The sequence below is a fragment of the Molossus molossus genome, unplaced genomic scaffold (assembly GCF_014108415.1).
Source record: "Molossus molossus isolate mMolMol1 unplaced genomic scaffold, mMolMol1.p scaffold_m16_p_14, whole genome shotgun sequence".
Lineage (NCBI taxonomy): Eukaryota > Metazoa > Chordata > Mammalia > Chiroptera > Molossidae > Molossus > Molossus molossus.
This window is the reverse complement of record NW_023425349.1, coordinates 42332760-42476938: the sequence shown is the minus strand read 5'-3', so window position 1 is coordinate 42476938 and position 144179 is coordinate 42332760.

Genomic DNA, 144179 nt, shown 5'->3' with positions numbered 1-144179 from the left:
TGTTAATGGATGCTCTCTCCAGAAAAGCAGAATTGAGTAGTTACAATAGAGAATGTGGCCCACAAAGTCTAAAATATTTATTATGATCTGACCCTTGACAGAAAATTTTGATGACCAAGAAAAATAAAAGATGGGCTGTGTAGCAGGGAGATAAAAGGTCAGGGAGCAACACAAAATGTTTTAAAAAATACTGAACTTAGTTGTTACTCTGATTGTTATTTCAAGAGATTTTTCTACCCTCTACTCACATCCACGTGAAGATAGGCATAAATTCATTTATTGTCAGCTCTCTTGCCATTAGTTGATGGTGATTAAAGATCGCTCAGTGATAGTTGGGATAACACGCACACATATACACACACGCATATATATGTGTAAAGTGCATCTATTTGTTAATTGTAGATATAATTTTGGAAAATGCTCAGAATTATAAGAAGATTACCATGCCCTAATAACACAACCCAGTGTTTTAAAAATCACATGGATAATTTTATCTGATTGATTTTCAGAGTTCAGTCAAGAAATTTCATGTTTGTATACATATATTCATTACTAGCTGAATATCCAAGAATGAACTGCATATAATTGCAAGGTAACAATATTATAATTCCATAGAAACAGTAGTACTTATTACATGCTACCTTGTGTTTATCCTGAACCTCCATCACCTGATGAATATGCAATTAACCTACTTATTACCACAGAAAATATCTCCTTAGAAATACAACACATCCACATAATTTTTAATCCGATCTTCAAAGGCTTTCTGTGAGAGAAAATAATTTTTTTTCTAATAAGATATATTATTGGAAACACAACTGTATGTAGCCAATTCACTACATCATCTGATTTATTTTAATTAGAGGTTAGCTACAGAATGTGATTACAGTTATAATTATTACAATACCAGTCATCCACATTTCCATTAGCATTCCACTTGATAGTTAGCAATAAGAAGAAATAAAATATTAGGACTTTTAAGAGATTACCAATTAGTACAATTCTCCACTGGCACAAGATAATTATTAATTATGATCATCATGGTAATTATTCACCAAGCTAAATTTCAGTGGGCTACCTGTGTGCAGATTCTCTCTGCACCACATTCTAACATCAGCAGCCTTCTTATCTGCTCTGGAAATCCTGAAGCAATATTTGTATTAAATCCACAGTTGACTGCACAGCAAATGGAAAGGCAGCTTCGAAGGCATGGGATGAATCTCCATTTCATTAAAGGATCCCTTCTCTGTGTAGGACATAGCAAGGGGAGGATGTAAAAACATATACCTTAAGAAAGGTATCTCTATTCACATATATGTCTTCTGATCACACAGGATAAAACTGAACCCAGACTGGTCCCCACAGCACCAGCTCTTCCGTCCTCCCCTGAAAACTGCCATTCACATTCACACCAAAATTATTTATTGTGGAGAGAAAAGAAACAAATAAAACTTGAGGATTTTTTATCACTCCAGGACTAATACTTTGTAGTACGTTAGAAAAATATCTCTAGGCATTGTAGTTTTTCAACCTGCATCCTCTCCACCATTGCATTGCTAAAATATCAGGCCATGATTTAGTAGTATGCACATCCTCCTACGTAAATGACTCTATGTGAAATGACCATATTCTCCTCCAATTTTTCTAATTGAAGTGAAAGCTATTTAACAAGGTTCAAAGGCAATAAATACCAAATAAGACTTAGGAGAAGAGACAATTTGCTGGCGTGGACAGCATTGCCCTAGGGATTCAGGTAAGAGTCAATCCCCGTGTTGACACTGAACTTACATGGGTACTTTCTTGAGGCAAGTTATTGAACTTTTCAGAGACTCAGATTTTTTATTTGCACCTGGGGACAATCTCTCTTCTGGCTGTTAGTGGAGTCAAATGAGATTATATATGAAATAGTATTTATAAGCTATAAAGTGTTATACAAATATAAGGCAACATTAAATAATTCCAAAGAACCACATTTAACTAGACAGTTGAATGTTTTTAAAAAAATAATTTGAGTGTTATTTATCACCAAGTTTATGTTTGCACTCAGTAGACAGACTAGAAAAGGCTGGAATTGACAAAAATGGAATTTAGGTAAGAAATTATAGTTTCTTTTATCTTTGGATTAGGAAATGTTGGGATACCTTATAAAGCAAGGTTTTCTATTCTCATCTGTTGTACATTTAAAAAGACGAGGCAGAGAGCTGATGTGTGGCAAACAGAAAGGAGACAGGCCACCCCAGCCCAGGTTGTAGGGGACAGACCAGAACATCCTCTGACCACGTGCTGGTGCCATCAGGGAGGCCTCCTCGCTGCGGCGGTGACTCCGGAGTGACTGTGCCACTCAACACCTTGTTGATTCTAAGTGGGAAAAAATAAGTTCCAAATGACATTTTTTTCACTGCCGTTCATGTTTGCTGCCAGTGTTTGCTTCCATGCTCGAAACCGTGAGCAAAGATTTGTCTTCTGGAAGAGCTCTAGTTCTCGTGTTTGAATAGCTGCTGCCCAACGAAGACTGTGAAGAGCCGGGGATGGCCACGGTCCAGGCCAGAGAGGGACACGCTTGCTCAACAAAGCAGCAATGTTTAAGAGTTAAAAAAAGCACCTTGTAATCAGCATTTATTATTACTTACCACTATTTCTTGAGGTGGGTGGGAAACAAAGAGACCGATACGGCTCAAATTGTGTGAGGCATTCATCATGGTAAGTGTTGGAAAGCCCAGTTTATGTAAATATCAGTGCTGTTAAAGATTTGCACATATAATATTCATTTTCTTGGTAATGTAATTCTGTTACAATGTTTTAAAACATACTCATTTTTTATTCTAGGCCAAATTTCTGAAATCTGTGTCAGGAAGAAAATGCTACAGTGTATGAATTTTTTGCCCTGTGAGCTAATTATTTGAGCAGCTTTTATGAGCATAATAACAATCATTTTAGCAGCTAATTTACTTAAAATTATTTTATTCCAAAGCCTAAAAGCCCCTAAATCAAAGCTTTCTCTTTTTCTAAAAAGTTAAATAAAAGTAAATGTTTTTAGTTAGTTTTAAGAGGAAAAATTAGGGTTTCTCAATGCTCAGAAATTTAGTCAGTTCCGAGGAGGTGTAGGGGAAAGCTCTCTGCCTGTCACAGGAAAGTAAAAAAATTAACAAGCAGAATTTTTCAATTGTACCTCTGACACCAATAAATAACAAGAGCGAGCTGGTACCTTTCTTTAACATGCATGCCTACAGTACAATAAGCAAATCTGACTCATCTGGCAGTCTGATTGCTTTGTTTAGAATCAAAGGCGGGGTGAGGGGATTTATGTAAATTAGGCCCTGCTAAACAGGAAAAAAGTTGGATTATTTAAAAAAAAAAAAACAACTTTCCCAAGGTTAGAACATTAAAAAGTGTTTTTGTTCCCACATCAATTCTAAATAAGAGTGACTAAAAATTCTCAAGGTCAGATTAAAAATATAATCTGGAAACTGGCTATAAATTTCCACAGATCTTTCAAAGCTTTGAAGGCAGCTGTGATCTGTATCTTCCTGCCTTTCTGGTCTTACCATGTGTGAGTGTTGGGGTGGGGGAGTGGAGGAGTTTTGGGATGAGATATTTAGTTCCAGGTTTCTATATGAATGAGTGTAGTAAATCAGATTAAGACATAAACAGCCATTTGTCTAAAGGTTATGCAAGGTGATTGAGACTCCGGTGTAATTGGATGCAGTCAGAATCCACAGGGAGGTACAATACAGACTCTCTAACCCCTGGGATCTCTGTCTAGTACCCTCACATTGTGGGCATTTGTCTGTTAGAAAAGGCAGCAGGGGCTGAAATCTAATTCTTTGACCCTCTGATTCCCTCTCCTGTTTGTTTCGCACTCTGGTGAGCTGCACTGAATTCAAATCACTTAAAGCATTCTAGGTGCTGTGTAACACCTTGCAGAGAGGAGAATGTTGTGAAATTGACCAAAATATAGGAAGATAAGTTGGAATTCACACCAACTGATGGGGAATCAGAGAACTCTCTGCGATGGCTGGAGGGTGATTGTGGGGAGATGATGATTCATTCATGATCACTATAGTCTTCCCTTCCCAGATCCAATTCAATCTACAACTAGTCTTGATCTGAGCAGCTGGTGGGGACCTGGAGGGTTGTGAGAATTCATCAGCTTTCAAGTGAGTGAGGGAGAAAGCAAGCAAGAGAGAGAATCGGCCTGCAGAATTCTATTCCCGTCTGGAATTAGTGGTCAGCCTAAAGGCTAGGAAAGAGCTCTGGGCTGTGGTTCTCACGATTCGTGGAGAACAAGCGTGGCTTCTGCCCACTTGTGGTCTCAGGAATATCTTCTGATCTCCCTCATCCCCGAGAAGCTATGTGGCAGGGAGGTTCATGATTTCTTTCCATCTGTGAAGCAATGCATCATTTTTGGCTGCTAAGAAGACCAAGAAGCAGACAGGATGCCTCTTGGTCTCTTTGACTCACCAGCTGGAACTTTATTGGGCCTGCATGGAAACAGATGTCCCCCAGCACTAACACTACTTAAAATACTAACAGCCTGAGGTATTTGATATAATAGTAAAATGTCTAATTATTAATTTTTGAAATTATTTTTACTATTACCTATTACCATTTGATTATTTTTTAAATGAGGGAGCAGAATCCAGCCTGGCTATGCACTGAGTCACCTGTCTAGATGGTTACTCTAACATTCGTTAATATTTTTCATTTGGAGCTGTACACAAACTAGTTTTCAGCACAGAATTGGAGAGGAGGTGGAGGGTAAGACAAACACAAGTTCCAAAGAGAATGTTAAATTGGGGGACAATAATGTCTTAGCTGGCTCTAAACGATTGATGTATCATTGATACTATGATTATAGAGCCAATGACCCAAATAAACTTCATTTTGAAGTGCAAAATATTTCTGTTATTACACAAACTAAAAAGCACCATCAACCCACTTCAACTGTGCCTCAACAATTATTCTGTATACATTGTTTAAATTATACATCTCATTAAGTTTTCAACAGTAGTGGGATTAAGTACAGGTTCTATAAATTTATAGATGTGTATCAGCAGGTTAATTTTAATGAATCTGAAAAGGTGGAGAGCAAAAAAAAAAAAAAAAGCTTTAAGCCAATCATGAAAATTATGGAACAGGTTTTTTTCCAATCATTTTTACTTATTTCTTAAGTATGAGATATTATTTAATGAATATTTTATAAGTATTAAGCAACATTATTCAATAGCTTTGACAAGATTTCAAGAAGCAATTATTTGTGAGTGAAAATGTTTAAAAAATCTTTGCTCTGTGAAAGGTCAAGTTGGTGTTATTTGAAATAATGTGACAAAAGACACCCAATTTTCATTCTTGTTGTCCTCCAATTTATTCTCCAATATTGTCACGTTAGTAACTATATCTCAAAGCAAGTTCTTTCCAAAGAATCCTTCCAGGAGCAGGGGTGGCCCTGAAGTGTACGAAGCCTTAGGGAATAGTCTGCTTTTAAAATGGTGGACAATTGCCACAAAAATGAATGATCCATCATGAAGACCATCTTAATACTAGTCTGTGAAAAAGTTTTCCATATCCTTTATGTTCATTCATAGAGACAATGTACAGTATTAATAAATTGAAAGATTTTAGAGGGTAGTGATCAGGTTTAAGAAAGTTTAAACTACAACACTGTTGGGTCCATTGTACTTCCCATTATGTCTCAGCTGCCAGAATGCCCTAAATGAGATTTAATTCTCTCTTTTAAATAATACATGAGTTTATATTTTTAAAATACCTACTTTCTCATCATTACCCAAGGTTTTCTATCTTTTGATATTCTGTCCCACTTTTAATGATATTTCTATGCATGTGTTATTTATCATTATCACCTCGTATCATTTTTGATGACAGACTGAGTGCAAACCATAAATAAGTTGTCTTAGCAGAGTCATCGTGTAGTTTATGAAATTCATGCTGATGAGAACACTAAAAAAGTAAATGTATGTAATTTTTCCTTTTGCTTTTTGTAATTTAAAAGCTCTCTGCAGATTCCAAAATAGTGGCGGAGTGAACGGAACCTACACAGACGGTCTCCCAGAACCAATCTGGAATTACAACAATAACACAGACAAATCGACGGGAAAAAGCAACAGAAAAGCAGCTTGCGAGGACCATATACCCAGGGACACTGACTCTATCCTGGTAGGATTGCGAAGGCGCGAGACTGGAGCTGGGAGCTCACGGTCATCAGCAGCTCAGCAGCGGCCTTAGCTGCGAGCAGCACCCTCGGGTTAAAGTACCAGGCAGCTCCACAGCGCAGAGCTGGGACAGAGGCTAATATAGCCCCAGCCACTCACCTTGGGCTCCGGCAGAGGGAGGGCAGACTGGACTGGAACTGTGTGGGGACACTTGGCATTTGGAGGGCGCTCAGAGCTTTTGCTGAGTTGCTGCCACGGAGGACGGTGGCCATATTGCTCCTTCCCAGGGCTCTGGGGAGAGGCAACAGCCCCTCCCTCGGAGATCCAACCCCACCCTGTGGGCCATTGAAGTGCTAATTGAAGTTCATTAACAACCAGCATCTGCCCCACCCTCCTGAAATCCCCTTATGCTGAACACCTGAGGGAGATTTTCAATCAACTGACAACCCAACACCCATCAAGTAACCTCAACTGCTAGCCTCCAGGCAAAAAGCTAGAGGATAACAGTACCTTTCCTGGGCTAGCAACTTTAATAAGGAAAGTAAGACTTGACAGTGGTGTTTAACGTGGGTCCTCCCTCTCTCATCTAAACCCAAGAGAGGGAGCCACAAACAGCAGAACACTAACACCCACAGGGAAAACTTGACAGGCTTCAAGGCCCACTGTGATAGCCAAAATGGTGAAACACGGAAACAGAAGCCAAATGAAAGAGCAAGACACCTCCACCGAAGATGAGATCAATGTGGAACACTTAGGCATGTTAACAGAGCTAGAATTCAGAGCCATGATCTTGAGAAAGCTCAACAGCATGAGTAAGGACATAGAGACACTGAAAATAAGCCAACTGGAAATTAAAAACCATCAAGAAGAGATAAAAAATGACATCAGAAATGAAAAACACATTGGAAGGTTTAACAAGCAGAGTAGAGGAAGCTGAGGACTGGATCAGTGAATTAGAAGACAGGGTAGAAAAAATCAACCAATCAGAAAACCAAAAGGAAAAAACTATTAAAAAACAGGAAGACAGCTTAAGAGAACTGTGGGACAACTGGAAACGGAATAATATTCGCATCATTGGAGTCCCCGAAGAAGAAGAAAACGAGCAAGGGATAGAGAACATATTAAAAAAAAACAGTGACAGAAAACTTCCCTAATTTGGTGAAGGAAGAAGGCATTCAAGTTCAAGAAGCACAGAGAGTCCCAAGTAAGAAGAACCCAAACAGGCCCACACCAAGACACATAGTAATTAAAATGCCAAAAATTAAAGACAAAGAGAGAAACCTAAAAGCAGCAAGAGATAAGCAACAGGTTACCTACAAAGAAAACCCCATAAGGTTCTCAGCTGACTTCTCACAAGAAACATTACAGGCCAGAAGGGAATGGCATGAAGTAATCAAGGTCACGAAAAACAAGGATCTGAATCCAAGACTGCTCTACCAAGCAAGGCTATCATTCAAAATAGAAGGTCAAAAAAAGAGATTTCCAGACAAAAAAAAAGGGCTAAGGGAATACATTAGCACTAAACCAGCACTGCAAGAAATGTTAAAAGGACTACTGTAATTATAGCAGGAGAAATGGGAAGAAAAATAGAACCACACTAAACAAAAATGGCAATAAATGAGTACATATCAATAATCACCTTAAATGTAAATGGATTGAATACTCCCATAAAAAGACACAGAGTAGCTGATTGGGTAAGAAAGCATGACTCATCTATATGTTGTTTACAAGAGACCCACTTCACATAGGTTGAAAGTGAAGGGATGGAAAAATTTTTTCCAAGCAAATGGAAAGCAAAAAAAAGCTGGGGTAGCAATACTCATATCTGATAAAATAGATTTCAAAATGAAGGCCATAACTAGAGACAAAGAAGACCACTACATAATATTGAAAGGGACTATCCAACAGGAAGATATAACCTTGATAAACATATATGCACCCAATTTAGGAGCACCAAAATGTATTAAAAATCTTCTGGAGGACTTCCAAGGAGAAATCGACAGCAGTACAATCATAGCAGAGGATTTCAATGCCCCGTTGACACCAGTGGATAGATCCTCTAGACAAAAAATTAGCAAGGAAACAGAGACTATAAATGAACCACTACACTAAATGGATTTAATAGATATCTACAGAGAATTACACCCCAAAACTACAGAATACACATTCTTCTGAAGTGCACATGGGACATTCTCAAAGATAGACCACATGATAGGACACAAACTAAATCTCTACAAGTTCAAAAAGATTGAAATCATATCAAGCATCTTCTCAGACCACAATGGCATGAAACTAGAAATCAATTGCAACAAGAACATGAGAAGACATTTCAACACATGGAGGCTAAATAGCATGTTATTAAACAATGAATGGGTTACCGTGGAGATCAAGGAAGAAATTAAAAACTTCCTGGAAACCAATGAAAATGAAGACACAACAACACAAAATCTATGGGATGCAGCGAAAGCAGTTCTGAGAGGGAAGTTCATAGCACTACAGGCCTACTTCAAGAAACAAAAAAAATTTCTAATTGACTGTCTAACCTCACAACTTAAAGAATTAGAAAGCAAACAAAAAGAAAACCCCAGAGCAAGTAGAAGGAAGGAAATAGTAGAGATCAGAGCAGAAATAAATGACATAGAGACCAAAAAAATAATTCAAACGATCAATAAAACAAAGAGCTGGTTTTTTGAAAAGATAAACAACATTGATGGACCCTTAGCTAGACTCACCAAGAAACAAAGAGAGAGAAACCAAATGCACAAAATCAGAAATGAAAGAGGAGAAGTAACAACCAACACCACGGAAATACAAAAGATTGTTAACAGCTACTATGAACAACTATATGGCAACAAATTCGACAATCTAAGCGAAATGGACAAATTTCTAGAAACACACAGTCTCCCAAAACTGGACCGGGAAGAGATAGAAAACTTGAACAGACCAATAACAACTAAGGAAATTGAAGAGGTAATCAAGACTCTCCCAGCAAACAAGAGCCCAGGCCCAGATGGCTTCACGGGGGAGTTTTACCAAACATTCAAAAAAGAACTAACACCCATTCTCCACAAACTATTTCAAAAAATTCAAGAAGAAGGAAGACTTCCAAACACATTCTATGAGGCCAGCATAATTCTAATTCCAAAACCAGATAAAGACACTACAAAGAAAGAAAACTACAGGCCAATATCCCTGATGAACATAGATGCCAAAATCCTGAACAAAATACTAGCAAATAGGATCCAGCAATACATCAAAAAAATTATTCACCATGACCAAGTGGGATTCATTCCAGGGATGCAAGGCTGGTACAATATTCACAAATCAATAAATGTGATACACCACATCAACAAAATGAAGAATAAAAACCACACGATCATATCAATAGATGCTGAAAAAGCATTCGACAAAATCCAGCATTCATTTCTGATAAAAACGCTCAGCAATGTGGGAATAGGGGGATCATATCTCAACATAATAAAGCCCATATATGAAAGACCTACAGCCAACATCATACTCAATGGGCAGAAACTAAAAACATTTCCATTAAGAACAGGAACAAGACAGGGATGTCCACTTTTGCCACTCTTATTTAACACAGTACTGGAAGTCTTAGCCACAGCAATCAGACATGAGGAAAAAATAAAAGGGATCCAAATTGGAAAGGAGGAAGCAAAACTGTCATTATTTGCAGATGGCATGATATTATACATAGAAAACCCTAAAGACTCCAGCAAATATCTACTAGACTTAATAAACAAATTTGGAAAAGGAGCAGTATACAAAATTAACGTCAAGAAATCAACAGCATTCTTATACACCAATGATGAACTCACAGAAAGAGAAACCAAAAAAACAATCCCATTTACCATTGCGGCAAAAAAATTAAGATATCTAGGAATAAACTTAACCAAAGAAGTAAAGGACCTACTTGCAGAAAACTACCGGACATTGAAAATAGAAATAGAGGAAGATATAAAAAAGTGGAAGCACATACCTTGTTCATGGATTGGAAGAATTAACATCATTAAAATGTCCATACTACCCAAAGCAATCTATAGATTCAATGCAATCCCCATCAAAATACCAATGACATATTTCACAGAACTAGAACAAATACTTCAAAAGTTCATATGGAACCAAAAAAGTCCCCGAATAGCCACAGCAATTTTGAAAAAGAAGGACAAAGTAGGTGGGATCACAATACCAGATATCAGGTTATACTACAAAGCAACTATAATCAAAACAGCCTGGTACTGGCACAAGAACAGGCATATAGACCAGTGGAACAGAACTGAAAACCCAGAAATGGACCCAAGGCAATATGCTCAATTAATATTTTACAAAGGTGGCAAGAGCATAAAGTGGAGTAAAGACAGCCTCTTTAATAAATGGTTTGGGAAAATTGGACAGCTACATGCAAAAAAAATGAAACTAGTCCATCAACTTACACCATACACAAAAATAAATTCCAATTGGATAAAAGACTTAAATGTGACGTGTGAATCCATAAAAATTGTAGAAGAAAATGTAGGCAACAAAATTTCGGACATCATACGGAGCAGAATTTTCACTGATACATCACCTAAGGCAACAGAAACAAAGGAAAAAATGAACACATGGGACTACATCAAACTAAAAAGCTTCTGCACAGCAAAAAAAACAATCATCAAAATGGAAAGGCAACCCACTGTATGGGAGAACATCATTGCCAATGATATATCAGATAAGGGGTTAATTTCCAATATATATAGAGTGCTCATACAACTCAACAAAAGGAACTCAAAGAACCCAATTAAAAAATGGGCAGAGGAGCTGAATAGACACCTGCCCAAACAGGACATACAAATGGCCAAGAGACATATAAAGAAATGCTGAACATCACTAATCATCAGAGAGATGCAAATTAAAAAAACAATGAGGTATCACCTCACACCTGTCAGAATGGACACCATCAACAAATCATCAAACAACAAGTGTTGGCGAGGGTGTGGAGAAAAGGGGACTCTAGTACACTGCTGGTGGGAATGCAGACTGGTGCAGCCACTATGGAAAACAATATGGTGTTACCTCAAAAAAGTAAAAATTGAACTTCCATTTGACCCAGTGATCCCACTTCTAGGAATATACCCTAAGATGCCTGAAACACCAATCAGAAAGAATAGATGTACCCCCATGTTCATAGCAGCACTATTTATAATAGCTAAGATCTGGAAACAGCCCAAGTGTCCATCAGTAGACGAATGGATAAAAAAGCAGTGGTACATATACACAATGGAGTACTATGCAGCTGTAAGAAAGAAAGATCTCTTATCCTTTGAGATGTCATGGAGTGACCTGGAAAGTATTATCCTAAGTGAAATAAGCCAAGCAGAAAAAAAAAAAATACCACATGATCTCACTTATATACGGAATATAATGAACATAACAGTCTGAGGAATATGGTAGACCCAGAAACATGGAAGTGGGGCACAGACTGACATCCGTCAGAAGAGGGGGTGGAGAGGGTGGGAAGAGATAAACCACAGAACTTATATGCATGTATGCATGACCAATAGACATGGACAACAAAGCCAGGGATGGGGTGGGTGTGGGGTGGGGAGGAGGGTGCCAATGGGGTAAAAAAGGAGAAACATCTGTAACAAAAAAATTAATTAATTAATTTAAAAAAAAAAAAGCTCTCTGCCAAGGTTATTGAAACATATGTTTCCAAATTTTATAACATTAAAACACAACTATGTAGGAATCAATTGATAACTTTCACATTAGGCTTATGATATAGCAGTTCAGAATGACAGATGAGAGAAGGCCAAGTCTTCACTTGGGGGTAAATATGTGTGCTAAGCAAAACATAAGTAAAATATTTTGAGACTTTAAGCTACAGAGAAAATTCTGACCAGATTGGACTTTAGGATCTTGTTTCATTATCTGTAGAATGTTTGCTTTCTAAAAATGCTTTTTGAAAACATGTGAAGTCATAATATATTTTGCATGTACCACCACTAATGTCCCATTTGGTAAACACTCTCACTTTATAATATAACAACCTTTTTTTTCTCAACTTTATATATTATCTATTTTACTTCTCCATAACACATGCTTGAAGACTTATAAATCTACTGGCACCCCACAACAACAAGAAATAAATAGCAGATGTCCAAGTTCTGGAGATGAATAAATTATTTTTAAAAACTGGAAAATGAATGACTCCTGTGATAAAGAATATGTCACTTCATAGATGTATGTGCATGTATTTGGGGGGAATGTACTGAAACAGGGCCAGCTCCTTGTGTTATAGATCTCAGACAACTCAGTGACAGGAGGACTCTTCAGTCTTTCACTTTAAAACCACTTAACCAGTTGGTATCTGAGCTCTAGTTTTATTATTCAAATTTGACCTCAGGCAAATATTAAACTCATATGCTTTTGTTCCTCACAATTATTTAAATTGCATTACTTTTATTGGTTGCACTGTGGAAGGAAAAATTCTCTGACATAAATTCTCATTTCTTCCTCCTACAGATGTGGCCAAAAATACTGCGGATCTCCACGGCTGACATGCTCCACTGCTCTAGCATCTAGTCTCATGTTTGTTGACCTTTAATTTGCAAGGGAATCGCCTAAGAATCTTGTTCCTATGGAGATTTTCATTCAGGTACCTGGTTGGGGCCTGGGATTCTGCATGTCTAGCAAGCTCCTTGGTGATGCCAATGCTGCTGGTCTTTGGACCAAACTTCAAGCAGCAGTGGTCCAGACTATAACATTATAGATGTTGTCCGTGGTTGCCTTGCGATTTTCAATATAAGTGATTTTGGAGCAGATCTAAGGTTTACAATAAATTTACTCCATGTGAAAAAGTAATGGTATTAAAAGGTAAAACATGACTAGTAATAGAAGTACTTTAATTTTAATAGAACTGATCTGTGGTGTGAGAAGGATGTGCAAGAATGAATTCTAAGGCCCCCAAACTATAAAATAATTTGAATCTATCACTCTAGTCTATGTGAAGATCAATACATTTTTTCTTCCCCCCAATTTTTAGCTCCTGGATCACTATCAGTCTCCCCAACACTACCTTTGTCATAAATTCTGTCGATTTTCCTAATCCACTTAGATGATTCCATCTCCTTGACTTCTCCCATGACCCTCTCCTCTATTCGGCTTCAGCTTCATCCCTCCATAATGTCAGTTTCAATCATCTCATTCTCTAATCACCACTTTCTATTTTCCACTCAACAACACTAGTCTATTGATGCCCCAAATCCTACAATATAGTGGGACCTACCATTATCGTTTCCCATCCCTCACCTTTTCTTGTTCTACTTTAGTCCTTATGAGTTTTATTTCATTGGTCTACCATATAATCATCCTCTTGCCCACTCTTGTTTATTACACCAGTTTGGCAAATCCAGATGCTGCTTGTGGTAGACTAAACAAGGATGTCCAAAGATATCCAAGTCCTAATTTCAGGAATCTATGAATGTCATATGGCAAAAGAGACTTTGCAGATATGAACAAGTTAAGGATCTTGAGATGGGAGAGTACCCTGCATTATATGAGTGGCCCTAAATGCAATTGCAAGCGTTCTGATAAGACAGAGGCAGAGGGCGATTTGACACAGAAGGCTGAAGACTGTATGACAATGGAAGCAGAAAGGGATTTGAAGGTGCTATCCCGTTGGCTTAAAAGTTGGAGGAAGGGACCATGAGCCAAAGAATGCCTTTCTAGAATCAAGAAAAAGCAAAGAAGAGGTTCTCAACTGACGGCTCCAGAAGGAGAAAAGCCCTACTGACACCTTCTTGACTTTAGTCCAGTGAAACTGACTTCAGACTTCTGGTCTCCAAAACTGTAAGAGAATAAATTTGTGTTACACAAGCCACTAAGTTAGGGATAATTTATTATAGCAGCTATAGGAAAAGAATACACTGTTTAAATAAACTCTGCCTATGCTATGCTTATATTAAACAGAGTAGGGGAAAATCAAACAAGCATGCTGGTCAGAATCACTTTAAATGAAAGTCCTCAAGTGAACCTATACATTTTCCCTGAAGTCGTATTATATTAACCTTGCCTGCTCACACTCCTGTATTCTCTAAGAGGATATTTCATACCTTCTCCCTCCTCAACCTTCTAATGCTTCTAATCTATTCGAACGTTCAGCTGATAAGTTGCTATTTCATTGAAAAAACAAAATCAATCTGAAATAAACCTGAAGAACTTTAGCAAGCATCCATCACATTCCTGTGTCTCTGGCCACTGAACAATTCCCATTACTGTAGATAAACTGTTCTCACAAGCTAAGGCCAACATCTCCACATTTAGACCAAATGTCATCTCTTCTACTTATTCAATCACATATTATCTTTTATCATCTGTACCAAACTTTTTTCTCTTTTGACTTGTTCATTGCAATAGCCTAAAATTTCTATTACTCTTTCCACTCCAACTATAGTCCTATTTCTTTCCTCCTTTTCACCATAAACATATAAAAAAGTATCCATTCTTTTTTCCTATATTGATTTTAGAGAGAGTAAATGAAAGGGAGAGATAGAAACAGCAATGAGAGAGAACATTGATTGGCCATCTCCTGCATGCCCCCCACTAGGGATCGGGCCCACAACCTGGGCATGTGTCCTGGCCAGGAATCGAACCGGCGACCTCTTGGTGCATGAGTTGATGCTCAACCACCGAGCCACACCAGTCAGACAAAAGTATCAATTCTTGTTGTCTTTACTTCTTCCTTTGTATTGTAATCCTACTAAAATGGACCTTTTCCTTATCATCCACTTAAAGTGTTTTGTAAAGGTCACCAATGACTTTGATATCTCTACATCCAAAGGTAAATTCTCAGTCCTTCCTTACTTATCTTTCTAGCTTCATTTGACACAGTCAATCACTTCCTGATCTCTGAGGCACTTTCTTCACCGGGCTTTCAGCACAAACACTCTGCTGGTTTTCCTTCTATCTCACTGAACACTCTCCCTGACCTCTTACTTATCACTGGGCTGCCCAGAGCCAAGTCTCTGGACCTTACCTCTATCAATTCTCACCCATATTTATTTCTTCCAATCTCATAGTTTTAGTTCCATCTCTATACAAATGACTCCAAGATTTATGTATCTCTTCTAAACCCGACTTGTGTATTTATTGGCTTGCTCGGGATCTCTACTTGGGCATTCAATAAACAAATTTAACATGTTTATTAAAAGACTTGGTCTCCCTCAACAAACAAAAACAAAAAAAACTTGCCCTTCTACAGTCTGTCCAATCCCAATAGATGGCTAACTCTGTATGTCCATCTTAGTCTGGAAACATGGAATCATCCTTAACTCTTCTTTTTCTCACATTCCACATCCACTGCATCAGCAAGTCTGTCAGCTCAATCTTTAGATATTTTTCCACTGGTTACTATAGTTCTTACTACAGTCCTTACCACCAAGAGAGTTTACCTGGATCATGGCTGCATTCTTAGCTTCTTTTCTTTCCCAAAGCTTATTCTGGACATATTGATCAGAGTGATGTTTTTAAGAACCTGATACAGATTATTTGACTCCTCTGCTTGAAATCCTTGATTCTGACTTTATTTACACCGTTTTAGCTAACCCAGCTTCCTTGTTGTCCATTGAACACACAAGGGACACTCAGACTTCAGGGTCTGTGCACATGCGTTTTCCTCTGCACTCTCCCTCAGATATCCATGTCATTGAGTCCGTTAAGTCTTTCAGAAATGTCACTTTCTTAGTGAGTCCTTCTCTAATAAGTCAATTTAAACTTATACCCTACCCATGCTCATTTTTTTTCAATAGCACTTATTGCTATTGGATAGACTAACATGTTGCCTATTTTGTTGGTTGCAATACCCACACTGCATAGAACAGTGTCTGATACATAATGGGTACTCAATGAACACTTTTTGAGTGAATAGATAAATGTATGAACAAAATAAGTTAAAACCACTGCCCTCAAAGAAGCCAGATATGTAACAGATCAGTCCCATGAAAGTGGAAGGAGACAAGCCAGAGGGTGTGCACTGAGCATGCTCTGAGGAGACAGTAGATAGGTCACATGATATTTCAGGATAATAAAAATACTTTGATCACATTGAAGTTTGAGCTACTTCATGAGAGTGTGCCACTGGTTCTTTACTGTGTTTCTCATGATGTCTTTGAACATGGAGACTTATTTTTTCCTTGAGAAATCAAATCCAGGAGTGAACAAATGTATGTTAATACCTTATTTTCAGAAATGAATGGCTCTGGTGAAATTTCAAATATTATTGCCATATGAAGACCTTCATTTTTTTTATTTGTGTGTGTATGTTGGGGGTAGAAATGGTGGGAAGTACTGAGAAGATAAAGTACATAACATTGGATATTCACTCTCTTTTTCTCCCCCACTTTTTTCTATCTAAAAATTTTTGAAACTACAGAAACATTGAAAAAATAGTTCAATCAACAGTCACATTTCCTTTATCTAGATCAATTAATTGTTAATATTTCACCATATTCTCTTAAGTATACATTTATCTCTATGTACTGTAATCTTATGAGACCACTGTCATAAATGTGGCCCATCATTAAAGAAAGGTTGTTGTACAGTGCCTGACTGCATTCATCTGACTCTCTGAATGCATTTTTCCCTAAACCATATGAAAGTTATCATAAACACAACATTCCACCCCTACATATTTCAATATATGTCTGCTAAGAATAGTCTTTATTAATCATAAGACTATTTTCATATATAAAAAATTATTAACTCAATAATATTATCCAATATACACTCTTTCATAATTTCCATATGTCTGAAGAAAAATATCATTTATTACTACTTATTTCCAATTCAGAAATAAATCAACTTTTATCCGTTATTTGCCTTTAGTCTATTTTAATCTGGAACACTATTCACTTCACCATTTTTGTTTATTTGTTTTGTTATGGCATTGACTTTTTTAAAAAGTCCAGGTAAATTGTACTGTGGAGTATTTGCTTGTTTCATCATGTCTAGATTCATGTAAATGTTTTTGGAAAGAACACTCTCTGGGTCCCACATGTACTTCTTACTACTTCACAACAGGGACATACGATGTTATGTCATCTCACTATTGGTTTTGCCAAGTTTTATCACTGGGTTAAGGTGTTGATTGCTGTGTCTCTTTATTGTAATGGTGTAGATTTAGCTTTGTAATTAATAGGCAGTATATGGCATAAGAGTATCCTTCTTTTAAAAAATCCTTCTGGAAAACCTATTCTATATGTTGATAAAAGCAGCCATAAAACTATAAGTAATATGATGGTTATATGAGTCAAAATGGGACCATTTCCTAATGTTGTGTACTCCATTTGTGCCCTGCATTGATTATTCAATTATTTTAAGAACTTTTTACCCTAGGTTCTAGGGAAACAGGGCAATCTGAGAGGCAAGATACTCTCAGAGACATCTGTGCTAGACCGATTGAGTTGAGAATAAAACCACTACTCATTCATGCCCTAGTCATCCTGGGCCAATGAGAAGCTTGTGAGGGGGTATTATGATAAGTTGCATGCAATTTAACCAAAAAAAACATAGCCAGAAAGTTTAGTGTACAAAAAAAAAATAAATAAATGGCTTGATTTACTGTATTCCACAGATACTAGAAAGTTAGATTTTAAAAACTACTCTTTTCAGAAAATAATATAACAACATTACAGGAAGCAAAATACATAATCCATAATGATTAGGATCGGTTCAGAAATTTGTATTCTAAAGGGTTTAGAAGTGAAGTATATGAAAGCAGGGTGTGTTTTATCTTAATTAGTTTTTTTGTAAGTGATTGCATGATATGCAGATGAAGGAAAAGATAAGGGCAGAGGAGTCCCAGGGTCTGTGATGCAGGTTGAGGCAGCCACCACCACCACCACCACCATCAGTATGACCAGGCTGTGGATTCAGAGATAAAGGAAGCAGGTCTTTGTTTAGCTGAACTCGGAGATTTGGGTGGAACAAAGAAACAGGTTTTTTTTTACTTCCACCTCCTATTTCCTGCACTCCTTTTCTGACCCCTGCCTAAAGTTATCAGTACTTAAGCAAATTGAGATACAGACCTCAAGACTGACACCTCAACATTGTCATCTCCACCAGCAACGGAAAGCCAGATGACATCACAGGTCCAAAACACATTCAGCCTTATCTCCTGATGTCATCCAAAGGTGTCCGAACTCTAAGGTAAGTATTCCTTACATAGGTATATTAGGGAAGAAGCCAATGAGTTACTCCTCTGATTATCTGCCAATCAGTTGTTTATAAAGACACTGGTGGTGTGATCTGCCTGTGTATCCAAATAATGCTTTTGGTTTGGGAGCTCCAGAAACATCCTCTAACTGCGACAGAGGTAGCCAAATGAATATGCGTGGGGTATTAACATTATTGATAAGGATGATAACTGTTTTAATCAAAAATATTTTTCTAACACACATACTTGTGGTTAATATAAGAAATTTCATGTGTGGAAAGTATTAGGATTTCAGATTTCACAGAAACCAGGATCAGTATTGTGACTCTCTTGGGATATAGAGAGATGTGTATGGTAATCACATTCAGAGGTAATTGAGAAACAATTGAAGGCAGTGAGTGGTAAGGTGACCCCTACATAGGTGGAGAGTAACTTGGAAATTTGGGGTTCAGCTTTGAAAATGTTTGGTTTTTGTTAATGCTGGGTGGTTCGGGCTTTGAAAACTCCCAGCAGGCCAACTAGTAAAACCTGGGACAATATATCAACCAGCTTTCGCTGGATAACAGACCACCCTAAAATGTAAACACTTAAGATGACAACAACCAATTAGTTGGCTCATGATTTGTGGGCCAGCAATTTTTGGTAGGCCCCACTGGGTGGGTCTTCTGCTATTGGGGATGGGGCTCTCTCATCATATCATTGGTCAGCTGGAGCTGCTGGGTTAGCTGAGGCTGGTGGCCTGGGATGGGCAAGTTTCCGAGAGAGCACGCAGAAATGTACGAGGCGTCTTAAGGCCTGAGCTCAGAACTGGCACAGCCGTGCGTCTGCCACATGTTATTCACCAGTGGAAACCACAGGGCCAGCCCAGGTTCCAGGGGTATGAGACCAGACTCCACCTCGAGGTGGAAGGCACTGCAGTCACACTGTAAAGACTGTGACAGAAGGAGGGGAATATTGCTCCGATTTTGGAAAGCAGTCTACCAAAGACTCCTTCAGGTGACTGAGGTTTAGTCTGGTGATTCCTGGGTTCCTTTCAGGTCTCGTAGAGGCATCCTTTGGAACTTTCTTCTTAACCATCTTCCAGGAATAAGGAAACACCAATGGCCCAGCATTGATTCCCCATAAAACTCACTAAGGAGTGTGGAAGCCTTGTCCTTTGAGGTGATCTGAACCAATTAGATATGTGGGACAATCAAGGGGATTAAGATGGGGTGGGAAATAGGAAGGGTCAAAAAGAGTATTGAAATTGTAGCTGAAGCCAGCCAGTGTTCTTGGCCCGTGGAGGCGAGCTGGACCTGTTGTAACGTAATCAAAGATGAGGCTGGCTATTGCCCTGCATGATTCCCTTTTGGAATCTGTACAAAATGCATCATGCTTATTTTTTTTGTATTTAATTTTGCCTGTAAGCTAACTAAAATAAATAGCAGCGAAGTATAATGTTTTGAAATAATCCCATAGTTTTCAAGTGCTCTTGAGGTTGAAAAGCAACAGGGCTCTGTGTGCTTTTCTCCACCAACTTAGCATTTATTGTTTCCGCCGCCTAAAACAGTTCTTTTTAATTGATACTTGGCTTGATATCCTATTAAATTATTAAAGATCGGAGGCGGTCATTAAATGAGAAATTAAAAGACATGGTAGACCCAGCTAATTATTAAAAGCCCAAGGAGGGACATGAGAAATACATTTTATCTAAGGCTTTAGTGGATTGTTAAAGTAAATGAATGGTTTAGTGATAAACCAGTCAGAGATAATCAATTGAGCAAAACTATGGGGAAGCTATTTGGATCTAGATTGGAAGGGTTTATAAGTAATCATCGTTAGAGTGCTCCTCCTCATTTCTTTCATCTTAGCCCCTTGAGCTGCTAATTGGTTGAGAAATTGGGTCCAAGCTCTAGAGCTAATGACAGCCAGAGGAAGGCAGCTTATGTGTCTTTGTGGGGAAGGTCTGCCTCGGGAAATATTAGCAGATCAGAAGATGGAGTGAATTCTTTTGTGGCACATTGTGATTTAAGGGCTGCCATGAATCACCCTGAAGGCAGAGCTCTGAGGGGGCGTATTTTCAACTTCCTCATTTCCTGAACTTTTCAACCTCTCAACTGCTCCTTTAACTTCCCAATCATGGGCAGTGTATTATTTTTGCCTGCTTACTAAGAGGGAATATTGGTTGTTGACACAGCCACTGCTGGCCAGTGAGATGAGTAACATGAGATGGAGATTTTCACCACTTAAAAGTCACTGGTTCAACATGGCTCAGATAGGTAATGACTTCAAGTTATTCTGCCCTGACAGCTGTTTAGAGGCCCATTTGAAGTGAACTATTTCTCGGTTCGCCTCCAGACGGGGGACATGTTGCTGCTAGGATTGCAAAATGTCATCTCGGCTGGAATCCTACATGGCAGCAAGGCTCTGTGTGGAGTCATCATCGCGGAGGCTAAAATAACATGTTCCCTAGAATTAGGAACATTTGGCTGGCTTTTGTGTAAAGGTTTTGAGCCCTGTGGAAAAATAATATCGAGTTCGTTTCTCCCCAAAGTCTCTCACAAGTTTAGTACCATGAACTAGTTCAAGACACCAGGGCAACATTTAAGACATTGCTAATAATCGATGAAAGCTTGAGATAAGTTGCGGTTAATGTCCCTTTCTTGGCCCTTCAACAATTAGCTGCATCTACCATGATCTCTAATCACTTGTTTAATGGACATCTTTGATTGGAAATAAGTGTCTGCCAGCCACTTGAGGGGTGATTTAGGCACTAGAGAAGACAAGGTTCAGAAGGTTTAAATCACTGAAGACTCAATCATTTCCAGCTTCACAAAATTTATGTTGAAAGGAACATAGTTAAAAGACAACAACCAAAGCAGATTGCAGAGGAAAGTGTGAGGGTCAAATGGAGTGGAGATTAGTGAAACAGCGTATGACACATTGGGTGATAATAAAACTTTGTTTAAAGACCACATGCAGCCCTGGCGAGTTTAGCTCAGCAGTTTGAGTGTTGGCCTGAGGACCAATGGTCTCAGGTTTGATTCCTGGACAAGGGCATGTACCTGGGTTGCAGGTTCGATCCCCAACCCTGGATCGTGTGGGAGGTAACCAATCCATATCTCTCTGTTACATCAATGTTTCTCCCTCTTCCTTTCCCTCCCTCCCTTCCATTCTCTCTGAAAATCAATGGAAAAATATCCTTAGGTGAAGATTAACAACAACAAAAAGACTATCTTAATTTCAAGTGGTTGGGACAGTGGGACATACTCTAACTGTAGGATTTCAAGTTGTTGGGTATTGTTCTTCTAATTGTGTTCCTGGACATACATTAAGACTCTAATAATACTTTCTGTGACATAACCTTTTTTTTTTTTTTTTCCCACAATTACCTGGGTTGCAGGTTCGATCCACAACCCTGGTCGGGGTCATGTGGGATATTATTGTCATTATATCCAAATGCATGCTTATTGTAAGACATGAAATAACTTATTTCTGAAATTTGCATTAAACTTTGTGTGATGTTAGTGCAAGATATGCAAATACTTTTACCTGTGGCATTAATTTTTTTATGTCTAATCTTGGCAAATTATAAAGGTCAAATATGTTATGACAGGTCCTCTCTCATCTGTGTCTTACCTTCACAGCCACTCTGTGTGCGTCTCCCGGGCCATCGCCTTTGTATTACCCGGGACCTTGTTGGAAATGCAGACTCTGTGGGTCCACCCCAGACCTCGGCATCAGGAGGTTGATTCCAGCAACAGTCCCAGGTGACTCACATGCACCTAAGTAGCATTTGTCTTAATGTCTGTCATTGAAAAATGCAGGATGATTATAGAAGATAATGTCCATCTGAAAAAGAATCAATTGCCATTTTCTTTCAAGAAAGGAAAGGGCATACATATTTAACACAACATCTTTCTTCATGCTTTTTACTGGGATAGAAATTTGTATCTGGAAATCAGTTTATACCTTCTGAATTTGTAGTCCAGTTAAAGTAATTTCTTTCATTTCATTCTGTCAAGAAGTGACTTTTTGGATCAAACGTTGGAAAAATAGAAATGCTTATGGAAGGTTGCCAGCATCTTTAGCGTAGATATTTTAGTCTGTCCAAGAAGTATTTACATATTAGATTTGCTATTCATAGAAAATCCTGGTCAAGGGGTCTCCAGTTGTATTGGGTCATCTGGGAACCTGAAGTAATTTGACACCTGGGTGATTTGGATTGACTGGTGACACTGACACCCCACTGAATGGTCCCCAGTTATATTACGTTTCTTCTGTTTCATTCAGATTTCATTTGCATCCTGGCTAGAAGTGTCGATGTAGTTTTCTAGGAACAAACCACGTTAAGCATAATAAAAACCAAAGAACACCAAAGAACGAACTCAATGAAGAAAACTTCTTCCTTTTCCTTTTGCATTAAAAAAAAAGGGGGGGGGGATTCGTGTTTGTTGGAGAAACTACCCATGTGATTAATTTGTGATTAGTTTGTCCACATTATAAGTGGCAGTGATGCTAGGCAGTATGATTCCAGGACCTGTTCATGTGCATTAGTGCCAATTGCTCCGTCCCAATATCAAGATATTGGCTTTCGAGTTTTCAGAGTCAAATCCAGGACGGCAAGCTTGCTCTGTTCTGATTGTTGTAAAACTCCATCCACTCCCAGCCGGCAGCTCAAACAGCTGTCTCTGGGAAGTCCTCCCCATGAATACTTGTTTTTATTTTTCCTTCTCTTCCCTTCAAGTCAATCACACACATGGAAATGCTAAAGCTCATCCCCCTCCTAATGTCCACATCAAACCCTATTTAATTGCAATAATGGGGATTTACTTTTGAGCCATTCCGAGAGTTGGCTGTAGCTACTGGGAAGCAGAGCTTGTTTCATGCGCATGAAATACAAATATCTTGCCATTGCCCTTTTCCTTCCCCTTTCCTCCCAGGACCCAGAGCATAGGGTCAGATCAACTCAAATATCTTAGAAATAGTGCTTTCTACTGGCAGTTATTATTTTGTTCATTTTTTTTTTAAGTGACCTTAATTTTTTTCCTTCCTCCTTGTTGCACCAACAGCCTGAGGCACAGAGAGACGCAAACCCACAACTCACATCCATCCTCGTCAGGCCTTATGTTTGTACTTTTGACTGTTTGGAAATTAATTAAGAGATGTTGATTTCAAAGTGCTTTTTTTCCCTAAGTTTCTCAAATATTTAAACAATTTTTACACAGTTTCCAAAATTTCCCCCTTTCTGTCTGTAATAAGATTAATTATGTGAGGTGCACCGCTGCTTATCCCCATGAAAGAAAATCTAAAACGAAGGATTTCAGCTTCAAGAAGCCTATTTTGTCCTGTTTCCGATGTTCTAAAGGGATTAATTTACCATATCGTATAGCCCTGGAAGACTGTGATAATTGAAAACATCCATATTCATTGCATGTTCAAAGGGATCTGTCTGACTTTGTAATGTAAAAAGTGCATTTTTAACCTGAACGGGGACCTGCATCTGCTATTGCTTAATCCTATTAGTCCAACAGTCCCAAAGCTTTAGTGTATAATCATTAGCTCGTGTTAATCCTGAGACATGCCTCCAGCTTCAGCCTGTCAGAAGGAATCCCTGCAGGGAAAATGTGGAGGTACTGATAGCACAACACCAACTAATCTTATCTTAAATGCTAGCAGCAGCCTCTATCTGTGATAGCCAGGGAATTAGAAACAAATTTTTATGGGTATTGGATACTAGGGTGCTCCTCACCCCCGCCCCATCTCTCCCTTCTCTTTCTCTGCTTCCCCCTTGCCCTAGTTGTCCTAGATGCTTTGTTAGGGTGATGCTGGTGATGACAGAACAAGCGTGCATGGAAAGGAGTTGGGGGCAGAAATATTTAAGATACTGTTTCAGCAGTGGAAGCTCCTTGCTAAGTCGCTTAGGATACTTGCCAAGTCTTCTGTCATTTGTGTTTCTTGACGTCAGGAAGTCAAGCCAATCCCGTGCTTTGTGCTGCTCTGGATTAGAAGGTAAAACGACCAAAGGGGTCTTACAGCTGTCACTCCCTCCGTGGCCGGGCCTCCTGAGAGTCTCAGATCGGCTCCCCCGGCGCTGCCAGACGCCGGCCAGAGCAGAGACGTCAGGAGCCATAAAGGGCTAGGCAGTGAGGGTTTTATAGGTGGGGGAGAAGATGACAATGGGGAGTTGGGAGCAGGAGAAAATGTGGGTTTTGAGGTTGCTGTAATAGGTTTACAAAAATGTTGTCCCCAAGTAGAGTGTGAAGCTACGTATTTCAGACCAGAGTGGAATGTGAGTGAAGGGCACCTTCGCTTGGGCAGTGGAGATTTTCAGAAAGGGAAAGAGAATATCTACTTATTTGTGTTACAAACATTCATTTAGCATTACTATAGGGTGTCCCCCCAAAATCGGTACACACTTAATGGCTGATAGCTCCATTGGTGATTCTTTCTTTTCAAATTTAACCCATTGGAATTTATAATAATTCAAAGAGTGTGTACACTTTTTTAGGACACCTTGTATGTGCCTATCGCAGGGGCTCTGATAGTGATTGTGGTCCCCGCTGTCACAGAACTTAGAGCGGTGGTCTGGGACCCTCTAGTGAGCCCTTTAACAAAGGAAAATGGACACATACATAAGTGATCACAAACCATGGTGCATGTTCAGGTGCGCTGTATCCTGATCTATGTGCCTGGATGTTATAAATGCAGTTTGGTCATCAGTAAAATGCTTCCAGAGGGGCATGTTGGGAGTTCTATGATCCTCTTTTTTTATACAATTTATTAAAATGTGCCTAGCACTTTCTCAAGAGTATGGAAGTAGCCAGGGGGTTATGCTTTTCCTCTGTCCATCAAAGTTTACCCAGTGTTAATTAAAATTTAGAGGTGTTTCTAAAATTGGGCATTTTTACAATGGCATGGATTTGGGCAACATGATGCAAATATAATGCAGTTGAAAACTAAAGAATGTGATTTTACTTATGTTGGTGTTTCCTGCTGTGCAGTGGTTCTCATACTGTTGTTGGTGTGTTTTATTTTAATATTTATATATGTCCTTTTAGAGGCACTCTCTATTTAGTTATTTATATTTTTAAATTTATTTATTTATTTTTTTGTTACAGACGCTTCTCCTTTTTTACCCCATTGGCACCCCCCTCCCCACCCCACCCCCGCCCCGACCCCGGCTTTGTTGTCCATGTCTATTGGTTATGTATACATGCATATAAGTTCTGTGGTTTATCTCTTCCCACCCCCCACCCCTCTTCTGAGGGATGTCAGTCTGTGCCCTACTTCCATGTTTCTGGGTCTACCGTATTCCTCAGATTGTTATGTTCATTATATTCCGTATATAAGTGAGATCATGTGGTATTTGTCTTTTTCTGCTTGGCTTATTTCACTTAGGATAATACTTTCCAGGTCCCTCCATGTCGTCTCAAAGGATAAGAGGTCTTTCTTTCTTACAACTGCATAGTATCCCATTGTGTAAATTATCCCAGCTTTTTTATCCATTCGTCTACTGATGGACACTTGGGCTGTTTCCAGATCTTAGCTATTGTAAATAGTGCTGCTATGAACATGGGGGTACATATATTCTTCCTGATTGGTGTTTCAGGCATCTTAGGGTATATTCCTAGAAGTGGGATCACTGGGTCAGATGGCAGTTCAATTTTTAGTTTTTTGAGGTAACACCATATTGTTTTCCATAGTGGCTGCACCAGTCTGCATTCCCACCAGCAGTGTATTAGAGTCCCCTTTTCTCCACACCCTCGCCAACACTTGTTGTTTGATGATTTGTTGATGGCGGCCCTCTATTTATGATAGGGATTTGAAATTCATTGAACTAAAAGACAGAGAATTGTTTTGAAAAGATTGAGTGAATTATAAATAGCATACGAGTTGTGAGTGTACGGCACAGACCTTGAATATGGTGCGTGGATGACTTAATGTATGAACAACTCCACAACAAAACCGCCAGTATTTACAGTGTGGTAAGGACTGGTAACTATCCATCTGCAACGGTGACGAGAGAGTGCCTCACCTGCTGCAGGAACACTCGCGGCCTTGGTGGAGGAGCTGGCTTATCAGGTAGCAGTGTTCCTTCGGGTAGAGTTATCAGCTGTGCTGCAGTTGCTTAGACAAGCGGAAAGGTGGTGATGATGACAAAGAGCAGATTCTTGGATGTGTAAACTGAAGAGTAACTGAGAAATAAACATTTATATTCATTTTAGTCAATGTTGATCTATTCGTTATTTTTGTTTATGATAGCAAAATACATTTATATGTTCAATACCTTTTTATTATAGCTTCTGAAGGAGAAAAAAATACGTTTTTGTCTAGTTCCTAAATATCTCCTTGCCACTCGTTGATATTGTTGCTAGAACAACTGTAGCTACGGCAGAACACATTACACAGAATGTATTCGGAGGAAAACACCATCCCATTCATTTCCCCCCCTCCAAAAACATCAGGACATCACCTGGAATCAAATTCCAGATGCCATCTGGACAAGAATCACCAAACGACTAATCATAAAGTATCACTTGTCTTTTCTTCCTAGATCTTTAGAGTTTATGAAATTAAAAGTCTGCAAGGAGATTTATTCTGCTGACCGGACAGTCGGCCACTCAACCAGCGGAGACTTACTCAGCGGGGCGCTTGCCACCGCCTTGCTAGAAACTCGGGCACACGAAGATGTGGACTTAGGGGCTACCCTCTGGGAACTTCCTCTGTAAAGGATGAGAGCTGATGTGTACACATCTACTTCTAATGAAGGGCAGAAAGTGCAAAAACAGGAAGTTTAGAAAACATACTGTTGCTGCCAGCTGCAGAGAGAGGGTGTTCCGTATCAGTGGCTGCCAACCCTGATTGCAGGTTAGGCTCATGGGGGGCACTGGGGAAATATCAGTGTCGGGGCCTCGCCCCCCGAGACTCCGACTCCAGTGGTTGAGGCGGGGCTCAATCATCACTAGTTTTTAAAAGCTCCCTAAGTGATTTTAATGTGCAGCCAGGGGTGAGAATCACTGCTCTTCCTACTTATCAATAGGAACTTGGGGGGTGGGAAGATTGAAAACTTTAAGTGCAAAACACCCTGTTTTGGATTAAAAGGAAAATGTCTTGATATAATAGCTTATGTAGATTTTTGTATAGTTTCAGTATTGATATGGATCAAGTTATTTAAAATAGTTCATCACACAAAAGTTTTCCTTTGGAAGATTGTTTCGAAGAGTACGTTTCATAAATTATCGTAATCAGACTTAGTGCCTACAAGGCACCACAAACAACATTCATTAGCACGCTGACAATCTAAGGAAAAACGCACACGTCTATTTACAATGGACACAGATTTTTGTCTACCTTTAAAGGTGAATCGATTAAAAAACACACAAAAGTTTTAATATCCCTTCAAAAACTCTAAAAATTGATTAATGTCATTTGAATTTTTTAACGTTATGTTTTTCTCTGTATGGAATTCTCTGTCCTTAACCAAGATCTTTAGGCCTCGTTGTCCTAGGGGAAGAGTGACCATAAACGGCTTTGGAGGAAGAGCTGTCCTGAAACTTGCTCCCAGTAATGGTGGAATAGTTCAAAGCCCGTCTTGGAGTTATCAAATTGGCTGGCTTGCTTTCTGTTGGCTCGATTTCTTCTGTGAAGAGAAACTTCGGTGCTGGGAAGAAGCATTGCCAAATGGAGATACTACGAGAAAGATCTCTTATTTTCTCCTAAGGGCACCTCATTAAGCAGAGAGCTCCCTGAGAACACAGCCTCCAGCGTTCTGGAGAAGCTAATGTAATGCTCTCTTTTTGAAATTGTCGAGTTTATTCTTTGTTGTGGATTTTCTTCCACAGTGCAAAACCTGCCTCATTTAAAAAAAAAATCTAATTCTAATTTTTTAGTGCAGTGATTTTCAACCTTTTAAAAAATCTCGTGGCACATATAAACTAATTACTAAAATTCTGTGGCACACCAAAAAATGTATTATATTTTTTGCTGATCTGTCAAAAAAATAGGTATAATTTTTATCCATTCACATTGGACAGCTATTGTGTTGGCTGTTAACATGTTTTTATTTGGCAATCTAAGGGAATAGAGGTCGGTGCCCCTGACTCGACAGTCAGGTATTTGCATGTTCTTTTTTTTTAAAATAAATTGATTTTAGAGAGAAAGGAAGGAACACGGGCAGCGAGAGAGAGAGAGAGAGAGAGAGAGAGAGAGAGAAACATCGATGCATAGGAGAAACATCCAGCCCCTACGGGGGATCGAGCCTGCACCCTGATGTGCCCTGACCGGAAATCGAACCAGTGACCTTTTGGTGCACAGGACAACACTCAACCACACGGATCATGGCCAGGGATTGCAGTCTTAAAAGTTCTCACAGCACACCGGTCAAAAATCACTGCTTTAGTGGATGTAGAAGGGCACTCAAGAGACTACCAGTCCAGGCATGACTGTGCCTAAGTCATGTGATGTAAGTCAACTCAATTTTTTTTAATTCTAGGAAATAATCCATGAGGAATGAACAAAGAAATGAATGAACAAATAGATGTGAATGACACCAGGACCACATAGTCATCTTTCCCAATTGCGTATTTCATTACTGATCTTATTATTTGCAGGAAAAAAATAGCTTACTTACAGCTCTTCATTTACTTCTACCTTAAAGATAACTAATTGGGGAGGAACTTGCCCCCCCCCTTCTCTAACAGGTACAAAAGCCAACTTCTGGGGTTTCTTAGGGAGCCAATCTGGGTCAAAATATGGGGAAGAGGCATACAAATAGCTCTCAGAGGCTTGTGGCTGAGAGAGTATATTACCTACCAAATTCTGCATAGTTGCCCTATATTTCCTAGTCTGTTTGCAGTTAGGAAGGGTAATTTCACTGGTTTGCAGCAGGAAATTGTGAATACGTGTATGTCAGTTACAGAGAGAAGGTGTGTAAAGCCCATGAATAGTTTTCAATCTCTCTCTCTTCCCCTAACGTGGCAAGTAAGAGGACTGCACATTGCGGATGACCAGGCATAAGAAGGTGGCCCTCCGTGTGACGGAAGCAGAGGCCCTCTGCTCCCTGACCAACAGGTTCTATAGTGTGGCCCGAGACATATTAAAGCATTGAGAATTTTGTGTTGTTGCTAGATAGCAGAGCCTGGTTATCTTGACTAAGACAATCAATAATACTATCATACTAATCTTGGTTTTTCTCTGCATTAAAAGATGTTAGCTCTACATCTCCTTTATACTTTTTGGAAACTATATAAAAACAATCACCACCACCATTAGTGGCTGTCATATCACTCTCTGGAGCCAAGTCTCCGTTCGCTGGGGGAGAGACTGTGAGGAGGCTGAGGGAGGTCTGTCGGCTTGTGTCCAAGGGAAGTATGTCACTAATGCCCTTTCGGGGCTAGAAGGAAATAATTAGACTCATTAAGTTGCTTTCAGTGCTCTTTTCTTCAGTCTAAATAACCCTTAGGTTAATTAGACATGGTTTCTAGCCTGGGGACATTTTTCTGTGTGTGGTTAGTAATGGAGAGAATGGTCATAAACTCAATAATTAAATTTTCAGTCTTATAAACGCTAAGGAACTGCAAACTGCCTGTAAGGTGTCTTATAAAAATCAATAGCCCTTGTGAAACTAGTATCCTATATCAATAATTCTGCAAAGATTAGGTCACAATCAACTTGCTTCTGTTCAAGTGACAAAATAGTGGGTACCCGTTTATACCTGGCCAAGTGTGCTGATCATTAACAGACTGAAGTGTGGTCTCTTCCCAGTCCTGGCTGCACAAATATCCGGGTTTGTTTTAAAAATACTGTTGACTGGCCTGATCCCAGGCCAATTAAGTAAGAATCTCTGAATCATTCTTGTGTTCAGCCAGGGTTGGTAATCGCTGGTGAAGTGAACAGGAATAGTAAATTAGCATGAGAATCTGAATTTTGATCCCTATCTTTTTATTAGGGATGTAGCTTCAGACAGATCATATAGTATCTCTCTCTCTGGATGCTGACTTTCTTACTCATAGGATACGAATAATAATACTCTCCTCACCTCGTCTACTCCTTTCACTTTTACACAACATTTAAGAAATGTTGCTGCTTCGAGGACAGTGCACCAAAATCAGCGTGCTGTGTCCGAGCCCACAGAGGGCAGAGGCAGGTGGAGTGGAATACAGGGCTACTTTCCTCTTTCCACTCCACTGGGTTTGAATCCTGAGCCCTCTCTTTGCTAGTTGTGTGAATTTGAGTATCTTATGTGACCCTCTTGAACTTATTAAATCTTTTATTTTTTTTTATCCTCACCCGAGGACATTTTTGCATTTATCTTCAAATAGAGCAGGAGAGAGAGAGGGAGGAAGAGAGACAGAGAAACATCGATGTGAGAGAGTCACATCGACTGATTGCCACCTGCACGACCCCAACCAGGGCTGGGGGCAAACTGCAACCGAGGTACCTGCCCTTAGTGGGAACCAAACCCAGGACTCTATGGTCCTCGGGCCAACGTTCTAACCTCTGAGCCAAACTGGCCAGGGCTGAAATGATTAAATCTTTACAAAATTCCTGCTACTACCAGGCACATTGATTAGAGAAGGCCAGTATCAAAAAATGGCCCCTCCTCAAAGAGTTTGCAGGCCCGACGAGAAAGACCAATGAGCAAAGATGTGGTCATTTTTACCTTCAGCTGTTTTCTAGTTAAGCTAGCCCAGTGTCTGGAAGAGGCTATTCAGTAAATGGTAATAATACTGTCATTTTTCATTGTCTTGGGTGTGCCCAGGGCACAAGCCCAGGGGCATGAACCCAAGCCCTCTACCTAAGCAGGTCAGGCGGTGGTGGAATGTTGCTTATCCATACCTTCCTGCCCCGGCTGAGCTCTGTCTGGGATGGAGAGCAGGGAGGCCCTCTGATTCAGAAAGACCTTGAACCGCCTGCCCTTGACCTCAGCTCTCCCTGCTGGCCTGAGATCAGGCTCATTCTAAAGCAGATCTATGGCTTTGGATTTTCTCCAGGACTGACAGGGCAGGGTTCCAGATCACGATTTCGGAGCGCATCCTGGCCAGCAGCGAGCCGCCCGGGTTATCCTCAGGAACACCCTGGCCTTTTGAGAATCGTCCAACCAAACTGCCTGGGAGCTGGGCCAGGCTCCCTCAGGCCTTTTTTGGTCCTGCTGGGGAGTCAGTTTTGAGCCAGAACCTACTCCAAGATGAGAGGTGAATAGAGAATCACCCAAACATTAGCCGACTCTCTCAACCATGGCTTTTTTTGTGGGCTCATTATTATCAAAATTAATAGAATAATTTTTTTTAAACGTAGAGATTTGTCCCATGTACTAGAAAATGATAATGTTTGAACATTCATTTTAAAAGGAAGATATAAACTTTTCTAGATTAGTGAAATCAATTAATGGCATTTTTACCATGTTATCTGAGGACAAAAGATTCTGCCAAGCTAGAGCTTGGATCTGCTTGTCTTCTAAAACCTACCAGTGTACAGAGTTTAAATGAAAACAGAAGGGGAAAAAAAAGCTTTCTAATAAAAGAGAATAATTGAGACACAACGCAAAGTGGACGAGGCTTTTTTAAAAAAATTTTTTTCCTGTTTGCAAGCCTGGCCTCAAGCATGCCCCCATTCATTTGTCGTGTGGATGAAGAGGGGCCACGTGCTAACCTGAGAAGCTCAGGGGAGGCCTGTGTCGTAGCCTTACAAACTCAGAGGCGAACAGTAACCAAAGTAACCAAAAAGGATGGCCTGAAATGAGAACTTTCAAACTAAAAGCAGTTTATGCCATTTAGTCATGTCCTTGGCCAGCATCTTCCCTGACAAAGGTCAGTCTTTACCTTAACTGAGCCTCTCTATTGTCTTCTTGCATCTACGATAACATATCATTGGAATGCCAATGTAATTTTTCTTTTTCCAGACCCCTCAAAGCACAGGCACAACTGCAGAGACCACAAATCCCCCCATTGTTATTGAGTTAATTGTTGGCTGTTCACTACCCTGTGCCCAGCTCTGTGAAAGATGTCTGTGTATCATTTTACTTTTTATCCAATCCCAGAGGTTCCACAATTTGCTTTCCCCTGCCTCCCTAATCTATCACCAGTGGATTTCATGTAACCCACTTACCTCTCCTCTTTGGATTGTAATGTTTAAGATAAGGTGCAAAACTGCCATTCTCTGGAGCATTATCTCAATCTGTTGAGATTTTGCTTCCCGGCAACCGTGGACAGTTTTGGCTCAAATAAACTCACAAAAATTCTTCACTGGTTTGAATGTTCCTTACGTTGACATTTATCAAAAGTCAGTTAACTACATCACTATCAGCTCCACGCTGATGATCTAGAGACACGTTGATCCGAAGGGCTGTCTTCCACCGTAGCTAATTAAGACTGCATCAAGGGTCAACGCCCTGCTGTGGGTTCTGAGCAGTTCAAAGAGAAGGGTTTGCCTGCATCGAATCACCTGTCACGAGGTAGCCCCTGTGTACTTGCTTCTCAGAGAGAGAGTTTCTGAAAATACTCCAACGTGAGCTATTTAGGGCTGTGACATACATGGGGTGAGATCATCTCAATCGTCTGCTTCTATGTCAGATAAGCTGCAAAAGTGTTCGAATCAAAATAATAGCATTCGGTTGAAGATGTTTCCCCTTCTCTCCCTGCTCATTTTTCATCTTCCCAGAGCCTGCCCCCCTCCCCCAATCTCCCCACCTCTGCTGTTCTTTCCCTCTGCACTGTCTCCCCTCCTGACAAGAAGGAGTGTCTCCGCCGGGCCAATGCATCAAGCGGTGACACGGAGGAGTCTCATTCCCTCTGACAGACGTCAATTTAAAAGGCAAGGGAAGATTTCCAGGCAGGGTGAGGGCCGTGAATGGAATTAGTCATCATTACCCTGAAGGGAGATGGGTTCCCTGTAGCTGTTCCCTCATCAGCTTCTCATGACTATGCCCTGAGGATCACCCCCATCACTCTAAATAGTCATGACACAGCCGATGTATGGGTTAAAATGATGAGCAGGAGAGACAGGCCTATCCCAAAGTAAATAGACTGAATTAGAGGCATTACAACAGTTAATATGTCAGGTCCCTGTTGGGAGGCCATAGATCCTGTGTGGTCTATTTCCCCTGCATATTGAAATTGATTGTGCCTTAGGCTATGGCAGGATTGGTGGGGGAGGGGAGCTGACATTCATCCTTCCAGTCACATGGATCAAAGAAAGCAGACAGTGTTATGTGGAATTATTTGCTCTGAAGGTGCAGGGAATAGAATTTAATAGAGCAGTGGGGTATAATGAAAGAAGCCATGAGTCTTAGCCGATGTCTCCCTAGGCCACACCATCCGAGGAGTATAAATAAGATCATGCTCTTACCCAAATCATATTTCTCAGCTCAGCCTGATCTAAAACTGCAGACACTATATCCTCTTTTTCTCTTTTCCCCACCTGACCAGCTGTTTCTAGGAGACCTCGGGGGATGATTCCTACAGTTTTGAACTGCATCCTCCTGGCCACCATACCTGGGATTCTCCTCCTCCCTGTCTGTTCACTGGGAGAGGCTGTCAGCTCCTAAGCCAGTCCCTGAGGTCAAATATTAAGAGCATCTCTGCCACCGTGATGCTGCTGGCACCAGCCCTGTTGCCTACAATGCCCAGAGAGTCTCTAGTTACTGCACAAGTGCCTGGCACCAGTGATCTTAATCCAATTGGTTCCTTCTTAAACTCAAAGCAAATTCAACGCCACAGTGACATTGATGGAACTGATCTTTTGTTTTCTACTCCCTCATTACTGCTACTTTCCACTGCCAAGCTGTTCTCATGAATCCACAGTGACTGAGTCAGAGGAAAGTCTGAGTAACTCTTACTGCCTTGGTTTAAGTTCTTCAGAAACAGACTCAGAAGGAGATTTGTATGCAGGTAGGTATGATGAATGCACACAAGAATAAAGCTTGTGGTTCGGCTGGTGAGGCTCAGTGGCTGAGCATCAACCCATGAACCAAGAGTTTGCCAGTTCGATTTCCGGTCAGGACACATGCCCAGAATACACAACCTGGGCATGTGTCCTGACCAGGAATCGAACTGGTGATCTCTTGGTGCATGGGTCGACACTCAACCACTGAGCCACACTGGCTGGGCTCCCCAGGTGATTTAAATGCACAGTGAAATTTGAGTAGTAGTCATCCAATCTAATCTTACTTTATTTCTTTTTTTTTTTTTTTGCATTTATCTTGAGAGAGAGAGGAGGGAGAGAGGGAGAGGGAGAGAGAGAGAGAGAGAGAGAGAGAGAGAGAGAGAAGAGAAACATCGACGTGTGAGAGACACACTGAGTGGTTGCCACCCACACAACCCCAACAAGGGCCAGGGACAAATTGCAACTGAGGTACATGCCCTTAATGGGAACCGAATCCGGGTCCCCCTGGTCCGCGGGCCTATGCTTCAATCACTGAGCCAAACTGGCCAGCGCTCTAATCTTATTTTTAAAGCTGAACATCCCAAGGTCCAAAGTGATCAAATGATGTGTTTAGGGTCACACAGCTAGTTTTACATAAATATGAGTTTAGAAATCTTCTGATTCTTTTTTTTCATTCTATAAATATTTACTGAGCATTTACTACATGTCATTTAAAAATACCTGCCTTCATAGAACCTGCATTTTTTTTTTAAAGGGAAATAGACAATAAAGAATTTTAAAATAAGTTATATGGCAAATTAGAAATTAATAAATGTTTTAAAGAAAAATAAATCAAGGGCAGAGAGTACAGGGAGGTGGACATTATATAATTTATATAAACTCGTCAAAGAAGAACCTCATTGAGAAGGCAACACCTGAGCAATGACTTGAAGAAGTCACGGAGTCAGCACATAGATATCTATGGAAGAGCCTTCTGGACACAGGAAGCAGCAGGTGCAAAGGCCCTGTTTTGGGATCATGACAGATGAGAGAGAATATGTTCAAGGAAATGTGTTCAAGGAAAAAAAAATAGCACTGTGGCTCATAATCAAAGTGGTGAGAAGTGGTTGGGTTTGAGATATATTTTGAAGACAAATATTTTTGTCTTCTTGGTGGATGGGTGTGAGGTGCAAGAGAAAAAGAAGAGTGAAGGATGAAGATGACATCAACTAACATGGAGGGAAACACAGGAGAAGGTGTAGGAGTGCTGATCATGGGTTTCATCTTGCCAGGATAAATTTGAGATGCCAGATAGTCATCCAGTGGGAGATATTGAATAGCGAGCTGAACATGCCATCTTGACTTCACTGGAAAAGTCTTGGTTGGATTTCTAAGTTTGCAGATACACAGTGTGGAGATGGCATGTCAGGTCACTAGATGAGATGATCAAGGAAATGTGTGTAGGTAAAGAAGAGGCTCAAGGACTACTAAGCTCTGTGACTCTCCAACTAAAGAACTCCAAGAGATGAAGAAGGACCAGCAAAGCACACTGTAACCTGCTTTTCTTCTTATGATGAAGCCACATGCAGAGAGCATCTTCTCTGTGATGAGTGGCTCCCGAGAGTCTCAACCAGTGCTCTTCTCTCTTTTCCTGATGCTAATTGTCTTCAACTCCAGCTTCGGGCTGTTTCATCTAAGCTTGCTTTTTTACTTCACTCCTACCAGATGCTGGGCACTGGATTTAAGAAGGTGTGAATTCATGGGAGTGAAGGGCTAATTTTATGTATCTGAAGAAGGTGTTCCTGGTACAAATGAACTGTTTTGTTTTGAGTTTGTATTCCACTGTAGAAAGGGGAAAAGGGCACAAGAGTAATTTTCCATTAACAGTCTATCAACCTCTGCTAATTTCATTTTAATTAAGAAAACAACAACAACAAAGCAAAGTGACACACATAGGCAACCCTTAATTTCCAAGCTGCCCCAAATGCCTATTATCCCCTTATCAAGTCATAAAGTGACATTTCATAATATTGATTCACTACCACTTATTAATATTGAGGTTATTTTTATTTTACATATAATTTTTCAAAATAGATAAAAATCAAAGACATTCTAGATGGATTTTTTTTCTTAGAAATTTTTCATTTTTCTTACATTATCTTTCAGTTTGCATTGTTATTAAGGAAAAGTCTGATGCTAATGTGTTTCTTTTTCTTTTGTAGGGAAGTTATTTTTTTCTCTTTGGAATATTTTAGAAGTGTTATTTTTTAGTCTTGGCTTGTAGAATGACAATTTGATGTGTTTAGCTATGGATTTGTACTCATTCTCTAGATGGATAACTTTATGATCTCTGTAAATTTTTTCCTTTGTTTCATGAATTATAACTATTTCTCTATCACCTTTGCTTCCCCTGTAGCTTGTATTAAATAATTTTGGGTCTAATAGATCAATTCTCTGCACCTCTTAATTTCATTGTACCATACATTCTTTTCTTTTACGTCACGTTCTATGACGTCCTTTGGTGTGATGGCCGAACTCACTAATTCACTCTTCAGCCTGGTTCATTTTGCTGTTCATCTCACCCTTTAAATTCATTTTTATTTTTATATTCTCCAATTATTTTTCATAAAACACTTTTCAGTTTTATAGAAATGATAAATATATCTCTACAATATCATCATAGACTTAGCTTGCTCTATTCAATATTTTGCCATCTGTTAGTTTTCTACATATTGAATTGGGGCTCTTTTGTCATTTTGGTTTTCCTCAGATATTTGTGATTCTCAGTTTATCTGCTCATGTTTTTCAGGAACATCGGCCTATTTGTGGGTGCATGTTTTGGCTGTAGAAGCTAGTCTGTGGAGTGATACAAATATTCAGAACAGCAAATGCTGCCGGCAGCCGTGTTTCTGTTTTGATGGCACTCTGTCCATCTTTCTCTGGTCTCCAGTTACCTGTAATTTTTGGGCTTTAGTGATCTGATACCTTTGGGGAGCAAATTCAGTTACTTTCTCCTCTCAAGATATTTGCACAAAGTGGTAGGTAATTACCTGAACTTTTATTATTATTTTTTATATCCTTTGACCCTGAGTATTGCCCCAAACTACTCTGATCTCAACACCATTTATTTATTCTGTATTTTTGCATTTTATTACAATTTTATGTATTCTTCAGTTCTTTGTCCATTCCTATTGGCTTTCTATTCTTCAGAAAGTTATCAAAATTTTGTATTCACCTAAGGTAATCATTTTTGTTTACTGATAACATCATAAAACATTTTAAACAGTTTTCTTTTCTCATTTAAAAGGAGTTGGGGTTTTGAAATGAGAGTGGTTGCTGGTGCTCAGTCCACTCTGCTTTCATAGCTTTGCGATGCAAATTACGATGTTGCAGGGGCATAAACTGGAGAGCAGAAGCCCCGGAAATTTCCACAGAAGCACAGGGGATGGTTCGTGTCTACTTTGGGGGTTACTGTTACAGTGGAAGGATGGGTGTGAGAAGGTAAGCAGGAGAGTTCCGGAGATTGATTTGCATTCCAAGTTGAGCATTGAATCTTCATTCCTTGGTTAGCCAGATAAAGAGAGAGCCCACAGTATACTAAAAAACGAGCCAGAATCCTTCCAAGTCAGAGGAATGCTTCAGAATAAGTCAAGGAGGTCTTAACCCCAAAACTCTTCCCAGAGCACAGGACAAGATGACTATGTGACGGTAGGGAGGAGTTTTAAAAACAGTGACCATGTGCATAATCAGGAGTTTGGTTGATTTCAAAGTACTGTTTCTCCAAAGTGGCTGCTATTTCACTGCAGCCTTCATGAGCAGAGGTTGCAGCTGCAGCAGAACTAAAGCACCAGGCCTTTTCCACTGTACGTAACTAATAATCATTTTATTTCTTGGACTCTCAATACAGCCACCCCCGGCTTCTCAGAGAACTTCAGAAGCCATTTAAAATATATTCATCGTAACGCCCCCCCAAAAATTTCACCACATGTAAAATCAGACATTAATGCTATTTTTAAATGCACACTGGCATTGTACAATGCGGAAGGAATTCAATGAGGTCAATTCAGTTTCAGGAATTTTAAAAGTTTGAATCATTCATATGCATTCACATTGGAAATGGCTAGCAAAAGTGATACAATGTTGTATGTGGAAGGACTTAGAAATTCATTAGCTTAACATCGCCAGCATTTTAATTATTTGGAATTAAAAAAAAAAAAACCCACATGATTTAGGGCTCAAATTACTTCTGTGGTGATTGTCAAAGACGGCTGTGTGTCAGAATCACCCAGGGGACATTTTAAATACTGTAAACTCCTGGGTTTTAGTGATCTTGTTTCAGTTGTTTTTGAGGGGACCTTGGGAATATACGGTGTTTGAAATCTCCTTAGCTGCATGACACGTAGCAATGGATCAGCATCACAGACTTAGAAACTCTGGATTCTTCACGGTCCCTTCATTTATAGAATATGCATCATATGTATTCTTTTTATTATTAAAACATCTAAAATTTCCCTCGAAATGCTTCCAGATCCCAGTTTTAAGAAAACGGGACACAGGTCCTGGCTGAGTAGCTCTGTTGGTTGGAGCACTGTCCTCAGACACCAAGGTTGCGGGTTCGCTCTCCAGTCAGGGCACACACAAGACATCAACCAACGAGTGCATCAGTAAGAGGACAACAAAATCGATGTTTCTCTCCCCTCCCTTCTTTCTCTAAAAATCAATCAATAAAATTTTTTTAAAAAAATGGGGCACAAAATTAATTACAGCAGCATTAAACCTATCTTCATGGAACCTAAATGGCCTAAGGGACTCTCCATTTTTTTTTTCTTCCAATTTTCAACAAATGTTAGAAACACCGCCAAACAAATAAAAATAAAACGCTCAAAAAAGACTAGTTTTGAAACTGTCATTGCAAGTTTACAAAACAGGAAACATCTGAGCTCTAGCAAATCCTTTGATGAAAATTTGCAAAACAAACTCCTCAAAAAGGGAACATTAAATCTCTCATCTTCAACATGATCATTGACTGAGTTCGTTATCATGCTTTAAGCCCTAGGAATCACCCACAGATTTGCAGTTCCCCCTGTGGTTATTACTGGGGTATCTAAATTTGCCTTTGTCTTTAGTCTTGATATTCTTAACAAAAATGAAACATCTCATACTTTGTTTCCCCCTCTTTCTCTCTCTCTCCCTCTTTCTTTTTCTCCACCAACCCTTCTACCCCCAGTGAATAGCAATAGGAAAGAAAATATGCATTTAAATGCTATGGTCAGCCCTGCCTGGTTTGGCTCAGCAGTTAGAGCATCCGCCTGTGGCCCAAGGGTTGTGAGTTCGATTCCCAGTCAAGGGCATGTACCTGGGTTGCAGGTTTGATCTCTGCCCTAGTCTGGATGAGGCAATCAAATGTTTCTCTCTCTCTCTCTCCCCCCTCCCTCCCTCCTTTCTATTCTATCTAAAAATCAAGGGAAATATCCTTGGGTGAGGATTAACAAAAAGTAGATAAATAAATGAATGTTGTGGTCATTTTCACAAAACCTGTAACAGAAAAGATCTAAACTTCCTAATTTTATTATTTTACTCTCTAGATTAAAATCTTTCAAAGGCTTCTCATTTTCCTTGGGATGGAATAAAAAACCTATTATGCTGGCTATTCTTTGCCATTTTCCCCTTCATATCCATGGATTTCTCTTTTGTGGGTTCAACCAACCTAATCGAAACAGTATTTTTGAATTCCCAGCCACGACTGAATATACTGTTTTCCACGAGGTCCGTCGCATCTGCAGATGTGAAGTGCTCACTGTAGAATCAAAAGTTTTACATAAGTTTTCAGCTGCTTGCAAGTGGAGGCCCTGAGCTCCAGTGCTGTTCAGAAGTCAATGGCATTTCTCTCCTGCTGCCTCCCACCTTCTGGCCACTTCGGTCAGCATTGTGGCTCTCCGCACCTGCCGGCTCCCTTGTCCCTTCCCTGCATGTTGACACCTTCTGCCAGACCCTGGTTTGCTCCCTAACCACCTCCTATACATCTGTATGTATCTCTTTTATTCAAATTTCTTTATCAACCTATCTGAGAGACTTTTGTTTCCTGCTAGGCCCTTGACTGATAGGATGAGGTTTTCAGGTCCTGTATGATCTAACCTCTGCCTTCCTTGCCCACATTACAGTGTCCCAGCCATGACTTCCCCACCTGGGGGCGTGTGCTTCTTCCTGGACCTGATCTGTTCCTCCTCTCTCTTTCCCTGGCCAAGTCTCTCTTTCCCGTCCTTCAAGTTGCCATGTATTTGAAATGATTTGTGCATCAGTACCAAGAAGTTCTCAACAAATATTTGATGTTAAGTAAATGTTTTTGTGGTTGAGGAGAGTAACATCATGCAAATCGCTTCATCGACAAGTTAGCCCAAGGAAAGAGCTACTGAAAATACAGATGATTCGATGCCTTGTACACACACACACACACACACACACACTCACACCATATATATATATAATTTGATTTAGTAGATGACTGGACATACAAAAAAGTATTTTAACCTAAAGGAATATCAAGTGAGTTTGACCCCAAGTCCTTATTAGCATTTACTAGATATATTGCATCCTTTTGAAATTTTAGAGGAGATATACTGGGGGCTGAAGGGGAAACTGTTTATATATACTATGCAGATGCTTACCTTCTCCTTCTTAAGCCTCCAATATATTTCCTACAGAATTCTGGAAGGATTCAGAGTTTGTTGCTATACGGTATTGTACAGCTTAGGCAAGTTTAGTGAGAAGTAAAGAAATGGAATGGTCTAGACTAGAGTATTAATTGTTGTTGCAAGTTGATTTTAACCTGTCTGGATCTGAAGAAAACCTGACAGAGTCAGGAACAGCAAACATTTAAACTATTGATGATCATCATCAGCCACGGGATGCATACAGCTGTACCTTTTAACTCAGTAACCTTTCGATCTGATCCCCGTGAGCGTTACCTGTGTTTATGAGGCCCTTGACTATTTTGCTTCTACTGACCTCCTGATGGAGCACGAGTCCTCTGCGTGTTACTTGTCCAGCACCTCCCCTCTCTCTGAGCTGCTTCACATGCATCATTTAATGTTGGCCCAGTGAGGCACATACACAGAGGCTCAGAATGTTAAATGCCTTGGGGAAAGCCATGGAGGTTGAATGGGGAAGATCTTAAAATAACCGTGGATTTTCTGTCATGAAGTCTGGCCTTTCTTCCATGTTTTATGTTGCAGCTGCCCATATTCTTTTTTTTTTTTATCCTCACACGAGGACATTTTTCCATTTTTTTGTTCAGGTAGAGTGGGAGGGAGAGAGAGGAACAGAGAGAGAGAGAGAAACATCGATGTGAAAGGAACACATGGAGTGGCTGCCACCCGCACGACCGACCAGGGCCGGGGACAAACTGCAACCGAGGTACATGCCCTTAGCGGGAACCGAACCCAGGTCTCTCCGGACCGCAGGCCAATGCTCTAACCACTGAGCCAAACCGGCCAGGGTGCTGCTGCCCATATTCTTGATTATCAAAAATGGGACAGCCCTGGCCAGTTTGGCTCAGCGGTTAGAGCGTCGGCCTGCGGTCCGGAGAGACCCAGGTTCGGTTCCCGCTAAGGGCACGTACTTCAGTTGCAGTTTGTCCCCGGCCCTGGTTGGTCGTGCGGGTGGCAGCCACTCGATGTGTCCCTTCACATCGATGTTTCTCTCTCTCTCCCTTCCTCTCTCTCCCTCCCACTCTGTACAAAAAATGGAAAAATATCCTCGGGTGAGGATAAAAAAAAAAAAATGGGACAGTCATCTTTTTTTTTTTTCTTTTCTGAAAACAGGTTTATTTAAAAAGGAAATGAAAGAGTGGACATTAAAGTTGGGCCATGACAAAGAAAGACTATCTCTTTGTTTAAAGTGCAAACATTGATGTCTGATAAATAGAAGGTATCCCATAAATATTAGTTCTTTTGGAAGACAACTCTGGAAAAAGTTTTTTCTCACAAAAAACAATTGAGAAGATTGTGTCTTGTTAAAAATCTGCCATTGGGATGTGAGCCAAGAGCAAAGGGTGCTGCTAACGCACATCGTGGGGGCAGTTATACTGCTCTTGGATCTGATGTCTTTCCTGAACTCAAACTTAAAGAATTTTGACTATTAATTTTCAGGTCATTTATTTAAAGAGAATCTGGACCATCTTATTTGTCACCACAGATTATCGGCTTACTGAAGGCCATCAAGTCCATTACGAACTCAAATACAGCCGAGGGCATAATTGCCTCCCCCTGTGGTCTATGGAAACCAGATCAGAACATGATGTATGTTGGTGAATCCTTTGCCTATGGCTTGTTTGGTGGCCAATTCTATAAATTGGTTGGATCTTTTTGTCTTCAGAAATACCGCCTTCTATTTCCAGAGCAATCGTGTGCAATATCATGGTAAAATCAGCAGATCTTTGGGGGGCCTTTGGTCGATTTGCTGAGGTGGCCACTGTGGCAATGGGCGAGCAAGGGTACCCTTTCCCTGGGAGGTGGCTCAGAGGTGGATCTCCAGTTTGTCTCCTCACTTTGATAGTGGGATCAGGAGCTTGTATTTAATATCCAGAACCCTCAGCAACTAGTGGTCCAATGAGTAAAAACTTACTATAAATGTGGGATGGTAATATTTCCCCCCTCCCTAAAGCCAATTGAGACATTGAATTCATTTGGTTTCCTGAAGAAGTGAAAGCAAAGAATGAGGGGAGGGGGAAGAGGAACAATCCTCTTGAATAAAAAAGCCAATCACCAGGTGACATCCCCGGCACTAACATTTAGTAACTGATAATTGCTGTAACCAGGGCCATTGAGCTTTGCAAATATTATCCAGTAAATTTTAATTAGCACCCGGGGGATTGAAGAGTTTCCGAACAAGCTCTTGGGAGAAGCTTCCCCAGCCAGTGGCGATGTGTGCTGAGTAATTTTAGATCAGCTGGCCTGTCAGAGCGGATCAGTGTCATAGCACCACTTATCCCGAGGAAAATGCACCTGCTCCTACATGGAAATAAGGTGCATTATCTGCCAATTTGTGCTGCTTATTTCTACTGCTCCCGGGTGTGACGAGTGAGGAGTGTGAGGGCTGAATCAGACAGCTCTGGAAGGAGGGTTCCACTGCCCTTCAAGGGCACATGCTGTCACAGGCCCTGAGCAGCTTCCTCTTCTTCTGGTGGCACTGAGACGTCTTCTGGAGCTCTTTCAAAATGGGATACATTTTGCTACGAGACCTAATGATGCTGTTTTGCAATAAATCAAGCTATTTCTTATTATGTTCATTGTGTACAGAGAATTTTTCTTTGTATTCTGAAGGGTAGGTGAGGATTAGGTATGAAGGGACACTGATCCATGCCAAGAAATCTATTAAAGGCAAAACCAGAATACTGACTGGAAAGGTTTAGAAACAAATGTGTGCAAATATAAAATGTACAACTCATTGGTTTTTTTTATTTGTTTGTTTTTAATATATTTTTATTACATTTTTTTTGGAGAGAGAGGGGAAGGGAGAGAGACATAAAAACATCGATGTGAGAGAGAACCATCCATCGGCTGCCTCCTGCACGCCCCCTACTGGGGATCGAGCCCACAACCCAGGCATGGGCCCTGACTGAACTGCGACCACTCAGCCCACGGGACAATACCCAGTCTACTGAGTTGCACCAGCTAGGCACAACTCATTGTTTTTAAATAGTCAGTATACAAAACACCTCCTAATTGTGAGAGTCAATGAATACAGAAATGTGGAGCTAATCTTTATAAATAAACTGTCTAGAAGGCACTGTGCTGAACAATTTATATTTGCTATTTTCATTTATTTGTTTTTTTTAGGACCCAAAGTTTTTTTATTTTGGGGGAGGGGACACCACACTTCTACTCAATTAAGAGAAACATTTTTTTATCAGCACAGAGGTCTTTCTTTTACACTTATCAGCCTGTGACTTCATAGGGATGGGTTCCAGCAGCTCGGCCTCCTTTCCATTGGTTCTCATAACGTGTGCTTCTCTGGGTGGAGCAGGCTGATGCTTAGTTGGACGCAGGTACCTTTCTCTTTGGCTTCCTCCTTTTTCTGATCGTTTTCCTTCCCACCTTTCAGGAAGCCATCTTGGCTCTGAGAGTTGGGTGGCGTTGTTGACTCTTCCAGTTTTGCCATGGTAACATCTGTGGGGCATTTCTTATTGAACAGTGCCCATTCCCTTTATGTCCACAATATCACCTTTTTTTTATAGATATGCATGTATGTGGCCAAAGGCACAACTCCATGTTTCCTGAAAGGCCTAGAGCACATATAGCGGGTGCCTCTCTTCTTTCTTTTTGTGTTCGTCATTTTGGCAAATTACTGGAAGAAGCTATATATGCTATTTTTAATTTCCCTACTCACAGAAAAAATGAACTTAGAGAAATTAATAGACTGGCTCAGGTATCATGTGCCAGGGCTGGATATGCCCTCAAGCGGTTTCCCTTAAGAGCCAATCCTTTCAACAGTTCCGAGACGTACACGTCTACATGAATATGCACACACATGTGCAAGGTGAGCATGTATACTCATGCATTCACACACATTCATAACAGTTTAGTGTGGATACGTTCATTCCCCCCTCCCCCCCCCCCCGATTTTAACCTACTTTCAGAGCAAGGATTTTAACACTGGATTGAATAACTGTTAAAAATATTTTAAAGATACACTTCAAGGACAGCCTGGTGTTGGCCATCAGGGAAATGCAAGTAGAGACCAAAATGTAATAAAAACGTCAGATAATAACAGGTGTAGGTGAGGATGTGGGCAAGTTGGAACCCTCCTACAAATTGCTGGTGGAAATATAAAATAATACAGCCACTTTGGACAATAGTCTGGCAGTTTTCAAAATGTTAAACATAGAGTTACCATATGATCCTGAAATTTCAAGGGAGATGAAAACATGTGTCTACACAAAAACTTGGACATAAGTGTTCATAGGAACATTCTTTGTAATAACCCAGATGTGAAAACAACCCAAATATCCAGCAACTGATGAGGAATAAACAAAATGGGGCATATCTGTACAATGGAATATTACTCAGCCATAAAAAGACCCGAGGTACTGCTCATGCTACACAGGGATGAACCTTGAAAACATTACACTGATTGAAAGAAGTAGTCACAAAGGCCCCATGTTGTCTGATTCTATTGTATGCAATGTCCAGAACAGGCAAATATATGGAGGCAGAGAGCAGAGTAGTGATTGCCTAGAACTGAAGGAATGGGGGCATTGAGAGGTGGCAACTAAGGGGTGCAGGGTCTCTTTTGTGGTGGTGAAATGTTCTAAAAGTGATTACGATGATGGGTGCATAACTCTGAAAATATACCAAAAGCCTTGGAGTTGTACAGTTCAAATTGTGTGGTGTATGAACAACATTTCAAAAGAACTATTTTAAGAAAACAAAACACATTGTACACATTGTGACTCTGAACATTTTAGTTGAATGACTTTGGTGGGATGAATTACTTCACTTTTACCAATACCAGTTTCCTGATTGGCAAACCATGAATAGTCCTATCTCTAACTTAGAGATGTGGGAGTTAAAGATATGCTTGGAAAATGGTTGCGGCTGGGTAGACTCCTAATAAATGTTGGTGATAGGAGCAGCAGCAGTGATTAATATGGAATTCCATTTTGTGGCCAGTAGAAGACGACCAGGTACAGACAGAGCAGAGAGTAAAGTTAGGATTGAAGAGAGTACAGATAGACAAAGAAAAAGACAGCCATACAGAATGAGTGGGAGGAGGAGGGAGGGAAAAGTCACATGGACCTTTGGAGGGGACAGAGCGCGGAGTGAGGTGGGAGAACTGGACACAGAAGGTCAGTGGGTGAGCATCTTCCAGAGGGGGCAGTAGTGAGGAAAGCTTCTGTGTGGGCACCTAAGTCTCATCACTGACTAGAAAGTGTGAATTAGTTGATTTGCCACCTTTCAACTCTTCTTGATTCTTTAAAGCTCTGGGTTTTCATCCTTCTCTCCTTGCACCCCCATTGCAATAAGCCCAAGATACCCTGCACCCTCTCTGTGTGATTCCCCACCTGGGCCAGGGGCCAGGTTTTGAGCTGGTGATTTGATAGGCTCTGTGAATGGAATAACCATATGGTCTGGGAAAAAATCAAAGCAAGTAACCTGAGCAGCGCGTGTGAGGGCAGCATAAATGAAACCAGGCAGTAGATTCAGTCTAGTTGGGAATTTGTCATTTCCTAGCTTTATTCACAATTCCGCTCCTGTCTGTCCTCTCACTCAGAAGCAGAGAGTAAGGGCCAACACTCATCTGCCCCAGGGAAGTGAGTTTAGGGATGAAAAATGGAATAGTGATTTAAAAAATAGACTCAGCAATCAGATAGATCTGTGCAAATTATTTACCGTCTCTGAACCTATTTCCTTAAGATCTGTTGTGGCTCTTTTGCAGGGTTGCTGTGATTTTAAACGGATAGCATAGTCCTTGATCCACAGTTATTTCTTATGCACTTATTTTGGTTTAGCTTCTTCTTTTTTTACTGGTTTATCACTGTGCGTTAAGGAATTCACATGTTACCAACAGAAATAATATAATCTGTGATTCTGAGTAGGCAAAAATGAAATGATTGATACAAATCAAGATTAAACCTTAAAGTAAGTCTTTCTAGTTCTTAAAAAAAAAAATTCTTAATATAAATAGTAACATAGATACATGAATTTGGTAGATAGTTGTGTGCATATAAATAATATGCTTTGTTTCCTCAGAAGTGCCGATGCGAAAACAGAAGTACAGAAATATCACACAGCATCTCCACTCTTACTGGAAGCACCAAGAGTTATCTGGGCCCCCATGTCCACTTGGTTAGCTGTGCTGATTTATGATAGGTATTAACCCAATCTGTATTTTCTTTTTGAGCATCTTAACATCTCATATTGAAATCATCAAATCTGCTACAGAAAGGTCTGTGTCGCATTTTGATTTGAATGAAGGCAACTGAATATACATTTATTGCCACCTGTGGACTTCATCATCTATCATGTGTGGCAAAAGCCAGCAAAGAAATATAAAGATGAATTTTTCATCTCAAATTTTTAATTATAATAGGAGATACACACACACACAAAAAAAAACCCACAGGCATGAAATAGCTGGAAAACTGTAAGTTACACGTGTGGCAGTTTCAGCATTTTGGAAAGATGGGAGGCATGCTAGAGTCGGAGGGAAGATAGATGACAAGATGGGAGGGGAAGTCTGAGAAATGGAGACGGGTGCTGATCGTATACCCAGAGAGGGGTTTTGTGCAGCTCCAATGAGTATTTTATAGTGTCATTTTTTATTTCTCCAATAATTCTTTTTCTCCTTCCCTTTTCCTCCTCCCTTCCTACTCCTTCTTCTTCTTAAAACTATGCTCTATATCAATTTTAAAATATTTTTGGATCCATCTAAGAGTTTGGGGTGCAGGTGGGGTATGTGGTGCTCTTTACATGACTCATACTGTATGAGGTGTGTATTTTTAACTACATTACCTGCTGGTAGACACTTTGTAAGCCTAAACCACTTCAATAACTGCCTTTAATTTCTACTTTACTCTGGTTATGTGTAACACACTAACTCATTTTTGGATAGCACTAAAAATGTTTACCTAGAATTCCCACAGATTATCTCATTTGATCTCATAATTATCATGTCAGGTAATTTCTTATTAGCTCATTTTGCAGTTAATGTACTGAGACTTAGAATAAGTATTTCCTGAATTTGCTTAATGCTAAAATGAGCAAGTCTAAGGTTCTAGTGTCCTTTAAGGATTAAAAAAATTACATGCAAAAGAAAAGATTATGAATTAGAATAGGGACGACATCTTTCTGTTATCTTGGAATTTCAGCAAAAGTTCTAAAGCTATGAAGGGATATGAAAGGTGAAAAAGTTTTCTGACATACTAAAGAAAAGGGCTAAATGTAACCCCACAGGATTTTTGGAGGGGAAAACCCCATCACCCCACAGCCTAGATAAGAGAAGATGAGCCACTCAAAAGCAGGTGTGGTGAGGAAATTCCCTGTGAAGGCCTCTGGCAGCCTCTCTTCTCTCCCTTAGGCCGGGGCCGGGCATTTCTTCCATTGCCAAGTGAGCAGGCCCAGCCACCAGGAGGATGGTGTCCGCAAGAGGGAGGCAGGTGTCTCACCCTGCGTCCAGGGGGCAGCGGCACTGAGCTCCCCCAGAGCCGCTTCTGCAGTGGAAGACAATTCTTGAGAGAGTTTGACGTGTGTCCCCTGATATTTGGGAAAGGGCATAGAACCTGGCGTCTGCCTCTCCCTTGGGAAAGTCTGAAAGACTCAGGCTAGACGAAGTGACTGCAAAAAAGGGGAGGCCAGATCACGAGTGGGTGAAGCTGCCCTTCCCCGAGTTGGAAGAGCCAGTATATATGTTTCCCCTGGACACAGTAGGAGGTACCAGGATCCAGGATGCAGTGAGAGGATCCAGGATTCAGGATGCAGTGAGAGGTACCAGGATCCAGGATGCAGTGAGAGGTACCAGGATCCAGGACGCAGTGAGAGGTACCAGGATCCAGGACGCAGTGAGAGGAGCCAGGATCCAGGACGCAGTGAGAGGTACCAGGATCCAGGACGCAGTGAGAGGTACCAGGATCTAGGATGCAGTGAGAGGTACCAGGATCCAGGATGCAGTGAGAGGTACCAGGATCCAGGACGCAGTGAGAGGTACCAGGATCCAGGACGCAGTGAGAGGTACCAGGATCCAGGACGCAGTGAGAGGAGCCAGGATCCAGGACGCAGTGAGAGGTACCAGGATCCAGGACGCAGTGAGAGGAGTCAGGATCCAGGATGCAGTGAGAGGAGCCAGGATTCAGGACGCAGTGAGAGGATCCAGGATCCAGGACACAGTGAGAGGAGCCAGGATCCAGGACACAGTGAGAGGTACCAGGATTCAGGACGCAGTGAGAGGAGTCAGGATCCAGGATGCAGTGAGAGGAGCCAGGATTCAGGACGCAGTGAGAGGAGCCAGGATCCAGGACACAGTGAGAGGTACCAGGATCCAGGACGCAGTGAGAGGTACCAGGATCCAGGACGCAGTGAGAGGTACCAGGATCCAGGACGCAGTGAGAGGAGCCAGGATCCAGGACGCAGTGAGAGGAGCCAGGATCCAGGACACAGTGAGAGGTACCAGGATCCAGGACGCAGTGAGAGGAGCCAGGATCCAGGACGCAGTAAGAGGTACCAGGATCCAGGACGCAGTGAGAGGTACCAGGATCCAGGACGCAGTGAGAGGTACCAGGATCCAGGACGCAGTGAGAGGAGCCAGGATCCAGGACGCAGTGAGAGGAGCCAGGATCCAGGATGCAGAGAGAGGTACCAGGATCCAGGACGCAGTGAGAGGTACCAGGATTCAGGACGCAGTGAGAGGTACCAGGATCCAGGACGCAGTGAGAGGTACCAGGATCCAGGACGCAGTGAGAGGAGCCAGGATCCAGGACGCAGTAAGAGGTACCAGGATCCAGGACGCAGTGAGAGGTACCAGGATTCAGGACGCAGTGAGAGGTACCAGGATCCAGGACGCAGTGAGAGGTACCAGGATCCAGGACGCAGTGAGAGGAGCCAGGATCCAGGATGCAGTAAGAGGTACCAGGATTCAGGACGCAGTGAGAGGAGCCAGGATCCAGGACGCAGTAAGAGGTACCAGGATTCAGGACGCAGTGAGAGGAGCCAGGATTCAAATGTCTTGCAAAGATCTTGACTAAGAAGAAGATGTGTGTGGTCATCTCCAAAAGCCAATTCCTATGCTGCTCAGCAGAGTCATCATTTAGATCTTTACCCTGAGAGACAGAAGACATTTGCTGTTCAAGAAAGTACTAAGAGCTCTGGCCAAAATCAGCAGAGAAGGTGGGGGACAAAGCAGAGTGAAAAAGCCCGGGGTGATATTCAAAGTATTTCACAATTGGCCGGGCACCTGTGCTGACCAGCCAGTGAGGCCCCTGTGCACTGGCGGAATACCAGCCAGTGAAACACGTTTTGTTTCTCCTTTCTCACGACTGCTTCCCAAACCCAGGTCAGACTTGAATTTGGGGAATTGGGAAGGAGCTCTGTGTTGGATATGATATTAAAGTCTGGGTTTAGACTGGAGTAGACTTTTTCATCCAAAAACATGATCCTTCCCCAATCCACTGGACCCGTCGGAGGCACAGGCTGGAGGAGGGAACGTTCCCACGGAGAGTTTCAGAGCCCTGGCAGGAAAACATCAGAGCTATTGCTGATGACACCCGACCACGTTCAGGAAGCTCTCTAAATAATTTACATTAAAAAAACTTTACTTTTATAAAACAATCATGAACGATAGCGGAAAAAAGCCTGACATGGTTTTGGCTAGCATTTTATAATAAAATTTAGAACTGAGGTCCCTCCGGCGAAGTTTCTTTGGGGCCAAAGCTGTACACCCAGTTAAGGAGGTGAAACAGTCACGGACACGCTGAAACGAGCGTCGGCTCTGGGACAAGGTCAGACTCCCCCTTTGCTAACCGAAGGCCATGCTGAACTGCTTAAGTTACACAACACACACATGTGATTTCTCCTGTAAACAACAGGGAAAGAACAATTTATTGCAGCCCCCAGGAGTAAACAAGATTTTTGGTAAGACTCTAAAGAAAGTAAAGATAAAAGGAGGGAAAGCTTTATCTTATATTGTTACAAGCTCGTAGTTTTGGAAGAAGTGCCGCAGGGCCGCAAGCAGACGGCAGAATCCAATTATTAAGCAAAGGCACAGGAGCCGTACCAGAGAGTAGAGACTGGTCGGAGTAATCGTGGTCTCCCAGGAACAGCCGGAGAAGATGTTCTGGAGGATCCAGCAGAATTGGAAACAAGCATTTTAATCAAACTAAGCCAACGTGAGGGAAAGAGAAGCCTCCTGCGTGGAAAATGCTGTTATTGAGGAGAGCACTTTTTCCTTCTTTAAATTATTGATTCAAAACTCTTCCCTTTTCTCTGTGCTTTTGCTATCGTGCTGTACTTTGATACATAACATAATATCTTTTTATTGAGGGGGCAGGTCTTGCTTCAGGGGTAGATCTCTTGTTTTGGAGAAGTTCAGGAAGAACATTCAATGGCGTGAGAACTAACTGGTACGTTAGAACCTCTCTCCTGGAGCTTGTGTTCCAAAGCAGATACACAGTCCGATAAAAACAATCTAGTAAACTATGGTGCGAAGACTAGAGAGCAGGTAAAGGGAATGCTGAGTGAGGCTGGGAGAGAGGACAGGTGGTAATCTTAGAGTAGTCTTCCTGGACATGGGAAGCAATATGCCGGCACGGGCTGGGTCCTGACCGGGAACAACAGGCACCTGGGGCATGCTCATTTGTTACATGTCTTTTCTGCTCTCTCAGAGCAACAGCAGAGTTTCTGCCTTTAAAATACAAGTTCCTTCCCTCCTACTCCTCTTCCTACTCTTCTCTTAAAATGTCACTTCTGCCTGCCACACAGCTCGAAGCTGATCAAGTGGCTGGTGGCATCCGAGCAGGTGAGCATAGGCAGTTCTTGTTTCTTGAATCAAAATGTATGAGGAGCACATGTGCCCCCACCAATGTATCACTCTAGGTTTGTTTGCTTGTGGGTCCTCACAGCTCCATTGGTGTTTTATTAATAAAAGTGTTGGTGTTTTGTTTTGTTTTCTTTATTGATTTGAGAGAGAGAAGAAGGGAGAGGAGAGATAGAAACATCGATGAGAGAGAACATCGATTGGCCGCCTCCTGCAAGCCCCCCACTGGGGATCGGGCCCACAACCTGGGCATGTGCCCTGACCGGAAATCGAACTGGCGACCTCTTGGTGCAGGTGTAGATGTGCAATCACTGAGCCACACTGGCCGGACAAGTGTTGGTGTTTTTAACAGCTGGAAGATATGATCGGCTCTGGTTCAGAGTTAGTCCGGGGTTCTCAACTCTAATTGCATATGAGAATCATCCAGGGAGCTTTGAAAAATGCAGATGCTTGAGCCCACAGCCAGAGATGTTGACTTAATTGGCCGCCATGGGGCCAGGTATGAGTATTTTCAGATGCTGTCCAGTGATGCTGAATGCAGCCAGGGCTGAGGGCCCAAAGGCATGCCAGGCAGCCTGCAGGTACTTTCCAAGGACGTTGTCATGGGATTTAATCTCATGACATTACAACAAAGGCATGGGGGAGTCTCATTTTGCAAAGAAAGCGATTGTATGTCTGAGAGATGCCATGATTTTCCCAGAGCCACACTGCTAGGATGTAGAAGGGTATATTTCATTTTTGACATCGTATTTGGAAATTGTGGGTTGGGAAAGCTAATTCAGTTCCACTCAAATAAAATGGTTTACTTGTGAAACGTTTTTCTACCATCTGCGCCTCTGAAAATAGAGTGGCAAGTTCTATTATGGAACTGTAGAGAGTTTGACCCCCAGTGAACAGCTGATAAAAAGTGAAATTAAATAACATACCTGATTTTGGAGGAGGAATCCCAAAATAGGTATCTTAAAATTATTTCTATTGTTTGCTTTTACATTTATACATTTCAAATGAGAGATTCAGCAAACCTTTCTTTTTTAATGTTTGAAACAGCATTTCCCTCCATTATTTCCAAGCAAGATAAATCCAGGCAGCACTAGAAATTTCATGCAATAGATTTTTTTTTTCCCTGATGATAGCACTCAAGTAGTATAAAATAAAACAAAAACTCACTTTTAAGACATTTTGAATGATTGCTTTAGCTGTTGAGAAATTACAAATATACACCCAGCCAGTGTGGCTCAGTGGATTGAGCATCGTCCCATGGACTGAGGGTCCTAGTTTGAGTCCCAGTCAGGGCGCATGCCCAGGTTGTGGGCTCCATCCCCAGTGGGGGACATGTGGGAGGCAGTCGATTGATGTGTCTCTCTCACATCGATGTTTCTATTGCTCTCTCCCTTCCTCTCTCTCTAAAAAATCAATAAAAACATATTAAAAGAAAAAGAAATTACAAATATATAAAGTACTATTACAGTGACCAACAATATGACTGCTTCCCGTATTATGGCCATGTTGCACCCCTGCGCATGTGTGCAGCTTTGCTTACAAATGATGTTTTTCCCCATAAGTAATTTTTACATATGATAAAAATACAGAAGGTAGAAAAAGGGGTGATAGTGAAAAGAGGGTACACCTGACAAACTAAGACCACTGTTTCACTATTCCCTAGAGTTAACCATTTTCAGCAGGTATTTCTTTTGTTTGTGTAGCTATCCTTCCAGCAATACTTCAAACCTCTCCGAATATACAATACATATTTTTATCTTTTTACATGAATAGCAGCATTCTAAAAATTCATACTGTTCTGCATTTTGTCCTTTTCAGTGACTAGTCGTTCTTGGAGGTCATTATATTAGCACATATGGACCTACTTCATCACTTTTAGTGACTGTATAGTGATAGATTGCATGGATGCACCTAATCAGTACCCACTGATGGACATGTATGAGTTGCAAGCTTTGTGGTGTTACAAACAATGCTACCATATATTTTATAAAGTACTTGAAACAACTTGCACTTTGGACAACAATGTATGTGTCTGTTCCCCTAAACTTTGTTTAACTCTGTATGATCACATTCTGAAATTCTTATCTAAATGAAATAGGTGAAAATATACTTGTTCATTGTTTTAATTTATATTTTGTATAGTGAATAATACTGGTTATACATCCATATTTAAAAAACAATTTCAATTTCTTTTACTGTGAACTGCCTGAATCTGATCTTATATTTGGGAAGAATATAAGAATAAATAACAATGCAAATACATATGTATACACAACCTAGCTTTACAATAATGGTAATAATAATAATAATAGTAAATATTATCGATGCCTGGAAAAATCCTTGTGGATGGGTCCCACCTCCTGCTCATCAGTCAAAGGCAATGACTACTCTGAATGGAGTCTACTTTTCTCTTGTTTTTTTCCTCAATAATTTTATAATTTCTGACTGAGTCCCTAAACTCAGTTTTATATGCTTTTGAATTGTATGGCTTGATCTTTTTTCTTTCACTAAAAGCATTTTTATATTTAATCTATGCTCATACCTGAGTATTGGTGTTTTTAAGTATTCCAAAAAGTTCTCAGGTATTATCTCTTCTGAAGTTACGTTCCCCATTGTACAATTCTTCATCATCTCTATGTCTTTTCATTTCTTTGGAATAATTTTTCACCATTTTATATCTTCATGTTATGTTTAAAAAAAAACAGTATATGCATTTTCTAATCACTATATCTTTCTTCAGCTATGTAATCTTCTCTTTAATTTATCCTTTTAAAGTTTTATATTCATTTTCAATTTCTAAAATACATACAGCAATCCCCTTATCTGTGGTGTGGGAAAAACATTCCAAGAACCCTAGTGGACACCTGAAACTGTGGATAGTACTGAACCCTATATATACTATGTTTTTTCTATACCTGTGAAAATTATAAATAGGGAAAAGCTATTAAAACTACTAAACTACTAAAAACTATTAAACTGCAATAAAATTTAACTTTTAAATCAGGCACAGTAAGAGATTGACAACAATAATTAATAATAAAAATAGAACAGTTATAGCATTGTACTGTATTAAAAGTTACGTTCTCTCTCGGAAATATCTTATTGTGTTATACATGCAACATAGATAAGCTAGACATAGGGATGATTCACAGCCTAAGCAGGACAGAACCAGATTGCACAAGATTTCATCACTCTATGCAGAATGGTGTGCAATTTAAAACTTATGAATGGTTTATTTCTGGACTTTTTCATGTAATATTTTCGGACCATTGGTTGAGGGCAGGTAACTGAAAATGAAATCGTGGTAAAGAGGCGACTATTGTATTTGTTTCATTTTCATATATCCTTAGTCTATTTTTTTGCAGTCCCCTTTCCTTGCTTATATTTTAAATCTTTTTATTTTTAAAATGTAGAAATACAATTATTTTGAAGTCTTATTTGATAATTCTGGTATCTGAAATCCTGTTAAATCTGATACTGCTTTGTGCTGTTTATTCTTGTTTTCATACTTGAATGCTTGGTATTATAAATGGTATCTTTGAAACAGTTCTTTTTCTAACTGTTAGTAGTGTATAAAAATATAAAACTAGTTTTTATCCAGTGTTCTTTTTTTTTTTTTTTTATCCTCACCCGAGGACATTTTTCCATTTTTTGTGTAGGTAGAGTGGGAGGGAGAGAGCGGGACAGAGAGAGAGAGAAAAACATCGATGTGAAAGGAACACATCGAGTGGCTGCCACCCACACAACCAACCAGGGCCGGGGACAAACTGCAACCGAGGTATGCGCCCTTAGTGGGAACCGAACCTGGGTCTCTCAGGACCGCAGGCCAACGCTCTAACCGCTGAGCCAAACCGGCCAGGGCTATCCAGTGTTCTTATTAAACTCATGAGTTAATCCGAATTCTCTAATTTCACATTCTTGGGTTTCCTACATTTGCAATCATTTGTAAATAATGACAGCGTTCTCATCTTTCTTTGTTTATACTTTTATTTATCTTTTATTTCTTTTCTTGCTTAATATCATCAGCTACAATTTCTAGAGTGATATTAATAGAAATGGTTATACCAGTGATCCTCATTTCATTCTTTACCTAAGGTGCTTAGCTTTCAATATTTCAATATTAAGTACCATATTTGCTATAAGATATTTATAGATACCTTTTAATGGATTAAGAAAACTTTATTTTATTACTAGTTTGCTAAGAGAGCTTTCTTCTTTTATCATGAAAAAATGTTGAATTTTATTGTTAATTTTCACATCCTTAGAAATATAAAATGATTTGCAGTTATCTCCCAACCTAAACCCATCTAGATTATAATATATTATAATTTTTATATAATGATGTAGTCAGTTGACTGATATTTGATTTAAGAATTTTGTATCCATGTGTATAAAAAAATTGGCCTGTAATTTTGCTTTATTGATTTTATACCAAACCATTTTCAGGTTTGGTATGAAAGTTTTGTAGGCCTACAAAATTTTTTTTGAGAAGTATTTCCTATGTTTCTATTCTTTGTAAGAGTTTATGTAATATTGGTGATTTTTTTTTTTTCTCTCAAAATTTTGGTAGAATGCACAGAGAAGCCATCTGGGCCTGCAGTTTTCTTTGTAGAAACATTTTTAAAACAGCTTTATTGAAGTATAATTTACATACCATAACATTCACTCATTTTAAAGTGTAAACTTCAATAAATTTTAGTAAATTTAGAGAATTTTACAGCCATCATCAAAATCCAATTTTAGAATATTTTAATCACTTCAAAAATATTCTTCATGCCAATTTGTAGTCATTTTTATTCTAGTCCTTTAGAGTCAGGCAACCAGTATTCTACTTTCTGTCTCTAAAGATTTATCCTTTCTGGCCATTTATTGTAAATGGAATCATACAATATATGTCCTTTTCTCCCTAGCTTCTTTCTTTTACTTGACATACTATTTTTGAGGTTCTTCTATTTTGCTATGTGATCAGTACTTTTCTAAGTAGTATTCTTTAATATATACCTCATATTGTTTATGTATTCACCAATTGATGGATATTGGGTGTTTCCACATTTTGGCTATTTCTAATTATGCAGTTATAAACATTTACATACAAGTCTGTATACACATGTTTCCATTTCGAGGAGTTTAATTTCTCATTTGTATGGTATCGTTATATTTAATATATTTTAAGAAACCACCAGACTGTTTTCCAAAGTAGTCGCACCATTTGACAATCCTACAAGAAATATTCTAGTTTCTCCATATCTTCAACAATAATCATCTGTCTTTTTGACTATTGCCATGTAGTGGGTATGAAGTCATATCTGGTTCTTTTTATTTGTATTTACCTCCTGATTTGTTCCACTGAGCATCTTTTCATGGGCTTGTTTGCCATTTGCATATCTTTGGAACAATATCTATTCAAGACCAATGTTCATTTTTAAATCGGACCACTTGTATTCTTCTTATTGAGTTGTCAGCACTCCTTATATATTCTGGATACAAGTTGTTTATCAAAAATATGATTTGCAAATATTTTTTCTAAATCTGGGATGTATCCATTCATTTACTAAATGATATCTGTTGAAGTATAAAGATTTTTTTTACTTTGATGTAGTCCGATTTATTATTATGTTTTATAAATCATGTTTTTGGTATTGTATGTAAGAAATCTTTGCCTAACTCAAAGTCACAAAGTTTATCTCCCATGTTTTCTTCTATAGCTTTTATAATTTTAGTTCTAAGATTTAGGTTTGTAATCTATTTTGAGTTCACTGTGTCTGGTGTTAAGTAAGGGTCTAAGCAATTTCCAACCTTCTTCATCTCATGGCACATTTGAACTAATTACTAAAATTCTGTGGAACACCAAAAAATATATTATCCTTTTTAAAGATCTGTCCCCCCTGCAAAAAAAATCAGTATAATTTGATTCATTCACACCAGATGGCTATCGGTGTGTTGGTTGTTGTAATTTTTTCCATTTGACAATATCAGGGAAAAGAGGTCAGTGCCCCTGACTAAACAGGTATCGCATGTTTTAAAAATTCTTGTGGCACACCAGTGTTCCTTCCGTGGTGCATCGATTGAAAATAGCTGGTCTGAATTAATCTTTTTTATACATGCAGATGTCTAATTTTACATTTAAAAGATTGGCAACCACACCAGACCAGTGTGGCTCAGTGGCTGAGCATCAACCCATACACCCAGAGGTCTCTGGTTTGATTCCCTGTCAGGGCACATGCCCAGGTCGTGGGCTCGATCCCCAGTGGGGGCATGAAGGAGGCAGCCAATCGATGTTCTCTCTCATTGATGTTCTAACTCTTTCTCCTTCTCCCTTTCTCTCTCTCTGAAAATCAATTAAACAAACAAACAAACAAACAAACAAAATGGTATCTTAAGCTCAATTACATTAAAAAAAAAAAGATTGGCAACACCATATGCAGGTGAGGATATAAGAGAAATGGAACTTGTTTAACTTATTGGTGAGAATATTGGGAGAATCAATTTGGGAAAATATCTAGCAGTTTCTCATAAAATTTAGTATTTTACCCAAGTAATTCCATATTTTTTAGTCTTCACCTGAGGATTTTTTAAAAAATTGATTTTATTTTTTTTTAATTTATTTTTTAATTTTATTTTTGTTACAGATGTTTCTCCTTTTTTACCCCATTGGCACCCTCCTCCCCATCCTAAAAAATTGATTTTAAATAGAGGAAGGGAGAGAGAGAGGAAAAAAGAGAGAGAGAGAGAGAGAAACATCAGTGTGAGACAGAGACTTTGACTGGTGCCTCCTGCATGCACCCCAACTGGGATTGAACTCACAACCTAGGTAACCTAGGTATGTGCCCTGACTGGGAATCAAACCCACAATCTTTTGGTGTACAAAATGACACTCCAACCAACTGAGACACTGGCCAGGACCCAAGCAATTTTGTTTTACCCAAGACAGATGATACCTATGTTCACAAATGAGTTATACATGATTGTTCATAGCACTATTATTCATAATAGCCACAAACTTGGAGTGGCTGAGATGTTTGTCAGTAGAAAAATGGAAAAATAAACTGTGTGTATTCATATAATGGAATATAGTACTCAACAACAAAGAGAGAAAAATATTGTTACATGTAACTACATGACAAGTTTAAAAATATTATGGTGTGTGCCTTTTTTATGATTTCATTTACATAAATATTTAGAAAAGGCCAAACAGTATGCATTTAAGAAAAAGTGCCAATTTTTTGATAAGAATAAATTAGAACAGTGTTTGTCTTGAGTTTAGAGGGAGGTGAGTACTTATTTAGAAAAAGGGTGAGAAAACTTCTGGAGTGCTGTATGTTTTATACCTTGGGGTTTAAAATACCTTATGCATTTTATACATACATTTGTCAAATATAAATGCATGTGTTAAAACTCAATGGATATACACTTAAGATGTTTGCATTACACTGTGTGTAAATTTTTCCTCAAAAGGGAGAATACTATTGAAAGACTAATTAAACTCTTGAAAATATGCATGCTGAACTTTGACTTGCATTAAACTACAAGTTGGATTGATGGAATGATAGAGGCATTGTTTAAAAGATAAATATTTAGTAAAGTAAGTATAATAAAATGTTAATGATAGAATCTAGATGGTAGGTGTATGAATGGTCCCTGTAAAATTTTTTAGCTCTGCTGAACATTTGAAGATTTGTATAATAATATGTTTGGAAATAAAATCTTGCATTCTGCTGTTTCCTCAAACCTGGAACTTCTTTTTCATTGCCACCGAACAAAGGGAGAAATCTTGGATTCACTCTAAGATATGTCCTAGAGAGGGTCCTTCCTCCTCCTCAGATGTTTATCTGTATTGCATGATGAGAGGGTATAAACCTTTAATCTGCATGTTATCTAAATTAATTCATCTCTATAGGGCAGCTTTTTTTTATTTAATCACAGTACCCAGAAAGTTTCAAAGAGTATCTCAGTTAATTTATGCAAAAACATTTTTTAAAGAACTTAATGGTTATATTTCAAAATTGTTGATTAGTTATTGAATTATCGTGTAGACTACACAAAATATCCCATAAACCATAGGAGTTGGAGTTATTGTCCTTGTTTACTTTGTTTCTGATTGTTCAAATGATTCTACTCTTTATTTAATCATTCACAAAATGGCTTTTGAGAGCCTGCCGTAAGTTAGTTTCAAGGGCTACAGAATCAATTGATCATATGCATGATGAATTTAAAAATCTACGGAAGAGAAGGTTTCTTTTGTTTTCCCCTTTAATTTATTGTTAAAATATTAAATTTTTAAACGAAAGACATTCTCCACAAAATTTCCATGCTGATGTTACAACTGTTTTTGTTTCTTCTCATTACAATTTGTTTATTTCATTATTTGTATTAATTTTTACATAATATCTGATTTAGACACTTGACTTTATATCAATAACATTTACTTATATGTATTACTCTGAAACGACCTCTTGTTTTTGTGGTGTAAGAGAGACTAGGAAACGGGGAAATAAAGCAGGTTTCTTTCCAAGAAAAACCAAGCAATGTAGTTGTGTAGACTTCACTTTCCAGGAATTGACAGCTTTTTTCCCTTCCCTGTGGGAGATCTAGGAGTGTTTGTCTTTCTTACTCTCATTTTTCTACGTTTCCTAAAAAGGCTACAGAAATAAAAGAGTTTATAATTGTAAGCCTGTGACTATGTAGCAAAGGTAAGGCTTAAAAAAAAAAAAAGTATTGGTACACTTCACAGTTATTTTTCAGCTATTAAAACTAAAGAGAATGAATAAAATAATCTCCCATTTTAACATAGAAAAACTGTATGTCCTCTTTAGTAAAATGTTGTTATGATTTGTCTTGTTGCTTTTCCAAGAGAAGGAGAGTTGAAGGTGCTGATCAGAGTTTTTGAGTTGAGAGGGTACCAAAAAAAAAAAAAAAGCAAAAGCAAAAAAAAAAAAAAAAAGCCTTGGGAATTGAGTTTGTCTTGGAGAGATCTAAACCCTTATAATAAATTCTTAATTACTTAGCTTCTTGTCTGTATTTGCTTTTTCTCAAAAACAAATGTTATTTATTCCAGAGATGGACAGCTGGGTTTGTGGAATATGTGTGAAGTGTTGCTTGGGTTGGAAATATTTCAGATCAAATAATATTGTCACAATATCTGTTGAACCAGTTGTACTCTGAAATGGAGCTAGAGTTAGGAATAGCTTTGTCTTCATAATTTCTGGAAAAAATACTCATATCTGAAAGCAAGGTTTTTATTATTAATTTATAGATATAGTAATTGATATTTTTAGTTCAAGACAAAACTTTATTCTCAACGCATTTTAACATGGTTGGTATTAGGCTAGATGAGAAGTAAAACTCAACAAAGGATTTTGCTTACCAGCAGGAGAGATTCCAAACAAAAAAAGATTGCAGGTAATGTGTTATAGAAGTGGGCACAGCAGGAATTAGAAATAGCAATGAGGTTAGGAGTACAATTTCTGTTAGAAGCCCTCTGTTGATTTGGAACCCATGTATTAAAGCAGGTGAGGACCCTTGAGTTTGGGTCCAGTGAATATCGAGATCGATAAAGGCAGAAGGAGAAAGAAAGGAGGAAACACAGAAGCCACTTTATTTGTTCACATGACATCTTTTTACTGGGAGCTTGTTGCAGTTGGCCCTGCATGTTCAATGGTGAGAATATGCGCACAGCCTTTGTAGCAATCAGAATCTGAGCAAAATTTGAGGAGAACTTACTAAATGAATTATTCACATGACTTGGGCAGTGTTTAAGAAAACCAACCAGGGACCATGCTGGACTTCAAGGCCGGTAACAGTGGGGAACTCTTAGTACCTCAAAGGGAGGAGATAGTTGCACCGAGAGGCCTATTTGATAGGAACAATGGTATGAGTGTGCGGTACACCTTGATGACCTGGGATAACCAGGATAACATCTCCATCCCACTCCCTTCCTCTCCTTCAGTGCCCTGAGAATGCCTTTCATTGGCCATACCCAACTGGAAATGAGAAAACAAAGGCACCTTCTAATACCGTCCACCTGGGTCAGTCTTTGGGGCAGAGAGAAGAATGTAGAAGGTTGGATGGGGGGTAGGGGTGGATGGCAAGTAGAAGACAACCAGTAGGTTTCCTCTCCTCATGGGGCTTTCATTTTAGGGTAGTGGCTTTCAATGGGGCAGATTTTGTTCCCTTGGAAGACATTTAGCAATGTTTGGCAACATTTTTTAAATTATCATGACTGAAGGGGTGGGTGTTACTGGTATCTTGTGAATAGAGGCCAGGAATGCTGGTAACCATCATAGATGTACAGCACTGTACACGCGCACGCGTGCGCACACACACACACACACACACACACAGAGAATTATCCGGCCTGAAATGCCCGTAATGCTGAGGTTGAGAAAATGTTTAGTGTAGGAAAAAAAAAAAGTCAAATGATCAAATGAATAAATATAAAATTATAAACTATGTGTTGTCCCATAAAAAAAGTCCCACGCTGCTGTAAGAACACAGGGTCAGAGAAGGCTTCTGTGAAGATAGGATGATTAAACTTAGATTTGATCAGAGATAAGTCAACCAAGGAAGAGGAGAAGAAGAATCTGGGCAGAGGAAACATCATGGGCAAATGCCTCAGGCAATAAGCAGGACAGAATCTTCCATGTAAAGGAAGATGAGTGAGCTGGACTGCAGGCAGAAGGGAGAGTGTGGAACAAAACCCACTTGCTAGGCCAGGGGCTATCCAGTGAGCAATGAAAGACCATTTAAGGAGTTGTCTCTGAGCACAGACACCGCAGCTAAAACAAATAGGAGCCACATGGACACTTACAATAGAAAGTTAACTCGGGATCCAGCAAAACCTTGCCACTGTGAGAATGGTGGCCCTTCAGGACAAGATGGGGATGAATAGGTAATTAGATCAGCCTCTTCCCCATCCCACCCCACACTTAACCTGAGAGGTGATACGGTGCAATGATTAAGAGTACTCAGTCTCTGGAGCCAAATTCCTAGGCATAAATTCTGGCTCACACTGATTATCTGTGTGACCACGAGGAAGGTTAAACTCTCTGAGCCTCTTTTCCATCTGAAAAATATAAGTAATGGTGGTATATTTCTTATAGTGATATGAGAAAATAAGTTACAAATGGGAAGAGTTTAGCACAGTGCCTGGCACAGAATAAAGATTTAATGATTAATAATAATTATTACTGTTATGATTTCCACTGTTTTTGTTGTTCTGGAGAAAGAGTCAACAAATTGTTGCCAGTCAAAGTTGATGGCTGCCTGATTCTGTAAACGCATTTTTATTGGAATATAGCCATGCCCATCTGCTTGCATAGGGTCTATGGATGATCTCACATCACAATGGTGGTTACCTAGTTGAAACAGAGACTTCATGGCCCACAAAACTGAAAATATTTCCTATCTGGCTCTTTTCAGAATAAGTTTGCAAACCCCTGTTCTAGACAGCTTAGCACTACTTGCCCCATGGACTTTACCCATCATGGGTTCCTTCAATAGTTTCCTGATGACATCATAGCAACTCTCTTCAGATATTCTCAGTCCTTATTCTACTTTCTAAAAATACATTTATTCTGTACTCCCAATTAGCTGCCACCATTTCTTCTCTCTTTTCTAGTCTACCTTAATGAGAGTTTCTTAAGGAAGCTTTACCCTACTAACTCCTCCAGTTCTTGGTTAAAAAAAAAAAAAAAAGACTCACTTTATGACTTTGCTGCAGTTATTTATAACTGTGATGCTGCACTTTTAGGCTGTGTCAGCTAGAGATTGGTCCCGAGTGACACCCAGCTCCCACCTAGTTGACAGACCAGTTCCCTGGAAGGAATCACCAGAACCACACATGTCGCTTTTGTCCTGATGCGAATCTGCACACTGAAGGAGGGAAATAGAATACAGTATCTACAGTTCCAGGAGATTTACTATGTGCCAGGCATTGTTCTAAACACAGAAAATGGCTTATTGCATTTCATCCTCACTCATACTGTCCCCATGTTGTAGATGAGGAATCTGAGGCTCAGAGATAGAATACTTTGTCCATGGTCTCCCTAGTGATCAGAGACCTGAGCCCATCCAGGTAATACGGGCCCCTTGCTCTCAGTCTCCTCACTCTGAGAGCTGATGACCACATTCTAGACACAAGTCCCCAGACCAAGATCTCCACAAGATCTCAGGACCGGAATGGAACAGGGAGAGTAATAAGAGCTCAGTAATACAGACAAGGAGTCTGGTTCCTAGAGGGTTAAATCTTCATGCACACAGAACTCCAGATACCTAGATAATCCATCCAGACTGCAGATTAAGGTGGCAACACCAAGTCGACCTTCAAAATGGAGGTAAAATTTAGCCTTGGCCAGGGAGATTTTTATATGCTTTCAGGAAAGATCTCCAAGAATAACTAGTTTATTGCCCAGAGCTTGCAGAATATAAATAGAGTTATGTCCCTGGATTGGGGTACACACATGTACATGCATGTGTGTATGTATACAAATAAGTATCACACAGAAAGCAGCACAGGCTCTAATATCGCCTTTGAACTGGGATGAAGATGGTGGCATTCACATTTTTTTCATTTTTGCTCAGGAACCTCATATATTGCTCTGCGCAGGAAAACTCATTTGAACTAGTCAAATAGAGGAAAATGAATCTTCCAGCTTCTGCTTCCCTGTTGTGCCTATTGATGGTAATTTATACAGAGGTTTATCCCACATGCTGCTTAGAAACGCCACTAGCACTTGCTTGCAGTTTACCTTTCTGGGACCGGGAAACCCTGGTAACAGATTTCTTTGGACCTGAAGATGAAGGTGATTAATTTTCTGAATTCGCGTCACATTTTCATCCTGTCACTCCGATAAACCTTTTGAAGCTTTTCATTGAGATGATGGCTTTCTAGATCCCAGTTCAAGTGCAAACTAATCAATGATGCTAAAATCTGTTTATCCATCAGTTCATGAGGCTCAGTGGGAAGATAAAGTATGTAGCATGGCCCTCCCGTTAAGGCTCTCACGACATTGTTGGAGATGTAGCAGCACTATAATATGAGCAGGAAACTGTCGGGTGCAAATCAGAATGATGCCAAACATAAAGGCAGGATGAGTTTAGAGAAAGAAATCAGGCAATAGAAATGTACTTCCTAATGTTCGCAGAGGTTTCAGTCTTCAATAGCACACATTTATGAAAAAAAGGCAGCTCGGAGCAGGACTCTACATCAACTTTGCTAAGTGGAGGGGGGATATCTGTGGTTACAGTCATGAATCCATATACATCTTTCTCAGATGATAATGAAAGGTTTCTGTGTCCTCCACTACTGCTTTTGTCAGCTCTGACTTGGGCATTTTAGTGGCTTAGGTAACGTTTCCGTTGGTTGTTGGAATATCCTCATACTATTATTTTACAATTTTGTGTTTTCTATTTAGATACTTTAAAAAAGTTAATTTCTAGCACCAGCTAGGGTTTGGCTAAGTAGTCTGCACCAGAGCGAAGCTGGGAACCTCCCAGCTGTCCCATGCACTCAAGCGGTCAGAGGGGAGCAGGAAGCTGTAAGACAGCTTGTTAAGATGCAAAGGGCAAGTTCAGCCTTAAAATGAGCTATGAGAGAGGCTGCTTCATGACTTAGTATATTGGCTTTATTTATTTATTTTTCTTTATTGATATTAGAGAGAGAGGAAGGTAAAGGGAGAGAGAGAGAGGAACATCAATGAGAGAGAACATCAACTGACTGCCTCTTGTATGCCCCCCCCCCCCACTGGGGATTGGGCCCAAAAACTGGGCATGTGCCCTGACCGGAAATTGAACGGGTGACCTCTTGATGCATGGGTCAATGCTCAACCACTGAGCCATGCCAGCTGGGCCAGTATATTGGCTTTACTGATTCTACTAAATTCCCATAGCGGGGCAAACTGGAATCCATAGGGGTCTTAGATAAAAGCCTCTCTGTGTTACTTACTCTTCCCCACATAACAGGGACCCCAAAGATTCTTGAGGTGACTGCTACTTTTTAGTCTAGAAGAAAACTGAAAACTGGTAGAAACAAATTATTAATCCTCTCAAAATAGGAACTAAGGTTGACTTATATATTATAAATGGAAATAATTATTATCCAATATTTGAAAATGAAAATCCCTCTAAAATGTATTTATTATTTAAAGAACAACAACTAAAATTTTGTTCTGATTTTGTAATTACTCAAAATAACATAGTCATTTGTTTTTATGCAAAAATTAATCTTTTGACAGAAAGCAATAAAATACTGATGCAGGGAGAAACTTTATAAACCTCAATATCTAAAAAATTCTTAGTGTGAAAAAAACGCATTTAAAAAAAAGAAAATAATTGGAACACATATGATTGTGTTTAGGTTTAACATTTGTATATATATATATATATATATATATATATATATATATATTTTTTTTTTATCTTCACCTGAGGACATTTTTCCATTTTTTGTTCAGATAGAGTGGGAGAGAGAGAGAAGAAGAGAAAGAGAGAGAGAAACATCGACGTGAAGGGACACATCGAGTGGCTGACACCCGCACAACCCAACCAGGGCCGGGGACAAACTGCAACTGAGGAATGTGCCCTTAGCGGGAACTGAACCCGGGTCTCTCCGAACTGCAGGCCGATGCTCTAACCGCTGAGCAAAACTGACCAGGGCAACATTTGTATAATTTAAATAAGTAAGGAAAGAAAAAACATAGTCACAAAAAAAGAAAAAGGGCATGACTAAATAGTTTGATTCAAAAAATAAAATACCGCCCTGGCTGGTGTGGCTCAGTGGGTTGGGTGTCCTCCCATACATCAAAAGGTCTCGTGTTTGATTCCCAGTTGGAGTGAGTAGGAGGGCCAATCGATTCATGTTTCTTTCTCACATTGATGTTTCTTTTTCTCACCGTTCCTCTCTCTAAAAGTCAGTAAAAAGCATCTCCTTAGGTGAGGAAAACAAATTTAAAAAAATTAAAAAAAAAATTAAAGAAAACGCAAATAGCCTAGGAACATATTTCATGCATAATTTAATATTAAAATTAGAAACAAACGCCTCTTTTACTTTTGCATTGGCAAAAAAAAAAAAGATAACATACATTTCTGGTGAAAATGTGGGGAAATGAACGAATCTCAAATAATGTTAATAAGAATATATGTTGATACAATCTCTTTGAAGCAAAACTTTAAAATATCTTTCAAAAATTTTAACTCAGATACTATTTGACCTGGCAATTCCATTTCTAGAGATCTGTCCTACGCACATGCCCAACACTTGTATAAAAGATATGTGTCCATTATTATCAGTAATGAATCTAGAAATATTCTAAAATGCCTCTTAATAGAAAGCTGATTGAATAAATTATGGTATATTCCTTGGTATATACCATATAATGGTATATTCCTTATAATCCAATATAATGGATTACCTTGCAGCCATTTTTTTAAAATGAGACACCTCCCTATATACTAATATACTGATAGATAACTCTTTCTAAGATAGATTAAGAGGGAAAAAAAGAAAATTATAGGAGAGGGTAACAGAGTGCATGTAATCTGCATAGAAAATTCCAGAAAATATATATAAGAACCTTTAAAAAATAGATTTTAGAGAAAGAGGAAGGGAGAGAGAGAGAAACATTAATTTGTTGTCCATCCACCCATGCACTGATTAGTTGATTCTTATATGTGACCTGACCAGGGGCCAAACCTGCAACCTTAGCATATTGGGATGATGCTCCAACCAATTGGCCAGGGCTATACATAAGAACATTTAAACAATAGTTCCCTGTTGGACAAGGTGGGATGCGAGAGCGAATTATTTTGACTATTTACCTGTTCTGCTATTTTGCATGTACATTTTCTACGAAAATCTATTCAAGTATGAGTAAAATGTACCATGCCAGCAGGGATAATCTGAGTTGTGTCGGTCTTTTAAGTTAATATCTCTCTAAGACAAGTAGGAAAAAAATCCACTTAGCTTAAATACATGAAAAGGAAATTGCATGAAAAATGAATAGACAGATGAGCACGGATAGGATGCATATCATTTTCAAATCCAGACATAGAATGTTTCACAAATATCCTCAGGCAGTCAATGTATTTAATGTCTTACTAGCTAGCTTACTTTCCTTGTAGTTCATGCCAATTCCACCTACTGGGTTAAAAGAGCATAATTATCACTAAAGGATTAATAGAAGTACTCCTAAAAATTGGGGAACTATAAAAGGAAGATGTCTGAAATTCTCTCCACATGGCCAAATTGTTTTTTAGGTCTGGTTTATATAGGTGTTTAATAATCTTCCCATCTGCCATCAATTACAATGGGTTTTCTTTTCTTCACTGTAATAATACATAGCTATTTGTTAACATTTTCATAAATCAGGCTCAGCATATGGTAGGTACTTGATTTACTTGACATTTTGAGTAAGCTGTTTAAAGGTTGGTAGTTGTTTTCCTGAAGTAGCACTAATTCATGGGAGTTGTAATATCCCTGTGGCTTCGTGGTTTCTGCTTTCTACCCACTGAGGTTTCCATTGAGTTCATAAGAACCAGTGGTTTATTGAAAGCTCATGACTATATGCAAGAAATATTTATTGTTAGTGGGCTTCTCAAGAGGTCTCTTTTAAATGAGATGCACTTTAAATGCACCCAGATGAATATATGTGGGTTGCATTCCTCCTACTAATTTTCCTTTCAGTGTCGACTTACAAATGAACTTCAGTTGGTTTCCAGTCTATAACCTAAAATTATACTGAGTTCAAATTCTGCTTTCTTTTCTGTTTTCAGTGGGGACAATGAAAGCCAATGTACTCAGGTTTTTTTCTTTTTCTTTTTCTTGACTTTTCGAGAGAGAAGGAGGGAGAGGGAGAGAGAGAGACAGAAACATTAATGAGGGAGAGCATCGAATGGCCGCCTCCTGCATGCCCCCCACTGGGGATCAGGCCCACAACCTGGGCATGTGCCCTGACTGGGAATCGAACTCGCGACCTCTTGGTGTATGGGTCGACGCTCAACTACTGAGCCACACCAGCCGGGCAATGTGTTTAGATTTTATACTCTAAGGCCCTCTAGTCTTGTTGAATAAAAATTGAGTTGAATATTTTCTGGCCACAAAACTCCCTCTTGTTCTCTTCCTCATTCTAATGGAAGTTATACACCAAAGGATGAGCTCCATGATCAGAAAAGCATGTACATAATGAATATTTTAAAAACTCTTTCTTGCCAAGGCAGGGCCTTTTGATGTGTTGTGTTCATATTCTCTTTCCCTTTTGGAATTCAGTGTCAGAATCAGCAAGTGATCATATCTACTTAACATTCTTTGTCCAGAAACCTAACATATAAAATTTGATACTAATTTCCACAAAAATAAAACCACTATCCTTGTGAAAAGTGACTAAATACTAATGTAAGGATTTTAAATATAGTTCTGATTTAAATCCAAAATGTGAAAAGTAAAGCAATACATTGAAAGCAATAAAGGCTTAATTGTTAGAACACACCTTGGAAGATATGAGACTATTTTCCCCTCTCTTCCTTTAAATGGTGATTTTGAAGAGTGGGTAAGGTTTATGCATCATTTTGTGATTGCAGTGAGAGTGAATTAAAAACAAGATGGGATGTGCAATGATCATGGGTCAAATAAATAGCACTTAAACATTTTTATTGATGAGAGAGAGAGAGTAAAAGAAAGAGCGAGATTTGCTGTTCTACTTATTTATGCATTCATTGGTGATTCTTGTATGTGCCTTGACAAGGGATCGAGCCTGCAACCTTGGCGTATTGGGATGTTGCCTTAACCAATGAGCTGCCCAGCCAGGGCCAACAGCATTTCTTTTTTACAGTTAGGTTCTTTGCTGGCAGTCTCAGCAAAAAGGCCAAATACTGAATGTTCTTTGGATAAACATTTCTCATCACAAAAAGTGGCCAGGTGGACAGCCACGATGTCCAAATAGCATCAGAGAGGCTGCGTGGTCAATGGTCACTGTGGATTTGTTATGTGAATGTCTCCAAGGGTTCTCAATCTGGTCATTATTTATCAGTATACAAACTAAAACAAAATAAAATAAAAAGTAAAATACAAAAATGAAAGTAACAAATACAAATCAAGACAAAATCTAGGGCCTTGGCCAGTTTGGCTCAGCAGTTAGAGTGTAAGCCTGTGGTCGGGAAGTCCTGGGTTTGGTTCCCACTAAGGGAATGTGCCTTGGTTGCAGTTTGTCCCTGGCCCGGTTGGGGTCGTGTGGGTGGCAACCAGTTGATGAGTCTCTCTCACATCGATGTTTCCTCCTCTCTCTCCTTCCCACTCTCTCTGAAGATAAATGCAAAAATGTTCACAGGTGAGGATAAAAAAACAAACACAAAATCTAGGGGAAATATGATGATATGGGCCGCACTATAAGATTTGCGTATTTGAACAGAAGCAATTTTTCAAAATCACTTTCTATAGTCTTAGAAAATGCTCAGATTTTACATTTACAGCTTCATGATCCCTTATCTAAAACTAATTTGGTCAGTTGAACCAGGTAGTTACTTTAAATATTGGGGGGAACATTTTATAAAGTATATGATTGTCTAATGGCAATTTGTATACCTGAAACTAATTCAAAATAATTTTGAATGCAAACTGTGATTGAAAAATAAAATGTAAAACAAAAATAAAATGTAGTCCTGGCCCAGTGATTCAGTTGGTTGGAGCACTGTCTGTACACCAAAAGGTGGCTGGATTGATTCCCGATCAGGGCACATACCTAGGTGGTGAGTTCTATCCCTGGTTGGGGTGCATATAGGAAGCAACAATCCATGTTTCTCTCTCACATCAATGTTGTTGGTTTTTCTCTCTCTCCCTCTAAAAAAAAAAAAATCAATGAAACAAACAAAAACACATATCATGGGGTGAAGATTTCAAAAAGTAGCTGACTAAAATGTACAATTCTGGAATTCAGATTTTACAAAGTTAACACATACACAAATATATTATATAATGACCTTTGGGCTGTGTAGGGGAATATCTACAGCAGTAATCCCTAATCAAACACATTAAAATTTTTACAATAAAAATTATAGCTATTCACATTAAGTGAGATAAATAGATTCCAAGAAGGGTCATATCAGTTAGGTTTGCCACTAAAGAAATATGCTAATTAAAAAAAAAACTTTTGATATTCAGAGTTTCTGTATTTAGTAATGGTGGATAAAAGGTAATGGAGTTATGTTAAACTGGACTATACAACATGCAAGATCATGTAAAAGCCTTTTTTAAATTCAGTAACAAAATTAATTACCTCATCTTCTTCACCTGTAACTTGGACAAACACAATTGTAATGAGTTACAGTTTAGGAAGAACCCAATGAATAAGGGTCATGGGCACAAAAATTTAAGCACACCACTCAAGCAGGTTTCTGTTTTCTAGAAGCTAGGAAAACCCATGGGGTTGGAAAGCCAATTGACTGATTTGAACTGGGTCTCATTCTGTGTAAATGTTAAGCCCATGGTTCTCATTGAATTTGTGAGCTTTAATTGGTGCAATTGAACTTTGACTTTGAGGGTTAAAGTGCGACCAAGACACAGGGGGTTATGTTGCCACTAGTGATCGTTATTTTAGTTGCTGCCATCTGACATTTTTAGAAACTATTAGAGGTTTAGAATGGTGACTATTTTAAGGGGCAGTGTTGGATTCATTGTTTCTGGTGGCCTCATTGATTAGATCAAATCAGCTACATGACAGAAACTCATTATTAATTGGCCAAAAATTATAAAAAGAGTCACTGGCTGAAGAAAGTTAGAACATAATAAAGTTCTTTGTAGAAATGCACTGCTTGAGGGTAGGAGAAAGGAGAAGACCTCGCATGTCCAGATATTTATACATTAAACCTGCTTTTCTCTTTGGTGGTTTGAATGCATTATTGTCTTCTGATAATGAGACAAAAATATTGGACCGAGGTGGAAAGCCCTATTCAGAACACAGGGTACTTTTAAGACCCAGTGGGACACTTCCCAGGTAAATGTGCTTGGGAAGTCCCCACATACTCACATGACAGAGATCAGTGAACCTTGTTAATGAAACCCACCCTCTCCCCACAACCTACAGACCTTACATAGATGCGCCTGACATGCAAAGCTATTGTTTCCAGACCTTCTTTTAGACTTTCTGCACAAATGACCGTCACTTCCTGATATTCAACCTTTTGCTTTGTTTCTGTATGAGTCCAACTCATGTCTTTCCCACCCTCCCCACCCACATTAATTTGTGGGGGAGGTAAGGTTTTATTCCCTTCTTGTCATCAATGTCTCCTCCATCCTTCCCAAATATCTGCATTAATTCCCATATTAGAGCAAAATAAATGAGACCCCAGGTAGATTTATTACCACCTGGTTTCACTTTGAAAAGAGGCATTTGGGGGAACTGTAGAAAGACTCTTAAACGGAGAGTAGAATCTCTGGGTACCAAGCCAGGCTTTCCCACTTACCAGTCGTCTGACCGGCAGCAAGCCACATCACGTCTCCAGACGTGAGCTTCCTCTCTGCTAAAATGGGTTAAACAGCCACCAAGTCTTCCTTCGATTTGATTTGAAAGCTTATTAGACCTTGATTCTTCTGTTTTCGGCAGACCTGCCACCGCAGCCTCATTGACGTCTCTCACTAGGAACTAACAAAGCAGACCTTCCTGAATCAATTCCTTTCCCATCAGTTACGATCTACTTGCTCATGCATAGTAACTGCTGACTCTTCCTCCCTTGGCCTCTCTCCCAGACTAATTAAGTGAAGACCATTTGTACCTGTGCTTTGTTGACAGGTGGAATGATAGTAGACATCAGGTTGTACTTAGGTTTTTTTCTAAGCCAGAAGCTTGCGTGGTCATGTTTACTTGTTTCAGGCTTACGCCTGGGAATTGGTCAAAAAAAATCATTTACCTGGTGTCAAAACCATAACTCAACAGGAAACCGTATTCATTTCAATGTTTTCTAAAAAACATTTCTTGCTTCTTGGCTCTTAATAGCATAATTGTGTTTACTGGATTCATCCTACAAGAGAAATTACTGACAAGTGGCGGGTTTACCTTTTCAAAAAAAGAAGAGAGAAAAGAGTTTGTAAAATTATATTTTGTTCTCTGACATTATCATTACAAAACTCTGCAGCAACTGACACTTTAATATATATTTCTTTTTTATCCTCACCTGAGGACATTTTTACATTTTTTGTTCAGATAGACTAGGAGGGAGAGAGAGAAACACCGACGTGAAAGGGACACATCGAGTGGCTGCCACCCACACAACCCAACCAGGACCGGGGACAAACTGCAACTGAGGTACACGCCCTTAGCGGGAACCGAACTCTGGTCTCTCTGGACTGCAGGCCGACGCTCTAACCACTGAGCCAAACCGGCCAGGGCTGACATTTTAATATTTGATGTTTGTGAATTGTTTTTCTTTTCTTTTTCCTCCTGTCTCACCCTATCCACTATATTGAACTTGAAAGGAAAATAGATAAGTCAACTGAAAACAAAAACATTGGCATTTTAGCAATATTTACTCATATACCTTTCATGTGAAGCATGAAATTTAAGCAAAATGAAGAGATGTTATTTATGTAAATGAGCTACCAATGACACTAGCATCTGTGATTTTGTTATAAGATGTGTCATCCATGTTATACAAATTCTTTTAATGTATCACAACTAAGCATTTATTATTCTGTTTAAGAAGGGAAGCAATTGTGGTGGTATTTCAGAGGCTGTATTTTTTCAAAATAAATATATATGGTCATAGACTTTAATGGTATTTTAAAATATATAATTTCTCCCAAATAAAACATCCAACTAGAAATAAAGTAGATACATTTTAATATGAGTAAAATGTTCTCAATTTTACAATTAAAGTTATTGGATTTTTCACAGCACAATGTGTAGAAATTTGCAAATTTACTGTACAGAGAAGTATCATGTTTGCTCTTGAGCGAGGCATTCAATAACATATTGATAATGTTTCACAAACATATTTAACATATTTACTTTTATACCTGTAAAGTATCTGTTGACAAACAAGAATGTTCCCACTCAAAGAATTCAGGAAAACAGAGATTGCAAGTTTTTCTGTCATCAAGAAAGAACTGTCTGAACATGAAGTGGAAAGACCCTTTAGGCACAAGGAAGAAAAATAACCAGTCAACTACATTTTAACCAAAAGAAAACCAGATGTCATTTTTAATATCTGGATAATTAGTCTGAAACCAGCTGTCTCAGCCCTTACCAACGTAGAATCCAGGACAAAAGCTACAATGATAATTTGGCAATTGCTTCAGTGTGTTGAGATAGGGAATTTATACTTAGGGAAGAATTACCCGCTGGGTTTAGTGTTTAGAACGTTAACCTTTAGAAAGTTCATTAATCTCTGCAGTACTTCATTTTTCAGTCAATGAAATGGGATATTTGCCAACTACCCCACGTGAGATCTGTAACAGAAACAGAAGTCAATCTTTTAGAAATATAGAGAAAAAAAAATAATTGCAAAAATCGTGGTCATTTCTTTTTAATTAGTTTTTGTTGATTTAAAAAATAATGAAAGCGGTGCATGCTTAAGACAATTTAGGAAATCAATGTGATAGATAAGTCCCAAGATTTATAAAAATATTTCAAATCTCTACGGGCCTCAGAGTCTTTTGCCCTCTTGATGAGAGGAAATTTTGTTTTCCTTAGGACTCTTTTCCTAAATTGTTTCCTCTAGGAATCTCTGGCGTGGACAGGCGGGTAGAGAGAGTTTTATTCCGCGTCTCCCACCCGCTCTGCTCCCGGGCTGGGGATGCTCTGCGGCCTATCTTTGTGCTTCGAGGCTGCCTTCACAGCTGCTTACGCCCCTGGGTCCCTCTGTGCTCCTCCCCCTTCATCCGCCAGGGCCTTCAGGAGGGGTCCCCTCTGGAGTTCTTAAATGAACACTGCAGATTTTTCTGCCTAGAGTATGTCCTAGAACACCCAGGTGTTAAAGGACTAAGGCTTGGGGGATGGTAACTCCAGCCCAGCCTCATCCTGTGACATCACTCACTGTGATTTTCTCTCAGGAAATCAGTTGTCTGTTCTTCCTCCGGGGTGCAGCCTCCGGGGTGGCGGTCTGGCCCCTGCACCAGGAACCCGGTCACGTGATGGTGCAGGGGGCTGGAAAGGCTGTGCAGCCCTGGTCTGGGGTTTCCCCACAGGCTTCTGAGACTAGAGCCAGCCTGGTGAGGGCCTGACTCTTTCTTTTCCTTTTGTTACACACACACACACACACACACACACACACACACACACACACACACAACCAACCAACTAAAAACAAAACAAAAAAACATGACCTGGCCCTACTGAATCTGGAGTAATAATAAAAGCTGAACTGCTTTTTGTGGATAAGGTTCAAGTCTTCTCTCACAGTGATCCTAGGCTCAACCATTCATTGTTTGACAGTTTGGAAGTTTTAGAAAAGCCTATAGGGAGGTTATACAGCTGCCCCATGTGCCCTCCCCCCCACCCCCCCCCCCCCACCTTCCATAACATACCCAGCTTTGCCTCCAACACTAATCTTAAAAGATCTCACCTCTAGCCTGGCTGGTATGGCTCAGTGGTTGAGCGTCGACCCATGCACCAAGAGGTTGGCGGTTCAATTTCCAGTCAGGGCACATGCCCAGGTTGTGGGCCCAATCCCCAGTGGGGGACATGCAGGAGGCAGCCAACTGATGTTCTCTCTCATTGATGTTTTTCTCCCCCTCTCCCTTCCTCTCTCTCTAAACTCAATAAACAAGAAAAAAAACCAGTTTCACCTCTAATAAAACATGGACCTGGGATGTCCTTCTAACTCTGCTTGATCTCTGCTTTCTCTTCTTTGTCCTCCTCCCTCTGTATCTGAACTCTAAATGCTAAAATTGTTCCCAGATTCTTCTTGGGTTTTATTCTTTTCTCTTTCCTCACGCCCTTTGTAGTCATCTCAGTCATTCCCAAGGCTTTCAGACACATGAGTTTGCTGGTAGACTCCTAATATGTAATTCCAGTCAGTGCTTTCTTCTGACCTCCAACGTGATGATGGCTTTAAGGAGTCGGGCTGATGGAAGTGATCAGGTGTGTCCAGATTCCTGTTCTATGTTGAAGGTACTGTGATAAAAAGAGAAGAGTCAACCATAATGCTGAGATTTTTGGCTTGAGCAAATGGTTGAATGGGGTTCTCATTTGAGATGGGGAAGATTGTGGGAGGGGCTGGTTTGGCAGAGAGCATGAAGAATTTAGTTTTTATTGGAATGAGGAGATAGGAGAGACGTCTGGAAGCTGTCAGCAAAGAATTTATGAAATAGGACAAGGTCACGAGTAGAATAACACAAATGCATCAGGCCTATTAGTGCATTTTAAATCTTTTTATATTATTTATAAGATATAAATATAATGTAAATTCATGCAATAGTTATATTATTAATATTTCCAAGTCTTTTGATCAAATGGTGCCATTTCCAAATGGTTGATTTGGAAAATAAATGATTGTTACTTTTGTTAGCTATTTTCCCTGCCCTTTGCCTCAGCGACCCCATTCTTCACTTTCACTGTGCCTGCGAGTAAGGTTTCCTACTAGCTTAGGAAATGAACCAGTACTGCTAAGTGGTCATTGTCCCCAGGATAATATTTTCAGGCTGGGGGAAGTGGTTGAAATTTATAGTAATACTATGTCTTTAGAGAACATCTTTCTCTTAGGAGCAAATTGTAGTTTGCAGACATTCAGCTTGATTTTCCCCAGGATCCAGGAGAACACCAGTAACAGAAACCTCACATACAAATACTATAAACCTTAATGACAGATGCCCATCTCATCCTAGGAAGGGAATGTCTGCCTTGAGTGTCGCCTGTCTGCTTCGGGCAGAACCCTGCTGAGAGAGGCTCAGCTGCACCGCCTGGCTGCCTCCCCCAACCCTTGAAGGTTGAGCTGTGTTGTGGGGCTGAGTGGATTCCTCCTTCCAAAATACAGAGGGAACACTGTGCTCATCATTATTCTAACGTGGGGAAATACCACTATCGAGATCGATGTCCAACAATTCAGTTCAACAACAATTTGTTGAGTGGCTACTATGCGCCAGGCCTTTTGTGACAGACATGGACCCTGGCCAAAGGTTTAGAGTCTATGATGTGGTTCTCAGCCACCTGTCAACAAGGCAGTGCCAGGCAGGCTGCATGAGAATTGATTGGAGGGTGTTTTAACAGAGATTACAGAGTCCTGCCTTGAGGCAGCCTGACCCAGTAGGTCTCTGGTGTGTTCCGGGGTTCTGCTTTTTCAACAAAATCCTTTTTTTTTTTTATCCTCACTGGAGGACATTTTTCCATTTTTTGTTCAGATAGAGTGGGAAGGAGAGAGAGAAAGAGAGAGAGAAACATCGATGTGAAAGGGACACATCGAGTGGCTGCCACCCACACAACCAACCAGGGCCGGGGACAAACTGCAACCGAGGTACGTGCCCTTAACGGGAACCGAACCCGGGTCTCTCTGGACTGCAGGCCGACACTCTAACCGCTGAGCCAAACCGGCCAGGGCTCAACAAAATCCATTTTGACAAAAAAAAAAAAAAAGTGATTTTTCCGAGCTATCAACTCCAGGAACCATTATTCTCATTGATTAGTTACACTATAGTAGCATTATATTTAAAATAATCTGGGTAAAAGAAGCTATAGAAGTAGACTATTGTGGAACTGGTGGGAAACAGTACTGTTCCGTGGTCGAAGTTGGATTTTGGAATCAGATGGTTTGAATCTCTCCTTTTCCTCTTACTGTGTGGCATTGGCAAGCCGCGCAAGAGTTTAGCATTTAGGTTTAGCATACAGTTTTCTTCTGTCAAATAAAGATAATAATTCCTGTTTTACAGATTGTTTTGCTCATTAAATAAGATATTGCATGCAAAATGTGATACAATATGTTGTGGTAGTTGTCATTGTTGCTATCATTATTGGTAAAACTAAAAATAAAAGCAAACAATCCACATTCATCCTCTTCATTAGACTACTGAGCCTCTCTGTCATTTTCTAGTGGCAGATATCAAACACACACACACACACACACACTCAAATACATAGTTGCATGCATTATGGGCATAAGTGAAAGGTGTGACCAATAGCTCATTTCAAATAGCATTTCCCTTTAGTCTTTTTAAAAAATTGATGAGAGAGAGAGAGAGAGAGGAAGAAACATTAATTCATTGTTCCTCTTATTTATGCATTCATTGGTTGATTCTTGTATGTGCCTTGACCAGGGATCAAACCTACAACATTGGCATATCAGGGTGATACTCTAACCAACTGAGCTACCCAGCAGGGCCAGCATTTTCCTTTAGTCATAACCTAATTTTTTGTTTAAAAGATAAGTAAAGACAAAATGGGTTCCTAGTTTATTTTTCCTCTAAGCAGTTGTTGGCATCATTAGTTTTGAATTCTTCTGGTTAGGACATTGGCCCTCTTGTGTCAGACTCTGTCTGTCAATATATTCCATGTTGTCTTGGAAAGGTTGATCAGACCATATATTCTTTGCTAGGAGTTTAAATGTTCTCCCAAGGGAGACAGAAAAACTGCTGGGGTACTTCCTGAAAAATCAATGGGCATCACATAGAAGCTGCAAGAGAAAAATCCCTCAAGGCCTTTATGATATGTGGCTTGCTGCCTAGCAGTTTTAGCCAGCACCAGTTAAGACAAGACATGGCCCTTAAGGAAGGAAAAAAATGTGAGTTCCAACACAAGATGCAGAGCACAGCCACCACCACCAGTAAGCCAGGAAGGAGGGGGTTAACAGAGCCGAGATTAGTTACCAGTTGACACTGTGAGGATGTTGTATAGTCTCAGCAAGTAAAACGGGCCCGATTCCAGATGTCACAGCTGAGGTTACCAACCTCTGGTGGGATCACCAAATAATCCCTCTTAGTTCTACTTTCTTCAGAAGGCAGAAGGAAGAGGGAAAGAGCTGGAGAGAGCAATCAGGGAGGCGGGTGCGGAGGGAAGATGTGCATATAAACAGTAATAACAGTGCACTTTTCATTCATCAACATGTTTTAAAAATTGGTTCTACAGATGTTTGATTAAAGGTACGCAACAGGTATTTCCTGGGGTTCCTGTTACCATGTCATGGGGACATAATGATTTTAGTTTTTCCTCATGTCTCTGTTATTGTGCCCCAAATATATAACGGTTTCATTCATTCGAACATTCATTTGTTTACTTACCCAAAATTCCTTGAGGCATTTTCTATAAGCTAAACAGAGACATAAAGGCATATCTGTGCTCCTTAGAGTTTACAGTCTAACTGGGAGATGAGACATGGCCACATAATTATCCTATGCTTAGGTAGGTAGGAGAGTGAGCGTGCGTGCATGGTCTCTGGGAGCACGGAGGTGGGGCCAAAGACTGATGGAGGTCTGGGAAGAATTCCGATGTGTATTATACTGGCTGTATCTTGAAGGAGGACTGTGACTTGTCCTACTCAGAATGGAATACCCAGGCAGGGAGCAGGAGCCGCTGGGCCGGGAGACTGGAGTAACATGAAATTATTTGGGGAAAGTGAAGAATATTTCCATGCAGAAAGTCCTCTGGGCACATTAGATGGGTGGGGTGGGCACAGCCATGGGGATCATGCTGGGGAGAGTGGACTTTATCACGTGAAAATAGGGAAGCCTGGAAGGTTATTAGGCAGCACCATGGTAACTCATCCGGCACTTTGTACACGTTGAACCGAGCAGAGAGGAAAAGAGACGATGGAGGCAGTGGTTAAGAAATAATTAAAATGACATGAACATTAACTAAAAACCTGTCATCCTCAAGGTTGGGTGTTTCCAGAAAAGAGTTCCTTATAGAACCCACACATGCACACACACACCTACCCTGTGTGGTAGCAATACTCACTCCCAGATTCCAAGTAAGAGAATTCAGCTTCATCAAGCTCATGTAACTTGCCCAAACTACCAAGTTCATAAACAGCTGATGGAGAGCTCAGAGCCAGTGGTCTCCGGGGTGGAGGCCGTTCTCTCTGCTCTGTACCACCCTGCCCAGGAGAGCATCACTCCAGGTCAGAATTTCGCAGGGCCTGAGGGAATGATGCGGAGGATGTGTCGGTAACTTAAAGAAGGCTTGAGACAACCAAGTGAAATAAAGTCGAACTGCAACAGCCGACTAAGGCCCTGAATCTTAATCTCCCTGTGGCAGGAGCGAGAAGGATGGACGCAGCTGGCCATCTCAGCAGCCGGCGTCTGCCCTGCGCTCGGAGCGCACGCTGAACAGCACTTAGTCCGACCCAAGCCATCGTGACTACAACAGAAGTGCTCTGTCTCCCGAATATGCACAACACGGACGATTTTCCCCAATGAATTATTCATCCAAAGCTTCCCACGAAAAAGGGCGTTGCTTTTCATTCAGCTGGGGGGTTGTGAGGAGGGGGGTGAGGAGTGCTGAGGCCACGGGAAGGATATTGACGTTATTGAACAGACTGAGGTGCCCTAATAATAAGCTTTAAGGTAACAGTTGCTAAATAAAGGCAAGCCAAGTGAAATATGCAATTAAAAAAAAAAGAATAGAAATTCATTGGTGAAAACAAGTCAGAGACGACAAATGCGAGTTGGCGTGGGACCTAAGGTGTGAGAAGAATATAAAGATGGAGCATCTTTTCTGAAAAGAGGGGTTTCTTTAAAAAGTTAAATCATTATTGGGGATTCAAGTGAACTCGGCGATGAATACTGAAATACGTGCTAATGTTATTAGGAAATGCATTAGCCAAGGAAGTCTCATGCAGATGGTATTTAAAAGTTGATTCCCCTATCCCCTACTTCAGAGGACAGAGGAATTTTGGGAATTGTCTTTCAAGGATATCTTTAGGACACATACATAAGGTAGAAAGAAGAAGTTGGAATCACAAACATTTAGGACATAAAAAGACAAAGGTCTTACTATTTCGAATTCTTACAAATCAATAAGAAAACTAGAAACATCTCGATGGAAATGGGATAAAGATGTTAACAGGCAATGCTCATGAAAAAAACATAAAATTAATATAATTTCATGTGAAAATATTTTCAAAAGAAAACTCAAACAAAAAGAATTTCAGATAATCTTTTTTCATTTATTTTTGTTTTTATCTTTTTAAATAATTTATGAGAGAGAGAGAGAGAGAGAGAGAGATCAATTTATGTTCCACTTACATATGCATTCATTGGTTTCTTGTATGTGCCCTGACCATAGATTGAATCCACAACCTTGGCATATCAGGATGAAACTCTAACCATCAGAGTTACCAGGCCAGGGCTCAGATACTCTTTTTTTTTTATTCAGGTAACTTAATTGGCAGTATTAAAATGGTAAGAGTCTTGGCAAGTTTGTTAAGAAAATGGGTATTATCACACATTGTAGTTAAGAATGAAATTGGCATATGTATTTCAGGAGGCTATTTTGGTATATTTATATATAAAATTTGAAAAATTTGTAAACAATCAATTCACAATTAATATCTAGGAATTTATTCGAAGAAGTAAGGGAAATAGTATGCAAATCTCAGTATTTGTGATTGACAGAATAGTTACCCAGTGAAGACCTTCACCTGTAAGACCCACTTACAGTACTACCAACTTTAGCATTTACCAGTACACACTGAAGTAGGTAGTATCTTAATCCTCATTTGACAGCAGAGGCAACAGCACTCACTTCTTAGACATTAATTAATTTACTCAATGTCAACCAACTTGTAAGACAGGACTGAAAAGGGAATAGAACTCAAGTTTGTCTGCACAGCCTGCATTCTATTGTTTGTAGGAGAGGAGGAACTTTCTTGAAAAACTTCCGCTCAACTAGTGTCTCAGATTAATGGACAATCTCCATTCCCTCTGCAGAGCACAGGGATGGATGTTCACTGCAGGCTGTGTGCCTGTCACCAGTAGGTGTCTCTCTATTGAGTCCAATCACTGCTTCCCAACTGAGTTATGTTCACCAACATCAGTTCCGTTGCTCCCCATGCATTTATCCCAGGTATAATGATCCCTGTCATTATGGAAGTTAATTAAATATTGTAGAAATCCCAGGCCCCATATGAGTGTGAAGAGACAGGAGTTTTTGTTTCTATGAAAGCTGAGTTAAATACTCAGAACTGCTAAAAAAACAAACAAACAAACAAACAGAAAACAACTGTTGTACTGGCATTAAGAGGAGCAAAAACAGTTGTGAAATATTAGGAAGATTTTATAAACTCAATATTAATCGTTTCATAACTACTGGCTTTATGTTTAAGCTCATATTCCATTTAAAATATGAATAAATAACTAGTATTTAAGGAGCATTGTGGTAGGCAGACTAATGCTCCCCAAAGATGAACATATTCTAATCCCCAGAACCTGTGAATATATTAGGTAACATGTCAAAGAGGAATTCAGATTGTTAATAGTGTATCTTAAAATAGGGAGATTATTCTGTAATATCTGGGTAGGTCCGATGTGACCAGAGGGATCCTTAAAGATGGAAGAAAGAGACAGAAGAGGAGAAAGTCAAAGAGAGATGAAATAAAAGGTGCAGGTTCAACTTGACACCATGTGAGAAAGATTTAAGCTGCCATTGTTGGCTTTAAAAATGATGAAAAAGGTCACAAACCAAAGAATGAGGACAACCAGGAGCATAATGGAAAAAGACAAGGAAATGAATTCCCTCCTGAAGCCTCCAGAAAGGAACACAGTCCTGCTGACACCCCAGTATCAGCCCAGGGAGACTGCTGTTGTCCTTCAAACCTACAGTAGAGTAAGATAATAAATCTGAGTCATTTTGGTTCTACCAAGTTGTGATAGTCTCTTACAGTAGCAACAATACACTGCTGTAAATGTACCTTTTCAATTGTATGAAACTTTCCAATTTGCTTCTTTTAATAATGGACTTTGTAATAAGATCTCAAAAGAGGGGGAAAAGAGTGGAATTGAACATGCCCATATTAGTTTCTGTTATTGCTTTAAAAAGTGAATGCGTTGCCCTGGCCAGTTCTGCTCAGTGGTTAGAGCATTGTCCTGAGGAGAGTAGTGTCTCAGGTTGATTCCCCGTCAAGGGCACGTGCCTAGGTTGCAGGTTTGATCAAGATCGTGAAGTAGGCAACCAATCGATGTGTCTCTCTCACATCAATGTTTCCCCCCCTTCCACTCTTTTTTTTTTTTTTTTTTTTTAACTCATCTTTGCTGTTGAATATATTACAGATGTTCCTCCCTTTTTCCCCATTGACCCCCCTCCGCCCTAATCCTGTCCCCCTCCTGCCTTCCCCACACTATTGTTGGCATCCATCGATCCCTTCCACTCTATTTAAAAATAGACGGAAAAATATCCTCGAGTGAGGATTAACAACAACAACAAAAAAAGCGAGTGGGTTGTTGTTGCAGCTCTGTAAGGGAGTTGATGCAGAGTACGGTGGTTATGAGGTAGAGATCTAGAGTCAGACTCCCTGCCACAGACCAGGCTTTGCAGCGCTATACATTAGAGCACTTCGAAAAGTGCCTGGGGTACCTTGTAAGTACTCAGCCGATGTTAGCCATTGTCGTGACATGACACACACCAGAATAGCAAGGCACTCTAGAACGCCTGAAGGAACAGTGCTAGTATATAGATCTAGGTTAACTTTGCAGACCTGTCCACACCATTCCTCTATTTGCATGTGCCACTTGGTCCAGTTTGGTAGGTTTGCATATACAGCCAGTCCCTAAATCCTTTTGCTCTTCCTGGTAATTATTTTATTTCTCTGACACTTTTTATTTTCGTGTTTTAGCCTAGTCATTTATCTCATAAGGCTGAGCTTGAATTTCTTTTCTACAAAATTTTCCCAGGTAACTGCAGCGTATAGTGGTAATCCGTCCTTCAACCTTCCTGGACCTGGGGTGCACGGCTATGGGACTGCAGTTCTTGCTTCCAAGGACTGTGTTCGCAGGTCTTTCTGGAATAAATAAAAGGGTGAACTCGGGGAGAAGGGGTGAAGTCTCGGAAAGATAGGAGACTGCTAAGCCAAAAACTCCACAGAAATGTTGAAGGATGAAATTTTTAAAGAAAGAGTAATGAGCACTCTGTGGTGAATTTGGCTTTTTAAATTATGTACATATATTGCTTTGATGAAAATTAGATTTAAAATCTTAGGAGGATGAAATCTTTAAAGGAAGGGTAATGAGCATTAACTTTGGGCACATGGAAACAGAAACAAAAATAATAGGGATGACTTTTTTTTTTTAATGTGTTTTTTTCTTTATTGGTTTTAGAGAGAGAGAAAGGGAGAGGGAGAGATAGAAACATCGATGAGAGAGAACATCGATTGGCCACCTCCTGCATGGCCCCCACTGGGGATTTGGCCCACAACCTGGGCATGTGCCCCCACCGGGAATCAAACAGGCAACTTCTTGGTGCATGGGCTGACACTCAACCGCTGAGATACACCAGCCGGGCTGCCATGCCTTTTTTAAAATAAGATGTTCTTACTGATTTTTTTTCAGAGAGAGAGCATCTACTCTCACTGCTTTAGCAGTCTTCCCCCGCCCCATCCCCCCCCCCATATTTCCTTTCAGATGTTCATGGACAACAACTGCTTGACAATTATTTCTTGGTTTCCAAAAATTGTAAATAGTCTCTACTGAATTCTTACCATGGAGATGAGGATATAAATCATTAAGGAATTTCTAACTGAAACAATGAGATAGGACTTGATGCCTGTTAGAATGGCCGAAACCCAGGGCGCTGACATCAAATGCTGACGAGAATGTGGAGCAACTTGAATGCTCATTCTCTGCTGGTGTGCATGCAACACGGTGCAGCCCCTTTTGGGAGACAGTTTGACCATTTCTTACCAAACTAAACATGGCCTTACCATATGATCCTGTAATCATGCTTCCTGATATTTACCCAAATGAGTTGAAAACTACATCCACACACAGTCTGCCTGTACATGTTTATTGTAACTTTATTCAGAACTTCCACAACTTGGAAGCCACCGAGATGTCCTTAATTAGATGAATGAATAAACAAACTGTGAGAATATTATTCAGCACTAGAAAGGAATGAGCTATTCAGCCACAAAAAAAAATCACGGAATATTAAATGTGCATTATTAAGTGAAAGAAGCCAATCTAAAAAGGCCACATACTGTAGGATTCCAACTACTTGACATTCTGGAAAAGGAAAAACTATGGAGACAGTAAAAATACCAGCAGTTGTCAAGGGTAGGAAGAGGAGGGAGGGATGAAACGGCAAAGCAAGGAAGATTTTTAGGGCAGTGAAACTACTCGGTATAATTCTATAATGTAAACTGTGAACTTTGGGTGAAAATCATAATGTTGATGATAAGGGAAGTTATGTGTGGGTGGGAGTGGGGAGTATATAGAAAGTCTTTATACTTTCTGCACAATTTTGGCGCGAACTAAAACTGCTCTAAAAATATATATATATGATATATAATGTATATATCATATATATAACATGACTATATATTTAACAAGATACACACACATCTATCTATCTATCTATCTATCTATCTATCTATCTATCTATCTACCTATCTATCTATATAAATGTGCTATATATTTATATACTTATGTATATCACATATACATAACAAGTTCTAGTCTCTAAATGTCTTACTTATAGGGGATACCCTGGGTGCTTGACCTTTTAATCGTGAATAAAATAGATTACAACTTGTCTTTTTTCTTCTGCTTTTCCTTATTGGTATCCCCCATGCATTGGACAAAAGTTTTGGACATTCAATCTCTAAGACTGGCTTTGTCCATCAGTGACTGAGAATAAGTAAACGAGCTTTGGGTTTTCATATCCCATTGCTTAAATAATTTTGGTTTTTTCCTTAGACTGCATTTTCACGTCTTAAATAGAACCTGTACTACCCACTGTAATCTAGCCCCTGTCCACCTGTGACATGGCCCTTCTTGCCCCTCCTGCCATCATTCTCAGTGCTCTGGCCTTAACAGAGGTCATCCTGTTCCTTGAGAATGCCACTTTCACTTTCATGCTTTTCCCACCGGGGCCTTATTATTTGCTCTTCTCTATTCTAGACTATTCTCTCTCACACATTTATCTCTCTTTGCTTTCTTCTTCTTCTTCTTCTTCTTCTTCTTCTTTTTTTTCATCCCCAGATAGAGTAGGAGGGAGAGAGGGAGGGAGGAAGAGAGAGAGAAACATCGATGTGAGAGAGACACATTGACTGATTGACACCCACATGACCCCAACCGGGGCTGGGGACAAACTGCAACCGAGGTACGTGCCCTCAGCGGGAACCGAACCCGGGACTCTTCAGGTTCGTGGGTCGAGGCTCTAACCACTGAGCAAAACTGGCTAGGGGTTTCTTTGCTTTCTTAACTCTATCTGCCCTATGTATTTCACAGGCTATTAAAAATCAAATCAGTAATTGCAGGTTCTCTTTAAAAAGGTATTTTTCATTTGTTGAACTCTAGTTCTGGAAACCCTAGTTACTTTGTAGGATCAGAAAAGGCATCCCTGAAGAAGTAATTGTACAGCTGGAACAGAAAAGGGCCAATAGGATGAATTATGTAAATGAAAGAAGAAACCAAAGCTGGGCAACATGGGATAGTGATCAAAGCATAGACTCTGGTCAGATGGACTTAGGTATAAACCATCATTCATTATAATGATATGACCTTAACATTAACCTATACAAACCGCACTTTCCTCACCTTTAAAATTGGTACTTTCATAGTTCCTCACCCGATAAGATTTTTGTAAAGATTATAAGTGTAAACATTAAGTCCATGTTAAATATTACTGGCATTATTATAGATTCCTTTTTGGATATGTTAAATGTAAGCGCCAGTCAGATGCCCAGGGGGCTAGAAAGCAATTGCCTATGTGCTTCCGAATTTCAGGAGCGAGGTCTGGGTGAATGGTTCTGGACTGGGAGTCCTCGACATACACACAGAGCTTGAGGTTCTGAGACGGAATGAGGTGACCTAGGGAGAGTGTGAAGATTCAGCTAGTAGCCTTGGACCTCCACATTTAAAGGATGGGAACAAAAAGCACCAGAAAAGGGACTGATAAAATGTCAGGGGAGTTATGGTGTATTATATTTGAAGAAGATGGATGGTCAGTTTGGCAGAATCAGTCACTTCATGACTCGCCTCCGCATTCCAGATCCACCATGCCTGTGAATGAGATTGTGCTGTAGGAAAATGACAGATGATTACACATCACAGACCTCCCAGGGGTCTGACAGTCAAATCCATGAATATTCTATCTGCAGAAGTCTCATGAACCTTTGAGACCCCTGATATGGTCAGCATGTCTCTTGAAACACAAAACGAAGTCATCTTTGTAGGACAGCACTGTATATGACATCATTGGCCATAAAACTATTCAGGCTTTAAAACGAAATTTAAAATATAGAATTTTCTTGACTACTGGTCCCTGTAGCAGCAAAATATATACTTCTGAGTTGCATAGAGTTGTGGATGGTTTAATTAAAAGTTAGCACTCCATGAATATTGTAGAGATAAGAGACCTGCCGCCAAGGGTGAGGTGGCTTCTGTGAAAATGCAAACATAACTAGTGGGAAGGTTATCTTCTGGATTGGATTTTTCAACAGAGTAGCTGTAATGCCCGGTAAAGCAACACCGATTTGTCGTCGGGTTGTGCCCCTCCTCTGCATCTTTTTGCTGAATTTTAGGTCTGGCTGAGAAAAGAAGACATGAAACCTGAAATAAGATCTTTGCATAACAAACGCACATGATTATATCTGATGTGCAGAAAATGGCAATCTGCTAACACGCATCCATGAGGAGCCTGGCCAGTTTTTTTTTTGAAATCTCATGGGTGGACCTAGATTTAATCGTACACAGGAGAGCAAAGTGTCTCTGTTCTCAAAGGGAATCGCCTGTCTCCACGGGCTACTGCGGATGACGCTTGCCATAATGCAGTTGCAGATAATTGCCATTTTGCAGAGCTTTAGGTGGGTGGGGTTATTCACTTAGTATTGCCATACTGCCCCAATTTCACCAGGCTGGGATCAAAAAGTGCTTAGCTTGAAGTGAAATGAATGAAATGAGAAACAGAAAGCCCGACTCTCACCCCTCCTGGGCTACTAACCCTGCTTTCCTAAGCTGGCCGTGTTTTGAAAGCTGCTCTGTCTGGCCTTTGAAATTGCATTCAAATCCTTCTCGGAAAGTCCTCTGACAGTAACCAATCTCATATGGCGAGGGCAGCTTGAGACTGAAAAAGGAACATAGAACTGTGATGGGTCTATTGAATATACTAGAAGGCATCTTAAAGTGGAATAATACAATTGGTCTCAAAAGCTACACTTCCCCCCAAAAGTCACCAGCAAGGATAAATTGGATGGGAATGCGTAAAAATTGAGTTCCTTGGGCTTTTTTTCCCCTATGACTTGGTACTAGGAAAATTTTCCTCAATCTTCTTTTATTTTCTGGCTTGCTCTTCTCTCATTCATGTGCTAGAGTAGAATATAAACAGCTGGTTCATTTGCAATCCATTATGACATTTATAATACTGCCATCCTCATAAAGACAAGGTTTATTGTTAGGGGTATGCTATTTCCAGATCTAACAACTTGTTATCTGACAGATTGTATATCCGGATTTTTAATTTATAATTCATCACAATTTGGTCCACTTGAAACTGACCCAAAAAAATGCAAACATGGGGATTTTTTCTGTGCTTTTAAGAATAACAATAGAAACATGACCAATTACTCAAAATGAACCGACTCCCTTTGTCTCTTTGGGGTAAAACTATTTTTATCCAGTTCCTAGGTTTCCATGAGCGGTACATTTTGACTCTGACATGTCCCTCCTGGTATTTATACTTTTATTCATAAACTTGGAAATTGACAAGGTATTGTAAATAGTCTTTCAAGAAGTGCTATTTTAGGAACTGTGTACCAAAGAGGGAAAGATTAGTTGCCTCTACCTTAATAGGTTTAAACCTCAGTCGGGGGAGAAAAAAAGGTACGTATGTCTTTTTAACTAATATCATGTCATCTTCTTAATCATGCTGATTCTGAATAATTCAGCCTCTATGGAAGTTGCAGAGCCAGAATCTATAGCTCTGTCTTTCTCGGGAGCCGTGGGGGGAGGAGTTTATTATTTCTGAGCTCTGGCAGGTTAATTGCTACAGCAGGACTCACTGGGAGTTTGCTGGTAATATATAGCGACTAAAGGGAGTGAAAGGGGTTGACTATGCCTGTTACAGCACAAATGTCTTCATGCACCTCAGGTTTCTCAGAAAGATATGAGAAATAAATGTTCGCTGTTCACTTTCTGTCTGCACAATACAAATAGCCTCCGGCTGAACATGGCAATGGCAGCACAGAGAATTAAAAAAAAGAAGAAGAGGAAATTTGCAAATTGACATTATTAGAAACATTCCTGCCTGAAAGTGCTGAAAATCAATTTCAATATATTTTGCATTTTAATGAATAGCCAAGGAGATAAATCAGCTGTGTTTGAGGAATGCTTGCCTGGCAATGATGTTTTCTTATCTCATCTTGTCTTAACTGATAGCATTTAAAATGAAACCAGTGTTAATGGAAGGCGTGGGAAATGTAACTGCTAGTTAATGAAGTAAATGCATGCTAGTTATGCAGAATTAGAAATTTGCTTTAATGTTCTAACTCTAACATTGTCTTCCTGCTCTTCCAGCCCCTAATTCCAAAGTAGTAATGTTCAGTCTTATAAATGGTTGAAAGGCAAAGCAACAATGTTGCTCCAACCATAGTTAAAGGCCACTGTGTTTTAGTCCCCCAGTGGTAACAGGATGCAAATACTATTGTTTTTCTTTTATACCGTAAACAACACATTTCAATTCCTGAAACTGGAGGGAATCTCACACTTGTTTCTATTAATAAAGTAAACAATATAACTCTTCAACCTATCAGCTGTTTGCATTGTTTAAAATGACCTAGTTGAAAGAGGAAGTTGGTTTGTTAATGTGATTGAGGTTGTAGCTTCTCCATGTCTTATCTGTCAGTGCTCACTGAGCACATAGAATGTGCTCAGTCAAATATTACTGAATGAAGGAATGGATGGATGATTGTCCTCTTTTGATCTCTGTCTCTGAATAACAAAGAACCGTGATATTGCCCACTATATATGTATGCATGTTTAACAAACACAACACGTGTTATGTGTACCCACACTTTGTATTAGCATATATAGAATATACCTGCATTTTTTCTTATGTCTTCTGCAAGGCTGTGCTCCAGCTCCAACTTGGTATTGTTCTTATTAATTGCATTTCACTGTCCTGTAGGTCATGAGTTTATTTTCTTTCTTCATTTTTTTCTTTAAAATTTTCTTCAAAAATTTCTTTAATAAAACAAAATAAATAAGACTATCTTTTTCTTGGAAAATAACTTTTCTTGAAAAGTTACAAATGGCATATCATTTGGCAAACTAAAATTAGGCAGCAGCAAAAAAAGCAATTTATGTTATCTTATGCACCAGAGTGTTTCCAGGCTGGAGGTCCCTGAGTGTCCCCTACTTTCTGTCCATGAAGTGGAAAACCTTTCCTTATCAGAAACATTAGACCAATGCAAGACTTACTTGCTCTCCACAATGCAATTCATAGGAGGTTTTCATTCTTTTTAAATGCTTAATCTCATCACTAGTGTGTCAAATAACTAAACATTAAAATATTAATTGTAAGGAATTCATAATTAATTAACTTTATGTAACAATGAGAAACATCCTAATGGATAAAAAATATGCCCATTAGATATTATTAATCATGGAAAAATTGTAAGGTCTGGTACAGCGTGTCATCTGCTGAATTAATGGGAGGTTATAGGTAAGTTATCAGGGATAATATGGCTGTTAATCATTATAATTGAGAATAAAGTGCAAAACAATTTTGATGCCTAATCGTTACTGTCAATTTATAACTGCTTTTATTTGTTGGACCTTTTAAAGTCAATTAGCCCCCAAACGTCGATTTCAGGCCAGAAAAAAACCTTTGTTTTTACAAGTCTCTCTGGAGTCACCTCTCCACACTCAGCATGACTGTTCGCCTCCCAAGCAAAGCGCTCTCTGGAGCAGGGAGAGGGGAAAGAGACCTCCCACGACACTGTCTCTGGTCCTTCGCTCAATGACAGGGAGAGCAGCTCATTGCTGAAGCCATAGACCTTGAACCACGGAGAAGGTGAATGTCAAAAATGAGACTGTGTATTTCGGAGGATATACTTGTGTGTCATGCTGGATTGTTCTTACTTTGTCCAAGGTTATACCTCTAACATTGAAAACTGTGGCCACAATTCTGTTGTGCTGGCCATCTGTGCTCCTGTTCAATTCAGTGTCATCTTCTAGCACCTCCTCAGGGAAAGTGACCGCACTTGGAGTTGTGCTCTCCAGTCTGTGAGAAATCTCCGAGTGACGTCGCTGGAAGAGCCCCGGACTTCAGTCACACAGCTTCCCCTCAACTCCCACCTCTTCTGATCACTGTGTGTTCCCCACCACAGTGCTATGTTCTGAACCTGTTTCTTTTCCCATCAACTGAGTACAGTAACATCTGTTTTATAACTGATAGGGTTGCTGGAAATTTATGTGGCATAGAAATGTATATCACTAGGATATAAGATAGCAAGTATAACACTGATAGATATATTAATAGTCGTGGTTTCACCAAGGGTAGGGCTGTTAAGTTAATCTTGAAAAATCAAGAAAGACTTTTTTTTAAGATGAGATATTAAGCTGTAATGTCCACTCTCTGGAGATGTATCTCATGTTTATGTAAAAACTCTCTGTGGTTGCAGATTTTAAAATTAAATGCCTTGATTTCATTCATTTTTAAAAGTATTTGGATAAAATTATATATAACGTAGAACTAAATATCTCCTACAATTAAGATCAGGGCTCTATTTATTAACTTGTTAACATCTTCTCACCCTGATTATGCCATGTAACCATGAAATGAGTTAAATATAAACCCCTCACACAACCAAATTTTATAAACATCATATATAAAACATAAAGTTATTTAATAAACATGAGGCATTAAGGTGATGAATTCGTACAGTAAACCCAAGGGGAAAGAGCCTTTAAAAATTAATCTGATTCTCCCTGATATGCTTTTCTAGAGAGATCAAGACATGGTGTTCAGCCACATTGGCTTTAAGAAACCATTGCTAGCAGCTATTTTTTCTGATTATTTAAAATGCCAATTGCAGGTGTCAGAGGGATAATTAGCCTGGGCCTGAACTGGAAACCCTATTACTTAAAAGGCTTGAAACTTTTTTCCTTTTATTGATTTCATTCAATTTAATATAAGCAATATTTTAAAGTAGGTACCAAAAATTATATAATAACCAAACTTCAAATTTATCAGCATCTTACATTTGTCTAATTAAAGTGATACACAGTATTTTTAGACAGTTTTATTGAGGTATACTTGATACACAAAAAATGACATATTTAATGACTACAACTTGATAAATTTCGAGATATGCATATACCTGTGAAGCCATCACCAACATTAAGGTAGTAAATATATGCTTTACCTCCAAAACTTTTTTCCTGCCTCTTTATTTGTTTATTTGTTTGTGTGGTAAGAACACTTCACATGAGATCTAGCCTGTTAACAACTGTTAAGTGTATAATACTGAACTATAGGCACTATTCTGTACATTGATTTCTAGAACTTACTCATCTTGTCTAACTGAAACTTTGTGCCTGTTAAACAACATCTCTGCATTTCCCCCACCCTCATCCCCTAGTAACTACCATTCTACTCTCTGTTTCTAAGAGCTTCACCATTTTAGATACCTTAGATAAGTGGAATAATGCAGTATTGATCCTTCTGTGACTAACTCATATCACTTAGCATAATGTTCTCCATGTGCATTCATGTTGCCTATGGCAGAATTTTCTTTTTTAAGGCTGAATAATATTCCATGTTATGTCATGCATGGAATATTGTACATAGATTTTCTGTGTCCACTTATCTGTAAATGGACACGTAGGTTGTTTCCATATCTTGGCAATTGTGAATAATGCTGAGCTGAATGTGGAAATGCAGGTATCTCTTTGAGATCCTGATTTCAATTCTTTTGGGTATATGCCCAGAATGGGATTATTGGGTCATTGGGTAGTTTTATTTTTAAATTTTTTAGAAAACTCCGTACTGTTTTCCATAATGTCTGTGCCATTTTACATTCCCATCGTCAGTGTGTAAAGGTTCCAATTTTCCCACATTTTCACCAACACTTGTTATCTGTAGGTTCTTGATAATAGCCCTCCTAAGCTGTGAGGTGATATCTCAATGTGGTTTTGATTTGTATTTCCATGATGATTAGTGATATTGAATACCTTTTCATACACTTGTTGGTCATTTATGTCTCTTCTTTGAAGAAATGTCTTTTCAAGTCCTTTGCCCAATTTGTAGCTTTTTTTTCCATTACTACAAAAATTCATTATATATTTTGGATATTCATTCTTAATTAGATATATGGTTTGTAAATATCTGCTTTTCCATGGCTTGACTTTAATTCTGTTCATTGTTTCCTGTGCTGTGCTGAAGCTTTTTAGTTTGATGTTGCCCCACTTGTCTATTTATGTTTCTGTTACCAGTGTGTTCGGTATTATATACAAGAAGTCACTATTAAGACAGGTGTCAAGAAGATTTGCTCCTATGTTTTCTTCTAGGAGTTTCACAGTTTCAGGTCTTACATTAAGTCTTCCATCAATTTTGAGTTGATTTTTGTGTATAGTGTAACCTGAGTCCAATTTCTTTCTTTTGCATGTGGATATCCAGCTTTCAACACCATTCATTGAAGAGATTAGCCTTTCCTCCTTATGTATTCTTTGCTCCCTGTCAAAGATCAGTTGACTGTACATGCATAGCTTTATGTCTGGGCTCTCTATCCTATTCCGTTGGTCTTTGTCTGACTTAGTGTCAGTACCATGCTGTTTTAATTACTTTTGCTTTGTAATATATTTTAAGATTAGGAAGTGTGATACTTCCAGCTTTGCTCTTCTTCATCTTCTTTTTTTTTTTTCTTCTATATTTTTTTAGTTTATTGATTTTCAGAGAGAGAGAAAAGGAGAGCGAGAGGGGGAGAAAAACACTGATGTGAAAGCACAACATCAATCAGCTGCCTCCTACATGTTCTCCACTGGGGACTGAGTCTACAACCGAGCATGTGCCCTTGTGAACTGGCAATACTTTGGTGCATGGGACGATGCCCAACCAACTGAGCCAGGGCAGCTTTGTTCTTCTTTATCAAGATTAATTTGGCTATTCAGGGTCTTTTGAATTTTAGAACTTTTTATATTTTGTAAATAATGTTATTGGGATTTTTATGGGGATAGCATTGACTCCATAGATTGCTTTGAATAGTATCGTCCCATGTTCATAGCCTGGAAGACTTAATATTGTTAAAATGTCCATATATATGCTATTTTAAATATAAAAATGAAAATATGAAGCACTCTAATACTTCTTTTAAAAATAAAACAAGGAATGATCATGTCTATGTTACAGTTTTAGTTTTGCTTAACAATATTTCCAAAGTAGCTGCTTCCCTTTTCTCCACTTCCCCTCCCCCCAAATACCCTTCCTCAAAAATATACTCTATACTTTTTTGGTGTAACATACTTTCAAAAATTTACTTAGGGAAGGGCAGCACAATATATACTATTGCACTTAAATAATGGTAATAAAGGAAAGAGATGGTCTTTTACAAGGATGATATTAGTAAAATTATTATTTTCTTGGAGTCAAACTCATCTTTTGTCCCCATCTTCCTTTCATAATGCTCTTCGAGGTTTTGTTGGTTTTCTAGTTTGTTTATTTGTGTTTTGAGTAAAAGCAATGCAATTTATTTGTGGTCACAGGTGGGAGAAGTGAGAGGATAAACTCTCAAATCACTTCTCATCGGGCTCAGCCGAAAAGTTGTACATAGGGGACGGTAGGAATGAAGGGGTGGTCTAGGATAATAAGGGGGAAGAATATTCAGGATTTTTCTGGGAAAGAAATAGTGGTTTTCTCTGGAATCAGGGTGGTGATCATCCACTGTCATGGCACTGGTGGGTGTGTCAAATCGGGATGAGATTATAATGAAGTTTGAGGTCATCTGGAGCTTAATTTGGTGGCAACCTTGGTCTTAGCTGATTTTAACTGGTTCCTTCTTGGAAGGAAGTTACGAATTATAGGCCATCCTATTTCTCAGAGATAAACAGAGTTAAGGTAGGATAGGAGTTTTAGCCAGGTCACAGAGGTCTATTGTGGGGTAACAAATCTCCCTTTTCTATTTCTGCTTCTCATTCTTGAGGGGTGCTGAGGGACAAAGGTCCATCTTCTACAACTTCTTCAAGCCGAGAACGGTTGTTGTCAAGGTCCCTGTTAGAGGGGTGAAACCTTTCCCTAGCTAGCTTCATGCAGGTCTGATGATCTCTTGGCTGTAACCCTACTGTTAATATCCCTGGGTTATTGTCATCTGTAGTTTGATTGCCTCAAATCTTTTAAAGACAAAAGAAACTAGAGAGTTCAGGAGGCATGGCCCAAGGATGAGCAGGGGAAGGATAAGGACAGGAGGTCTTAGGAAGGGGAGGAACCAAGTGAGGCTAGGAAGAGCACCCTTTATTATACTCCAGATATCCTGGGAGTTGGAATGGGTTTTCCCAAATAAGTATAACCCTTTGGCTTGGTTGTGTATCTCATCGACATTGACTCCTGCCTTCCAGTATTGTTTATGCATGTACAGACTGAGGAGTGGATAATTACACATAGCCCACCTTATTCAGCTAAGTGCTAATTCAGGGCTTGTCAATTATTCTCTGCTATTTTGTTAATGGGACCATAGTATGTTATATTAGCCCTGGCATACATTTCTCCTTGTTTTGCCAGCTCATAATCTAAGGCAATTCTATTGTCTGAGAACCTACATACAGAAGATTGTAGGTGGTCTGTTTGAGTCTTAGAGCTTGAACAGTAGAACCAGCCAAATGGCTGACTAAATTCCATAATATCATGTATTTAATGAGAGAGATATCTATGAAAACAAAATAAAAACAAAGGTTAATGATCAGAACAAATTAGGAACCGGCTTCTGAGTTTGTAAGGCTGTCAGTTGAAATTCCTAGATGTAGCACTAGAGGCATTTGTAGTTTGAAATGTCTCTGATGATGTCATCAGGTGCTCAGGTAAATGCTCTGTGTGACTTACATAACATCACTTACTGATTTTGTTTAAGTGTGAGCTGTTGTGGACATTTTCCGAATTTTATATCAAGTTGTCCATCTTTAGCTTGCATGGCTTTGGAAAAAAGGCAGTTTTAGTTCTTAATTAATTATAGTCAAAGAATGGGAAAAAGTTAAAAACATGCTTGGAGAGTCATAGATATTGGAGGAAACTAGAATAATTCAGGATCCAGTCCAGTTTGTAAGTAGAAAACAAAACACAGAAGTCAATGAATAGCACTAGTATCTAGTATACACAAAGGTATGTTTTTGTCTATAAAATCACTCTCATTTTTTCAAAGATAGCCAAGTTAAGACTAATTTATGGTATGAGTCTAGTTTCATTAAGTTTGGCCTGTTGACTGGAATTTCATAGGGAATGTCCAGATTTAATTTAGATTAGCCTCTTAAGGGCAAGAAATCAAGCCTCATAGTTGCCATTAGCAATACTTAAGAATTTGGGTGAATTCCTCAGGTTCTTGAGGTTTCCCAAAATGTTTTGAGTTTCTTCTTTTGCCATCTCCCATGAAAACAACCTTCGTTTCTTATCTGGAAAGACTGCATTCAGTGGTTGACTCCCACGTGTGCCCTGACTGAGATCAAACCAGCACCCTGGTGCATCGAGACAATGCTCCAACCAACTGGGCTCCTTGGCAGCCCCAAGGGACTTTGCTCAATCAGTTCCTTGGAGCTTTCTGGTGACATCCAGAGTCTGTGCATGTCTTGTTCAAATATGACATTCCAGTCAAAGTCTTGGTTCATAAAACCAATCACCAATTGTGTCCTGTTGAAAAAAGAAAAGATTCTTATTGAATTCATGCAAACAACCATATTGTCGTGAAAATAATAATACTCATTCAGAGACTCTAAATTTCTGGAGGAATCAGTCAGGTAGGGAGAAAAATGTAAATGTTCCAATATTGCTTACAAAGGTATAATTTACCAAACTACTCTAAGTCAAAAGTACTTTAAGAGAAAACAAGTTTTCTCCTATGTGGAAAACAAAAACATGTTAAAAAATCAGCAATATTTCTAACAAAAAGTTATGAAAATAATTATTACCCTCACTTCCTCCAGTCCCATATAATCATTTCTTGTTTATCTTGATCATGCCAGCATTTTATGAACCTAGTTGTTCCTTAGAGCTTTACAAATCTTTATCTAGTTTAAAGGTGTGCTCTGAAAGTTTATTTTCAGAGAACTGTTTAGAATAAGTCAGAGTCTTTTCTATGGATCTTTCTAAAGGTGAAACATTTGTAAAAGCATCGAAGTAATATAACATTTTAAGATACCAATTATAATTACAAATAAAATTATATCAGAACTTTGTAGACTTTTGGAGATTTTTATAAAATCCCTTGAATCTTTATTTTAGTAATAATAATACATGTATACACACAATATAATTATTTTCTTAGTTGATAAAGTTTCCAGGGTAATTTAAGTATATCACATAGGCCTAATTAGTTTAAAATTTTTCCCATATAAAGAGAAAAAATAAGTCTTTTGAGGTGTTCCAGGGGCCTGTTGGAATGACCTGAAGCTATTTCTAGGTTAGGAAAAGATCTTTTAAAATTTAAACCTTTAGAAGTTTGGCAAATACACTTGACCAAAATGATTATGAAATGGTATTAAATTATTCATTTATTCAAAGTGACAATAAAAAGTTATCAAATAAAATTGTAGATTAGTACAACTTTAGTTTTTAAGCTTCAGAAGATTGTTTTCTTCATTAAGGGCCTGATTAAAACAGTATAACAGAACTATTTTAATAAAACATAGAATCTATGCTTTCTAGTCAGGAAAGAAAACAAACAAACAAGCCCACACACTTATCATTTTATCTGAAGTAGAACAACAAATACAGAACAAAAATTGTCTTTTAAAATAATTTTTTTTTCTTTTATTAATTTTAGAGAGAGAGGAAGGGAGAGATAGAAACATCAATGAGAGAGAACATCGATTGGCCACCTCCTGCATGCCCTCCACTGGGGACTGGGCCCACAACCTGGGCATGTGCCCTGACTGGGAATCGAACCGGTGACCTTTTGGTGCATGGGTCGACGCTCAAGCACTGAGTCACACTGGCTGGGGGAAAAAAATTGTCTTTTAACAGAGTGAAAAAGTATCAAACTCTTATTCTGCATTAGCTTACTTTTGATATTTAAATTCATTTACTCAATTAAAATTTACTCTCATTCAGCTTAACTATATACACAATTTTTTCAATATTTTTCTTCCTAGACCTTCTACAACATTCTTAGTCCCTCCTAGTTTGTCTCTTCTTACTCACTCAGAAATAACCAACCTTATTTTAGGACAAACTTTGTTCTTTTAATACCATCAAAAATGTATTTTCATACCTTATACCTTCTATTACTAAAAACATACAGTTGCTTTCTATCTTAATTAGAAATCTTAACTCTTAGGAACCTCAATTTCTAGTAACCACTAAAAAGTAAGCAATTACTATTCTTTGGATTGATACATTTATGAACACATTTAATAAGTTTTAAAAATATATTTCCTCATTGTAGATTTTTTAATGTGGCATAAGACTTGTTTACTAATGGACCCAATATCTTTTGTTTCTCTGTAATAAGCAGAAAGTAGATAAACCTATTTTAGTAATTAACATTTCATTGTCTTATCTTATTTGGAAATGGTCTAGACATTCACTGAATACCCACCATTTAGTTTAGCTAGCAGAACTTTAAAATTTTAAGCTATCAAAGAGATTTATAAAACTAAGTATAGTTTTGCAACAGAGATCTGATTTTAAAGTATGCTTAATCAACCAAACCAAACCCAAACCAGGTTTTACTATCAAATATTGTCCCATATCACAGGATCCTGAAAAGTATTTGGGGTAGCCTGTTACTAATTTAAGATTTTGCTCAGATGACCAAAGCTTTGCAAGCTGTAAGAATTTCTCTAAAGCCATTTAGAAATTACAATCAATTATAGAATGCATTCCATTGTCCCCAAGAGGCCTGAGGTCCTTCCCTGTAAAGGTGCCCCTGAAGGTAGGCTTGTCGACACACTCAGACAACACGAAGTGGAAGTGAGTGCACACAATGAAGTCGAAAAGCTCAGAAGGTAAAAGAAGTGCCCTCAGAACACCTGAATTTGAAGTGGAGGTTTTCCTAGAGAACGATGGTGCTGGGATGGAGACTGGGCACAAGAGGTGGTCGCCACGTGTCTGGAGACAGAGAAGATGGGGGAGTCCAGCAGGGAAAGCTAAAGACAAAAGTAATAGCTGGAGTTGAGCCGGTGTCTCTCAAAGGGCCCAGACCATCTGAAAAACTTGGAAAGGGAAACAAGTGTCCTTCAGATTCCTCATCCCAGGGGTCGTCCTGGCAGAAAGAGCACATCCTCCAGGGCTCATACTTCCTCTCTGAGGGTCAGGGGGCAAGAGATGGACCCTGGGCTCCCAGTTTGGGGTTCTAAACAACTGAAATTTCCGGTCTGCAAGGGTGGGATAACAAACAAGGATGATGAAATGAGACAGAACATATCACAAAGAGGTAACTTCCAGGTTGCCTGCCATGTGTACCCCATCCCACCCCTCCTACCACGGGAAGAGAGCATCCTCGCTGAACTTGCCAATAGAAAACCAGCTGATACTCACAAATTCAGGAAGACCTACATCCTGCTTTTGTTCTCCCTGTTAGGTAATAAATGAGGCTTCCTGATTGGGAGGGTGGATGATCAGTCCCCTAGAGTTGCCAAAGCCGTTACCCAATTCTTGGGAACCCCATTATTGGTCTCTTTTCTCTCTTGGGATCACAGAGCCAATAAGGAAACCAAGAGTGAGTTCAGCAAGGGTAGGGGGTAGGGAGTGGGGTGTGTGGTGGCGGTGATGAACTCTCAAATCTCTTCTGTTTTTTCATTTTTAGCTTAAGAGATAAAGCTATCAGGATTTTCACAGGAAAGACCTGAATTTTTAGATCTCCAGTGCAGCCACGCTTTTAACATTGGTTTCCAAAGTAGGTGAAGGCAAAGTCTTACTAAAAAACATGGCCGTAACATTAGATTGTAGAAGGACTTTTGTTAAGATTCTCTAGGTGGTGCTCATTTTGCAGTAAAGTCAACAGTGAATAAACTAAAGTTGAAGACCCATATCTCTTATAAAATGACAGATTCATTAGAATCCCCAAGAAGAGGAATACATACAGAAATTTATTGACAGGTGCCAGAGACTTTTTAAAAAGGTTAATATGAAGCAAACAACTATATTTTCTTAGGATTAATAATTTCCAACATGACTCTAAAATTATCTTCCCCTTGTTGGCATTTGCTCAGTGGTAGTTTGAATGAGTGTGTACACTTCTTCAATCCTCTCTGCAACCACGTTCTTACTTGTCTCATTGTGGGTAGATTTCCCTTCTCCAGTCTTTCCATTTGGGTTTGGTCATTAGATATTTTTGGATCATGTCGTGAGGGTAGAGGTGACAGTGTACCAGTTCTGAGCTCAGGTCTTGAGAGGTTCTGTGTCTCTCTACCTGAATTCTTGACCTTAGACATCACCATGAGAAGAACCGGGCTGAACTCACTTGCTGGCTCAAGGTACATAAAATACACCCACTACACACTTGGACTTGTGCAGTTCAAGGCACAACAGAACAACCTGTTCTTTTCATCCATGAACATCGGTAATTGGTGTGTAAACCACTGGGCTCTTTTGATTGTTTGTTGCACAACATTATTTGATTGTTTTTTTATTGTTTGTTGCACATTATTACAGCAATTGTTGACTGACACAAGGACTTTGACCAAAGCCTGTTTTGAAATAGCTACTTACAAAATGTTAGGCTTAAGTTTAATATATTATTATTGTTTTTAGTTTTAATATTAAATATGTGTTCTGGGCTGCATAATATTTTCAGTTCTTACATTATATGGGGGGATAGTTACAAGGTTTTATCTTTTGTGGCAATTTTTATTATTTATTAATGGAAAAAAGGAAGTATGAAGGTCCAGGATTAGCAATGGCTGCCATAGGCCTACATAGTACCTATTTTCCTCTACCTATCTGAGTATTAATACTGGGTCTGATTTATTTTTTAGATCCTCAAACCCAGAGCTACATTTCACCAGTGGTTTACAATATAGAAGTTAGGAGTTCTTCAAAGAAAAATGAACTGACCCAAACCATTAAATCTTATTGGGATTTTTTATGCACAGAATCTGACTTATATAAATATGAAATAAACAATGCCAACATTCATGGTAAAGTGAGCAGCTGTAACATTTGGTTTTATTCAGCAATTTTTAAAAGCATACTAATTTTTCTTGTATTTTGTTTCTTGGCATTACCCACAGGTCAAAGCGTGGAGGCATTACAGGCTAATTCTCTTTGGAAACAATGTAGTATAGAGCATTTTACTGAGAGTGGGTAGATCCGGGATTTGCCATTTGTTATGCCTCCAATTACCTATTCTACTTAGGAAAAAAATACCTCTTAATAACTACTTCAGCCACAGATCCCATAAGACTATAAATTTCTACAATTGTCTTATTCTAGATCTTTCATTTAGCTGTGTCAATTCACAGTAATGTCAGAAAATGAAATTCTGACAATACTGTCATTAATACTGTAAGTGGAAGAAACTGAGAAGTTGTCTACAGAGACTTTTGTGGCTGTTCAAGTATCTCTCGAGTAAGATTGGTTTAAGAAAGGACATATATGAAAGCTGAAAAGAGAGCTGTGTGAAAACAGGGGAATGATACTAATAAAGCTAAAACTCAGAGTCAGGTGAAACTTAGAGAAATGATAAATTTACAATAAGATGAGTTATAATGAGAATGAAAAAAAACCAGGATGGCCTTGGCTGATTGATTGGAGTGCATTAGACCCTGACAAGTGCAGTCTCTGCCATAGACTTTGTGCTTTTAGAGGTTCCCACGCTGGTCTGCCTCTGGGAGTGAACAGATTATGGAACTTGGAGGATATGCCCACATGGACCAGACCCCTTGATGCTGGTAGCTGGCACTCTGAAGCCTCCAGCCTGCTTTCAGTGCCTGCAGAGGTCTCCTCCGGGGTCTGTGCTCACAAGGGTAGATGGCCAACACATCCTGTTCGCAGGGGACAGGCATAGTTTGCACGTGTGGGCTGAAGTATGCGTGAAGGAGTACAGGGCGGAGCCAAGGCTGGGAAGAGAAGTGAAGTGGGCTGAGAGCAGGATTCTTGGGCATGTAATAGTGCAATCACGGGGACCTGCACAGAAGGGACCCTGCACCTAACTGAATGCTCTGCTATTGCTGTGTTAATAGCCTTAATGATTACATCTTCGAATTTGTGTTTCAAAAGTGAAGTCTGATAGGACAATGGAGCATGAATGTAAGCACAGAATTCAGCGGGTCCACAGTGTAGGGAAATTCGGTGAGACTCAAAGCAAATACAGTTAGGCATGTTAGGTCTGGGACTAAGTGGAGACATTGAGAGATCTGAGAGGCCAAGCTTTCCATTTGAACCAGAACTTGCTTTAAACACAGAAAGAAAGCATGGATGTTCTGAGAAACATGACTGAGAAACTCTATCATATCCTGTCTTATCTATGTTACTTCTCTTTATTAGCCAACAATTTAGACTGAAAGTGATAACATGGAAGGAAAGAGAAAGATAGAGCAACCGATAGTTCCTTTCCCTTCCTTTCTTACTCAACAGTAAGCTGAAGGTAGGGATTTTTGGAAGATGTGCATATATGAAAAACTAACTAAAAGAAGTTGAATTAATGTTGTGCAATGTTGCTACTGTTGTGGTAACAGCAAAATATATGAGCACAATGAGCTACAAAATACAACTCTTAATAGGTGGTTGATTCTGCAAATAAGTTAAACACTCTTATATTTGCATTTAAAACTGGCATTGCACAATATAAAAAAGTGTAATATAAAGATTTTACAATATAAAGGTATTTGCATTTAAAATGATCATTGCATGACAAGGATATAAAATTCAGGCTAATAATTTAACATTTTAATTTTTATTTACTCAAATAGTAACTACAAAACACTTGTGACAAGCTAAGAGAGAGAATGAGAAACTACAGAAAAAAGGGAAAATATATTCCATATTTTAATATCTTTAATGACACTTTCCACCTACTTTATTCATGAAGGTCTTTGCATTTTTATTTTGCACTTGGCCTTACAAATCATGTAGCCTTGGGTGGGCCATGGGTGGGAGGCCCTTGATGGGAACTAGATTCTACTGTGTCTAAATTTTAACTAGCCCTACCAAATTCTTATTAAGGTATATTTGTCAAGGTACAAGATAGAACATACTTAACATATTTGGGTAGGTTTTTTATTCTAAATAGTTGGACATATGTTGTGTGGACATCCATAAGTTCTTTTGTTCCGGACCCTGAAATTATTATGTGTGAGCTTGCTGTTTGGAGCCAATAGTACTATGGTATTAGAGATAGTGAGAAGTTTCAATGTTTTTGAGATGAGGGATTATAGTCATGGGCTGCTGGTTGCCTCTGCCAAATCCAACTGTGGCAATGTCAAAAAGTAGTGGAATGTATATAGACCTGAAAAAAATAAACGTAAGCTCCTACAGAAGAATGGGGAAAATGGAGGTGGTTGTCACCTGTCATGGGATGACCGAAAAAGAAGTTTAACAGGTATGGAACTGGGAGCTCCCACCAAGAAATTGGTCAGGGGAGAACTCTGGAGTGGTGCTGCTTTAAAACAGAAAAATAGCAAGTCCTGCCTAGCATGTCTTGGTCTGCAGATAACACCCGGGCAGCATTAAAGTCTGGCTGAAGTAGACATAAACTGCCTAAGTCTTCAGATTAACCTTCTTCTGTTCTTGTACATTCCGAATGTTATATGATCAAAGGGAAAGTCCTTGAAAAAGTGCAATAGCCAGGAAAGTCAAGGAGTTTTGTTGAAAGGTACAGTTGCAAACATAGTAGGAGTTGGGCAGCAAATAGGTGAATTCAAGCCAACATCACTGCTGTTGGGCCCACCCACTCCAGGGCAAATCCCTTTCAGCCCTTTCCTTAAAGTCACTGAGAGGGTTACAAAACTGAGCCTGGGCTTTGGCCCACCCCCTGAGTTCACGTTAACAATTTAGGTAAGTTATACTCAAGGCTATGTACTAGGAATATACAAATAGGATGGCCACATAATTTAATATCCAAATCAGAAAATTTTGAGAGTAAAAGGGGAACACTTAATAACTACCCTGGGTCAATGACTGTAAACTGGGAACATCTCAGGCCAACTAGGATATATGTTAACTAGGAGAAAAGTACTCCCTACAAGGTGAACAACTTGTAAAAATAAGTAAATAAATAAGACAACATTTGTGCAGGAAAATTAGAAATAGACACTCATTCTGAATGCAAGAATTATGAAAAGACAGCACCAAATGGCGTGGTCTGAAAAGTGGATGGCACCTGTGGGTAAAGAAAAGTTTATTTTATTTTCTGTGAAGATGCTGTCCTGTGGCAGGGCATCAACTTGGTGATGGAGCACAGGTGCAAGTTTGATTACGTGGTCCCGTCAACCAGGCATGTTTATGCAGTGTTCAGTTGGCATTGTGATACATGGAGGTCCTGCATATGAACACAGGAGATTATCAGGTCCAGGAAATATATCAAAACGTCTGAGGAGCACATAATCTAAAAAAAGGAAAGTGTACTAAAATAATATATTCAGATTTAATTAAAAATAAACCGCCAGATTTTAAAATTGGTATACTAAATACTTGCACAGAGTATGAGAGAATATTCATGATCTGAAGCAGGAACAAACATTTTTAAAGGAAAAACATTTCATGTGAACACCATGAAAGTTTCCTGGATTAAAACCATAAAGTGTGCCAAACAGAAGAGAAAAAAGAAAAAACAAACAAACAAACAAAAAACCCCAAAACAACACCCACATGTAGAAATTTTATAAGAAAATTAAGAACGGAACAAAAAGAAACTTTTTAAAAGTCTCAGAAAGGAAGAATGAATAGATTAACTCTAAATCAATAGCCGTCATATGGACATCAGGTTTTTTGATAAAAAATGCAGGCCAGAAAACAATGGAGTAACAATTTCAAATTTTTGAAGAAAAATAAGTGTGAATCTAGGATTTTATATCCTGCTAAATTGTCATTTACACACGAAAACACAACATATTCTCCAGCACACAAAGCATCAGGTAGATTGCTATATAAAAACATTCTCTGAAAACACTTGTTATAAAAGTAGGTCATTCATGCCCTGGCCGGTGTGGCTCAGTTGGTTGAGCATCGTCCCATGGACCAGGAGGTCACCTGTTTGATTTGTGGTCAGGGTACATACCTTGGTGGGTATGCCCTTCCTCTCTCTCTAAAATCAATAAAAACATATTTTTTTAAAAAAGTAAGTTATTTATAACTAACTAACTACTAACTAAATACATTCATTATATGCTCTGAAATATATAGAATGTATGGTAATTATAATTCATTTTAAAAAACTCCAAAGATCAGTCCACTGGGTAATGGATATATTCATACCAATTTTGAACTATAATTCTTGATGAGGAGGTTGGGTATGAGAGTGGGTAAGAAGGGCCCCAAGGAAGGAAAAGTCGTATTAAGTTACTTTTCTTATTTGAAGAACATTATAGATTGATGTTTGAAATATTCACAAGAAGAAATAAATGTAAGTATGAGTCTTTTTTTTTTTTTTATCCTCACCTGAGGACATTTTTCTATTTTCTGTTCAGGTAGAGTGGGAAGGAGAGAGAGGAACAGAGAGAGAGAGAGGAACATCGATATGAAAGGAACACATCGAGTGGCTGCCACCCACACGACCGACCAGGGCCAGGGACAAACTGCAACCGAGGCACATGCCCTTAGCGGGAACCGAACCCGGGTCTCTCCGGACCGCAGGCCGACGCTCTAACCGCTGAACCAAACCGGCCAGGGCAGTAAGTATGAGTCTTTATGAATTGTTTTTAACCACCAGAGGAAAATGAAACAGAATGAATTACTTTCAAATTAAAAAAAAATAAAAATCTATCCAGTGGAAGGCTATATAGGAGGGGATAGGGAAACAGAATAAAATGAAAGTGTGAAAAATAGAAAGTATAAAGATAAATGGCCAAAATAAATCTTAATTAATATTAATTACAATAAATATACATATTTTATTTCAATTACCAGAAGACTGGATTAAAAATACATCTAACAACATGTTTTTTAAACAATTCATCCTTTAAAAAAATAAAATAAGAAAGCTGATCCTAAAAAAGACAAACCAACCAATAGTAACTATAAGAAATTCAGTACAGTGATCTAAAATTACAAAAAGTGGAATTCATGGTAAAAACATCATAAAACATAAGGAGATTATATATAGTGAAAAAACAACTAGATCAACAATGTATAACAATCATGCACATATATGTACCTAAAATAGAGTGCAAAATATGTGATAAAACAACAACTAGAAACATGTAAAACTGAAAAATAAAAAAAATTAGAAATGGTATAGAATGCAAGCTTTTTAGAACCAGAAACATCAAGCAGACAAAAATAAACAAAAATAAAATTTCTAATAGTCCCATTAATAAGTTTAAACTAAGTGATTCAGGAAGAACTTTATATTCAACAACAACAAAAATAAACCATTTTTTCCACAAATTATATGACAGTTTCACAAAATGTTATCAGGAAGGAAGAATTAAACACATTGTTTTTTAAAAAACAATATTAGACCATATAAAATATAGTCTCCTATAATAATTCCATATGCATAAAATCAATAGCAAAGAAAAGATATTAATTAATTTCATATATCTGATTATTTAAGACATACCTAAAATTTTTATACAATGACCCTTGAGTTAAAGAGGAAATCAAGAAAAATTCTTTAATTCCTAAAACCAAATGACAATGAAACCACTAAAGTCAATTTGTATGAATCAATTAACCCAGAAATGCGTAGGTCTAAATATATGTTTGTTAAGACTTCTGCCCTAGAAATTAGGTGAAGAATAGAACTATTTTAAAAATTGTTTAAGAAATTATAAATGTAAGAACAGAATTTTCTAAAATAAAGATTCCTATCCACCCCCACTCCCTCCCAAAAAAAAGCAAAAGCAAAAAACCCAAAACTGTGCTGTATCTTTGAAGAGTCATAGGATAGAAGTACCTCTTGTGGGATTGTTGAAGAAATCACAAAGGGAAAAGTGGAAACAATTAAAATAGCAAGTGAAAAATACTACAAATGTAAACACTAGAGTCAAAACAATTTAAAATCATGTAAATAACTCTAAGCCAATAAAGTTGTTTGGAAACATATGTGATGGATGAATGCATGGAATGGATGACTCTCCGGTGAAAAGAGATAAAGTGGCATATTTGACATAAGTAGAAATAAAATATATAAATAGATAACCACTTAAGAAATTGAAATAAAAATAAGAGTTCCCTGGGGGAAGAAAACAAAACAAATTATTTCCAGTTCAAGTAATTTCACAGGTTGGTTCTATGGCATTTTCAATAGATCATTTCTGCTGGCCTTTACTATTTTTGAGTAAATCTAGAAAATATGCTGCAAAATATGTAAAGGGACAAAAATATTGAAAACTAGAATTAAGAAAAGAGAAGATAGGTTATTTTATCATCTTATTTTCAAAACTAGATAAAAATGTAAGATTATAAAATTATAGAATAATACATTTATGAATACAGCTTAAAAATAATCTTAAATAGGATATAAACCATTCAAATCTAACCATATTTTAAAAAATCATACATTATTCATTCCAGAAATTCAAGGATGGTTTAATGTGAGAAAGTTTATTACTACATTGAAGGAGAAAATAATACTTCTTATTAATAAATGTTCCCGGAAACGCTTTAGAAAACACTTATTTAAGATAAAAATTCTCAGAATCAAGGAACAAAACAGAACTTCCTGTGCTTGATAAACATGTAAAACAAAAACTAAAGCTAAAAAATGGTACATTAAACTTTATGGAGAAATTTTGAATTTTTATTAAAATTATAATTTAAATTAGTAGTAGAGTTCCATGCTAATAGCGAATAACAAGATATTATAAAGTAAAAACGATCGATAGAAAAAAGACAAAATTTTGTTTGCAGAAGACATATTCAAATTATGCCAAAGAATAAATAAACTCCCAGAACGAAATAGAGTTAACTAAGTTACAGTCTAGAACATAAACTAAAATATGTCAGTACACCTTCATTGCCAACAATAAGTAAGAGCAGGTGGGAAATTTTATATATATATATGCATATATTCTAAAGAAGAATACCATACCTACATGGAGAGAATTTAAAAACTATTTAACAAAATTTTAAAGGAGATAGAACTTGTTCATGGACAGCATGACCTCTGAACTAATGCTATCATTTATACCCTACTATCCTGCCAGTCAGTCCACCCACGTGAAACTGCCAGCTCATATTTTGAGGAATTTGGAAATGAGAACTTATAGGTAGCTTTCCAAAAGGAGTTTTTTGAGTAGCTTTTAAAAAAAAAAAAACTAAGAAGGTGAAACTACCCAACATGACAATAAGACAATATTTTAGTAATAAAACCAATATGGCACCCTGGTGCAGAAACTAATATTCCAAAATAGCATATAGCAGTTCAGAAAAATATAGTACACTCCACATACGTGGTTTTCATTTTTTGCATACTTAAAAAATAAAACATGATATAAATTTTAATATTTTATTTAACCAACGTAATCAAATGTTATCATTTCAACATGTAATCAATATAAAAAATTACTGAGATATTTTTCAATTTTCTCAACTAATTCTTTGAAATCAGTTTTTATTTTGCATTTATAGCACATCCCCAAGGGCTCATATGCCATAAAAGGCTAGTGGCTAATAATATATTTGACCATATAAACTGAAAATTGATCCACATATTTATGAATGCTATAGGAAAGATAGAAACAGTATGAATTGTTTAGTAGATGATATTGGGAGAAATAATGCATTTTATGGAGGAGAATAAACCTGGATGATTACATCACATTATATACAAAAGTAAACTCACATGGAATAGAGACCATGAGGTGAAAAAGAAAACATAAAGTCAAAAGAGGAAAACACAGAAGGGGGTTTTGTGATCTATGAGTGAAGAAAGTTTCCTTTAATATAACCTTAAAAAAATCATGAAATAATCACAATTTAATTATATAAAAATCAAGAATTTCCTACTCAACAAAGAACCTTATAATTAAAATTATAAGACAGTTGCTAAACTGGCCAAGAAGAAATGTGTACTGTGACGTTCAAAACAGACCCAAATTCCAGCAAATCTAAAAGAAAAAACAAAACAAAACAGGAACGCCCAAAGGAAAAAGGCTATAACTAGGCAGTTGGAAAAGAAAAAATCAGAATAACACTGATTCTACTTCTTATATCTTTCCTGGACTTCTAAAACCAAAGGCTCAACATGGAAGTAGGGCACAGACTGACATCCCTCAGAAGAGGGGGTGGGGGGTGGGGGGGATGGGAAGAGATAAACCACAGAACTTATATGCATGCATGCATGACCAACGGACATGGACAACTAAGCCGGGGACGGGGCGGAGGTGGGGTGGGGTGGGGGGTGCCAATGGGGTAAAAAGGTAAAATATCTGTAACAAAAAATAAATAAAACCAAAGGCTCATTTGACTTTGTACTCTCCTTCCCAATGGTTCTGTGCACAGCTATAGTGTTAAAAATGCCGAGAGCAAGGAAGGGCCGTACTGTTATGCTTCTTTGTCTAATTGGCTGTCTCTGCAGTGTATAACATTTGATTTTTCTCCTGTAATGTAGTTTTCATCAACACAAATTAGGATTATATTTTTTCTCACTGACTGTGGTCAATGTATTATTTTAACTAGATGACCCTTTCAAATTCCTCTCTTTAAATAGTTGACTTTGTAATGAATTCTCAGAATAGAAAAATTGGGAAAAGGAGAAGAATGATTATGTTGAAACAGGAACATTTATTTTATGTTGAAATAGCATAGTCTCAGATGCATGTGTATGTGTCTTTGTCTGGAAGTTCTCCTGATTATGTAGCAATGGAAGTGATATTCACTTAATATATACTTATCAAGCATCCTCCAATGGGAGTATTAAACCACTATGGCCCAGCTGCAATGGTAGGAATCTGTTGCCCTCTAACATGTGAGATCAGGGTTGGTGTAGATTCTCACAGTTTCTTGGTGGATATATACCTTGCACATACCTGAGTCGATGATAAACACAAGTTATATTAGCTGTTTAATTTTGTTTAAGTACTCATTTTATACTATTGCTTTAATTCAGATTGGACATTTTTGCAGCTCTTGCTCTAGTGAGTTATTAAACTAAAAAGCTATTGTGTGGAAAATTCAAAGTGTATGTGGGGGTATGTGAATTTTTTCACTTCTCTACTGAGGTAAAATACGATTTCAATGGCAGCAAATCAGACACAGATTTTATGGAAGTATCTGCCCCTTGGGGTACTCAGAGGATATCCTGAAAAGAAAGAGGCCAAAGTTGGAGATAAATAATAGTTAAAATTGTTTAGAATGAATTATATTTTATGAGCTCAAGTAAGACCAATATTTATAAAGCCATATATTATATGGAAGTATATGGATGTGTATACCAGGGTGTCCCAAAAAATGTATAAAGGGTGTCTGTAGATTCTATTACACTTTGAAAATGAAATGTATTTTAATAAATACTGGCTTTATAATTATACTTTGTGTATACTTTTTTTTTGTGACACCCTATATGTACGTATAATAGACTAAAGGTTAGATATAAAGTTTTAACAGTTAGTGTAAGGAGCTATTACGCTTTCTTTCTATTTATCCTAAAACTGACTGCATATCAGAGTCACCTGTGGAAGCAAAAATATAAAATCCAGATGCCGGAGTCCCATCTCTGAAGATTCTCAGTGGGGTCTGGACATCCTCTATGTTTAAAAATCCCACAGATGCTTCTAATTTGGTACACAACCGCAATATAAAGCCTCTGCTTTCAAGTATATAATAATTAATTAATTATCATTTTACAGTTACATTAATAGGTTGTACTTTTAAAAAAAATTTATCTTTATTGTTAAAAGTATTATAGCTATCCCCCCTTATATCCCCTAGTGACCCCTCCTCCCAGCCCCACACTCCTCCTGCCTTCCCCACGCTATTGTTTGTACTTTTGATGGATAAATCTGATGTCAAATATACTTACTCCCCACTCAAAAAAAAAAAAAAAAAAAACCACAAAAAAACACAAAAACAAACTAGTACTCTCTACTGCCACTTGGTGGCAGTATACATATATTGCAAGGACAATTCTTGTAGGAGGCCAATTTAAGAGAATGTTTGAGAATTGGCAGACCAACCATATAAAGATCGTCTAATCAAGCTTCCAATTTTTACAGCTCTGAAAATTAGGCCCATATAGATGAAATGTTTTATCTCCAGTCAAAGAGAGTTAGTTAAAGCATATGAAATAAAAAATCTCTCTAAACTTTTCAGAGTGCTATTTCTATTAATCTCAAATAATAGCTGAAACTTCAGTATGACGGATTTGACATTGAATTGTTGCTTGAATTTATTGGTTGGTAAATTACTAAAAATACTTTGAAAATTGCCTTTCACATATGTAAAATGGTGAGACTTGACTAATATAGAGTATGAGATAGCCTGGCACTGTTCTTAACACATATAAGCACTAAAAAATTTTTGGCTCTTATTCTTTTTAAACAACCTTCATCCACTTAATAAAAATGCCTTTCAGTTCGTAAACCACTCGAGGACTGACAATGTTTTGGCAAGAGATATGGGACCTTTTTCCTTACTGGGGTTCCTTTAGATCTACATTTAAACATCAACACCTCTTGTTTAAATTGTATCAGTGAATTTAATAGAATAATTTTAAAAAGAAATATGTAGGAATTAAGCTGCCTGACTCTCAAGAAATGTAGTTTGATAGTGGTGCATAGATTCATAAATGGTATTTGAGAGGGAGTCCACATTGGAGATGAGTAACCTATACTCTCATTCTCCTATTAAGACTAATTACAATACTTTCCAATTTGTTCTAAACGACAATTATTTTCTTTTGACTCATTTATGATACAAAAACAACAACAACAACAAAAACAAACTCCTGAATTTTGGTTTAAAAGGCTTTAAAATAAATCCAATAAAATTTTACAACTTTGACCCATAGGATTCCCACAGATAAAGTTTAGCTAAAGATGAGCTCATGATCTAAATTTACACAATAATGAGGAAAGCAGCTACAAAGTGAGCAAATCAGCAAAAACAATCATTACCATAATTTGAGTCCCAAGGGCATCAGACCTTGAAAGTATCAGGTGCAGGATAGAAAGTAAATATATATAATTAGAACTTGAGCAAGGAATAAGAATATTTAAATTTTTTTCTTTATTGATTTTAGAGAGAGAGGAAGGGAGAGGGAAAGAGATAGAAACATCAATGAAAGAGGGCATCAAGTGGCCACCTCCTGCATGCCCCCATTGAGCATTGGGCCCACAACCTGGTCATGTGCCCTGACTGGGAATCGAACCCATGATCTCTTGGTGCATGGGTCGACGCTCAACCACTGAGCCACACTGGCTGGGCGGACTCAGAATATTTTAGAAGTCTGGGCGGAAACTTTTTTAAAATGTAAAAGATACATTTCATTGATAAAGCTGAATATTCAATGGTCTGGAGAACAGCAGATTAAACATGGAGGAGAACAGTGAAGTCATGCTGTTGTTGGCAATATGACAGATCATATTTTCTGCTTAATTATATAAATAGATTGATTCTGAAAAAAATTGCACATTTTTATTGACTTATTGGTCCTAGAGTAAGTAGAGGATGTGTAAAAACACATCTTTCCAAAGAAAAGCGAGAGTTAGAAAAGACGGGATAGTCTAGGGGAAAAACTGTCAACATACTTATTGCTGTGGAGTGAATTAGGCCGTGGGCCAGCAGCAATGTAGTGGAACTGACCCTTACATGCTTACATTAACCCAGAATCTTCAAAAGGATTTAAACATTTATAACAAAGAAGATTTATTAAAATTAATGACCAAGTGTTGGAACTGACATCAGAAAAGCAAAGCAATAAACCCAGAGAGCATAGAAGGAAATAGATAATAAAAATACAAGCAGAACTTAATAAAAATAAAATTGAGGTGACACCTAGTAGGTCAAAATGATATTCTTTGAAAAGATTTAAAAACAGATGAGCACTGTAATTAAGAAAAATGAAGATATAAATAAATAATACCCCGAAAGAATGAGACCAATGTTATAGCAGAGATTACGAACCTTTGAAGTGCCAGTAAATCTGAGCATTCATGGAAAATAGACTATTTCCTGGCAACTAAAGTTTATCAAAATTGACACAAAGGGAAACATATAGGTGGACTAGTTCTTTAATCAGGAAATAAATTAAATCAATCGTTTAGAGAAATAATTTAAGGAAAGTGGTTTAATATCAGGAATGTACAGATTTAATTTACCACATTTTATTTCTTCCGTTTGTTTGTTTTTCAGTTGAATGGATACTCTAGTGAACTCTCTTGTAGCAGGCACTAATCAAAGTGGTTTACATATCTACTCCTTCAAACCTACTATTCCTGGGAGAAGGTCCTGTTTTGCTTCCATTTTTCGGGTGAAGACTCCAACCCCTAGAATGGTGAAGTAGTATTCACAATAGTGTGTATATGGTCAGTGGAGGAATCAGGACAAGAGCTACAGAATCTGTGTTTGGAACCAGTGCCCTATATTAACACTCAGTATTATAGATGAAAGAAAGAAAAATAACATGCACTTACAATGTAGATTAATACTCATAGGGTAAAGGAAAACATCCATGTGCTTCTCTCAAATGATATAAGAAAGAAAGCACATATACTTTAAAATAGATTTTCCAACTTCTTTCGCCTTTTTTCTGACCTTTGTGAGAGAGAGAGAGTGTGTGTGTGTGTGTGTGTGTGTGTGTGTGTGTTCTGCCATGGAGGAAAAAAATGTAATTCTTATATAATTAAATGTATCATTTTTTTCTTTGGAACTTGGGCATTTCTTTTGAACACAGTTTTTTCAATTCTCCCTGGTTTTCACGGATACTTTTATAGTTTTTTTTTTTTTTTTTTTTTAACTTTTAAATAGTTTACATATCTAGAATTTATTAATGATTAGCTATATATTTCCACTTTTGTTGACTAATTTTTGCTACCGATCCAAAATGTCAATTTTATTATAATCTCAATTCCCTATGCTCTTGAGTCTAATTTTAATTTAAGATGCTTCCTGTTCCACTGATTGGTTTTTCTATTTCTGAACCAAAATGCCACTCTAATTATAAGTGTAATATAGTTAACATAATATAATATATAATAAATAACTGTAATGTAACAAAATATAATTTACCACATAACAAGGTCAAAAGAGAGCAAAGTTGTACAATCATTTGAAACATCATCCAAAGATATTTTTAAAAATTCACTCTTCATTTCTAATTTTAAAAAAATAGTAAAATAATAACAGATAAATGCTTTTGCAACATGAACAAATTGCATATTTAAAAGAGAAAGAGTAAATGTTTAGCAACACTGACAGTAAATGCTAAATAAAATGAATATGCCTGTCAGTATCAAATAAAAACTCTTATTTAACATTATTTTGGAAGCACTAGTGAGTTTGATTAAAAGAGTATCTCATTCTTTTCAATATCTTTATAGTTTCACATTGCATGAATAAAACCGTTCATTGAACCCATCCATTACTGATATGCACCCGAGTTTCTAGGTTTTTTATGGACTTTCATTTTGCAAAACTGTTTCAAATTCTAGGACTTACTTTCTTTTTAAAATTTTTTTTCTTTATTGATTTTTAGAGAGAGGAAGTGAGAGATAGAAACATCAATGAGAGAGACACATGGATTAGTTACCACCTGCATGACCCCCACCAGGGCCGGGGATGAACGGCAACCAAGGTACGTGCCCGTGGCCGTTATCAAACCTGGGACTCTGGTCTGCGGGCAAAGCTCTTACCACTGAGCCAAACCAGCCCGGGCCTAGGACTTTCTTTTATGTTAAATCTTTTGAGAGAAACAAGATCCCCACAGACTAGTTTTCTGTGCTTTCTGCTTTAACCACTAGCAGACATGGCTACTTCTCAACTCTTTCCTTTCTGCACCTAGTTGAGATTACAAAATGCGAATGACAGGAGAGTGGGCCTTCTGCTTGGAGACTGGAGAGATAAATCTTAGTGATAAATACTTGGTAAAAGCTAAAAATATCAATTTGGAACAAATATTTTTCCGGCTCTACTCTGCATGAGTCCTTGGGCTTGACTCTGTAGAGGATACAAGGCGAGACTGTAGGCCCTGCTCTCAGAGAGCTTCCAATACATGAACTGAGTAAGGTGTGGTTGGGTATCTAATGTCAGACAGAATGCAATGTTACTTTTCTCTCAGAAAATTTGGTAGCCTCTAGAATTGTGAGTAAATCCACTTCTGTTATTTAAAACACTCAGTCTGTGGTACTTTGTCACGGCAGCCCTAGAAAAATAATACATCTTTTTAAGGCCTTCTTGTCTTAAGTTGAAAATTCAATATTTAGCATCATAGCTAGAAAACAAAACTAACACCTAAATTCCTTGTTACAGACATTTTTTTCCCATTCTCATTGCTGGTGGTTTTCATATTTGAGTCCATTGTCTGTATCCTATAAACAGTGTTATGCTCATTTCTAGCCTTACTTATAATTTATACAGTAAATGTACAGGCATTATATAGATTTTGGGTAAGTGCTACAATAGTATGTATATATGTATGTGTATATTCATATAATTTATACCTTTTTTCTGTTTTCTTCCTTTGCTGTATTCTAGGAATCTCTGCTTTTGTGATTATTGAAGTTCAATACTAATCACTGAGTGTAATTCACCAAAAATGGTTAAAAATAATAATATGGGAAAGGGTAAGAGAGAGTGATACAGGGAGGAAGAAGAAGCAATCAAAGAAAGGTTATACTGTGAAGTACTAGGACCTTATTCATAAGATGAATACAGTCTAGAGGGAGTGAATGTCAGTACATATCACCAATGAGCCCAGCTGGTCTCTACTGACTGCTGGAGGCCTCCCGAGTCTGCTCTTGGTCTCCATCCATACGACCCGTGTCTGACAACTACAGTAACTGAATGGAAAAGCACTATGTCTTCTGAGAATAAAGAGTAATTTTTTTTATCTGATTAAAAAGCCATGTGGAGTGGCTATTTGGAAATCTCAGTCATATTCATAAATAGGAAAGCTTTGGCTATTAAAAGTGAATGATGGGAGGAGGAGAAGAAATGTTTTGGAAATAGATACATTTGGGTTTAATTCTCACCTCTAACACTTATTAGCATGATAACCTTGGGCAAATTTTCTACCTCTCTGAAATCCACTTTTTTCAGTATATAACATGGGCATAGTAGCACATCACAGCATTCTATTAGAAATTTTAAATCAGTTATTAAAATAAAAACACATAAAGTATAGGAAATTACAGGCTCCTCAGTAGGTGTTGGGACTTTCATTTTCTCAACTATCCCAACCCCCATCAAAGAGAGAAAAATTATTTTTCTTCACAACAAATATTTTATTGTCTGAAGTTGAAGAATTAGATAGAAGACAATCAAATGGCCTATTAGCATAAGATTAAAGAGAAAAAACAGCTATTCAATAAGAATTTCAAATTAGAATACAAATTTTCATTAGGCACCTATCTATGTTTATAATAAAAAATTAAAATTTATAAAGACCTAGTTACTCATTATAAGACTTTATAGTATTAGTTTATAAATTATATAACTGACCCATATTAAATGTTCAGAACTGAGGATTTTTGCCTTTTGAAATTTTTGTTCAAATTTTTATAGGCGAAAGAAGCAATGACTTCAGGACATAAAACGGAAATCATTGCACTTAAGAAAACTAGACATATTTTTACTTATATGCATTTATAACATGCTATATTTCATAGAGCATTGTGGTAACTTACTGAAACTCACACAATCCAGTATAATAGCAAAAATATTTAATATAAACAGAGCCAGGGGAAAGATAGAGTATGAATAAAAGTCTAGGGAAATGTGAACAGGAGGAAGTGTAGCTACTGGAGTTGTACTACTGTTTTGTCTTTAAGATTCTCCATGGATCAAACAACACGGTGAACATGACTGGTTACAAAGCCACGTTATTTGCAGGTGCCAGACTGCACATTAACAGTTTAGCACCAAGGGACAGCACAGAAAAACTACTCAAAGATAAGAATTTTAAAATCTTTGCAGTTTGTAACCTTTTAGAGCAGGTATAATGAGCCTGAGACACACTTGAACATTGAACATATTGTTAATCACGTACTCAAATGATGTCTTGGAATCATTGGAAAGGGTTTGGGGGCTCTGACCCTGGCACTAAAACTGATCTGTGGTGCGCAGAACTCAGGGTGTATTGGTATCCACTTTTCAACATCTGAAAACAAAGTTTCATAGTGAACATGAAGAATGAAGAAAATTCCTAGGTGCAATCATAGGCCCCATGTCATCTAGAAATACCCCGGCCGAAATACTGACAGAAGAGGAAGGGTTCTGCCAAGGTCATCACAGAATAATCCTCTTAAATGTTTTTCTCAAGGTTGGCATCACTCAACACTCAGTAAAGGAAATCTTCCCATTAGTCTGAATCACAAGCTGCCCAATGGTTGACTAAGAAATACCTTAATGAATAAATGATGCTCATGAACGAACTGGCCCTCTCATTTTTCTTCTTAACCCCGAGAAAGGGGACATACCACACCTAAGTCACGTTTCAAAATTCAACCAGAATTTACATGTATTTTTAGTAGAAGAATTACATAAAACTAAGCCTATTCTGATCTTCCACTGTCGTATTTGAGATTCAAATGATTAGCTATTTACTGTATTCTATAACCTGGATATTTCAGGCACCTGAAACTCATCATGTTCCAGATTTCCCTTTTTCTGGTAGTAATTTTTGGGGAATATAGATGACACTAAAGTTAGTGAGTGGCCCCAGGAATGCCTGAAAGCTTGTTTGTAAGAGTTGGCCAGGGAAGGTTTAAGCCAGGAAGGAAGACAAAATGAAAAACAGAATATGGTTGAGTTTACTCCCAGAATTCAATGCAGAGCTCTCTGTAAAGCTGGACTGGGGTGTAACTTGTGCCAGAGTTCTAAGTGGGGCCGACATTGTCCCATGCCAGTCTTCCAGTGCTGGGCTGGCATCATCTCCAGTCTACTGTGTGGAATGGAAACTTAGGACTGACCAATGCTTTCAGGGGTGTATGAGGAGGGAGATTGTAAGAATGACCTTCTGCCTTGTGGAGGAAGGACCCACTGTAAATGTGGCTCACACTATGTAATTTAATCTAACCAATCAAATTATTGACTTTTTCCTTGAAATAAATGTTGCTAAGTATACAATTAGGAAAACAAAGCTGGCATAAGGAGATGAAAAGGGTGGAATTTCCAATTTTCTTACCAATTATCTTTTCCTTTGACCACGACCTTTTCTTTGAGTCGTCTACTTTGGGCTATGGCATACCCATCTCCACTAGAACCTTCAAGTTTGATTTTTCCCTCTCCTTTTATCTATCCTTATATTCAACCAGACATTAATTAGATCTTAGACACGTACTGGTAAAATATGGCTTAAATATTATGACTGTTTCTCTTTACTGTCACTGCTACTGTTACTATCACTAGGGCTTTCTCTTTAGGTATCCTGGACTGTCCTGTTGACCTTGCTGTCTTTAGCCCTTTCTTTGATTCCATATAGTACTCAAGGCTGCCACCAGAATTGTCTTACAGTGTGTGTATGTGTATATATAAGACTATATACATATGTACTATATTATCTCTGATAGCTTTTCCCTCACAAAAAATCCAAACTCAATAACAAACCACATAAATCTTTTAACTGTTCTCTTCAGCTGATTAACTTATCCTTTGATGCACATCAAATAGTATTTATATGTTGCCTTTCTTTCTCCTTCTGGGTGCATTAGTAAGTTTTCTTTCTGTGCTCTCGTTGCACATTCTAAGCAACATTACACTAGACTAATTTGTTTGTTGTGCGTGGCTCCTCTGTTAGACTTGGAGCACTTGTAAGAGCAGGGAGGAGGTATGATTTACCTTTACACTCCATCTGGCAACCACTACGTTGTCTAGAAAAAAATATATGCTAAATCTTTTCAGGTACTTTGAGATTATGATTTCCCACAACTAAACTGGCTATGGTTTTTGATTGAATTCAATTAGCTCATTTGTTTAGGGTCAGTCCACTTATACATGGTATATTTTGTTTGACCAATATACTAGGATGGCAAATTTTCTCTTCTTTTTCAGGACTGTTTCCAACCTACATTTTATTGATTACACAGAAAAGGAAAAAGGAAGTTGATATCTTTCTTTTTTTTTCCATGATGAAGAAATATTGAGTAACTTGCTTACAGAGAGTCAATCAGAGGTAGAACTCCGGATGTCTGATAGTCATAGATGGACATGTTTTCTGCCTCTTGGGGGCATTTGATGTAAAGATAAACTTTGTTCCCTTTTTACACTTAGAAGGTGGAAGTGTCCATGTTGCAACAGTGAAGTTAGAGAAACATCACAGTAGTTCTTTCTGCCTAAAATACTTTCCCAAGATATTCGTGGGCAGCCTCTTTCTCCTCTCTCTCAGCTCAAATGCACATTCACGTGGAATCCTTTCTTGATTACCCAACAAACTATTTTCTGCCTTACCCAACTTGTGTATTTATTCATTTATTTTAAAATTGTATTTCTCATCACCACCATTCATAAGACTCTAGTGCCTAAAATAATGCCTGGAACCTAGTGCAATCTCAACAAATGTTTGTCAAATACACAAATTTGATAGTATTCCCGGGAATAAATCTTTATGTAAACTACTAAGTGTATGCTGTTCTCCACTTACTTGCAAAGTCATTGTGTGCCCAGTAATTAAATTAAATTAATCACTTTGCAAAGTGCTTAAGAAAAGCCAGGATATAAGAGGCAGTATGTAAAATACTTCTGTATTCCATGTACTCCAAAGCACTTTACAGATTAATTACTTAAATACTGTTGGTTAGTGACCACATTGGCAGAGAGCAAAGCTACTGACTGATCTGCTTTGGCTCACTGAAAGCAATGAAAGGAAATACTGCTACATACTGAAGGAAATAGTAAATAAAGAAAGGAAATACTAGGGCCCCGCGGTCTCCCTGCTCCCCTATTCAAATGCCACAAAATCTGATGTTTGCTAATCTCTGACCAATGTCTTGGCTTTGGATAGTGATGAGATAATAGCTTTCCAGCTGGGAAGCCTCTCCAATACTAATTATTAGTAATGCATTTTTGACTTTCCAAAGCTGGGTATGGAAACCTAATTGAGACTCTCAGTGATAAATATGAAATAAAAATTACTGGTGCATTTAAAATGTTGTAATCAGTGAAAATATTGATCTTTGTAAATCAACACTGGTGGATTTGCAATTTGTAGTCATGTTCTGTAGTTAGGCAGTTTTGTGATTGTTTTATATCTGTGTATGTCTTATTAGATTATAAATTCCCAAAGTGGTAACCGTGTTTTTTCATCCTATACCCCATAGACTAACCAATGTCTGGCACAGAGTAAATACTTTGTGATGGCGGCTGCTGTTACTATTCATTCACACTGTATTTGTTCTAATTTCCTGAGCCCGAGGCAAACTTTACATGGAAGGTACAATCCCAGGGCAACAAGAAAGTGAAGTGATGCAGGAAAGAAGGGAAAGCAACAAAAGTTAATCCATTGATGCCTGGCTGGTGTGGCTCAGTGGTTGAGAATGGACCCATGAACCAAGAGGTCACCAGTTCGATTCCTGGTCAGGACACGTGCCCAGGTTGTGGGCCAAATCCCCAGTGGGGGTCATCAATGTTCTCTCTCATAGATGTTTTTAATCTCTTTCTACCTCTCCCTTCCTCTGTCTATAAAATCAATTTAAAAAAAAATAAAGAAAAAAAAATTTACTCCTTTGCAAGTTTCATAAAGAAACACAACCAATTGCTCTGTCATAGGATTATCTCCAAGGGAGAATCTTATGGAACCAAAGCATGTCAGAACAGTCCACTAGGGAGAAGGAAGGCCCATACGTTTATCTGTAGGAGTCTTCTAGCTTCCTGTCTCTATGGATGAGCATAAGATTGTGTTGGCCCGTAGTCCATTCATATTTGGAAAGAATGTGTACTTTGCTGTTGTTGGATGCATGTTCTATAAATGTCAAAGAAGTTACTTGGTTAATAGTAACAATCAATGCTTTTGTTTACTTACTGATTATTTTTAGTTGTTTTTGAAATTGCTGAGAATGCCATATGCAAGTCTAAAACTGCTTATTGATTCTGTATTTGCATCATATATTTTGAAGCTCCATTATTAAATACATTTTTATATCTTTTTGGTATATTGACCTTTATATCATTATGAAGTGTCACTCTCTGTTACGAGTAATACTTCTTGTCCTGAAGTCTATTTTGTTCAATATTGATATAGCCACTTCAGTTTAATTATGTGTGTGTGGTATATCTTTCCATCATTTTACATTCAAACTATTTGTGTCTTTATATTGAAAGTAAGATTAGTAATGACAGAATGTAGTTGTTTCTGTTTTTTTTTTTTTTAATCAAGTCTGACAATCTTTGCCTTTTAACTTGAGCAGTTAATACATTTACATTTGATGTAATTCTTGATACAGTTGTGTTTAGGTCAGTCCTTTTCCTATTTGTTTTAATTTGTCCTATTTGTTTTTGTTACTCTGTGTATCCTTTCCTGACTTCTTCGTGTTAATCAAATATTTTAAGTTTTCCATATTTATTTTTTCTTGATATTCTAATCCTGTCTCTTAAATAATATGAAACATTCCCATCACCTAAGTTAGTCTCTTTTTTTCCCAGTATACTTAATTTTGGATAATTTCTATTGCTATATATTCAATTTCACTGATCTTTATTTCTATGGTGTAATCTGCTGATAACTCCTTCCAGTGTTTGTTTGTTTTTTCATTCCTGGCGTTATATGTTTAAACTGAAAGCTTCATTTGAATCTTCTTTAAATTATTCATTTCTCTCTTCATCATGCTCACTTTTCTGAGCATATTTATAAAAGCTACCTCTGTTACCCGTTTTATTTCTGGATTTATTTCTATTGACTGATTCTTCTCTCAGTTTATTTATTTATTTAATTTTACTGTTTGTTCTTTTTCAAGCCAGGAAATTTTTTTTTATTACACATTTAACAATGTGAGTTTTATGTTGTCGACTTTTATTGTATTTCTTAAGAAGATGCTAGATATCATACTGACATGAAGTTGAGTTACTTGGAAATAGTTTAATCTTCCCAAGGCATGCTTTTAAACATTCAGAGTAGCTCACAGAGGACCCTTTATCATATAGCTAAATTATTTCCTATACCATTTGGTAGATGCTATATGATGTCCATTTTATTACAATGTTTTTCTCTCTGGCTAGGATATACTATAATATAACTATTACTAACCCTATAAGATGTTTGGTAATTATTCTATTTAGTCTTTACTAATGTTTTTTTCCCTACCCTTCAGTAGTAGTTTCCTCTTATGCAGATGCAAATAAATATTCAACCAAATACTTAGGAGACCCTTATTACACATCTTCAAAGCTCTTGTTACCACAGCACCCTCTTTCCCTGTGGCTAACCCCACAATTTCTATGTGCTCTGGCTTTCCTGAGAAAAGATCTCTGTCTATTCAGCAATTCCTTTAGAAGTTGCTGAGATTTCTTCTCTCTGCACCAGTCTGGGAACTAGCCCCAGGCAGTAAGGTGTGCAATCAAAGGATTCTTTTAGTTTGTTTCCCTTCTCTCTGAGATGACAGTTTTATACTGTTGTTCCTGTCTGACAACTGTTGTTTCATACATTTTTACAGATGTAAAAGCAGACAGGTTTTCTAATTGTCCTTTCTTCTACCTCCTTTGGGTTTGATTTGCTGTTCTCCTTGTAGCTTCTTTAGCTGGATCACTGATATTCAGTCCATCATCTTTTTCTATGTGCATTTGTCTCTAAGCTCAGACTGAAACATATAAATTCTGATAAATTCTTTCTTTATCATTTGATTCACAATCTTCCTGTTGTTTTTGTTATCTTTACTTTGACTCAAGAGTTGTTGTTTTTTTTAGAAGTTTATCACTAACTTTCAAGAATTTGAGGATTTCCTAGCTGTATTTGAGTTACTGATTTCTAGTTTAAGTTTATAATCTGATGGATTTCAACCATTTAATATTTATTGAGAATTAACTCCTGAAACTACATAGTGTAGATTTGGTAATGGTCTATGTGCACTTGCAAAGAATGTGTATTTTATAGAGGTTGTCTATACTGTTTTGCATTAATGTAATTAGGTCAATTTTTCTAAAGTTTTTTATTCAGGTCTTCATATACTAATTTATATTTTGTCTGTTTATTTTATCAGCTCTTGAGAGAAGTGTATTAAATTCTATTATTAAGATTATTGATATGTCTATTTTTTGTTTTAGTTTTGTAAATGTTTGCTTTATATATGTTGATTCTAAGGTACTGAATGTTTATAGATTTAAGTGTTTTAATATCTTCCTGGTATGTTTTCAACTTTATTATTTCATAGTCAATGTGGAAACATTATGGTTGTGAATTTTGATGCAGTAATATCAAAAAATTTAAATATTAAAATTGGTGTTCTCAAAACACTATATATATATTTTTTACCCCGTTACCTGAGGGTATTTTTCTATTTATCTTCAGATAACGAGGGAGAGAAGGAGGGTGAGAGAAAGAGAGAGAAAGAGAAACATTGACATGAGAGACACATCAATAGGTTGCCTCCTGCAAGACCTCAACCAGGACTGGAGCCAAACCACAATCAAGGTACGTGCCCTTGACCAGAATCGAACCTGCGACTCTTTGGTCCATGGGCTGACACTCTAACCGCTGAGCCAAACTGGCTAGGGCCCAAAACACTATTAACCAATATTATGTATAATGCTAACATCTTAGAGATTCCTTTTGATATTTAAAAAGCTCTGAAAACATTGGCTAATTTTTCATTATTGTATTTGTCAATTAATAAATGTTTATCAATTCTCACTGCAGCAGAAAAATCACACTATTGATAAAATAAGTCTTATTTTGGATTGAACAAAACAAGAATGGGAGCAAAAGATCTTTATATGCACGGCAATGATTAAATATGAAAAGTAGACATTTAATATATTGGTAGTCATTCTAAAATGTAAGTAATACCTCCAATTTCCCTAGCTATTAACTTCTCGTGTTTCCGCTCTAACATGGTGCTTATAAGCACATTCAATGAATCCAAACAGACCCAGGTTGAAGTTTATGGCTACCACTTACTAACTATGTGACCTTAGGCAAGTTACTTAACCTATATAGGCCTTCATTTCCTTCTTTATAAAATAATGTGCATAATAATAAAGGTTAAATGAAAACATAACTTAAATCACTTAATATAGAGCCAGTCGTTTAGTAAGTAACCAAACAAAAGACACAATTATGCCTTTCCCAGTAGACTTCCCTTTGCAATTTTAAAATTTCTTCTTTCTTCTTCATTGTGAACTAAGCCCCTTCATTCAGGTAGCTTCTCTTACCTTTCTGTTAAAAAACGATCTTCTGCCTATTTCTAATGACTCATCATTCCTTTGCTAACCCTCCTCCCTTACCTCCTCTCAACCACCATACATACAAGGCAGGGGCAGATTTCCTTAGAAGCTAATGAAGCTAAAGTGCCAGGGCTCCATACCTCTTTGGATACCCTTTTTAGGTCCTGGAAGGAGCCTTAGATATTAGTTCATGTAATCACATGTTTTTGCAAAATTTCAATCAGTTTCTTTTCCAATTTTCCCTCCATTGTATGCCCCTTGTGTTTGTTACCATTCTGTTACATTATATTAGAATGGCCACAGGATTTGAGGGATCTGATCAAGGGGAAATTTGAGTTGAGCCTGCTATGTGATTTTCAGACACGACCATGTATAATTGACCATATACTGTCCTATTGTAAGACTGACTCCAGAAATACTCCTACTGATGACTCTACAAACTTAACCAGCAGTAAGACACAGAGGCACAAGGACAAAGGCAAATTTACAACATAGTGATGTCCTACAGTTCACAACTCTAATAGCATATTAGTTTAGAGAAGGAAAAAGAAATTGGAAAGTATGAGGCCAGAAGATGTTCTGCGCAAAGTTTTTTAATCCTCAGACATGTAAAATGTAAGTAAAAGTTTCAGTTCTTATCAATGCTCAATTAAAACAGGCATTTTCTCCTGTCAAAAATTTATCATCCATCTATCTATTTACCTATTATCTATCTATGTATCTATGTATCTATGTATGTATCTATCTATCTATCTATCTATCTATCTATCTATCTATCTATCTATCATCTATCTATCATCATCATTTTAGGAGAAAACCGGTGAGAGATGGGAGTATTATTAATTAAGCAGCTAGACTGTTAGTCCCTACACCAGACAAATTATCCTTATACTCCCTGTCAATGTTGTTAACAGGGACTGTTATTTTACTAATCCTTATGATCCAGTGATTTCTTTTTTTCATGTTTCAGGGCACAGCATGTGTGAGAGTGGATTTGTTAAGCTGGGTGGGTTTATCCTTCTTTTATGTGTTCGTTCAGTTTTATGTTCATTTACTTATTGTACACATATGGCAATGGAAGCTGCTAAAGCAATCACTATCCTGCAAAACAGCAAGGCACAGAAGCAGATGTCTTATTTCCAAGATGTTTTTTCTCTCCAGGATTTTTATGATTAAAGATCCTTCCCCCGCCCCCTGAAGAGGACCAGGGGCTGCTTGCTGAAGGCTTTTTAATGACTTGGGGAAAGGCTTAAATATTCCCCCCATTATGGCAATCCACCCCAGGGGCAAACCACACATGAATATTATGGATGTATTTTTTTCTATCCTTGTAAAGGTGTTATTCAGCTCATTAGAATTTTTAAAAATATACTGTCTAATTTCAAAATTACACGGGAAAGGAAAATCACCAAAGTGGTTTCAATACATCCTATAGTTGCATCAACTCTATGGAAAAGGCAAAACACTGCAACTTATTTCAAACAGGAAATCATTACGTTGACAAACCCAACATTGTGCATTGAAGGTGGGTCTAAGAAAAAGAAGATTTAATTCCACTGAGCAGAGGCCAGCTTCTGTTTTCACTATGTGTTATTTCAAGAATTAAACATCAATAAGAGGAGTACTTTAAAGAGGGAAAGATAATTTAAGGTTTAAAGTTATTTATTTTTTTTAAAGAAAATTTTCTTATTTCAATGAGATAGGAAAGCTTCCTTCCTTCCTTCCTTCCTTCCTTCCTTCCTTCCTTCCTTCCTTCCTTCCTTCCTTCCTTCCTTCCAACTATTTTATTTTGGATATTTGACCTCTAAGCTGAGATGACTGAAAATGCCTCCTCTGAGTGTCAACCTTTTGAAAGACTTTCTTCCCCCTCCTCAAGGGCTGTTTGTCTCCTGAAGGCATTGTTTACATTACTCACCAACAGCAACCATTTGTCCTTGCACTAAATGCTGACATCTAATAAGAGGAAGCTGAAAAGGAGGAAAATTGAAGGTCAATGTGTTTATTTTGCTCTCAAGTGCATGGATGTACACATGTGTGTTGGGGACGAGGGGTGGGCTTGAGAATGGCAAGGTGGGGAGGGGTAAGCACTTTATAATGCTGTCTGCTTATGGGCTCATCAAGTTCAGAGCTGCATTAGGATCAGCATCGCCATTAGGGTAAAGAGGAGAGCAGACCTCAATTGCAAAAGCTTCTAGCTAAGTGCATAAGGCAATAAGTAAATGATAACATTATTGCATTCACCTCTTCTCCTTCTCTTGTTCAAGCTAATTGGAGATTTCAATCCATTTCAGAGAATTAACACAACTGTCCATCATTTTCCATAGTACCAATATGCCAGGAGGAAGAAAATGGAATGTACTTAGCTACAGAGCTCAAACAATAGCCTGTGTGTCTTAGATTTATATCTGATCTCTAGCTGGATTGAAGCCAAGAGGCAGTTCTCAAATTTTCTGCACATTAGAATTACCTGGGGAATTCTGAAAATTCCCATTAAAAAAAATCCGAATGCCCAGGCTCCTCCCTAGACCTATAAAATCAGTCTCTGGAGGTGGGACCTACACGCCAGGGTTTTTTGTTGTTGTTGTTTGTTTTTTGTCTTAAAGCTCTTTAGACAATTCAAATTAGCAGCAAAGTTTGAGAATCAGTCCAACAGGGGAAAAAAATTATTTTACAAAATTATGAAGTAGGTGCAATTCATATGGCAAAAGATATATATATTCTCTTTATTCTATTTGTGTTTCCAATAGGCTGTGATATAAATGAACAAGAATTATAACCAAGGACAAAACTTACTTCTCCTCCCACCCCCTTACCCCCAAATAGCTGGTGATACTAGAACCTGGATCTGGGAAGGGATTCCTCTGTTGCTGCCTTAATATTTCAAGCCCCGAGAACAGTAGTTTCAAAGTATGGTCACCTGACCAGCTTTATCAGCATCACCTAATAATGTGTTAGATATTCAAGTTATTGAGCCCTGCCCCAGGCCTGGGAATCAGCAGCTCTGGCGGGACCCAGCAATCTCTGTTTTAACATAAAACAACAGGCCCTCCACCTGAGTTTTATGCATTGAAAGTCTGACAACATCTGCCCTGGTAGAGAGCCAAGTTGTCCTTAGAACAGTTCCCGCCGGGTGAAGAGGAGGGTCCCTCGGAAAAGATTTGGACTACCCAAGGCAGGTACAGCAGCCTTTGCTGTGTTGAGTAACAGAAAATGCCTTTTCTCCTCTGGTAGGCGAGACTGGTATCCGAAAGCAAGGGCAATATTCTTTCTTTATTATTTTTATTTTTATTTTTTTAAATTTAATTTAATTTAAGTTAATTTTTTTCATCACCACTTATCTACTTTATGCCCTCCTCCACCTCCACCCTTCCCCCTCCACCTCCCAAATCACCACACTGTTGTTCATGTCCATGATTTATCTCTTTTTTCCCCCTTTTTTGCTAAATCCCTCCACCTCCCTTAACCCTCCCCCAGCCCCCAAGCTGTCTGCCTGCTCTCTATCTATGAGTCTGTCTCTATTTTGCTTGGTAGTTCAGTTTGTTCATTAAATTTCACATGTGAGTGAGATCATATGGTACTTGTCTTTCTCTGACTGGCTTATTTCACTTAGCACAATGCTCTCCAGGTCCAGCCATGTTGTCGCAAAGGGTAAAATTTTCTTCCTTTTTTTTTATCCTCATCCGAGGACATTTTTCCATTTTTTGTTCAGGTAGAGTGAAAGGGAGAGAGAGGAACAGAGAGAGAGAGAGAAACATCGATGTGAAAGAAACACATCGAGTGGCTGCCACCTGCACGACTGACCAGAGCTGGGGACAAACTGCAACCAAGGTACATGCCCTTAGGGGGAACCGAACCCAGGTCTCTCAGGACTGCAGGCTGACGCTCCAACCTGAGCCAAACCAGCCAGGGCAAAATTTTTTTCCTTTTAAATGAAAAGACAAACCATTCAATGAGAGAACATATTCACCAATGATACATGTGATAAAGGGTTAATATCTAAAATTTATAAAGAATGTGTAAAACTCAACGCTGAAAAACCAAACAATCCGATTTAAAAATGGGCAAAAGACCTGAATAGACAATTCTCCAAAGAGGACATACAGATGGGCAATAGACATATGAAAGGATGCTCAATATCACTAATCACCAGAGAAATGCAAATTAAAAACCACAATGAGACCTCACACCTGTCAGAGTGGCCATCATCAATAAACCAAAAAACGACAAATGTTGGTGAGGACGTGAAGAAAAAGGAACCCTCGTGCACTGTTGGTGAAAGTGCAGATTGATGAGGCCGCTGTGGAAAGCAGTATGGAGTGACCTCAAAAAATAAAACGTGGACAAAATCTAGTCTTCTTTATCCATTTTGGGAAATATAAATCTGATTGGATAAAAGGACTTATTGTTAACAGATCTTCGTTTTAATAACATCCCCTTCTGATTAGTCCACTGGCTCTCAGTTTTGGCTGGATACTGGAACTGTCGGAGGAGCTTTAAGGTGACAGATGTTTGAACTTATTCTCAGAAAGTCAGAAATGCTGCTGTTTTGGTTTGGACTACATCCTGGGCATGATTTAGGAACCACTGCCTAAGCTTTTGAACTGCTGCCCCTTCTTTTAACCTGGTCGTCCTAGGAGGAGATCCAATTGTAGTTGAAGTTTATGGGGTTTTCATGTGTTTTTGTTTGTTTGTTTTGTTTTAACATATGGGCCAACTACCCTGCTGGCCCATCTGTAGCTAGATACCCAGATAATTTGGTTGAGATATGTAGCATTTAAGTATTGTGACAGGTCTTTCAAAAACTAGCATATGCATGAGATTAGTATGGCCTCTCTAATCTGCTGCCATTGCTAAATATCTGAACAATTTTTTATAGGAATTGTTTTAAAAAATATTTAGGGCTTGAAACCAAGATTGCCGCATTATATGTGCTGGGGCCCCTAAAATCTCCTGCTATCAAACCTTCGCTTTTATTCAGCAGTCTAATTCGTCTCTCTGACATGAGCATAACCTTTCTACACTCATCGCTATCTAGGCTGAACCTACTTCTTTAAAAGTGGTTTTGAAATGTCATGGGTTTACAAGAGGTGACAGGTCACTCTAAGTACCTTTTATCCAGCCTCCCCCAAAGTTCGTCTTTCATAAATAGAATGTAGTATGAATGCCAGGAATTTAACATTGGCGCAGTCCAGAGAGCTTACACACAATTCACCAGTTGTACATGCATTCATAGTTTGTGGACCTGTATATAGTTTTACCCAATTTTAATGTGTGTGTGAATTCAGTGAACCACAACACAATCAAGATACAGAATTGTGCCATTACCATGATGTTCCTCCCTGCTAACCATTTAGAGCCATGCCACCTTCTCTCCCCATCTCTGACCAGTGGTGACTTCACATCTGTTCTCCATCTCTCCAATTTTGTTATTTTAAGAATGATAAAGAAGCATAATCATGAATTATTTAATCTTTTGAGAGCGGCTTTTTTTTGGTTTGTTGGTTTTGTTTTTCATTCAGCATCATTCCCTTGAAGTTCATCTCAGTTTTAAAAAGTTCATCTCAATTTTGTATCCGTCCATGGTTCCTCTCCTGTTATTGCTAAGTAGTATCCTATGGTAAATGTATATCCCAATCTGTTTAAACATTCACCCTTTGAAGGACATCTGGGTTCTTTCCCATACTGAGTTATTACAAATAAAGCCACTATAAACATTTATGTATAAGTTTCTGCGTGAACTTAAATTTTCATTTCTTTGGATACTCAAGAATATAATTGCTGGATTGTAGGATGAATCTATTTTAGGTTTAAAAGAGACTGTCAGACTATTTTCCATGGTGGCTAAAACATTTTATATTCTCACCAGAAATGTGAGAATTTCCACAATACCACTAAAATTCAAAATTTCCACATACTACTACCATTTGGTGGTGTCACTATTTTTTATTTCAGCTATTCTCATATGTGTAGTTATATTTCATTATGGTCTTGGCATTTCCCTCATGGTTGCTGATGATGGACATCTTTGCTTGTGCTTATTTGCGGTCTGTATATTCTCTTCCAGGAAATATTTGTTCATGTTTTTGGTCCATTTTCTAACTGGAGTTTGTATTTAAGTTGAGTTTTAAGAATTCTTTATATATCATAGATGTAAGTTATTTGTCTGATATGGGATTTGCAAATATGTGTTCCCATTTTATCTTTTTATCTGCATAAAAGGATTTTTTAAGAAAACATTTTGATTTATTCCAGTGAGATTCAATTTTCTAGTTTTTCTTTTTTGTGTCAAGATTAAGAATTATTCACCCAGCTCTAGATGCCAAAGATTTTTCCTATGTTGCTTATTTGTTTTCTAAAATATACTTTTACAATTAAGATCATGATCTATTTTGAGTTGTATACAGTGTGGAGATTTAGGTTGAGGTTCATTTCTTTGTCTATGGATGTCCAGTTGTTCCAGTACCTTTGTTGAAAAAATGTATTCTTCATTGAATTGCTTTGCACTGTTATAAAAAATGAGTTGAATGCATTTCTGTGGGTCTACTTCTGGGTTCTCTCTTCTGTTCCATTGACCTGTGTATTCATCCACCCACCAATTCTGCAAAGCCTTAAAACTGGGTAGATTTACACCTACAATTTCATTCTTTTTTAAATAAAATAGTTTTAGCTATTCTTGGGATTCTCCTTTTCCATATAAATTTTAGAATAAGCTTATCTATGTCTACAAAAAAAATTTAATAGTAATTGGGTTAAACCTATTAGCTTGGAAGGAGAATTGACAGCTTCACTATGTTGAGTCTTCCAATGCATAGATAAGGTATGTCTCTCTGGGACGTCTTTGATTTTCTTCATCAGCATTTTGTAATTTTCAGCATAAAAATCCTACAAATGTTTTATTAGGCTTATATTTAAGTATTGAATTTTATTTAGATTATTTTAAATGGCATTGTATTTTTTATTTAGGTTTCCACATGTTTGTTGTTAGTACATAGCAATAAAATTGATTTTTGTGTTGATGTTGAACCCTACAAGACTGCCAAAGTAATTTATTATTTCTAGGAACTTTGTGGATTTTGGGGGGAATTTTTCCCATTTAACTATCCATGTCATTGGCAGATAAAGTTTTTTTTTTTTACTTATTCAATCTCTATATCTTTGACCTTTTAAGTACAATTTTTTGAAAATTTAACTTTTAAATATATGTATTTAGTCTTGTTTTTTTTTGCTCACTAGAACCTCCAGTAATATATTGACTAAGAGTGGTGAGAGCAGATATCAGTGCCCTGTTCCTGACAGAGAGAAAGCATTTAATCTTTCACAATTAAGTATAGTGATGGGTTCAAGTTGTTTATAGATCATTATTATCAGATTGAGTAAATTTGCTCTCTAATCCTAGTTTTCTTAGAGTTTTCTTCTTTAAATCATGAATTGTACTCAATTTTTTCAAATACTTTTTCTGCACTAATGGATATAATGTCATAATATTTCCCCTTTAGCCTAATGATAGAGTGGATTACACTGTTTGATTTTCAAAAATTAACCAACTTTGCATAACTGGAATCAATTACTTGATATGGTATATTATTCTATTTATTCATTTCAGGAGTTAATTTACTAATATTTAGTTGAGGATTTTACAGCTAAATTTATGAGAAATATTCATCTATAGTTTTCTTTTTTTTATACTATCTTTGTCTGGTTTTGCTATTGAGGTAATACTGGCCTCATGCAATGAATTAGAAAGTATTCCCTCTACTTCTTTTTTTTTTTATCCTCACCCGAGGACATTTTTCCATTTTTTGTACAGATAGAGTGGGAGGGAGAGAGAGGAAGAGAGAGAGAGGGAAACATTGATGTGAAAGGAACACATCGAGTGGCTGCCACCCGCACGACCGACCAGGGCCGGGGACAAACTGCAACCGAGGTACGCGCCCTTAGTGGGAACCGAACCCGGGTCTCTCAGGACCGCAGGCCGACGCTCTAACCACTGAGCCAAACCGGCCAGGGCCCCTCCACTTCTATTTCTTATAAAAACCATATAAAATTGGTGTTAATTCTTCAGAATCTTTGGTAAAAGTGTAAACATCTAAGACTGAATATTTCTTTTGGGTGTTTTGAAATGAAAAATTCAGTGCTTTTAATGGTTATCAGGAAATTCAATGATCAAGTTCATCTTGACTGAGTTTTGGTAGTTTAAAAGCATTATCATATTTTACATTTTTTGTATTTATAATGTAGATTTGTTCATAGTAACTTGTTCCTTATTGTCCTGCAGGACATGGCATTATATCCCTGGTTACAGTTCTGATATTTGTGATTTGTGTCCTCTCCCTTTTGTTTCAATGATTTTTCCCTGGTGTGTTCCTGTTTTTAATTTAATGGATTTCAATTTATCTTTATTTTTTATTTTTTCTGCTTTCTTTGAGTTTATTTTGGGCTTCCTTCTCCAGTATCTTGATGTAGAAAATTAGATTATTGCTTTGAGATATTTCCTTTTTTTTTTTCCCTAATTGAGTGCTATGAACTTCCCTTACAGCATTGGTTTAGGTGCATTTTACAAATTTTGTTCTGTCATATTTCCATTTTCTTTTACTGTATGCATTTTTAAAAAGTTTTCCTTGAGACTTCCTTTTGAACCCATGGCTTATTTGAAAGTATGCTGTTTAATTTCCATGTATTTGAAGACTTTTATGTTATCTTTCTGTCATTGATTTCTACTTTTATTCCTTTTAGTCAGAGAACATAATCTGTATGGTTTTTAATTCTTCTAAATCTGTGGCTGAGATGGTTAATTTTATGTGTCAACTTGGCTGGGCCACTATTCCCAGATATTTGGTCCAATGTTACCCTGGGTGTTTCTCTGAGAGTGTTTTTGGATGAGTGTAACATTTGAATTGGTGAATTTTGAGTAAAGTAGATTACACTCCATAAGAGGTGTGGGCCTCACCAAGTTCAAAACCTTAATAGAAAGAAAAGTAACTTCCCCACAACAAGAAGGAATTCTGCAAGTAGATGGCCTTGAGGTTTGAACTACAGCCCTTCCCAGGTCTTCAGCCTGCAGAGTTTGGCTTGACTAAACCTCCACAATTGTGTGAACTAATTTCTTAAGCAAAATTCTATCTTCTCTCTCTCTCTTTCTACACACACACACACACACACACACACACACACACACACACCCTGTTGGTTCTGTTTTTCTGGAGAACCCAGACTGATACAGTGGCCCGTATACATGAAAGGCAAGTTTACCCAAGTAGAAATTGGTACAGTGAGAACTGAAATTTAAGTCTCTGGATTTATTCAACCATGATCTTTTATGAACACTAATCCATAACTGAGGTCAGCAAACTATGGCCCACTGATCAAATCCTGCCTGACTCCTGGTATTACAAATAAAGCTTTACTTGAGTATAGCCATACCCATTTATTAATGTATATATGGTTGTTCTGTGTTACAGCAGAGCATTTCATAGTTGCAGCAGCAATGGCTGACACACAAAACTCAAAATATTTACTATCAGACCCTTTACAGAAAATTTTGCTGACCCTTATTCTAGGGTGCCATCTGATTTCCAATCACACCGAGGAGAAGAATTCACTAACATTGGGTCAGATTATTAACTTTATGTCCTCCTAATGTCAAAGGTTTCTTAAACACTGACCCTTCATGTGGCTAACTTGGAGAAGCTTAGCAGAGAACACAGAAATATTTCTTGCTGGGTTTGTCCAACCAACACTACAGCCTGAGTGTGGTTCCTATACCTACCTCTTCTAACCATCATCACTTATTCTTCACTGGCTCTGGCTTAACATATTGGATAACAGAATTCTTTCTGGTTCTATTCTGTGTGACCTGTTCCATGGGCTAGAATAATTGTTCCACATAATTTGCCCTTGATATTGTCTATTCTGGGATCTTCATTTGTGTCCTATTTTGGCCAATCACACCCTATCTTGGTATCCCTTTAGAAGTTATATGCAACCTGTCACTGGGTCTTAGTAAGTAACTTCTATCTTTGCATCTATGACAAAAATATTTATGTTGCCTAAATTATCTGGAAAATGATTTAGAGCCTCCATTTTTTTTGGGCATTGGAATATGGAGGCTTACTTTGTTATAACTATTACTTCCATGATGTTAAGTTAGACTTTGAGTTTTGTCCAAGAGTGGACAGAAAAGGAATTGAAAAGAATGGGAAAGACTTCTGATGAAATAGAGACTTACTGAAGATTTGATTTCCAATTAATAATTAGGGTTATTGGCACATATCTCCTTGGTGAAACTCTGTTCTTTGTTAATAATTTTTTTAAAATACAAAAGTTAATCAACATATACAGTTCTTCATTTAAATCTACCTACATCTAGATAAGAAGAGAATTTATCTTATAACTAGAGCTCTGGACATATGAGTCTTCTTCAATCATGCCACCTAAGTTTCTAACTTCTTGAGTCTTAGGTAACGGCTTCAGCTCTCGTCCCCTTCCTCAGTGTATAGCTTGAACCAAGAGTAAAGGATTCAAAATTTGCCTGCCTGGGTTCAAATCCTAACTATAAAATTTACTTGATGAGTACTCTTGGGCAAGTTATTTCTTTTTGCCTCAGTTTTTTCATCTATAAAATACAGATAATAATTTACTTCTCTCAGAGTTGCTGTGAATGTTAAAAGAGAAGATTCATACAATGCAAGAATACATCCATTCTTGGACCATAATAAATGGTGTAAAAAATGTTAGCTTTTATCAAAGACCCCTTATTTTATAGATAACATAAATTAGTTTATATAGGTATAACATTTATGTATACATATGCATTTTGTATCTACATGTGTATATCTATTCTTATAATGTTATAATACTAAATAAACTGTGTGGTTAGCATTTACATCTAAATCTGTCCTCTGCAAAATGTTGATGTGTACAGACATAGTGCTGTAGTTATATATGGTGTTTAATAAAGAAGTTCAAACTTTGTGGTGTATAAACAAACTAATTTTAATATGTGCACAGATTCTGTGGGTCTGTAATTCAAACAGTGCACAGTGGAGATGGTCTGTCTCTCTTCTGTGTTTAATATCTGAAGCCTAAACTCAATAAGGCTTCAAATAGCTAAGGTTGGAGTCATCTGCATAATTTTTATTCATGTATCTGGCATCTGAAATGGGATGACTTGAAGACTGGGCCCAACTAGGGCTGTTGGTTGAAGTGCTTACACACAGCTCCCCATGTGGCTTGGTCTTCGAATGGCATGGTGGTTAGGTTTCAAAATTGAGTATCCAGAGCGCAAGCATTCCATAAGAACCAAGGAAATGCTGCACTATCTTTTATGATCTATCTTATATATTACATAACACAGTTTTTATTATTTTCTACTGCAGGGGTTGGAGAACTTTTTCCATAAAGGGTTAGATGGTAATATTTTAGGCACTGTAAGTCATCCATTCTCTGTTGAAACTACAACTCTGTTGCTTTGGTGTGAAAATAGCTATAGATGATACAAACACTAATGAACACAGTTGTGTTCCAATAAAGCTTTATTTACAAAAGGGAGTAGTAGCCTAGATTCGGCCCTCCCGCCATAGTTTGTTTCAAGTTGTAGAAAGTTGATCCAAATTCAAGGGGAAAAAACCCCTCTGGATGGGAAGAATGGCAAAAAATTTGGGACCTGTATTAAAATCACCCATATATGGAATATTTTTATGGGGGTTTGTCTACATATTTTGTTTCTCACATGTATGGTGGAGATAAAGTATTGGGAAATTACATTAGGTTCTCTGTAAGCCTGGGTCAAAGTCAAAGTTAGACTATGAACTTAATCATCTTGATTCCTGAAATGATGAAAAACTATTTAATAATGATTTTCTTAAATTCTTCATCCCAATAAATATACCACAAATATAGATTTTTAAAAAAGTAAACAATAATTGCTTTATGTAATTTATACAGGGCAGATTTTTATTGTTTCCATTGGCTGTTTGAATTATTCAATTTTGATTAGAAATCATGATTATTTTTGTTTCTTTCCTAATCAGATCTCTGAGTTTTCAGATCTGGTCTTTCATTCTGCTGAGGGAAGGATGTAGGCTTTTATATCTGGCAGAGTTCATTCAGCTCACACCAGTGCTTCCAGGAATACCTGGGATTAGAACACGCGCTTCCAGGGTTCCTGTCTTCTGCCCTTTGCGTAGGTGCCGCTGTCTCCCGGGCCTGGCAGTGATCAGTTCTGACCTTTCCCTCTCCAGGCTACTGTGAAGTGGTTTGGGGCTTTGTCAGCTTTCCTGTGAGTTTGTACTAAACTGTGTCCATAAAGCAGGCCGGATTCCTCAGAGAGGGCTCATGGCTCCATGACTGCATTACTACTGAAGAATGTTGTGTTGGTTACTTTTTCTCTTTTCTCTTTGTGTAGCTGTCCCCTGAACTTAAAGAATATATGGCCCCAAATTAAAGATGTGTACCTGGTGGCAAACATGAATTTAAGGGATGAAAATCCCTGGTAACTGCTTCTGTCCATCTTAATACACACTGAGCTTCATTGATAACATGTGACTCTCAGATCTTTCCCTTGGAACAGATTGCATAATTGGCCTTTGTGTTGATTTCTCATTTTGTTCTTTAGAGACAGAACAAATTAGAATAATTGGCTGGGACAGAAAGAGCACAAAGAACTTTCTTATATTTTTGTGATCCATCCAGCAGTAGGGATTAGAAATGAGATCGAAGGTATGACCATGAAGCTCAGAAGGGTGGTGGGGAAAGAATATTGTTTATTTAAAAATATCCTTTCAGTGCTGGCCCAGAAAAAGGAAACAGAAGAAATACGCAACTGAGGAAAATATAAAGGAAATAACATGATTTCTGTGTTAACCATGTGAGAGTGGAATTAGTAAGAATCAGGGAAAAATTCTTTCCCACCAAGAACTCAGGAGCGAATGAAACCATAAGTACTCCCAGCTCTTGGGAAACCTTTTGCAACAGGAACCACAGAAGTCGGGACAGAGATGCTCAGAGCAAAGGGAAGGGGAAGGCGAACAAAAGGAGAGTGGAGATTTTTAGAGCTGTCGTTCTGAAATTGACCTGCTTCTTCTTCAGTGCTGCTTTGCCGCTGTAGGGTCCAGTAGAAATCCTCCAAGTGGGGGCAGCAGTGTTTAAAATCCTAGAATTAAAGCAAGTGACTTTTCTCAAGGTCCCCTTAGTCTGAGAGCACAGAGGAGAGCCAGCACGAGAGTGAGGGCACAAGAAATGGCTCGCTGGGTACATTTCCTAGAACCTCACTCACGGAGAGAAACTGACCGTTGGATGAGGCCCCTTCAAGGAAAGCAGACATAATGGAAGTATAGTGACAAAGTGTGTGAGGCTGGTTTAGAAAGCATCTTGCATCATATTGGCCACTTGATGATGATGATAACATTGACTAGAGTTTACGAGTCCTGATCATTTACAATGAAGGTATTTCCCTGGGAGATTCGTTACAAGAGGGCCAGAACTGAGGATGTCTGCTTTAGTCGTGTACCCTTAGAGCACAGCACATTATTGGCATAGAGCAGACTCAAGATAAGTATTTGTTGATTGTCCAGATGGGTGGATGTATGCAATTCATATCCTATCTGCTGGTCTACACCTTAGTGGATTTTTAGCATCACATTATGAAAGTGTTTATGAAGTGGGTTGGCATTGCCTTTCATTTTATAGATGCAGATTCTAATCATAGGACTTTATACTGACTTCTCAAAGGCCTTATAGGAATTACTTAGCACAAAAATAAATTTTAGATTCTGTATAATTTATAATTTTTTCATTTATTTTAATTTTTTAAATTGATTTTAGAGAGAGAAGAAGGGAGAGGGAGAGAGAGATAGAAACATCGATGAGAGAGATCATTGATTGGCTGCCTCCTGCATGTCCCCCACCCGGGATTTGGTCCACAACCTGGACATGTGCCCTGATCAGGAATCAAACCGGTGACCTCTTGGTGCATGGGTCGATGCTTAGTCACTGAGCCACACTGGCTGGGCATAATTTATCATTTATAAGATGGCCAGTACACCGCTAGTTTGGCCCATTTTCTGGTGGCCCCAGCCATGTCTCCATGATCATCCAGGCATAATCAGCATAGCTTAGGATCCTGGAAACAAAATATTCCTTAGTATTTACTGCTTTGATTTAAAATAAACTATTAAAATACACAACATGACATTTGTGATTTAGCATAAAATCTGAGAAATATAGAGGTTTTCTGAAGCCTGCAATGGTAAAGTTCCCTCTGCTATTGTCTTTAAACAAAAATTCTACATCAGGAATGCTATTTTTTTTTATTTTATTTTTTGCATGATATTCAGGTTAATTTCCTGTTCTGTCTAAAGAAGCAATAGGTGACTGGTATGAGAGATGGTGTGGCTCCCAAAGGTGAAAAGTATTATTTTGTTATAATTTCCGGCTACCTTAAGGATGGCAGAGGCTCAGACATTATAATCAGTACATTATGGGTAGCAGGTTGTGTTGTGATGTATTTATTAACTTTTATAGGTTTGCTTTTATGCGGGTATGCTTTTTTTTTTTTTTTTTTTGAATTTTGATATGTGTTCATAAGTTTGGATTAGTTAGGAGTTCTATACTGTGGTTTTATAGTCCACTGTCTTAGGAGAGATAGCCCAGCAAGTTCTTGTCAATATAAAGTACTATTACATTGAAAACCTTTGCTTGTGTACTTATACATGATGCATGCATCTGCCCAAGACAAAGTGAGTATTAGTTCAAAAACTGCAATGGATAATAGAAGATTCTATGAATTACTTTTAACATATTTATTATGTAACTGTAAAACTAACAAATAATCATTGTAGAAAACTTGAAAAATTCCTCGATAAAATAGAGATCAACCAAATTTGGGGCAAATTCAAAATGTGCAGTTGTCAATGAAGACCAATGCTTTCACATTTTCTAGGACTTCAAATAGACTCTGCTTCCTAAAAGTCTATTTATGATATTTTCCTTTAATGATGTTTTTATCATATGGAAACACACACACAATTATGTGAAAAAATAGAAAGACATGAATATTTTTGATGTTTCAGATAGCCTAATGGAATAAAGAAAGAAGGAAAAGTCAACAAGCAGAAAGAACATTGAGTAGCATCTTTGTAATTGTTTACATCATTTCTGATGATGATCACCTCTTTGTGGCTACAGTAACTGATGGGAATCTAATTCAAATAAAAAACACATGAATTTCAAGCCTTCTCAAAGCTGAGTATTTCTTTCCACAAATGCAATCCTCCATTGCCACGTTTCCTTATTACTTGACAGGGAAAGAACATTGTATAGCATTGGATATGCCAGAAGGAGGGTGCTTCTCACACTGCTTCTCATAAATGACTTACAGTCTCTGCTGCTATACTGTTATAGTCTGAAACCAGTATATTTCTTAGCAGGTGCTGTGCCTTAGTTAATTTTTAGAGCTACAAACTCTCAGATGTCTCTGATATAACAATTGTTTGGCTATTATTCAGAACAATCACAAATGGATAATGACCCAGAAGTATCATTAAACAGCAGGAAGGTGTTGACTCTTCCTTTGGTTCCAGAGTGAAGTGGGAGTTGGAGAAGAGGCCCACAGTAGAGTAAGTAAGGAGGGACTCTGAGGTCATTAGCGGAAAACAAGGTGTATGTTAAGGTGAAGAGGAATGAGGAAATGATCAAGTGTGATATTAAAAAGACAATTAAAAATCATATTCATGATGTTTTGTTTTTTTCTTTATTGATTTTAGAGAAAGAGGAAGAGAGAGGAAGAGAGAGAGAGACATCAATGAGATAGAACATTGACTGACCGCCTCTTACATGCCCCCCACTGGGAATCGGGCCCACAACCTGGTCATGTGCCCTGACAGGGAGTCCAAGTGGTGACCTCTTTGTGCATGGGTCGACGCTCAGCCACTGAGCCACACCAGCTGGGCAATGTGCTTTGTTTTGTAATCTGATGAAAGGAATGGCTTTTCTATTGGAAATAACTATGAAATTAGGGAAAACAATTCATTTGGAGTTGTAGGACCATTTCAGGGTAAAGATCAATTGATTATGATAATCCTTCACTACAAATACTTTGAAGATTCCCTTCCAAGCTCTGTTGTGGAAAGCACAGCTCAATAACAATTTAACATGCATACCCACCACCAGAACTTATTCTTAATTTAGTCATTCAACACACATTCATTGATTGCTTTCTCTTGCGAGGTACTATTCTAGGCACTGGAGTTTCATCGATGAAAAACAAAACTAACAAAAGAAAAAGAGACGAATGTCCTGGCCTTCATGGAGAGTATATTCTGTTGATTCTGACAATAGGTTATTGTTGACAGGGGCCTCATATAAGTTATATGCACGCCAATGCAGCAAGACAGTGTTTTTACTTTATATATGTGTTTCTCATTCCTACTCACTCTCACACCTATCATTTCTCCCTTCGGGAGGAGGGAACCACAGAAGACAAAGATGCCAAATCTCAGCTATTCATTTTCTTTTCCAAATTCTAATGGAAACATTAGTTTTCCTGTTAATATTTGTGAGCCTCAAATAGCTATATTTTTGAAAACTAGCAAACATTTATTTCATACAATACAATTTCAAACAAACAATAGGTTTGTTAAGAATAGATAATAATTGAAGAGCTGGTTTTCCTTTTCTAAACTTAACTTCACCATTTAAAAGAAGAGGCAGAGAAGAATTCAAGGTAATAAAAGTTGGGTGAGTTTTTCTGATAGGAAACTCTAGCACCTTAAAATAGTCTAGACAGAGAATCCAAGGGCTATTGAAATTGAAAGCACCAATGCTTCATTTACAATCTGGTGCACCCTGGAAGGAAATGGCATACCTTCTCTGAGGTTTTGTTTTGCTCTGTTTTTAATCAACCTCACTGCAGTGTCATTTATATATAATAAAATAGATATATTTTTAGTAAACAGTCAGTGAGTTTTCACCAATACATACAGTTGTATAGCCACTACCCCCAGAAAAACAGAGAACAATTCTAAAGCCCTAGAAAGTCCCCTCCTAGCCTTTTGCAAAACTCATCCCATCTTCCACCCCAGGCAATAACTGACCTGTTTCTATAACTACAGATCAAATTTTCCTATTCTAGAAATTTATATAAATTGAATACAATAGGTGCCCTTTTAGATCTGGCTTCATTTGTTTAGTGTATATGGTTTTTAAGATTCATTTACATGGGGATTTTTTGACCAGGACTTCAGCCTGGGGGGGCTGACTTTGCCTGAAGGCTTCTATAGGTATATCTGAGCCTCTGGCATTACCAGTGTCTCTTCTTGGCTTAATATTTTAAAATCTTCTAAGAGGTGCAAAGGCTGAAGCAAGGAAAACCGTTGTCAGTATAAAGGTGGTGAAGTGGTTTTTGTTGTATACTTTTCCGGCTTAAATTGACCTGCTTGTTATTGTATTGATAATCCAGGAGGATAGTATTCCCACAGAATTTCTAAAAATATTAAACTTCTAAAGGCAGGTGTCCTAGTGCTCTTCTAGTTTTCAATTTTTGGGAAACAGTTTTGGAAAATTCCAAGGGTCACAACCTGTAAGAAGCAGTTATTCACCTGAGGGGTAATTCTTCCCCAGAAGTTGAGTCATAAAAGCTTTACATGCCCTCAGCCAGAAGCCAGAGACTTGCAAAGCGATACTCCTTTATTGTACAAAAATATATAGATTATTATTATTTTTAAATATTTTTCTTTATTGATTTTAGAGAGAGAGGAAGGGAGAGAGAGAGAGATGGAAATATCGATGAGAGAGAACATTGACTGGCCGCCTCCTGCATGCCCCCCACGGGGGATCGGGCCCACAACCTGGGCATGTGCCCTGACCGGGAATCGAACTGGCGACCTCTTGGTGCATGGGTCGACACTCAAACACTGAGCCACACAGGCCAGGCAAAAAATATATAGATTATTTAAGATGGATGGATATATACAGTAAAGTTAAAAAACAAAGAATCCTTTTGAGTTCAGCTTACTGTTTTCATTTGTGTTTCTGTGGCACATACTAATAGTTCAGAGTAAACTCTAGTTAGTTTTGGGTCCACTCTTCATATAAATGTTGAAGTATTTGACATACATTTGTTTTCTTCCTTCTTTCCTCCCTCTTTCCCTTCCTTCCTCTCCTCCTGTCCTCCTTTCTTGGCTCCTTTTAATCTGCCATACTTCACTCTCCATTTGTCGAAGGAGCAATTCGTCGTGGGAAGATCGAAAGCAGTGTGAGAGGTCTGTGGAAAGTTTACCATCAAGAACGCGTGCCGACAGGCTTCCACATTCAGCAAAGGTCTGAATTTACCCACAATGGCCCTTTCTCAGAGACCTTGAGTACAAGCCATAGAAACCAGTCCATACTATCTTGACAGGCACCTAGAATTCATAGCAATTGCCCTCAAGGAACTTACCTGCCAAAGATGCATATGAACGTATTTAATTGTTCCTGTATTGGCAGCTACACTAACACACACAGTCTGTTCTGTTTTATAGCATGATTGTAGCCTGCTGTTCACCACTGTATACCTTGCTAATGGTGTGGTTTCTATGGCTTCTTAATTTCATGGCCAAATAATATTGTAATTTATCACACACTTTAGTGTGGAGGACTGAGACTCTATAAATTCTTGTGTGTGTTTTTCCCCCTTTAGAATGTATTAATCAGAGAGCAGGCAAAGTTATAAATTTATTTCAAATGCACTTGATAGCTAGACATCAGTTGGGACTGACAGGGAATATTTCTTCTCCCAGCAACAGTAACTGTGTTTAAAGACTAAACCACCGACTGGGGAGTTACTGAGCAGGGGGCTCCTCAGTTCACGGGGATCTCTTCTTAGGAAAACACAGACAAACTTGGAAAGGGTATATGAGACGTATTTAAATATTGACTAATCTGTTACACCTTGACTAATTTAATTTTTCAGAATCACTTAGTATTTTTAAAATTCTCTTCCCCCTCCTTCCCCTACTCTCATGAGAATAGATTATTAGTATCTTAAAGTATAATGTCATCTTTCATCTCTGTAGATCTGACTATAAAAGCAGACTTTACTTATCTAATGGAACTTATTATCTTTTAGCGTAGCTGTGCCTTAAATTCTCTCCAAAATTAAAACAAGCAAAAGACTGTCAGGGACCCACTGCACTTTAGAGCTTTAGAACAAGACTTTATAGCGATGGCAGCTGAGGCCTGAAGCAGAAAAGTGACCAACCAGACCAGGGAAAGGGGTTGAAGAGAAGGTTTCAAGCTGAGAGACAGTTCGTGGGGACTCAGTCTGAGCGATTCAGAAACTGAAACATGAGCCGGGAAGGCTGGCATCTGGCCTCAAGTGTGGGATTCAGACAGACAGTGGGCCTGGGGGGGCCCTGCATTTCTGCAGTGAACAGCGAAGGTCACCCCATCTTCGCAAAGTGCCAAAGACCTCAGACTGAGCAATAAATGCCAGTCAGCCTGGGAGTGTGGGGCAATCTGACTAATTGTGAATTTCAGTTTATCTCATGATGATTCTTGAGAAAGAGCTTG